General features: G+C 59.2%; 1 protein-coding gene across 2 annotated transcripts; it reads left to right on the top strand.

The window, feature by feature from the left end:
• The first annotated feature begins 22,026 nt into the window (after nucleotides 1–22,026).
• Pax7 (paired box 7) lies at nucleotides 22,027–110,317 on the top strand. 2 transcript variants are annotated; one of them, XM_047516487.1, is made up of 9 exons: nucleotides 22,027–22,111; nucleotides 24,618–24,853; nucleotides 25,417–25,546; nucleotides 26,377–26,505; nucleotides 70,094–70,293; nucleotides 75,892–76,057; nucleotides 76,826–77,025; nucleotides 103,531–103,777; nucleotides 110,202–110,317. In XM_047516487.1, exons 1-9 carry the CDS (start codon nucleotides 22,027–22,029, stop codon nucleotides 110,315–110,317), a joined length of 1,509 nt encoding a protein of 502 aa, XP_047372443.1. The 2 variants fall into 2 exon arrangements, with proteins under 2 accessions (XP_047372443.1, XP_047372439.1); XM_047516483.1 differs by having other exon boundaries at nucleotides 26,371–26,505.
• Nucleotides 110,318–134,951: the final 24,634 nt, after the last annotated feature.

Below are 134,951 nucleotides of genomic sequence, written 5' to 3'. Positions count from 1 at the left end.
CCTCCTGGGCCTCCAGATAATAAATAAATAAATAAAATAAACTTCAGGCTCTGAGACTCTGGAGGGCCGAACCTCTCAGAGTAGGATTCAGCAAACCTGGCTGAACCCGGCTCGACTGCAGGCTCGCTGTGTGACCTGGGGTATCCACGTGGCGTCTCTGGACCGCACCTTCCTGGAGAAGGAGGCCAGAGGGATAGTCCCCAAAAGACTCTTGGGTGGCCCGTGGCCCTGCCCCCCAGGCCCCGCACGCAGCTCTGGGAAACCCCGACAGGCTGGGCCGGACGGTCGTGCCCACTCCGCCGAGCAGAACCTGAACTTCGGCAGGTGACTCACGGAGGGTGACGGGCCGCGGAACTCAGAGCCGGTGCCGGATGTGCGGGTCTGTCTGACCCCCGCCCCCCACAGAGCCTGCCGTGTGACCCAGCCAGGCTGGACGGAGGTGGGGAGAGGTCAGCTGGAGGACGGAGGGTGGGCACCTGCCCCAGGAGCCTCCTGGGCTTCCCCGCACAGGGCGGGCTCCCTCCCCGGCCGCTCTGGAGCAGAGTTCTTGTCCGTCAGGGAAACAGGCCAGGGGAGGCTCCTTCCTGCCTCGCGTGGGAGTGACGTCGCCAGGTAAGCGGGGGACGACGCTTGGGACGCACACTAAAGTCACTTGCTGCTCATCTGAAGTGCGCGTCGTTTGCTCGCTCTGGCTGCCCTGGGCGCACCCACTCCCCAGCCGGGCGAGGACGGGCGGGTGGTCTGTCCCTTCCCACCTGAGCGGCGCTGGCCTGGAGTCCTGGGCCCGGCAAGGAGCACGCACCCGAGCGAGAAGCTGGGGTCACGGCCTGGAGGCTCCGCTCAGGGCCCAGAGGGGCCGCGCAGGGCAGGACAGGGAGGGCGAGGAGGGAAAAGCAGGGAGAGCCCGGGCCGCCACCTCCCACAAGCGCCGGGCAGGCGGCCGCTCTTGAACCCCTTAGGCCTGACTGCGTGACCCTGAGCAAGTGCCACCACCTCTCTGGGCCTCGGTTGCCCCCTCTGTGACGTGGGAACAGGCTTCCCTTCCCTGTGGCCCCGTCCGTAAGGCCCTGGCCCTGGTGGCCCTGCCCACCCTGGCCCGTGCTCACGGGCACCCGGGCTCTGGGGGTGTGAAGCTCGTTGTCCCTGTTCCTCCAAGGTCAGGGTGGAGGACAGGGGCCGGGAGGGCAGCCGGGCCCCGCCTGGGACACGCTGCTTCTGCCTCGCTGGCGGCTGGGTGGGCCACGTCCCAGCTGCAGGTGTCCCATCCTCCACCCAGGGCGGCGCCCAGCAACGCTGCCCAACCTCTGCCTCGTGCCACGCCCGGGCGCCCCCCGGGCATGGCGGGTCTAACCCCCTGGACCACCTTGTCCCCTGAGGCGGCACTTCACCCCATGACAGCTGGTGGCCTCAGTGCCGGTCACCTGCCTCCCCCGCCATCCGCCGGGTTCTGGGTGGACAGCAGAGCCCCCGTAGCAAGGCCTCGTGATTGGGCCAGTGCTATGCAGTGGGAAACTGGGCAGAGAGGTCGAGTAGGTCGCCCAAGGTCACAGGTGTGCACATTTGAACCCAGGCAGCCGACTGGACTGGACGGCACAGGAAAGGCAGTCCAGGAACGTGTGAATGGACAAGTGAGTGGGCACATGGCGGGGGCAGGCAGCAAGCCCCTGGAAGGACCAGGATGGTGCAGGCAGGTACCCTTGGCTCAGGACTCGATTCCTCCAGCATGCTGTGTGACTTTCAGAAGTCCACACGCCCTCTCTGAGCGTCTTGCCTTATTAGCTGTTCAATGGTTCACTAACCCTAACCCTTCCGCCTCCCTGTGGCCCTGCAGCTCTGCACCAGCCAGGGTGTGACCTGGTGTGTGTCACAGACCAAGCTCCCTCCAAGCCAGCATCTTGGCCAAGTGCCCACTGAGGCCTGGGGCACGAGCCCAATGAGTCTTGGGTCAGAGCAGCTGGCACACTAACGTCAGAGAACCTTCCAGAGGACCAAGCTTTGGAAAGCAGCCACCAGCATCTCCAGCCCATGGATGGGCCGACTGAGGCTGGGCAACCGGCCTTACCCGGGTCCCACCACTCGGAAGCAGGTGAGCCTGAGTTCCAATCTGGGGGCCCCAGCTCCAGCCCCACCGGAAGGCTGCTGGGTAGACACGGTTGTCCCGGCCCTGCTGTGTGCTCTGCTCAGCTTCCCGTGGGGACATCTCCAGCTTTCTAGTTCCCCTGGCTGATGCCGAAGCCTGGACAAGCTCCTCTGAGCACTTACTGCATACCAGGCTCGGTGCTGAGCCCACTAAGTCCCCATTTCACAGGCGAGGACTTGCGGGCGGGGCCCAGGGGTCTGCTCGGGGTCTCAGCTGAACCTGGACTGGTCACCGCCTGGGGGCCTCCTGGCTTCGTTTTCTCCAGACGCCTCTTGCTCTCTCTGAGGACCTTTCCTTGCATTCACCCAGGAAGGTGTTTCTTTTGGCTTGCCCTGACGGTCTGCAGGGTCCTGGGGCCCGTCCTCTTCGATGCTGGGTCCCCAGAGCCTGGGTCAGTGCTGGGCACATAGTAGGTGCTCAACAAACGTTCATTAGTTAGGTTGGAAGGAAGTGCTTTGTAGGCTGAGAAGCTCTCTGCATGGGATGGGAACCTCACACATAAGCAGCCCAGGGGAGGCAGTGAGGCCGGGACAGGGTGGAGGCTGCTCCAAGGGGAAGGATCAGCAAAGGCATCAAAGCCAGGTCTTGGTGAATGACTTGGACCACTCGCTCAGCCCAGCGTGTCTGGCACAATCGGCCCCCAAAGGGAGGACACTGCCCCAGCTTCCCCAGGGAACTCCAGGGCCCTCCTGAGTCCCAAAGCCCTTGTGTAGCCCCTCCTTGGTCCCCTCACCTGGCTGCCCACATGCCGTGTCCAGTGGGAGCAGTACAGCCCTTCTAGAACACTCCCTGGCCTCCACCACCTTCCTGGGAGGCGGCCGGACCCTCCTGGCCTCTGCCCGGCCTTGGGCCTCGCCTCCTCTCCCGCTCCCCCGCCCACCGGGCCCTGGCGCCCACGCACGGCCTCTCCACCCGTCCGAAGTTAATTCCTTGCAAACTTTCCTTGGGAGCAATTTCTACTTCTTATTATGCCTGCTGGGAGGCCCTGCTCCGTGCTATCTGGCTCCTTCCAGCAGGGAAGACAGTGTGACACTTTCCTGGAATAGCAGAGGTGAGGCGGGCCGGCTCCTGGGATTACGATAAGGGCCTGCGGGCTTGGTGGGCGCCGGGCGGCCGTGCGGCGGGAGATAGGCCGATTCTCATGCCGCCCTATCTGCTATCGCCGCATTCAAATGCAGCCCAGCACCGGCCTCTCCGCGGCCTGCGCGACGCCACCTCCTCCAGAGGAAATGGAACCTGTGATTTGAAAGGGGAAAGAAAATTAATTGCGGTGGCCAGACGTTCGCGCTCCGCTCCGGGATTTAATGAGCAGCCCGGGCGCCGCGATGCCAGGTGGGCGGCGGGCAGGGGCTCCCACGGGTCCTCCGGAGACCCCAGGCAGGGGCACCAAGCCCCACCCCTGGGCAGGTGCTTCGGCCTCGAGGGTGCGCGATCCAGGAGCTGGAGGGCGACCTTGACCCCCAGGAGGCCCCGGGCTGCGAGGGAGGGGCTGGCTGCCACCCCCTTCATGAAATTCCACCCCAGAAGAAAGAGGCTTCTGGAAGGTGTGGGTTCTCGAACCATCATCTTCTTATTATTTTAGGGTTTGGGAATTGCCTCCCGGGTTCCGAGCCGTCAGCAGAATATTTATTGTCCTGTACGGTGCGTTAGCGGGGAGAAGGCTCCCTCCACGGCGCCTCCGACCCGCCGTCTGAAGTGGTGTGTGACGCGGGGAGGATTTCTTTTTTGCCAAAGTCAGCAACCTTGGGCGGCGGCTCCCCAACTCCCGGCCTCGGCAGGAAGGGGAGGTGGCCGGGCTTCAGGCTGCAGGCCTGGCTGGGCCTGGCTCCCCTGAACTCTTAGACGGCCACTGCAGCCCGCGGAGCCGGGAGCCCCAGGGCCTGGCCCTGCCCCGCCCACCCTGTCCCCCACCAAGAGACCACACCCCGGGCGGCTTCAGCTCCCGCCACAAATTACAGCCTAGGCAGCTGCGGCTTACGGGCAGGGAAGGGCTGGGACCTGGACAGAGCGTCACCATCCCCCTCTGAGGGGGACAAAGGGACAGAGAGGTGGCCTCCCTGGGGCAGCTGCGCCCCCACAGCCTCTCCTGCAGGTTCTGCAGGTCGCGGAGGCGGAGGTGGGGGGGGGGGGGGGAGTAGGCCGCAGCCATGATTCACCTGGGTTCAGGGAGGAGGGCTTCCGGCGGCAGCCCTGGGGGCCTCCCTGCTCTGGGCCCGGCCAGGAGGGCGTCCAGGTGCTTCTCCTTCCGTGGGGGTGTCCAGCGCTCCCCCCTCTGGGCCCCATTTCCCCGTCTGTCAGTCAGAGGATGGATCAGATCATCCCTAGGGAACGTTCCTAAGGCTGCTGCTGATGCTGGTCACAACAGTGATGGGCACATGATCTCGTCCAGTCTGCCCCACGCTGTGGACCAAGAAGGCAGGAGAAGGGGCAGCGAATGCAGTGGCCCTGGGTGGGGTGGAGTGCACACTGTCCCTGGTAGGTGGCCACGGTGCCTGGACCAGCCTCCTGCCTGACTCCAAATCCCTCCTCGTGACTCTCAGTACAACCGCCGAGACGGTTCTGTGAGTCTAGGATTATACACTTATCTTCCAACTTTTCCTCATCAACCTAAAATAAATAAAGACATGTGCCTAGAATCCTAAACCTTCTGGATAAGTTCCCAGCAGCTGCAGTTTCCTCCCGGGCCCATGCAGATGTCAGCTGGTCTTTATTCTGAGAACTGGAAAGGGAATGGAGGAGGCTCCCAGGCCCCGAGTCTTGAAAACACCATGTATTCGTCCATTTTCTGTTGCTGTAACAAAATACCAGATGCCAGACGTTTTATGAAGAAAGGAGGTTTATGAACTCACATTGGGGAGATTTAAGAGGGTGGTTCCAGCACCTGCTTGGCTCGGGCGGGGGCCTGGGCTACCTCACACCATGGCTGCTGGCCTCACGGGGGTGTGCATGAGCGAGGGAGAGATCACGTGGTGAGACAGGAAGCCAGAGCCTGGACCCACCACATTCTATTGTAACAAGCCCCTCTTACCGGGGTCCAGGGAAAGCTGCATTCATCTGCCCCAGCGGCCAGACCTCCCTCGAGGTACCACCTTCTGCAGGTTCCCCACCTCTCAGCCTTGCAAACCAAGCTTCCTTCACACGTGCCTTGGGGGACACCCTGAAGCCACGTCCAAACCTCAGCCTCCGCCTGCCCACCGTCTTCCTTCTGCGCCCGTCCCCGTCACACAGGCCCACCGCCCCCCGTCTAGACCGCCGTCTAGAGCAAGCTTCTCTGCCCCAGCACCTCTGCTGTGTGTGGGGGGTGCTCCAGGCCCTGGGGACATGCGGAGCTCCGCCCCTCGTGGTGGCAACCCGCCCTTCCGGTATTGTCCAGTGTCCTCTGGGGAGAACCATCGTCCCTGGGGGAGAGCGGCTCCTCCGACAGGCAGAAGTAAAGGATCAGAGTGTCCCGGGGCCACATGTCCCATCTGCCACTGAGCTCGGTCATCCTGGTCCAGAGGACCCGCCCAAGAGCCGCACATAGTACACCTGGCCCGGCTCCTGGCCATGGCACTAATCAAAGGAAGTGGCCAGGGAACAGAAGAGGCGCAAACAGAAGACAGATTTCAAGGAGGGACGTCGCCAGAGTTGGGTCTGATGCTTCTTCACGGGTTGGTCCAGCACAGTTGGAAATGACCTGTGCAGACCTCACAGGACCGTCCCCATCCCGCCATGTCACCCCGAGATCCCGCACCACAATGATTCACACCCCTTTCTTTCCCTTTTTGCTTTGGCCACTAGCAAGCTCGGACAGAGCAAAGCTCCATGCTCGGCTGCTGTAGCCTCTCTCGGTCCAGGTTTCGATCCTCTCTCTGCCTCCCCGACTCCCATGGAGGATTATTCTACGTATTCTCCTTTTATCCTTCTCTCAGTAGGCTTACGGAATTTTTGTTTCATTTTAATCATGCTGTATTGCTTTAGGGAGGAGATAATATACAAACCAAACCCAAACTAATCCCTGTTGCTTTTTTTCAGGTGATTAAAAGTTTTCTATGGTTTGGTTTCTTTTGTAAGTTATTTTCATCTCAGGTGAGGAAACTGAGGCTTTGCCAAGTAATTCTGTGCACACAGGACCACCTGGGATGCACATGTGAATTAAATGAAATGTCGGAGACAAAATGAATCACGTTAATCTGCTTAGATGGACAATAATGACATTACTAATCATTCTTAATGTATTAATCTCAATTAACCAATTAATCTTCATAACAACCTTTTTAAACATAACACTATTTCCTTTTGAAACATGAAGAAACCCCAGTACTGGGGGGTGTACATTGATGGTAGCTACTGGGTTCCCTCCCTACCACCTCAAAAATATGAGAAGACCCAGCATTTCCAGCCACTTAGAAGGCCTCACCCAAAAGCCAGCTTGATCCATCCTGTGGCCCACACAAGCCAAGTCTCCAGATGGCTGACACGTGGACACTGTCTGGTCATCTTCCTGCCCGGCTCATTGTTACAGCGTCCTCCTCCCCTCCATGGGGGCTGCCTGGTGGACCACCAGACTCAGAATGGTGGAAATGTGTGTATCCATGCACTGGAATGGTATTCAGCCATGAAAAGGGAGAAAGTGCTATTTCAATGTCCAGCAGGGGCGAATCTTGAAAATGCGCTGAATAAGAGAAACCAGACACTAAGGATACGGAAAGCATGATTCCATTTATACAAAATATCCACAACGGGCCAATTCACAGAGACAGAAAGCAAGTTAGCGGTTGCATGGGGTAGGAGGAGGAATGAGGAATGACAGGGAACAGGTATAGGGCTTTATTTGGGGGTGTGATAAAAATATTCTAGAACAATATACCAGTGATAGTCACACGGCACTGTGAACGTCCTAAATGCCATAGAAGTATATGCAGACGGAAATGGTTAGAGGGTGTATCTTGCCTTGTGTGTGTTTTACAATAAAATATAAAGGAAGAGGAGGGGGAGGGGGGGAGGGGGAGGGGGGAGGGGGGGGGAGGGGCGAGCAGAGCCACCTCCCCACTCTGGGCCAGAAGAGAATGCGCATTTCCTTCCTTTTCCTCCCATCTCTGTAATATGGGAGCAGAGTCTGCACCAAAGAAAGAAAGGAAAAGGAAATCGGGACAAGGCACAAGTGGCGGGGTCGCTGAGTCCTTCCGCCGCGGGCAGCAGGAAGGGTCCCGAGGCGCTGCGTCCGTCCGCCCCCGTCGAGGGCCCGTCGAGCGCCCCGGCGTTGACGCAGCGCAGCGCGGGAGCAGCTGGAGAAAGGCGGGAACACCGCATCTGCCCTCCAGCTCGGTTCCAGCGGCCGGGCGTGGGAGAGGCCTGGGGCGTGGGAGCCGCAGCTGGGCCCAGGGAGGGGAAGGGGCAGCAGGGACCCTGGCTCCCGCCCGGCGAGGGCGGGGGCTCTTTTCTGGTTGGGCAGGTGCCGGGGTCCCCAGGGCACAGGAAAGCCCCCCGCGTCCCGGCTGGGCCGGCGGAGCTGCAGCATCCCCGGCGAGGCAGCTCCACGGCCCACCACGAAGAAACCTGGGGAACCGAAGAGAAATCGTCACCCAGCAAGGAGGGGGCCCACGGGAACCCAGGGGGCCGCGCAGGTGCGGGGCGGCGGAGGAGCCGCGGCGCGAAGCCCGCTGCACCCAGCTCCGCACCGAGCGCCGTCGCTTTTATGATCCAAAACCGTTTCTTTTTTCAAACATTCCAAGGAATATCAAGGCCCAGGCTTCTCTTTGAATGCTTCCCAGCTCGCAGACGCACGCGCTCTCCTCCGTGGGGGACTCAGATCACAGGCGGAGGAGGGGTCCCTGCGGCCGCTCCTGGCCACCTCCCAGCCAAGATGCTTCTGCAGAGACGGGCGGGCCATGCAGACCAGAGAAGGAGGCCGTGGGGAGCGGGGCGGACACAGCCTCTCAGAGACGCTCTGGGGTGGTTCAGTGTGAGCCTCTCCCCCGAGCTGGGAATGGAACCCAGGGCCCCCGCGTGCCAGGCAATCACCCTACCACTGAGCCAAACCTGGCCCACCCATCCTCCTTCCTGACAGCCTCTACTTCTGTTCTGCCTCTTAGCCGGCTGTGGATCCTCAGGCGGGTCATTTGAGTCACTCACCGGGTGTGTGGTCGCTCCAGCGGGGTCCAGGTGAGGAGTCCTGGGCGCCATCCTGGGAGCCCTCTCCTCACGCTGCCGGTCTGAGCGAACACCTCGGAGGCAGCACCATGGATGAGGAAACGGAGGTTCCAAGGTCACCTAGTGCACAGCTAGACAACGGCAGAGCCAGGATTCAAACCAGAGCCCAGGATTCAAAGGCCCAAGCTTTGGAATGTCTCTCATTTGTGGGTTCCCCACGGTCCCTCTGGCTGCACAGCACCTGGGAGATCTGCACACGTCAGGTGGTCAGCATCCATGAAGGAGCCACAGTAACCATGGCGATGAGCATTATTGTGCAACTACTAACCGACTGCTTTTCATACCTGGCCTCTTGAATCCTCTCCTCGGCCCCTTGGAAGGAGGTATAATATTATCCTCCGTCTACAGGTGAGCAGATGAAGACACAGAGAGGTACACTGACCTCACCGAGTATCACACAGCTGGGAGGGCCGGGGATCTGACCCCAGGGCTGCCTGATGAGTTCCAGGCGGGGCCTGTGGTGTGGGCTTGTGTAGATCACCAGGGGTGACGGGTTCTAACCTGACCACTTGCCCTGGGTAGTTTCAGCCAAGAGGACCACCGAGACTTGATCGCAGGCTGGCACTTAGAGCGGGCCTTCAGCCGGGGCCCAGTGCACTGGGCACACGGAGTGTCACGTATGAAGCAGGTGCCGTGGCAGCTGGAGATGACACGGCTCTGCGCTGGGATTCCTGGTGGCCCTGCTCCCTCCTGGCAGATCGGGGTGGAGGCCCCCGAGACCTCACGGGCGTTTGCCTCCCGACCTCCAGCACACAAGACACCCACAGCTCGGCTGACACCACAAGACCACGCGCAGCGGCAGGAACTGGCCGAGCCCCCGGCAGGCCCAGCCCCGGCTCCGTGCGAGCTCGGTGCGGGATTGGGGGGCTGCTCCCAACCGGCCTCTAGGACTCCCCTGTTCCCTCGAAGGGAAAATAAAGAGGTGACCTTGAAAAGGGTTTCAGTGTCTCCCTGTCACCCCGGGCAGCTCTGCTTTAACGTGGCTCCGCATCGTCCCCGTAGCGCCACGGTCGCCCGTGAGCAGATGAGGGAGTGTTTGGCCTTCTGGTGACGGCCACGCTGACGAGTGACCACAGCCCCAGTCCAGTGGGCAGTATGTCATCCCCCCTCGCAGGGAAACGGGAATACGGTCTTTCCATCCGCACCAGCTCTTCCCGCCTTAGGGCCCGGTCCGCAGCGCCTTCCGGACAGACACGCGTACACACACCGCCGTGGACAGCTCCGCGGGCGCCCGCCCTGACAGTCCACACAGGAAGCACGCCTTCGAGAACGGTCTCGGCAGCGCCCGGCTCTGGAAGTGGGAACGGAATAGAACTGGCAAGGTTTCAGGGTCCCTCTGACTGCCATGAACCAGAGGGAACACACAGACCACAGGGAAGGTGACGGGGCCCAAGGTCATTAGGAAGCCATGCTGGGGCTCCCGCTGGCTCCCAGAGAGGCACAAGAGGCAGAGGCGTCGTCTGAACGTCAGGACAGGACGGCGCGTTCCCGGAGGAGAGCGGAGGCCAGTGGAAGAGACCTTCGCAGGCGCAAATGGCCACGAAAGTTTTCAAGACTTCCCAGCCTAATGCATGGGGGGAAATCTTTGGAGAGTCATTCCCATTAATCAGCTGTCAGCCGCGTGCTGGGGGAGGGGACGGGCGGAGAGCGGAGGACGCTAACTCATTTCCCAGAGCCGGTCTTCCAGGTTTCAAAAATGAGTTTAGCAGAGGGAGCCACTTTGGGGGGCGTCTGAGAAAACAAGAGAGGCCCGTGATGCCCTCAAATATTCCAACCTGCACACCGACCCCTCTGGTTGGGTGACTCTCACACTCTCCGTGTGCACTGGAACCTTCTGGAAAGCTCACGCAGGCTGCTGCCCCCACCCACGCACCCCCTCCAGAGATCTGGTTCAGGAGGTCTGGCCATTTCTAACCCGTTCCCAGGGGTTGCCCAGGCTGCTGGTCCGCGGCCCGCACTTTGAGATCATTGCTGTGAGGGTTGAGGCTCTGCGGACGGTTCTGGGAAAAGGGTGGAGAGCAGCTTTATTCACCCGAGGGCGGAATGGCGTGGTGGTCAGGCCTGGGACTCTGTCAGCCTGCTGTGGCCAGCAGAGGAGCTCTGGGGAGACGGGGGCCCACACTTCACGGGCATCTGGTAAGTGAGCCTCCCTCATCCTAGGGGAAAGGAACGGGAGATGGCACAAGCATCCTCGGGAACAGCCAGGGGCCCGAGTCTCTGACGGCCTGGCCTTGATAGGGGTTAGGGCAGCTAGGTGCTGAAGCCAGAATCGGGCCCAAAGTCCACTTCTTTCCACAGTAGTGATTTTTACACAGATGTTGTGTTTTTTAAAGAGACAACCCCTCATTACAGAAAGTGCGGGAAAAACCTGGAGATAAAAAGAAGAGACCAAACAAAACCCGCAACCCTCACCCCGAGCAGTTGCTCTTTGGTCTTTGGGGGAACACATCCTTCCAGGGTATTTTTCTACACATTAAGGAAGTCACTTTCCTTCGCTCAACATTTCAGGGAGATTTTTGCCAAGTCATTAAAAACTCTGAGAGATAAAATAGTTCAGCTAAGAACACAGAGCCTAGGCTGGGCACAGTGGCACACACCTGTAATCCCAGTGGCTCGGGAGGCTGAGGCAGGAGGATCACAAGTTAGAGGCCAGCCTTATCAAGTTAGTGAGGATCTCAGTAACTGGGCAAGACTTGTCTCAAATTATATATTTAAATAAAGAGCTGGGGATGTGGCCCAGTGGTAAAGTGCCCTGGATTCAATCCCTGATACCAAAAAAAAAGAAAAGAAAAGAAAAAGAAAAAAACCCAGCCCCTAGGGTTGGGCTAGGTGCAGCTCGGCAGTAGAGCACTTGCTGAGCATGTGCAGGACCTTGGATTCCATCCCCAGCACTGGAAATAAAAAAGAAAGGAAGGAAGGAAGGAAAAAGAGAGAAAGGTAAAGAAACAAGAACACAGACCCTGGAGCCAACCGTCCTGACCTTGGTTTCTGCCAGTTTCTCATTCAGGGCTGAGATGCGTTCCTTAACCTCTCAGTGCCTGGCTCTTCCTCCAGATTAGAATGACAGCATTGTACTCCTCTCCACCGGCGGTGGGGATGGTGAGCTAACTGATAGAGCGTTCAGGATGTTTTCAGTGTCTCGAGAGGCTGAGGCAGGAGGATCTGGAGTTCAAAACCAGCCTCAGCAACTTAGCAAGGCCCTATCTCTAAATAAAATATTAAAAAATATCTGGGGATGTTGCTTGGTGGTTAGGCACCCCTGGGTTCAATCCCTGGTACCAAAAAAATAAGAAAGAAAGAAATGTTTATCTTATCCAGTTTTCCCTACTACCAAAAAAAAAACCCATGATGCACTTATATCCTGGCACTTTTGCATGACAGATTCCTAGACATACAAAACAAGATGCCAACGATGGTTCCAAACATTTCTACAGTTCTTGAAACATACTTTCCAAATTGCCCTTCAGAAGCTGGTCCCAATTTACTCTGCCACAAATGGTACACACGAGTCAAAGTTTCCAGAACCCTCAGCAATTCTGCTGGTATCGTTTTTCCCCCTGTGACTTCCACTCTGACGACTGATCGTGGGATCTTATTGTTTTCATTAGATTTTCTTAGATGTCTAATAAGACTGACAGTTTTTCATATGCCTCCGGGTCCCAGTACATCTCTCCTAATCACCGGTCTATGCACTTGGCCCCGCAGGCATTGGTCGTCCTTATTGATTTGTGAGAGCTCTTTACATAGCGAGGATGGTAATTCTTTGCAGCAGAGATATTGAAAGTGTTTTCTCCAGTTTGCAGTTTGCTCTCTGTTTTGTTTTTGGCAGGCTTCTTTCCCCTTGCATGCCACTCTCAGGTCCCTTTGGTAACCCAGCAAGGGAGCCTCCTCCCCTCCCAGCCTCCATCCTGCCCGCTCACACCAGCCTGGGGGGCCCTTTTCAGTTCCCAGCCTGGGCACTCCCTTTGATTTACTGTCCGCTGCTTATGAAAAGCTCCAGACTGGAAAGTGGTCTATCAGGTCTTTCCAGAAGTCTGAAATAACCCCAGGTCCACTGGACTCTTACCCCTGCTGGCTGCCTCACAGGTCACAGGTCACAGGTCATTACGCCCCAGTGACCCCCCCCAAAGGAATAACTCAAGCCCCCTGGTGATAGCAGTCGATGCCAGCCAACTGGTTTGGCTGCTTGCTTCTCTACATTTCCCTGGATAATTTTTGGAGGAATGTAGGTTATAGCCCAGGACTGCAGGGAGAAATAATACTCAATTGAGGAGACGTGATAGAGCCGCCCTCTCTGCGCCCTGTGAAGTGCCGGCCGCTGTCCATGCATTATCTCTCCGGCAATTCCCACGAGCTAAGTGTTACTGTGCTCGTTGCTTTTAAAAGAGGAAATGGAAGTTCAGAGAGGTTAAGTGACTTGCCCCAGGAAACCCAGCTCCTGAGGATGGAAACCAAGATTAATATTTAGCTTGTCAGGTTTCCCAGCCCGAGCCCTCAGGCTGAGCCCCGCTCACTGGGTTTAACCCTCCCCCGGCTTTGCTACTTGCTTTGCTCTAAGGCACCAGAAAACCACTTTGTGACTCCAGTCTCCAGTTTTCCTTCACAGGGAAATAATCATAGCCAACACCATGTCAAGGCTAGAATCAAGTTTTTAGAAGATAGACGTGCAAAGCCAACAACTGCAGCGCTGGATGGAAGGGCAGATTCGCAGAAGGTGGCCATTCACTTGTGCTCACTTCCGCTCGTGTCAATCACGCTGGCAGGACGGATGGGCACCCCTGCCCGCCTCGCCACCATCGCTCATCCACCCAACAAGTACTCAGCTTTCTGGCCCCAGGGGGGTGGGTGGTGTCTGTGACCTCAGGGAGCTCATGCTAATGCACACACGAGCACACGCGTGCACATGCGTGCCCACACGTGCATTCCGTTCCCTTTGAGTGTCTTTACTTCTTGACTTGGAAACCTCTTGACTCTCCAGTCTCAGAGATACAAGGCCCCCAAGCTCACGTGAAGCCAGGTCCCCAGCAAATCTGCATCACCTGGTCCTGGTGGGCAAGCGCGTGGCCCTGCCCTTTCAGAATGTGACAGCCGGAGCTGCCTCCCTGACTCCCCCCAGAGCACTCTGCAGAGGCAAGACATGCCCACCACCATCCACCCGGATCTGCCCTGCAATCAGACCTCAGCCAGCCCTCGCTGGGTCAGTGAGGACGAATCTTGCAACTGTTATGTTGGGCAAGCAAGCGTGTAAATATGTAGTCAAAATACATAAGCAGGTCCACTAGCCTCCCAAGTCGGCTGGAACGAATTACGACAAACCTGGTGGCTTCAAACAACAGAACCCAGCTGGGCATGGTGGCCCACACCTGTCATCCCAGTCACTCGGGAGGCTGAGGCAGGAGGATTGAAAGTTGGAGGCCAGCCTCAGCAACTTAGCGAGACTCGTCTTGAAATAAAAGGAGTTGGGGATTCAGGTCAGTGGAAGACTGTGCAAGGCCCTGGGCTCAATCCCCAATGCTGGAAAAAAAAAACCTAATATAATAGCACTAGTAATAATAATAATAAATGAAATGGAGGTCGGAAGCCCTGGGTTATTACCGCTGGGTCAAAATCGAGGTGTGGGCGGGTGACTTCTCCCTGCGTCCTCTCCTCTTCGGCCTCTGGTGGTGCTGGCGTTGCTGCATGGAGGGCCAGCTCCCTCCAGGCTCATCCACGGACACAGCACCGCTCGCCCGCTATGTGCGTCACGTCCCTTTCTCTCTGATGAAGGCACCCGTGGTGGCACGCAGGGCCCCACGGACATGCATGACCACCCGTGCGATCCGTGACCTAGTCCCACGTGTGACCACGCTTCTACATCTCAAGGGAAGAGTTACGCGTTCCAGAGATGAAGACCTGATATTTTAGGACACGTTTTTGGCCCTACTGAATATGCAGAAGGGCCGGCTGCCAAGTCAGGGGTCACAGTTGCTCCTGGGAGAAGAGAGACCACCTGGGGCGGGGACATCACTGTGTCCGTAAATCATTAATAATCTTGGAACATTATTGAAATAAATCAGTAACTTTGGGGCGCTGGGGTCGGACCAGGGCCTGAGCGCATGCTACGCCACTGAGCCACATCCTCCGGTCCCTAATTTCTGTCTCCCCCTCCCTTTTTTTTTTTAATTTTAAGACCTGCCCCCTCCTAGTTGTATGAACGTGGGCAATTGCTTCACATCTCTGGACCTTTATCTTTGTTTGTTTGTTTTTGGTACCAAGTATCGAACCCAAGGGCACTCACTCCACCACGGAGCCACATCCCCGGCCCCTTATTTTTTTTATTTTGAGGACAGGATCTGGCTAAGTTGCCTACAGCCTCACTAAGTTGCTGAGGCTGACCTTGAACCTGTGATCCTCCTGCCTTGGCCTCAAGAGCTGCTGGGATTACAGGCGTGCGCCCTGTGCCGTAGGGACCTTTATCATCTGATCCCTAATAGGAATACTGGTTCCTACTTCACATGAGGATCAAATAATAAGAGGCAGGTACAGAAGCTTGTAGAGGCTCTGCTCGTTGTAAATGCTGACTCGCCACTATTACCATCAAAACTGTCACTGCTGCCTCTTTGGAAGTGAGGAGCCTCTTGTGCAACACACGGCATGTGCCCATGTACACACCACACGCCCTTACACCCTTCCTGGGCGTCGGACTCAGTGTCCCAGCTCAGAGTCCTGGTTTCTGAAACTCAGCCTGGAGAGGGGGTGAAGACGACAATGGGGGGGGTCTCTGCAAGGGCACTTTTGATCTGCTCTAACTACCACTATAGAGAATTAGATGGAATTCATTTTATGATGAAGGAATTATGGTTATGGAGAGAATCGGGTCCAGGTGGAAGACCTGAATCAAAGAAGGGAATAAAGCCTTGAAATTCAAATGAAAAATTACTATATAAGCATAAGGAAACCTATTTTACACCTGTAAGACTGAATGTATAAATATGAACCAGCGGTTCCCTCTGGGAAATGGGGATTGTGCTTTTAATTCACCTAGACAAATATGCGCTGGCTTCTCCCTGCCGCCCATACATTTCAATGAAGACCTGCACCTGCCGAGAGCTCCCGAGCTCCCTCCCACAGCCCCTTCCCCCGGGCTATGCCCCTGGCCAGGCAAAAGTCCCCGGGTATGGCCAGAACCCCCAGAAAGCAGGGGCCCCCCTGAAGCTGCAAACTCTTAAACGGGGTCATTTCAAAGGCTCCCTCCCTCCCCCCTCCCCGCACTGACACTCTCTGGTCCTAGATCCCCCCCCAGGACTCCTGTGGCACAGCAGAGACTCCCGCTGTCCTGGCCCCCCTCAGTTTCATCCCTTCATTCAGCAGCCCCTCCTCAGCACCCACCAGGTGCCAGTCTCCGTGCCAATGCCAAGGGGAACCAAGGCTCTTTGCAAGAGAGAAAGAGGGCAGGCTTCGGAGTCAGGGAGGCCTGTGCCCAAGCCCTTCCCGTCACCTGACTGCACTCTGAGCTCAGTGGGGTCAGCCCCTGGGCCTCCCCGGCCGGCCGTGTCCCTCCTCTGCAGCACAGCGGGCGACAGGCATCTGGGAGGCATTCCCAAAGGCACAGGTCAAAGAGGAGGGTGGTCAGCCAACAGGGCTCTTTCCTGAGCACCTCTTCGTTCTACAGCTGAGGACAGCGCTGGCTCTGCAGAGGTGAGTGCCCGGGCCCAGTGCCCCCACAGAGAAGCACAGAGCAGCGCGCGTGCGTGCGAGCAGCGCCAACTGCGGCCAGGCGCTAGGCTGGGTGTTTTCACACCCTCTGTGAAGACAGTACTGACTCCATGTTCGGGGTTCTGTTTGACCTGCCAGTAACCTTGGTCCCCAGAGGACACACACACAAAGGTTCACACAGCAACCTGTTGCCGAGCCCAGGTCTTCCCGCCTTTTCCCAAATCCAGATATGCGTTTATGCTGGGACCACTCACTAGTTTCTCGCCGGCGAACATTTATTGAGCATCTACTAGGGCACTTAGGGCAGAGTGATGAAGAACACCGAATGAGCCATCCTTGTCCTTTGCTCCAGTGCCCTCCTACCGAGTGGTCATGACCAAGAAGGGGCAGGGAGCAGGAGCCCTGGGGACCAACTGGAACACAATTCCATCAGGCTTCCCCTTGACAGCGAGCCAATCTGAGGCGGAGAGAACAGGCAGCGTTTGATCTTTTCATCCTCATTCCAGTCCCAGCCCCACGCCCCAGAGAAGCCTGGGGGCTGGAGGGAAGTTCGTCCGGGCTTGTGGGACTTTCCTGGAACTTGTGCACAGCCTGAGCGGCAGGCCTGCGGTGTGCTGGGCACCTGTGGCCCGCTTTGATTCCTTTAATGAAACACGCTGCTGGTTCCGTAGATGCTGTGCTGCGATATAAAGCGCCATCCAAAGGCAACGCGAAGAACCCGGGAGTGCTGGACTCAGTGCAGATAGGAACTTGGACTGTGATCTAACGGGCGGAGCAGCAGCCCCGTGGGATGTGACACTTGGTCTATTGAGCCGCTGCTGGAGTCTGGGAGGAGGCCTCCCTCGGGGCTCTGAAGGGCAAGGGGCGCAAGAAACTGAAACCCCACTGCACGCGCCCACCTAGGTCGGAGCTCACCAGCGCGCTGCTGTGTGCACGCCCATGCGTGTAGACACGCTCGCGTTGCACGCATGTGGCCTCGAGGTGCCCCTGCACACGGTTGCCTGCATCCTGCCCCGTTCTCTTTAGGCCGCTGGGACAGATGGGGCCACTCTCCTGTTCCTGAGACGGCCTTTTCCCCGCTCCAGACAGGAAGGGAGGGAAGGAAAACCAGGCTCGGGCAGAGAAGAAAGATGTGCACAGATATTGGGGACCCCCTGCAAAGACAGCCTGGACCCCGTCTCTGAAAAACCAGGAGGCAGTGAGCCAGAGAGGGAAGAACTCAGGAGGAGTTGGTCGGCAGTCCCCAAGGCCCAGGTGGGCAGGAGAGGCTTCCCGGCACCTCCTGGTTCCCCTCGAAGATTCAGCACCCCTCTTCCTTATTTCTAGAAACCCAGGAGGCAAAAGGCTCCCAGGGCCAGACTGAGAACAAGAAGGAGTAAGAAAAGGAGGAGAAGACTGAGGGAGGAAGGGGAAGAGGGGGGAAGGAGGAGAGGGGGAGGACGTTCAGGAGGAGAAAGAAGAGGGAAGAAAAGAAAGAGGGGCGAGGAGGAGGGAGCGGGAGGAGGGAGGAGAGCGGAGAGAGAGCAGGAGGGGAGGCAGGAGGCCGTGGAGAAAGAGGAAATGGAAGAGGAGGAAGAGAAAGGCCCAGGAGAGGCGAAGGAGGAGAGCAGTCAGGGCGGAGGAGGCCGGAGTGGGGGGCCTGCGCCCTGGCCTTCTCCACCTGGAGACCTGGGGCCCCAAGAGCACCACAAACTGTCAAGAGAGAAAACCACTCTCTCCCTTTCCTTCCGCTCAGGTCTGGGCAGGTATTTGGAGGCCCCTCTTGGAGAGTCCCACCTCCTCCTAGGGGAAGGGAGCGGGCCAGGGGTCCTTTGGAGGAGACCTCTCCCACCGCAGCCTGGGACTCCCGCCGGAGGACTCACAGGAGCCTGCAGAGGGCTCTTTGTTCGTGGATAGTCCTCTCTCGGCCACTCTACCCCCTGCTCTGGCCTTATCAACATTTGAGGACTGAATTGTCCATTTGTCCAACGCCCAGCCCCTCCCCGCAGAGGGGAGCTGGCCAGAACCTCAGAAAATGCAAAAAAAAAAAAAAAAAAAAAAAAAAAAAAAAAAAAAAAAAAAAAAAAAAACCCTGGTGCTCAAAGTGGATTTATCATCTTTAAAGAAAGATTTATTGGAGAATTGCTTTCAAAAGTGCTCACTGCCCAGGGTCTGGAGTGGACTGTTCTCTCCCTTGGGCAGGGGTGGAGGCCCTCGGCACTTGGGGGCAGGGAGGAGGGAGCCCCTTTGGCCTCCTACCCACGCACAGCCTGGAGGGAGCCGCGGAGGCCAGGTTTCCCCAATGGACTCGCCTGGCGTCTCGCTCGCCAATCCCGGGGCCTGTTCCCGCCGCCTCTTCCCTTTAATTGGGGTTGGAGGACTCCACTGGGAAACTTGGGGAGAAGACTTTCTGTTAGTGCTGTTTCTTTTTAAAAAGAGAAAAGGGTGTGTGTGCGGAAGATCTCGCGCCAGCCAGGGAAGGTGGAGGACACCCGAAGGGTGAGCCAGGCAGCACTGGTGGGGCAGGGATGCTGGGGGCGGGCAGCCCGGCGGCCCGAGACGCGCCTTCAGAGCAGGGCGAGCGGAGGAGGACCTGTCCTGAGGTCTCTGCCCCACCCCAGCTGAACCCAGGGACTGTCCGGGGGATTCAGCTCTGAGTTCCAGCCCACAGAGCAATGGCGGCCTGAAATACCTCAGGAAACCATGGAGATGGGGAGGCGGCAGAGGAGGCTGCCAGAGAACCAGGCTGGGGAGGAAAGAGGAGACCACAGACAGACTTTGGGGGGCAAAGGGAGGCAGAGAAGGAAAAAGAGTGTGTGAGACCCAGAAAGGGAGGGAGAGGGGGCGGGCGGGACACAGATGGACAGAGGGAGGGAGTGCAGGGGGCTGGAGGGGCGGCTGCCCCAGCAGATCCGCTCACAGCCCAGGCAGAAGCCCCTCGGAGCCTCAGGGGCGGCTGGAGGCTCGGGAGTTGATTGATGGCCGTGTGGGGAGAGGGTTTGGGCAGGCAGGCCAGGGAGGGCCAGGGAGGGGGAGCGGCCCGTCCCCAGGTGAACCCCCCTTTCCCCTGCGGGATGTGAAATCGCCATTTCACCCGCCACACTTCTTAATTGTTGCAAAAATCATTTGTGAAATTGGTCTCCAACAGGCGAGAACCGCCACGCTCATTCCGACAGACAAGCCCGCTTCCTCCCCCTGCCCAGGGCCCGGAGCCCCAGCCGCCCAACGCAGGGCCGCGAGGCCAGCGCAGGCCCCGGAGTCTGCCCCTGGCCTGGGTCGCCACGGGACCAGCGCCGCTCCCTCTGTGGGGGGTCTCCTCGAGGGCAAGGTGACCCGGGCGCAAGAGAGTTCCGAGGACCCTGCACCAGGGACCCGAGGTGCACACGCCACTGGGAGCCGCGCTGGCCGCCGCCAGCACAGGGGACAGACGGAGCCTCCAGGCGCACTCGCCAGGCCCTTCTGCCGACAAATTGGTGAAAACACACACTCACACCTTGCTTTTCAACCCAGGCAGAGGCAACCCGGATGTGACCCCATCACATGCAAACACAAACAGAGTCTCACTGAGAAACCCACATTGCTCAGACCGACCCCAAACAGACCTAGTAAACCCACCTGCCCCCGACACGCCCCTGCAGAAGCCGCACTGCCCACAAGCCCAGGGCCACTCCACAATGGAGCAGGTGCCTTAAACGTGCCAGGAAGGCAGGGAGCCGGGGATGGGCGGCTGGGCGGATGGCTATGGGATGTGGCATGGGAGGGTATTCTGGGTATGGATACATTGTACATGTGCAGGTGCCCACGTGTGTCTGCATAAGCATATCCACCTCTAAAGGCAGGCCAGCCCCCCAGTAAGTTCCCATCCTCCCTGACGCATTAGGGCTTCAAGCTTTCTCTGTGTCTCTCCTGGGGAAGGTCCCCATAACTCAGGCAGCCCCCTAAGCAAAACACCCTGGCGACCCCTTTCCAGTGTTTCCTGTTCAGTTCTGAGAGCTTGAGTTCAACAAGTATTTTTGAGCAGGGTCCTATTCCCAGGAAGCCCCCTAAAGTCTGAGAAGCCCCTAGTGCGAGGAAAAGGGGCTGTCGCTTGCTGAGAGGGTCAAAGGCACAGGTGAGGAGAGGGAAGGGGAGAGAGGGCTCTGGGCCAACCTGCAAGAGCCCCCAGGCCAAGACGAAGCTGACCCCAGGCGGGAGAGGGCAGGCGGCGAGCTCCAGGGCGGGGTTCTTTTTTGCTCATCGCCTCCAGCGCTGGGCCAGAGACGCTTTTCCCCTGGGAGACAAAGGACTGCATTTGTGGCGTCCTGTCCCGCTGGGAGGGCGTTTCGCCCCCCATTCATGTCCTGAGGCTGGGGCCACTGGTCACTCAGCCTCAGAGAGTGCAGAACTGTGGGGCCTCTGGTCACTTCTCCAACCCCGGACCATCTAATGGGGCTCCCTCCCCAACCCCCCAGCAGAGGAGCTCAGAGTTGGTATCAAGTTCTGACGTTCCCTCCCCTGCATCCCACCCCTTTTGGAGTCCCAGATCCACAGCACAGCCATACTGCACAGCCTGGGGACACCGGATGAACTGCCCACTCTAAAGAGATCCTGGGTTGCGGTCTGGGGCTTTAAGGAGGAGGGTAGGTCCTCCCAGCCCCCCACGGGCCTGGGCCAGGTTGAAGAGGAAGAGATGCGTCCCTAACTCTGGGCAGACCCAGTTTTCAAGCATTAAACCCAGATACAGTCACTCTGGCTGCAGCCAGGCAAGGACTGGACACCAGGGCTCTGACATTATTTCACAGAGTCGTAATCCCTCCCTTGATGACACCCGAGCTATTTCCCAGTGAGTCCAACTCGAGGAAATTTCAGAGCGTGTAAGATGAGGAAGGAGACATGAAATACGGCGGACTCTACCCTGTGAGGCCGGAGTAAAGGCGACAATCCAGGGAAGCGGCCCAACCGGAGGCGCGTTCCCATAGAGCGAGGACCGCAGAAAGCAGCGGTGGGCGACCAGAGGCTGGGGACCCGGCCGATCCGGCCCATTCATCAAAGGGAGACACTGGACAAAGTTGCCCCCCTCCCCTTTCCCCCAACCCCCAGCTCCCCGGCTCTGCTCTGTTTTCACGGGCAGGTTTCAAATTCTCCCCCCAAAACGAGGTCGAGTCGAGGATTAGAAGAGAGAAAAAAATATTCGTTGGCGATTTCTTTTCGTTATTGGTTCTCCACTGCCTTCCGTCCGGGCCCCCTTCGCTCCTCATGATAAAAGAAAAGTCCGAACCTATCAGATCTGTCGGCGGCCTCTCCTCCTCCTCCTCCTCCTCCTCCTCCTCCAGTTGAGCACTTTGGCACAACTTACCCAGCTGATCACTCGCGCCCCCTCGCTTTTCCTCTTCTAGTCCCCGACCCCGTCACTCCCGGTCGCCTCCCCTCAAGCCCCGAGACCCGGGGGGCGCTAGCTCTCTCCTCAAGTCTTCCCGGGGACCGGAGCGCGAGGGAGCCCGTGCGCAGGGGGTGGAGAAAGGCGCGGGGAGGAGGGAGGGAGCCGGGGAGAGCAGAACTATATAAATAAATAGGAAGAGAAATCCACTCTGCAGCCTCTGGGCTCAGGAACTTTGGCCCCCGAGCGCAAGAGCCGGTCGCTGGCCAGCCAGAGGCCGGGGCCCGGGATCCGGCCGCGTCCCCCAGTCCCCTCCGCCGCCGGGCCTGGTCGCCCAGTTCTGCCTGGCGCATCGGCGGCGCGCACAACTTCTGGCCGAGCCTCGCCGGCGGAGGCGGACTTGGGGTTGGAGTGTTTGTTTGTTTGAACTTCCTCGTCGCCACCTTCCTCCCCAGCCTCCGCCCCCACCGCGCCCCCCTCCCCAGCTTCGGGACGCGGCGGGCTGCAGCGGGGTGGGGGGCGGGGTGGGGAGCGTGCGGAGGGAGGAGGAAGAGGTTAAAAAAAGGAGGAGGAGGAGGAGGGAAGAAAGATCGCAGCAGGGGTAAAGGGAGCGGACGGGAAGCGATTTTTGCCGACTCTGGATTCGTCCCCGGCGTGCGCAAGAATGGCGGCCCTTCCCGGCGCGGTACCCAGGATGATGCGACCCGCTCCGGGGCAGAACTATCCCCGCACCGGCTTCCCTCTGGAAGGTAAGAGCGCCCGGGCTTGCCTGGCCTGCCTCCTCTGCCCGCAACTCAAGCTCCTTGGAGGTGGCAGTCTCCTGGGGGTGGCGGCGGCGCGGGCAGGAGCAGGGGCTCCGCTCCCCGTCTGGGTTCAAGTCGGGGCGCGGGACCCAGGAAGTTTCGGGGGCTGACACTTGTCGGTTTCTGCGTGGGTCTCACTGACCCGCGGCCTGGCTTCACAGGGTCGCGGACGGCTGGCCTTTACCCGCAGGGTGGGACTCCCGGTGGATCTCAGCCCCTTGTAACTCCCGGGGCTCCGGGGACTGCAGAGCTTGCTGCCCGCTTGCCACTCTTCGGACACTGCTTGCCCGGGAGTTTTCCAGCTCTCGGCGCCGCCGGCCCCGGTTTTCTACTCTCGTTTCAATTGTCCCTTCCGCTACCGGGACGGTCTTCCAATCCCTTTTATTCCGAAATACCAACAACGTGCGGTACTTGGTGTCCCCGCGGAGGCTCTCCGCTTCTTCCAAAGCAACTCTTCGGCCCTCCTGCTTTGGGGCCTGCCAACCAATTAATTTGAGCTCATAAATAGTAACGCTGTTTTCTCCCCAAAACTTTTCACTCGGGCTTCCGAACTCTGCAAATCTCCCGGGAGAGAACCTCAAGACAGCGAGCCGGCGCGGCCATGCGCGGCCCGGGGCAAAGTGCTTATTTCCAACGTGCCCTTCCCGACTCCATCCAGCAGCCGGGGAGAGCCGAGAGGATGGGCGGCGACCGGGCTCCCGGCTGAGAAAGGGCTGGGGGCGCCCGGCGGAGGCCCTTCCCCGCATTTTTTGTTCTGTCCTTTTTAAACTAAGGAAGAGCTTCAACCTGTCACTGGGGGATCATTTGGCTCCTGGGGGTGGGCAGCCCAGGGTGTCTTAGGGAAGTCGTTAGAAGCACGGGCGACTTTTATTTTTTAATCACTCTTCCTGTGATTGTATGAGCCCCTTGTGCGTGAGGAAGGGAGAGCAGGCAGGGAGCGGGTGGGCGAGCGGGCAGCCTGCGATCTGGGGAGGGGGGCCCCTCGGGCAGAGAGAAGGCGCCGGGGCCCTGAATTAGACCGAGGCGAAGAGAGCGGCTCCGTGATCAAGTGCGCGCGAGCAGCCACGCAGGCGGGAGGGCGCGCCAGCCCGGGGATTTGCCGCGGCACTCTGCTGTAGCGAATGCAAGTAAAACAGGCTGCCGCGGACGCGCGGCGGATTAGAACAATATTTGCCCAACATGACGCAGAATACTGAGAAGAGCCGAGTGCCGGTCGCTAAAGAGGCTCTTGAATATAAAGTTGGGCGCTCGAGAGCTCTCCAGCGCTAATGGCATATCCCGCCACGGAGACCGAGTGACTCTGACTTGGCGACGCACGATTTCTGATTAAATCCGAGGGTGGCTTCAGACACCTACTTTTACAAAGAGAGGTGGGGGGCCCGGGAGAGTGAGGGAGGGGGCGGTAGGAACAGCCCTGCAGCCGGGCCTCTCCTCGCCCCCTCCCTTCCAATTATACCGTCAGCTCCCTCCACTCCGGCGGCTGTGAAATCGTTCTAATCTTCCAGATCTCCGCAGCCGCCGAGTCCCCAAATTGGGGGGATCGAGGCCGGATTAGTGCACCGGGTGTCCCCCAACCTTCTGTGAGAAAATCGTGTAGACTTTGCATTAAGGCGACCCGTGCCTGCCGTTCTCCTTCTCCAGAACACACGGGGGGTGTCTGCCTCTCTGGTTCCCAAAGTCACCCGCACCCTTGGGACTGTGGCCCATCTGTGTTCAGGCAGAGTCTGCAGGAACAGTTCATGGGTTTCTGAGACCAAGCGGGATATTCTGGCTTTTGCTGGCAGTGGCGGGTGTCCCCAAACAAGGGAATCCCCCAAGGGACAGCCAGGTGCCTCTGGAGCCAGAACCTACCGCACTGTGTCATAGCCCCTGGGCTGCTCAGCCAGGGGTAGGGCAGGTTGCTGCCCAGCAGTAAATGCTGGTCATCAACCAACCCTTCTAACCGCCAATAAACTGGCTCAGTCATGACTCCTGGGAGCACAGAACTGATCTGATGGCCACAGCTCATCAGTTACTGGCCTCTCTGAGAGGAAGGCAGACCAGTGACCCAAGCCATGGCCTGGGGGACAGAGAGCCATTGCCCCAGAGATCCCTAGAGAGCCACCATGCTTATTCCTCTGCAGTCCCTCTGCCTCTCTCAGCTCCTCAGGGGCAGTCAAACTGGCCAGGTGTGTCTCATTCCCTTCGGCGAGGCTGGAGTGTGTGGGGGACACAGCGTTATGGAGGCACTTGCAGTCATGACCCCTGCCTCCATCCCTGCAGGTCCTCCCTCAGCTTCATGACAGCTCTTTCCCCACCTCCAGATCACCCGAGCAGCTCTGAATGTGAGGGGATCCCGGGTCAGGGGTCTTGGGGCGCAAGCAACCCTGCGTCCTTCCGGGAGTGCGGTCGGGCTCGGCTCCTCCCTGTCCTCACCCGGGTCTCTGTGTGCTCATCTCCCCTCCTTCTCCAGTGTCCACCCCGCTTGGCCAAGGCCGAGTCAATCAGCTTGGTGGGGTCTTCATCAACGGGCGCCCCCTGCCTAACCACATCCGCCACAAGATTGTGGAGATGGCCCATCACGGCATCCGGCCCTGTGTCATCTCCCGCCAGCTGCGCGTCTCCCATGGCTGTGTCTCCAAGATTCTCTGCCGCTACCAGGAGACCGGGTCCATCAGGCCTGGGGCCATCGGCGGCAGCAAGCCCAGAGTGAGTGTCTGTGCCACAGAGGCTGGCAGCCGGCCTTCCCATGGCCCGGGACCCTGGCTGCCACCCCTCGCAGTACTCAAGTGTGACATCCAGCAGCCTCTGTGCTTCCCCTGGGAAGTATGGTGGGAGAGTGTCCCCAGCCCCCAGCCAAGTCCCCATTATTTCCCCATTATTTGCATTTCTCGGGAGTGGGAATAACTGTGGTCTAGATTGTCCCAGACTTTGAGGCTAATAAGCTATCTCTGGACTGTCCCTGCAACTGACCCAAGTCTCTGCTGGCACCCCAAACCAGGGGACATCTCTCAGTCTTTCTGAGATGGTGAGGGGAGGTCCTGGGGGTCCTAATTAGGTTCTGTTCTATTACCTCTCCCTGCCCCCCGCCCCAGCTGCCATTCTGGGAGCCAGGAACTAATTTCTTGAAAGAATAGAGCCAGTCTTTGAAGGGGAACATGGTGACCAAAGCCACCAGCCTGGCCTGGGGCTCTTGGGAGGTTGGTATTAAAAGTCTCTCCCTTCCCCCACCCCATCTGTCCACTCCTGCTCTCCCACCTCCACCTCTGAAGCAGGTGGCGACTCCGGATGTGGAGAAAAAGATCGAGGAGTACAAGAGGGAAAACCCGGGCATGTTCAGCTGGGAGATCCGGGACCGGCTGCTGAAGGACGGGCACTGTGATCGCAGCACCGTGCCCTCAGGTGAGAAGGCAGCTGAGCCGGTAGACCTTGCCCTCAGTCGTGCATGGGGACGAGGAGAGAAAGAGCAGGGAGTGATGGTTCCCAGGGACCTTGGAGCAGAGTTGGGAGCAAGAGGGAGCAAGAAGGCAGAGGAGAGCAATCAGGAGCCCGACAGAAAGGAGATGAGCAGAGGAGAAAGTTAGGAGAGAAGAGAGGGAAGGAAGAAAGCGAGGAAGGAGAAGGAAAGGCAGGCAGGCAGGTGGGGAGGGAGGGAGGAAGGGAGAGAGGGCCAGAAGTTAACCCAGAGGAGCTCCCTTTCTGGAAGTGGCCCAGAGGAGAGACCTACCCCAGGAGGGTTGATGTCCAAGGTCTTTCCTGGACTCCTTTCCCCAAATCATTTCCATTCTGTTGCTACCACCAACCACCAGTGAGTCCCACATTCAGAGGCCCCAAACCATCATAACAGGGAAAGTAGGTGTGTGTGTGTGTGTGTGTGTGTGTGTGTGTCCATGTGCATTCAGGCATGCAGGGCCAGGACACACCTGAACCTGGGCAAGGCAGCAGCAGGGGTTGGGGACACTTCCCGGAGGCCCTCTGGCAGTGGGTGTGGACTAGAGTGCATCCAGGGTGTGCAGTAGGGTGGGATGTGTATGGGAAGGCACCCAGTGGTTGCCTCAGGTGTGGCAAGGGTCCCTAAGTGGGTGGTTCTTTGAGTGGGTGCAAATGCTAACTGCCTTCCGGAGGGGTGTGTGAGTGAGGGGGTCCCCGACTTCTTCCAGGTCAGGCCCCGCAGCCTCTTTTGCCCCAACAACTTATACTCCCTCTTTGGCCTTTGAATTTCTGAGGTTTAGTGAGTTCGATTAGCCGCGTGCTCAGAATCAAGTTCGGGAAGAAAGAGGAGGAGGACGAAGGGGACAAGAAGGAGGACGATGGCGAGAAGAAGGCCAAACACAGTATCGATGGCATTCTGGGCGACAAAGGTAGGAAACCGCCAGGGCTCCGCGACAACGGAGCCACATTTTCCCACGCTCCTCGTGTGGCCTCGTGGCTCGCTCCCGCTGCCCCGGTACCGCGGTCACAACTCGTGGGGGAAAACTCGAGGGCAGTTGGCAGCCCGGGCCTTTCAGGCTGTGCGGAGAGCGCCCCCTCCGTGCGTCCCCGGGCCGGGCGGGGGGCAGATCCCGCATCTCCTCTGCGTCTCCAGGCACCGGGCTGCGGCCAGGAGCGCCGTGCGCCGCGGAGCGCCGTGCGCCGCGACTGTGCAGCCCCTGCGCGCGGGGTCTGCCCTGGTCGGTCCGTGCGTCCTCCGGGGCCGGTGTTTGGGCTGCTAGTCCCGGTGTTGATCAATTATTTATAGGAAACTTGGGGAAGGCGGGGAGGGGCGAGGAAGGAGGAGCTGGCCCGCGGATCTCTAAATGAATTTGTTAACCAGACCCGCACACGTCTCTAAACGGTCCCTTGAAACCCCGCCTGACAGTTGACTGACCGCTGCAATCAATAAAAATTAGCGAGGGCGGCCGCCTGACTCAGCCTGCGTCGCCAAGGCACAGTGGCGGGCGCAAGGGTGCTTTCCTCTCCGGCGTTCGCGGGTGGGGCGGGGAGTTGAGGCCAAGTTCCCAGATGTCCTCCCGGGCGGGGGCATTCAGGCGACGCACACCCTCTCCCCACCTTGGCAAGACTTGGGCGCGGGCTGGAGTCTGCACAGCGCCCAGCGTTACCCTGCGATCCGAGGAAGGCGTTTTCTCTTTCAAGCGCCTGCACGCCCGGGGAAGGGGATTGTGCTTTTGTTACTGAAGGGAGAAGTTTCCGAGGAGGAAGGGACAGACTGCCCGGCGCCCCCTCCCTCGCAGTCCTCCGGGAGACTCGGTCTGTGTGCATGAGGGGCGGAGGGAGAAGTGGAAATGGAAGACCCAGAGCCACAAAGACTGATCTGGGGGAAGAAGGGGCCCCCAAACACACGCAGGGAGTCGCAGGCAGAGAATCGGAAAGACAGTGGTCGGAGGAACCTGCGAAACCAGCCTTTGGGAAAAGTGGGCGAGCAGTTTTGTGGCGTCTCCTTCCACAGGTTTCTCCCGGGCGCCCCTCTCGGAGCCTTCCGGGCGTTCCAGGCCCAGGTCTCCCTCCAGTTCTTCGTTGTCCCTCCCAACCTTGAAGATGAACTTCACAGACAAAGCCCGCTTCCAAAGACAACTCCCAGCGAGGGAGGCCCAGCCCCCACCGGCCCAGGCCGAGGGGGAAGGATTGGGGGGCGGGCAGCCCCGTGTGAGAGTTCTCTGTGCCGGGCAGGGGCGGGCTATTGACATTCAGGGCCCCGAGTGGAGCGGCAGTCCCGCCCGGGACAAAGGGCGAGGGAAGAAAGGGAGCGAGCTGAGCGCGGCACCCCGCTGCGCCGGGGCTGCCGAGGGGCCTGGATCTGCCGGAGAAGGCAGCCCTGCACTCTAAGTAGCCCCTGGCTTGACAGGACCCCCGCCCCAGACCCCTGGGCCCCCTGCGGGGGGTGGGACCCCGTGCTTACTTTAGTTCCTTTCGGAAAGACTATTTGGTCCTTTTTACAGGAGTGGGGGTCTGGGGAATGGTCTTTCCCAAATATTCCACCCCTGACACTTCTCTGAGAGTCATCCCAGGGAGAAGTGGAGGGGGGGGTCTGGATTTATCTGGAAAGACTTCAGGGGCGGGGTCTGTCTGTGTGTCTGGGGTATTTCCAATTCAGTCTGTGAGGAAGTACAAATAGGTAAATTTTCTCTGAGAGAGAAGGAAAAAGAAAGGAAAGGGGAAAGAGAGAGGAGGGGAACCATGGGGTTCCTTGGACCCCAGGGAATCTGGGGACTTCCAGAGCTGGTCTGGGCTTATGAAACCAGTGAGCAGGCCACTTCGCTGGAGAGAGGTTTTCCCGCTAGAAAAGCCAGGAAACTCTGAGTCTCCAGGGGTCAAAAGAGCAGCCTGGTGGCTCCAGATGGGGAGGCTGAAGACACAGGTGCGGCCTCTCTGAGGAGCTGCCCAAGCGGATGACCTCATGGGGCGGGCCTGCGTCCAGAAAGCCCTCAGTGTTTGAGTGATGATGGGCGCGGGAGACGCTGTGATGTGCTGGATGGTCCCCGAGCCTCTGCATCTCTCTCCATGTCACTGTTCATCCACCCCCCTTGGGGTCCAAATGCCCTGGCGCTTGTATCTGTGCCAGTGGGTTCTACCGGTGTGCAGGGTGACCTACACGGTGTCCATGGGTTTTTGATGGAGCAGAGGAGAGGCCGCTATCTATCCATCTCTGGACAAATTGTATCGGTTTCCTGTTCGAGTGTGGGGTGGTCAGCAGGCATCCTGATGAACCCCTCACCTCCTTCCCAGACCCTGGACATCAGTGTCATGGCCAAGTTAAAGGTGGGGGAAAAAAAAAAAAAACAAAAAAAACACAAAAAAAAAAACCAGCCTCTACCCCAGCTGTCCAGAGCAGGAGAGGCAGAGAGGCCCCACGGGCAGAGCAGGGGGAGGGGTGCACACCCACAACTTTGTTTTTTGGCTTCTTGGTCTTGACAAATGCTTTCTCCGGGGGTTGCCCCTCTCGTGGCAGGGAGCCGCCAAAGAAGGGGTTTAAGAGCTCTCTTCTTTAAGCGCTAAAGAGAGATCCCTCCCTGAGTCCGTTTTTCCCTATCGTCCGCTTGGCATTTAATAATGTTAAGACTTATTAGAGCTGGTAATGAAAACTGGGGCTGTTGAATAGGAAACTGTGTTGGAGAGGGGTGTAATAGCTTCCAGGCATGGTAAGAAACTATTTATCCGCAATCAGTCCTCACTCTCAGAGTTTGAAGCACAAACGTTAAGTTGAAGGGTTTTAAAGCAGATTAAATTGAGCTTTTATTTCTGTGCACTTTCATCTCTGAACGGCTCACTCCTGCTCCCCTTGGGCTGATATTCATGAGACTGCTCGTGTTTTTTTTTTTTTTTTTTTTTTTCCTTTTTGCTCTCATCCTTGTTAAGACTGAGTTATTAGGATTGTTGCTTGTGTGAATTCTCAGACCACTGCCGGTAGGTGCTCCGGCCCAGATCTGCTCACCTGTACCCTACCTCCTCCCTGCCCCCATCCACGTAGGCTCGATCCTCTACACCCCTTTCTCCAAGGATCAGGGGGTAGGCAGGCCAGGGAGCCAACAGGAAGAAGGTCTGAGGAGCAAAGAGGCAGAAAAAAAGATCCTAGAATCTGGGCTGGAGAGATTCTAGTGAGGAACTTGCATAGGGGCTTGCCTGTCTTAGGAGCTGGGTCCGGGCGAAGGAATCGGCAGTAATGTACACAACAATAGCAACAGAAACCCACGGCAACCCTAAAGCCTGGGCATCTGTCCGGGCACAAGTTGAAGCTGCAGTTGACCAGATTGGACACCAGGCTCCACTTTAGTCTCCTGGACCCCAAGCCCAATGAGGTTACAATGATCATGAAACACTGAAGAAAGTTCCAGGAGTTGTTCTCCTGTGGCCAGAAAAACACTCTGGAAGTCAAGAGTCCCCTAGGAGAATTTGCAGATTTTCTGGGTCTGAAAGATCATCGTGGGAGGGTTGGGGGGGTCTCGGGGAGGGATGGAGGCCAGATTTGGTTTTCTTGGCCTTTCTCCTTAATTTCTTTTTAAGGCAGTAAACGTACAGGTGCGGAGTGCGAAGGGTCGGTAGAAGATGGGGAAGGAGGGGAGAGCCGGAGTGTGGGTTTTAGACACTTGTAAAGGGAGGTGGGAAACAATTTAATTTGGCAGCAGCGATCGCGCTAATGCGGTTTTCGGTGGTTTGCTACAGTGGAGGAAGCTGTTTTGATTGTGTGTACAAGGACCTGCCAAATTTAATTAGGCTCCGGGGGAGCGAATGAATAGGGGAAGGGGGGCACGGCTCCCCATAGCCCACACTCCCCCCCTCCTGGGCTTCACACCTGGAAGGGACATTGTTGAGGGTGTAGGTGAAGACGCTGAGAGGGAGGGGTCCGGGAGGGAGCCGGGCCTCGGAAGAGGGGGCGAGGGAGGGGCCGCAGAGCGTCCATTTATCAAGAAACAATCTGCATTGATTTAAACCAACAAGTTCTCTCCTCTGTAAATGTGTGTTTAGAGAAAGGTAATTGACACTCCACCAAATCAAAGGATTACCCCGGGTTGGCAATCTAATCAAACAGAGTCCAGGCGGGATTTGAAGCTGTTCAGAGTGGGATCAGCTTCGCATAATGGGGGCTCCGAGGAAGATGGGAGGGTGTCAGGCAATTCCCCGGCTTTAGGCTGCGCTCGGCGGTGGATATTCCGAGGCCAGAGGGAAAGAGGGAGGGGGCCCGGGAGGCCCGGCGGCCGGGGCGGGGGTGGAGCGGGAGGGCTGCGCAGCGCGGCGCGTCCCGGGGGAGGGGGCCCCCGGCGAGGGGCGAGCCCACACTGGGCCGACAAGGCTCCCCCTTTTCTTCCCTCCATCCCCCCAACCGGAGGAGAGGGGGCGGGAGGGAGCTGCGACTAGCGAAGAACAACGGCGCGGAGATAACTATTACAAAGGCGAACACTGGCGCTCGCGCGCGCAGCCCCAGAACCCGCGGTAAATAAACAAAGTCGGCAAACTGTGCGCCAGATAAACTCGCGCCTAAATCGAGTGTGACGGGCAAGGGGAGAAGAGACAGAGGAGATAAGCTTGGAGGGGGAACGAACGAGCATAATCTAATAGAAGACGTTTAGAAAACAAACTTTAAACAAGGGCGAACAGGCGAGCGGCGCGTAATTATCCGCCCCCGAGTGCGGGGAAGCCGTCGGGGGACCGCGAGGGGGCGGCGGGTCTGCGGGCCGCCGAGGCGCTGTGCTGGGGGGTGCCCTTCGCACTCCACGGGGAACCCGGAGAGGGTCCCCCGGGCGCGCCAGGAGAGGGGCTCGGCTCCCCGGGGGAGGCTCGGGCGCAGCCCCCGTCTCCGATGGCAGGCGCGTCGGAAGGAGCGGGTCCCCCGCCGCGAGGGCGCGCGGGCTTTGTGTTCACCTCGGGGCACGCACCGCCACACACCGGCTGTTTCAAGGCGTTTGTACCTAAAAGACTCGTGTGCACGGCGCAGCAGTTAAAGGAATTAGATATTTACCAGTTTGAAATAAGCCTGGCTAAGAAGAGAGGAGAGAGACATTGAAAAGATGAGGCTGGGGGAAGACTTCAAACGAATTCATCATTTGGAATGGTGGAAGGGAGATTTACCAGACAGTATTGGGAAGTTATTTAGATATTAATAACACATTTTCCTGAGGCGCGACCACGGCAGCCATCTGCGCTGCTCTCCGAGCTATTTGGCTGGGTAAAATATGGGCGTCTCAAATGTTGGGACGAGATAACGCAATCAGGCTAACCCCGGTCCTAAGACTGCATCGCGGCGTTAAACCCGGATTAACCTCCCCCACCCTGGCCGCCCCCTCCCCTTCGCAGCTTTCCAAATTTTCAGTGGAATTTACATGGAGGGATTTAAAAGCATATATAACAGTAGACTTAAAGCAGTAAGGTGATTATTTGGGCCTTTTTTTCTTTCCTTAAGGAATGTTTTTCTGAAAATGATAGTTGTCACACACTCTAAAAAAATAATATTATGTAAAACGTATTTTTAATAGAGAGATGGGGGCTGAGCAAATGAAATTTCCTTGCAGGTGACCTCTTTGGAGTTCCTGTTTAGCTTTATTTTATCACTATCAACAAAGTCGACAGAGGCTTCGTTTTATAGTCCCCGGAAGGGTATCTGAGGATAGAAACATGAAATGGACCAAGTCCTGGCTTTGGCCCTGGAAGCGCCTGGTCTAAGCCGGACACGATTCATCCCGCAGAAGGGACAATGCCTGGCTAGGGAAGCGTTCCTGCACAGGGGGGAGACCCCAAAAGGAAGGTCCTTCAGGGGCTCTAGGGCCTTGAAGGCCGTGACTAAGGGGGAGCACATTCCAGGAATTCCAGAAAAGTAGCTCTTCTTCCCTCCCACTCTAGACTAATGGGGTAATTAGGAAGCGGAGTCGAGGACGGGGTGAGAGATTCTAGAAGGTGGGGTGCCCCTCAGGTTCTGCAGTCCTGGCCCTTCGCTCTGCTTCTCCCCCTCCCCCTCCCCCCCACTCCGGCTGAAAGAGGAAAAGGTGGAAATGGGGTCAGCACTTTCTGACCTGCTCTGGAGGGATTGGCCCCACTGGGGTCGGGCAGGGGAGGGAGGGAACTCGCCTTTCCAAATCGAATCAAGGCAGAACGGTGACCTAAGGGGGAAACTTCGCCATTAATAGATAGATCTCTCCAAAACTTCAAACAAAGTGGGGTGGGGGAGAGGTGAGGCCGGGAAGGGGTCCGGAGAAAGCGCAGGGGGACTCCTAGCCTGCGGAGGGGAGGGGCTTGAGGAGGAAGAGAGGGGTCGAGGGCAAAGGGGAGGTGGGGGCCAAAGGAAGGGGTGTGGGGACGGGTGCAAAGCGGGGTGGGCCGCAGATGCAACTGCAGCCCCTGGGGAGCGGAAAATCCTCCACCCGCCACTGCAGCCTGCGAGGGGTGAGGGGAAGTCGCGTGTGCCCCAACCCAGCTCCGAAGCCCGCGGTGGCATTCCTGGCGCTTTCGGCAGCTAAGCTGAGTCAGGGTGCGTCGTAAGGCGCCGGGAGGCCGCGGCCGGGCTCTGCATGCCTGCTGCAATGCGGCGACCCGGGTCCCCGCGTCTGCGGGTCAGTGGAGGGACCCCTCAGTGACTTGGCCGCCGGGACCCTAGCGCAGCGCTGGGCTTGAGCCCGGGCGCAGACCGAGGGAGGGGTGGGAAGAGGCGGTGGAGACAGGGGGCCACCGGGGTGGGATGGAATGTCCGAGAGGACGCGCGTCAGCAGAGACCCCAGCGAGCGCCGGGCGCGCGAGAGGAGAACGTGCCCCGAGCTCTGCTCGAGGACTCGGCGAGGCCAGGGGCCCGGAGGCGCTGCGCGACGGCAAGGAAGACAAAGGGACGCGGAGTCACCGAAAGGCTGGCCCGGGGCCTGGCGGATCGGGAGAGACAGGGCCGTGGAGCGGAGCCGCAGGAGCGCGCGGGCGGAGAGGGCGAGCGGCGGGGAAGGCGGGAGGCGGGAGCCGGGCCGCCCTTTTGATCCTCCGCCGCTTCTCCTTATCAGAAGCGCTTTCGGTGACACCGGCACAAAGGCAGTTCATCATATTACAGCGCGGCCCGGCGGCTCGCTGCCATCCCGCCGCTTAATTAGAGGCGGGCGCGCTGGGCCGGCGGGGCGGGCGGGAGGCCGACGGGGAGCCGGGCGCCCGGCAGGGCCGCCCGCGCGCCTGGCGGTGTCGGACGCTGAGCCAGGGGGCGGGGACCCTCATTCAGAGCGTCGCTAAATAAACACGCCAGCCCGGGTTTCGCTGCCGGGAGAGGGAGGCTCGCCGCCTTCCGGTGTAGCAACCGCCCCTTCTAAGTTCTCGGCTTTGAGAAGGGGCGGTGCTCAGGCCACTGTCCCCGCTCCCAGGCTGCGCGCGGGTAAGGGCGAGGCGACACCCCAGCCCACTCGTGCTGCTCCGGGTCCGGCTACCGGCGGTTGAGTGTTCGATTCCCTTGTTGGACCGTCTATACTCCCGGTCTTCGTCTAAACCCGGGTGTCGGGGCTGGAGGGCCCCCAAGGGACCCCGCAGGAACCAAGTGCACAGTTCGTGAGGGGGTACTGTCCATCTGCCCCCACTCACTCACGTGGTAATTTTTCACTCAGCCTCTCTGGGTCTGTTTCCTCCCCTGAACAGAAAACTAGGCTAAGAGAAGGTTTTTGTCCTGGGGGGTGTGTGGGGGGGGTGGGATTCTGCAGTCCCTTGGGAATCGGGTAACCGCCTAAAAAAGGAAAACAAACTCCGCCCTTCACACACATCCATGGGGCCAGAATTTTGCATACACTATAAAGAGGTCCCTGGGCTTCTTGAGGCCACACCTCAGTTCTGAACCCACAGCTGCCTGGTTCTCCAGGCCTCCAGTGTTCTCTGGGAATTTCTGATTCCCGGAGTCCAGTCCCCATGGAGATGGGTGCGGGCTGGGAGTCCACACTATGGCGGTGCTGCTTCCTCCCCTTTCCAAAATAGGCATCCAGTTCCACCCCCGCCCCTCTCCATTTGGTGGTTGAAAGGATCCTTTCTGAGACATTTGATGAGCATACATGCTCTCTCCCCTTTTGTCCAAAAGAGAGAAGAGAAAGAAAATTTCCTTCTGGAGGTGAATATATGTGAATCACTTCATTCATTCTAAAGATTTTGTTGAGCACCTACTAGGTGCCAGACATTGTATTAAGCGCCCAGATTTCTGTCCTCAGGAAGTTCTGAGTCAGTTGGTGGAGACAGTAAGCCCACAAATAAACATGTATTTCCGTGCGTGTGTTCCTTTTGAGTTTACCTGGATCTCCCTGGGTGCCTGCTTCCTTTCCAGGCTGCCTGAGTGTGTCTGTGTGTGTGTGTGTGTTGGTTCAGGTTTGGGAGCAAGCACAACAGTAGGGTGTGTTTGGCGCTGGAGCTGAATTAGGTGGGCAGCCCCAAGCCAGAGGCACCGCCAGACTCTGTCTAGCAGAGCTGCAGGTCCCAGGGAGAGACCAGAAGCCCTGGCTCAGCTGGCCTCCCAAGCCTCATGCCTTTACTGCGCTCTTTGTCTGACTTTGCAAAAAGACCAGAGATCAAAAAGGCTCTGGGGCAGACCGAAGAGGGGCGGGGCGGTAGGGCAAGAATTAGCTTGGAAAACTCCACCCTGAACTTTCTGGGGTGCAATCCCTGGGATCCAGCCCCTGCAGAGCTGCTGCTGAGTGGGCAGGCTGCCGTTCTGCCGGGTCTTCTCCGTGGTCCTAAGAGGGTGACAGGTGGAGAGCCATCGCTGTGGCTTCGGGTTCGAATCGGACCTTGGTTGGAGAGAGCAACATTTGGGAGACACCGCGGGGTGTATGTGGGTGGTGTGGCGTGTGTGCCTTTGTGGACACTCAGGCTGGGATCAGGCCTTCTGTGTCCCTGGAAACTTTTTTAAAGTCCACACGGATTTATCTGGGCTGCGTAGACAGGGGAGTGGATTTAAGCTGGAGTTCGCCTAGTTTTGTTTCCGTGGCCTCCTGGTTCCCCGCCCAGACCTTCGGAAGCACCTCTGTGGACAGGCTCTCCTGGAACCGGGGACCCCGCTCTGGCAGGTCTGCCTGGCCACTCACTTTAGCCCTGTCCGCTTGGCATTAAGGCCCCCCTCCTGCGCCCTCATCCTTCGCTTTTCCTCCTCTGCTGGGCTTCTTGAGCTCGGATTTGCCCTTCCGAGGGGCCAGAAATCCAGCAGAAAAAAGAAATTCCAATGGAGGTGGGCGGGGAAGGGGCGCAGCGGGAAGAAACCCTTTTCTTCTGCTTTTTGACCTCCCCCACCCCCGCGGGCCAGTCCCCCTTCCTCTCTGGCTCCTGCTGCCGCAGATGCCAAAATTCAAGGTGTCCGCTGCTCCCACTTGGGCGACAGGGGAAGACTGAATTAGTGCAGAATCTGCAGAATCCGGGCATTTGGGGGGTTTGTTGGAGGTGCTTGAGTGCACTCCAGGAAAAAGAGTCTGGAACTCTCTTTCATAAATGGGCTCCCTATTGCCTTCTGTTCCGAGGACACCAAGAGGTTCAGTTGGAACTCTCAGAGAAGCACAGGACCAGGGACACTGCTGCAAAAGGCCCTTTGCGTCCCCCCCTCCCCAAAGACCCCGGTTATTCCTTTGGAGCTGGGCGGTGGGTTTGAACCCGGGGCCCAGCCTCTTGCGTGGAATCTTGCCTCCATTACCCCCAGTGCCCGAGCCTCAGTTTCCCTATCCGAGTAGTGGGAATGAGAGCCCTGGGGCCTCCCGGGCCAGCTGTCGCGGACAGGCCTGCGGGTGGAGGCTGCAGAGGGAGGCCCGAGGGCGGGGCCTCCTCCCCGCCGCCCCCTCGCGCGTCCCCGCTCGCGCCTCAATGGCCACTTTAGAAATACAAACAACTTTAGAAATAAAGTAACCAAACCCGAAAGGGGCTTTGAAGGGGCGAATGCCTGGTGGCGCTTTCCTACGGTGTGGGCCAGGCCCCGGCCTAATCCCGCTTTCATTTCCACCGACGGCCGCGGGGGAAGCGCTCCCGGCCGCCCGGCCCCTCAGGAGGCTGATTAGGCCACAAAGAGCCCCCATTATTCCGAGAAGAAGACCGGGGGGCGGCGGCGCGGGGGGAGCGGCCCGCCCGCGCCCGCTGTTGACTTAGGGGATGAAGTCAAGAGCCCGCACGCGGGGGCCGGGGGCCGGCGGCGCGGGGGCGGGGCGGCGGCGACACCGCGGGACGCACAGAAACCACAACAAACCCCAGCTCCACCGGGTTGGCCTGGCCCGGCTGGGGGCCTGGGCCGCGGAGGGAGGGGCCAAGGGAGCTGGGCGTGCGCCCCTGTCGCCTAGAGTCGGTGGTTTTGGAGGCAGGGGGGTGGGTAAAGCCACCGAAGCAGAGTCACTGCTAAGTACTGCGTGACTAGGGCACCAGACTGCCCCTCAGGCCTTCTCTTCCTCCTTCGTGAGCCCAGGAAGTGGGTTACAGAGGTCTGGCAAAGCCACCCCAGCTGTGGCCACCTGCCCATCAGTGATCAGAGGTGTTTGACCCTGGCGCAGCCTCTCCTCTGAGATGCTGTAAAGCAAATTTCTGAAGGTGGGGGGGGGGCGGTGAAGGAGAAAGAGAAGGGTGCTGGAGCCTGAGAGATCTGGGTAACTTTAAGTGGGGTACTCTGAGACCCTCAGTGTCCTCTTCTGCAAAATGGGCCTATGGATGGCCATCTCAAAGGTAGGAAGGCAGACAGAGCCAGTTCTTGGGGCCCAACAGACACTGTCAGATGTGGTCAGAATTCTTCCAGGTGTGAAGGAGGTAGGTGAGGCCATGACACAGCCCCCAGCCCACCGGACTGGCTCCCATTGCGTAGGCCCAGACGAGGACGGGGAGGCTTTGCAGACCTGAGACCCTCCCTCTGGTCACTCACAGCTATTTGTGAAGCCCCTCGCTTGGGCAGGCTGTGCTGGGAAGGAGCCCCCAGAGTTCAAGTTGTAGACTCATCGAGGGGCCAGTTAAGGAGTTAGGACTTACAGGGCAGTGGGGAACAATGGAAGGCTTTCAGCAGAGAATGTTCTGGAAGGTGTGAAGCTTGGTGCTGAGACCCAGGAGCAGCGGGGCGAGGGTGCGGAGGATGAGCTCAGGCGCGCGGGCGATGGAGAGGGGGAAGGAGCCTCGCCCCAGTCGCCTCTCCCTCTTGTGGGCGCTCAGGGTTGCAGAGCCCGTGACCAGCCTGGGATCCCAGGGGGTGGAGTCAGACTGGAACAGGGTCTAGAGGAAAAAGTGGATCCTGAGGGTGTGACAGGAATGAGCCCAGGCAGGGCAGGGTCACCAGGGCCGTCCATGGTGGCCCTGGGAGAGGTGCAGGGTAAGCTGGTGGTGTCCCCTGGCATGGGTGCGGTGAGGCCTGACCCCCCCTGCAGTCCCTCTGCCTTGTGGTCCCATTTCACAGAAGGGAAAACCAAGGCACAGAGTCAGCCCCGGGAAGCAGAGGGAGGAGGCTCTCTTAAAAGGGTCTGCTGGATCCCGGTACCTTTACCTAAGGGGGCTGAAGGGGACCAGCTCCTCCTGCCAGACCTTGGACAGCTGCTGTCCCCAGCACCCGCTCCCATTCTTCATGAACCCTGGATCCTGAGTCCCAGGCCGGCACCCCCACACCCCCGTGAGCACCTGCTGGGATCTTGGACTTGATAGGCCACACCCCAGACTTGACCCTGAAAGGTCTGTTCACACCCTGAGAACAGTAAGGAAACCGGAGCTTCAGGGCAAACGGCCCAGATCGCGCTGAGCAGGTCCCTGTGCCGTGGCCCAGGCAGGGGAGGCCCTGGGCGAACACTGACTGCTGTGGGATTCTGGATGCGCCCCCTTTTTTCCTCAGGTTCTTGGTCCCTTTGTCTGAACAATAGCAAGGCAGGATCAGCCTGGGCTTCCAAACTCTTGCGTGGAGACTGGGGTTCTGGGCAGAAGCTTCGGGGTGCTCCTTGCTCTGCTAGCCTGGCAGAGGAAGAAGTCAAAACCATTTAGAGGAAACTTGGGGAGGCGGGCGCTGTGCTGGAGGAGCAAGGACCCTCCCATCCAGGCCACTGGGGAGGAGGACGGGAAGCTGTTTACACCCACCTGGAATCAGAGCCCCAGGCTGTGGTTATTGGTCTTCAGAGATAAGGTGATATTGCTTATCTGGTGACAAATGATTCTCCTCCTCTTCTATTCCCCTGATTAGGGAACTTTCTCTCCCGGCGGGCAGGTCCAGGTCGCTTTGCTACAACAGGCAGGACTGGTCTCCAGACCCTGCCATTGACCTTTGAGTCTCTGCCTAGCTTGCTGTGTGACCAGGGGAGGCAGTTACCCTCTCTGTGCTTCACTGGGGTGGGGAGACGCGATGGGTTGCATGGCCGGGTTGCAGTGCTGTCCTGGGATGGTGCTGGAAGGAGGATTTAAATGCAGAATTTGGGAGCTGGAAAGACCCTTGAGCCATGGGGTGTCCTGGAGCCATCTGGTTGCTTTTGTAAAATGTAAGCACCTGGACACTTTCTGGATTTGGGACATCTGAGTGCAGTGGCATTTGTGTAAGTGGCCCAGGTCATTTGATGACCACCTTGTTTTCCAGATGGAGAAACTGCGGCCGGGAGAGGGGAAGGAATTTATTACCTGTTGCACAGCAGTTTAAAAGCAGGGTTAGCGCAGGGACCCACCTCCAGGTGGTTAGCCCAGGTACCCTGAGTGAACGCTCCTCCAGAGTCACTGGGTCCTTCACCTCTTATTACTGTCACTTGCCCCTGTTGAGAGTCTGAGCTGCCAGGGTACCAGGCCAGACCTCCTCCGCCCTGTCCCGCTGTCCTCGGCACTCAGCTGTGCTGAAAGGCACCCCGGATTCTGAACCGGTGACTCCCTGCACTACCCCTGCCGTGGCTCCTGGGAGCGGGTCAAGTTCTTGCTCTCGGCCTTAGTTTTTCCATCCAGCCAATGGGACTTGATCAAAAGTGACAAATGAGTTCATCCACAGAAAGGATGCCAGGACGCAGGCAGTTCGTGACGATAACGAGGCAGAGGCCAGAGAGTAACGAGTGTGGGGAGGACCGTCCATAAGGGTCTGGAAGGGGAGAATTTCCCAACTCGGGTGCACACTCTTTCATCAGGGGACTCAAAAATATAGATGCATAGATTTTCCCCGCCTGTGCTCTGGAAAGGTTTGTGGCAAAGTAATATGTGCTGGCGAAATTCCAAATAATATGAAAGAATATCAAATTAAAATGTAAGGCTTCATCTCTCTTCTCGGCAATGACCTTGCCGAGTTTGGGGGCACAGCTGCCAAATGTGTATGTTCGTCTCTGTGCCCCTGATGCAGATCTAGATGCACGCGTAAAGCAAAGCATCACATCGGCTTCCCCGGGGCCATAGGTGCTTTAAGGGGTGACCACAAACCCAGGACTGAAGTCCCGGTCGGGATATGTTTCTGCATATGTGCACCTGTCCCTGAGGGGGATCCTTAGTTCTTCCTGAATCTCCCAGAGCTCAGGGCCTCCCAAAAGGTCAAGCATCCTGCGTCAGAAGATTCACAGGTGTCTGTCCTCCCAGGCCCCCGCCTCCCGCCGCCCCCCTCCCTCCAGGCTGCCCAGCGCCTCCCCTCCTCCCTGTGCACCTGCTTGGGCTTCCGGCCTCCTGGGCTTCAAAGCAGCAGGCTGGGCTTTACCTGCCTGCCTCCCAGGAAAGCGGCCTGGTTTGAAAGGGGAAATGGCATTCAGGCACTTAATTAGACCCAGGACAAGAATGGAGGCCGGCTCTCGGGTCAGGCCGGGGATTGTGGGGATTAACACCCAGGTAAACACATCAAGGCTCACGGCCTCGGGCAGGAGGCGGCGAGAGGACCTGGGGCAGCAGCAAGGCTGGGCCCTCTGGCCAGTAGCCTGGGACTCACATTCCGGAGGGGGAAGGGGGTGTGCTGCGGGGCTGGCCGCCCCCACCTGTAACCTCAGCTGTCACCCTCCCCGCCCCACCCCCTCGGCCCAGGAAGATGGAGTTAGAACTAGCATTTTCTTCCCACAGCAACATGTATTGAGCACCTACTGTGTGCAGGTTACCAGCCCAAGGGCTGGGAGCACAGCGTGGTTGGCTGCACAGGGCTCCCACACTGGGGAAGGCAGACGACCTGAGGAGAACACTTCCGGAAGGTGGACAGGGGTTCGGAGAACACACATGGCAGAACCGTGACAGGAAGCAGGAAGCAGGAAGCGACTGGCGGCGGTGGTGCTAGCTATCAGGGAGGCCTGCCTGGAGGAAGAGCTATCTGACTTGAGGCTTGGAGGGTAGGAAAGTGGCAGCAGCCATTTATGGAAAACGTCCACCACTTAGGACAAAAGCCAGCTGAGAGCCGCCTGTGGCCAAGCCTGGGTTACCCACTCGACAGGGATGAAGCTGTCAATCTCCAGAAGCCCTGAAGGAGGGATTGCTGAGAAGCCCACTTATAGAGACGGAAACTGAGTCACGGAGAGTGGCCACGGCCCTTTGGTCACCTCCGGGCAGGACAGTGTTGCTGGAAACTGGTGCTGTCCGCCTGCCTGCCTCTTGCCATGCATCAGGAAGGGGCTCTGTGTGTGCTCCGTGCCCTGGCCCCTGGGTGTCCCGAGCCCCATTTTGCAGATGGAAGCAGAGTTCAGAGAGGCTCACTCGGTTGCCTAGTGAGGCTCACTCCTGGTTGCCACAGCCAGGAAGGGGTGGACCTGGGAGTCGAATCCAGGTGACTCTGGCTCTTGGGAGGCATCTGACTTTGGAATACTCTCTGCCAACTCACAGGGTCCTGTGTCCCTGGAGGTGGCTTCCCTGTCCCCTCCAGGGAAAAAGCTTATGTTTCAGGGAAGATCATTGGGAGCCTTTGCTGATTCCTTTCCCTAATGGGGTCCCGGTCATTGGTTTGGGGCTTGCTTCTGGAATCACTGAGGAGCCTGCTGGCCTGGGAGCAGGCTGGCAGGTGATGTCCCAGAGCCTGCTGGCTCTCTGCGCGAATCTCCTTGTGACTGTCCTAAGTGGCCGTGGCTACTGCTGGACGGGGTTGAGGTGTGCAGAGGTGCGAGGTGTGGACTGTCCTGCGGGGGTATCTGGACGTGTTGCTGCAGAACAAGGGACCTGCACTCGTGTGACTTGGTCGATTCTGATACATCAGGACGCAGGTCGGTGGTTGGTCATGGCTCTGAAAGAATCTGCCCCCATTTCACAGATAGGCAACTGAGGCTTCGGGGACTGGTGGCAGCCGGGAAGCCATCTAGCTCCTAAATGACTGAGCCCGAAGGAAAACCAAGGCTGCCTTCAGAGTCCGGCCCCTTTCCTTGCTCCCCAGGGAAGGTTTCAGGGACAACAAAAGGTTTAAATGTCAGCGTGCGGTGCCGCCGCTGTCGTCACGGGGCCTGGCGGACGTGTGCGCGGTCACATGCGCGCCCCCTCCTCACTCTGGCGTGTCAGCCCCCGGCCCAGCCCCGTCGCACGAGGGCCTTTCTTTCTCCGCTTTGCAAATACGCCAAAGATTAACGCCCGCAGCTGGCTGCCGCCGAACAATGGCGAGACCTAGGAAGTGGGAGCTGCCGCCGAGCCCCGCGCGGGAGGGGCGGCCCGAGGGGCGGTGCCGGCGGCCTGACTCGGGACCCGCCCCTCCCCCACGCCGTCGCGCTGGCCCCCAGCAGGACCGAGTCCCGGGGAATCGGCACCAGCAGCGCCGCAGTGGGAGTGGGCAGGGCGCCCCCTCCCAGGGGGAAGAGGCCAATCCGTAGTCACGGCTGGGGGACGGAGCTGGGGCCCCGAATCCCAGCTGGGTACGGACCCGCCCGTGCTGTGTCTGCTCCAGCTCAGTTCTCCACATCGGAGGACAAAACCCCAAGTGATCAAGCAAAAGGAAGCTTCGGAGGCAGGACCAGCCTCCTTCCCAAACCTCCACTCTAGCCTCCTCCTGTGAGTGGCAGGTGCCACTGGGGAATGGTCACCTGCTACCTGGGCTAGTGGAGGAGAAGCAGCCAAAATAGGAGTGACCTGGAAGAGACTGTGATAATGAGAGGTGGGACTGGGGGTGTAGCTCAGGGTGGAGCAAGAGCCTGGGTACTATCTCCAGCACCAAGGGGGGGCGGGGAGAGAGAGAAAGAGAGAGAGAGAGAACTTCCATCTGGAGTGGTCAGCTCCATACAGCAAACGGGATTCACCATGAGCCTGGCCCTGGTCCCTTGATCCCTGCAACCTTGGGAACACACAGGTTTTAGTAACCCTGTTGTGCAGATGAGGAAACCGAGGCTGGGTAAGGGAAGTCCCTTGCCCGGGATCGCCGGGCTAGAGTGAGGCAGGAGAGGCGTTGGAATCTGAGCCTCCCTGGCTTTGGGTCCAGGACATGTCAATCCCAGGTGGCTTGGGAGGGGCTGATCAAGGGGAGAATAAGTCTTGCTTGGCACATGCCTATAATGCCAGGTGACATGCGCTCCTGGGCCAGAGCCACACGTCTTCCTTTAATCTGGGCTTGAGGATTCTTCATTTTAACCCTGCTGTTTGTCTGGAGCTGGTCGGGGTTTCTGCAAACTCCTTCTCAATTTTTCTCCTCATTCACTGCAAGAAAATAGAGTGTGGTGTCCGTGGGAGCCCATGGAACCACCTTCTAGCAGCCAGAAGCGGGTCTCCCTGGACTCCAGTTGCCACGGTCAGTAACAAGGGCTGTGGCCGGTCCCAGCCTGTGACTGCAGAGCTGAGAAATGCAGGTGGCGAGTCCCCTCCGCAGATGAAGCCACTTAATTACCACGCAATCAATATGCAAACAAGTGCCAAACTGGGTTTGAATCAAATTTCTCATTGGGGACTCAGTGGGGGAGGAGAGTCCGGCAGAGGGGGGCCCTGGGGGGTGGGCTGGCAGGGAGCTGGCGGCAGGACCAAGAGAGGGGCTCCGGTGGGGAACCAGGCAGCGGAGGGATGCTTGGAGGTCCCTGGAGTCCCCGGTGTCTGGCGTGGGGCCCAGCTCTCATGGAGGGGAGCCGGGTCGGTGGCTCCAGGCTCCCGTCCTCGCGAAGGGCTTCCAGGCCTGTCAGAGAAGTCTGGCGGCCTCCACTAATTCATTTGACTCGGAAATCTCAACTTGACCAGACTCCCCCTCCCCTCTTTAAAACAAACTCATTAAACTTGTCAACACTCATTAGGCCTGTAAAACATTGAACTCGGGCCACTGGGGAGACCGGAGAGGGTGTGTGTGCGCGTGCGTGCGTGTCAGGGCGTGCGCTGAACCAGGCCCAGGGAGACCCGTCTCCGAGGCTTGGCAGGGCAGGACGCTCTGGATCCTTCTCCCGCTTCCCTCCCGCCTGCCTCTCACCAGGGCAGCTAGGCTGGGGCGAGGCACGGGCCCTGGAGGTGACTGCAGTGTGAATTTGGCTTTGGCCGCCTGGCTCTCTGAGACCACTCATGTCTTCTCTTTTTTGTGGCTCGGTTTGGGTGTTATACTGAGAGGCCCATCTTGCCGGGTCCCAAGCGCATGGAAAGCTGTTTACCTGCGATGCCTGGTGCATTTAGGAGTGCGACCTTGGGGACCTGCTGTTTAAGAGTCAGCTTAGTTTAGATTTTCGAAATTTGGATCTGGTAAGACTTGAGTTTGATGTCTCTGAGTCTCAGTTTCCCCAAGTAAAATAAAACGTTGAGTTAAAAAAATAGATTTGTGGTGAGAAGTGAGTTCACGGAATCATGGAAACGAGTGTGTTCTCTGACCTGTTGGAGTATTAGGAATAGCCTTTCTTTATGGTCCCTCCCACGACCCACTCCCACCCGGTCACCTTGGCATTCAGGGAATTTGGGGCATATGTTCAGATTCCACGGCTTTGGCAAGGAGTATTTAGAGGGGAAACCTTCTTACAACCCCACGCCAAGTTAAGGGGGGTGAGGAGGGAGAGGGGCTGGGCATTGACACCCCAGTGCAGCCCAAGGCGGAAGGCCCTAGGGGGGTCTTAGAAAAAGTCTCCTTTTAAAAAGGAAACACTGGGGGCTGGGTGCAGTGGTGCACATCTGTAATCCCAGCTACTTGGGAGGCTGAGGCAGGAGGATTCCAAGTTGGAGACCAACCTCAGCAGTTTAGCAAGACCCTGTCTCAAAATAAAAAAACTAAACAGAACCGAGGGTGTAGCTTAACGGTGGGGCACCCTGAGGTTCAACCCCCAGTACTGAAAAAGGAAGCGGGCAACTGGAGCCGGGCTGGGGATGTGGCTCAGGGGTGGAGCACTTGCCTAGCATGAAGGCCCTGAGTTTGATCCCTGGCCCCCAGAAAACTAAAAGTAGGTGGGGAAAAGCTACCTGGAGAAGAATCACTCGCTACCCCGTAACCTGCATAAAGAGCCACCTCCCGTTTTAAAGAAGAGCCTGAGTGGAAGAAATCTGTGATCTAACAGGAGAAGCTGGGGGAAGGTTCCCACCGCGGGCTCTGGGTGCCTGGCTTTCCCCCTCGGAGCATCCCCTCTGCCGGAGCCTCCAGAGCGGTGAGCTGGTTGCACCGAGGCCCAGGCTCCAGAAGGCCCAGGGGCGCGTAAATGGAGGCAGAATTCAGGGACCCGATGAATAGCGGTTTTGTCTGGGTTCCCTTTTAGGATTTGTGGTGCGTCCTTTTCCCTTTAAAGTGGGGTGTCTACAGCCCCTGGCTCTTTCTCTCTCTCTCCCCTTCCCCCTCTTATTGAGAATGCCCCCTTAAAAAAAAAAAAGCCTTCTGCTTTCTCTCCTCTCTCTGAAAATGAGAACATCAGCTATTGAAGTGGATTGATGAACTCTCCCCAAAAGTTTATTAAGGGGAGGTCAGACAAAGGGCCCAAGGCCTGCAGGCAACTGAGCAGTCAGTATATATACTGGGCCCTTTTGTCCCCCCAGGGCCGACGCATGAATACCTCTCAATGGCCCTCTTCAGAGTGACAAGATCAAGCCAGACAACGGCTTGTTAAAAGGAACTGCAGCGGGTTCTTTCTGCAGCCAGAGCGCGGCCCGCTCCGCCTGCATTAATGTACAGCTGCAGCCACAGGAAGAATCGGCTGGAATTCTGTTGGTTTTGTGTGGGTTTTTCTTTTTTCTGAAATACACCCTTCCTCTCCTCGGCCCGCCCCCGCCCGCGCCCCGCCTCCCCGCCCCTCCCCGGCAGGGCCCTGCCGCCATATGTTGCTGAGACAGCCCGCTGTGGCTTCGAGGGACCTCAGGGTGAGCCTTGCTGGAGGAGGGGATGGGGTTCCAGGCCGCTGTCCCTCCCGGTCCATCCTCATGATAACAGCCCCTGTCCTTGGACGCTTGCCGGCATGCGCCAGGGGCTGAGTAGGGACTAAGCATGTCATCGCCCCTGCGTGTTTCACATGAACACAGGGACCTCTGGCCCTGCGTTATGGGTGAGAACAGGAGCACCTTCCTCAGGCCCCGCTGGGCCGTGCCTCCAGGCAGGCTGGCTCCTGAGCTGTGGTCCCGTTTTCCGGCTGTGTGTCGGTGGCTGAGGCCGGAACTCCATCCTAGCCCAGGCTGCAAGGTGGCTTCGCCTGGGCTGGCCAGAGCTGGTCAGCTCAGAGTGGAGGGGAGGTGGCCTGGTGGAAGCCTGGCCCCAGGCGCGTGGTGGGAGACCTGACCGTGCTGATGGGCAGGGCGCGGTCTGGGGCGCGTCCTTCCTAAATTATCAGTGTGAAGGCAGCGGGTGCTGTGGTCAGGCTGGCCCAGCGAGGGAAGAGTCCAGAATTCCCTGCACTCCGCTGGGGAGTGTGTGTGTCTGTGTGTGCACACACGTGTATGTGTGTGCATGTATGTACGTGTGTGTACGTGTATGTGTGCACACAGACGCCCAGTTCTGGTGACTCTTTCTGTTTCTTCTGTTCCCAATTGGTAATTTCTTTGAGGACAAGGACCAATGAAGTGCACTTTTTTTTGGTACCGGGGATTGAACCCAGGGGTGTTTAACCGCTGAGCCACACCCCAACCCTTTTTCATTTTTATTTGGAGAAAACCCCTTAGTTGCTTAGGGCCTCGATAGGTTGCTGAGGCTGGCTTTGAACCTGCGATCCTCCTGCCTCAGCCTCCAGAGTCACTGGGATGACAGGCGAGTGGCACCTGCTGGTTAACTGCACTTTATTCTGTTTTTGTCCACCTGCCTTGGGTGCCAGGACAATACCGTGTGCAGACTAGGCCCTCGATAAGAGATCCTCACTTCTAGGACTTTCCTGGGACCCAGGAGCAGCGAGGGGAGGGAGCACCCCAGCCTCCACCGGGGGTTGAAGTCTTCCCCCATTTCCGGTTTTTATCCCCTCCACACACCCACAGCTGTCTTAATTCGGGTACCAAGGGGGCCTGAGAGGGGAGCGTCCCAGGGACTGTGGGTCGGAGGACCTGCCGTGGTGCGCCCTCACCTGCCTGCCACCCTCCTCCTGGCAGTGCCAGGCCGAGCAGCTGTGCCCATCTTCCTGGTGTTTGCCACTGGGGAAGGAAGAGGAGTGGAGGGGAAGGGGCCGGCCGCAGACTGAGGTGGGAGCCCTGCCTCTGGGTCCTGGCCACCTCCCTCTCGGGGTGCCCCCTCCCCCCATGGTGCCTGGTTTTTCCGGGTTGAGCACAAGAGTCTCGGGTCCCCGAAAAGCCCTTGGCCCCAGGGAGGGCCGGCTGTGCTAAGCCCTGGGACTCGGGCATCACCTGTCAGTGGGACGGTCTCGACCTCCCCCGCTGTGGGAAGGGAAGGGCACCTGCAAAGGGACTTTGACAAGCAGCACCAGGAGGCCTTGCTCTGCGGAGGACGTGGCTCTGGGCTTAGCGCTGAGGGAGGGGGACACGGACGTGGGACTTGTCCGTGTCCAGGGCTGGGGCTGGTGCAGCTGGGCGGCTAGAGCGTTGGTCTGCGGAAGGGCCTCTGGCCTGGGGCCAGCGTCCGGCTTGGCGGAGGGAGCTGGGCTGTGGCTTAGACCAGCCTGTGCTGGAATCCTGGCTCGCCCTTGCTGGTGGGGTGATTGCGGGCTAGTGTCCCACTGTCCAGAACAAAGCGGGCCTCCAGCGAACGTCCAGCTGCTCTCCCGCCAGGCCCTGGAGTGTTTTCTGGCTTCAGGGCAAAACGAGGAGAGAAGAAAACGGGAAAGCCAGATGCCGCATCTCTCTGGAGAGACCAAGGCGGGTCTCAGGCAGGGCGGGAGGCGGGGAGAAAGACCCCTCCAGACGAGAGCTGATGTTCCCGCGATTCAACTCGAACTTCCCCCAGGGAAGGGCTGTGACCCCTGACCCTAGTAACCTGCACTGAGCACGTTCAAAAAGCCCCTCCTCGCCCCAGAGAGCTGACCTGAGCCAGGACCAAGGCCACCGGGCCAGCAGGGCTATAAACCAGCCCGGGTCCTCGGGCTCAGGAATCCTGAGCGAAAAACCAGAGGGATCTGGGAGGTGGGGCCCTCCTGGCCGTGGGGGTGGTGGGCGTGGGGACAGTGGACAGGAGACCCACGGGCCCCCATTTGGGCGGGGTGGACAACAGGCAAGCACACACCTCCATTTGGGGTGCCAGTTGCCAGGGGGCCACAGGCTTATGGAGTGTCGGGCTTTGGGGTCCCCCAGATGGAATGAGTTGGTCTTCATCTTTCCTCGTTTTCAGCGCCTCTGTGCAGGGACTTTCTGAACTGCACTGTCCCCCGGCCACCGCTGCCACCCTAACCCTGCCCTTGATGGGCCACAGCCCTCCGACTGGATGTCGGTTCCCCCCATGGTCCCCGTGGGAAAGCAGAGGCTGAGACAAGGACGTGGCCGGCCCCTCCCTGCAGCCCCTCTGGAGGCCTGACCCTGGCCGGGCTCCTGTCCCAACTCGGCCTTTTTCCTTATTCTGCAACCAGAGGCGAGAAACGGCCTCCGTGAGCCTGGGCCTTCTCCTCCGAGGATAGGACTGTGCCGCCCGCCCCGGGGCGCGTTCCGTGGGCAGCTGCCCCTGTGCACACAGGTCCCAGAACCGGGGTGCGGGGCCACCTTGCCTGTGGCTGCACACAGCGCGGGGCTCCCGCGCTGGGCCTGGCCTTTGAAGCTGAGCAGGGCCCCTTATTACCGCAATTAATTACCCGGGGACAATGGCGGGAGGCCCTGCCCTCTGCCCTTGCCTTCAAGTGGCAGGGGGTGGGCGGGGGCACGGGAGGGGAGGCTGCCTGTTTGTTTACGGGCACAGGGGGCTTTATTGGCCTCACACTCCAGCCTGTTTGGAAATCAAAGAGCATCTCCAGGGAGGAGGCGAAGCCATGGGCTTGGATCTGGGAGGCGGCTTTATTTATTTTTTGGCCCTAAACCCGGCACGACCAGGTCTCCGCCTGCACCCGTGTCCTCAGGGCTGCTCTGAGCTTCACCAGGGACAGGTGCGCATTCGGAGGCCAAGGCGGTCACTCCCCTGGCAGGCTTGGGGGGCGGGGACAGGGAGCTTGGGCATCCTGAAGCCTGGGACAGCGCTTTGGTGTCTTCAGTGTGGGCCTAGAGATGACCTCTGGCCCGGGAAGCTCTCAGGGCTGCTCGTTGGTGGCCTCCCGTTAGGGACCTTTGTGACGCATCGGAGTCGCAGGTCACTCATTCGTTCGATCCGTCCACCTACCACCCCTGCCGGGTGACAGAGTCTGCAGGTGGGGTCAGGGTTCTTCTTGGAATTAACAAGAAGGATGGCGGGTTTCCACACCCCGAAACATCGTATCGGTGCTTTCTGTGGACGGATGACGCGCCTGATGTGAAAAAGGAATTGGAATGCTGAAGGCCGCAGAAGGTAAAAGTCTGTCTCCGCGTTCCCTACGCCCCAGAGTTTAAAGACAGCGGACAGTTCCAGAGCCTGGTTTCCTAGATGTTTTTCCAGAGAGAAGCATCTACACCCGTGTTCATATGGCCGAGAGGGTTGCTGTCCTAGCCTCCTCTGGAGGCTGGGAGAGAGGCTCCCTCCTTGACATCTCCCCTGGCTGCGTGTGATCCATTGCTGGCGTCACAGTGCTCCCAGAGGTGGGGACAGACGCGCCCAGCCCTGCCTCCTCACCTGGCCTGTTAACTCAGGGAGCTATCGCTACCCCTATCTTACAGATAGTAAGACTGAGGGGCCGGAGAAAGAGCATGATTTCTTCACGTCTCCTGGTGGAAAGTAGGCCAGCCGCAATTTGAATTCAGAATTTCTGATACTAAATCTTCTAGAACATTCTGGGGACACTCAGGGAAATCAGCCCCATGCCACATTCAGAGGAAGGATTCTAAATAGGAACTCTAGCCCCACTTGCCACCGTACCGACATGTCCCCAGCAGGCAGGAGCAGTCTGGGACTTGAACGTGGCCTTGCAGGTAAGGCCAGCAGTTACCAGCCCGGTCAAGATGACTCCTCGGGGACACAGCACTCCTTGGTCTCCCCGCCGAGCACAGAGAAGGGAGGGAGACGTGGAAACATTAACCAGGAGGGATCCTGAGCTGCAGGCCTCCTTCCCAGTCCAGGATCTGAACCTGAGGTGGGGTCTGGAGGCTGAAGCGACGTCAGCCCTGGGAGTGTCCACGCTGACCGCTCCCTCTCTCAGACGAGCGCGGAAGCCCCAGGAAGGTGAGGGGACTCTCTCAAGGCCTCACAGCGAATGAGCAGCCGGACTCGGACAGACTGTCCTGCCGGGGACGCCCTCCCTCCCCCGAGGCCGTGGGGACTCACTCCTGGCCCCCAGCTCATGGCCACTTCTGGGTTCTTCCCTCCCCACTGTTGAACGTCCTCCAAGCCCGGAGGACACAGGAGGGATGGTCAAGAGACAGCCAGCGACCCAGGAAAGAGCTGCTTCCGTGAGCCAGCCGTGCCGGGCGGCCAGCACTTGACAGGTCACGCGGCTGCTGGACGCTGCGGTCCTCACCCCCAGGAGCACCCCATGGCCCCTCCTCTGCAGTGGGGGCGCCCAGGCTCAGTCATGCCGACCCCTCAGTAAGTGATGCAGTGCCGGACCTGCCGGGAGGGGCTTTGGCCATCTAGTCCTACCCCCATTTTAAAACGAAGAAGACGAGGCCCTGGGGAGCCAAGGTCGGACCTCCGTCCTGGGCCTTCTCCTAGAGGGAGCCCCGGCTCCCAGGGGAAGCACGGCAGTGTGGGGCTCTCCGGGAGCCTGCTGGCTTTGAAGGGGCTCCATGGGGGTGCTGAGCCTCCGTTCCAGGGACTCTCTGTGGTAGTGGAGGGTGATGGCAAGGCCTGCCAGACTCTGGAGTCGGCCGGACCGGAGTTAGAATCCTGAGTGCTGTGTGTCCTTAGGAAAATGATAGCAGCTCTCTGAGCTTCAGCTTCATGGGCCACCTGAGCTCCATTACAGGTGTGAGGCTCACCCACAGAAGGTGAGGGACAGACGAGGCAGGCCTGGCCTGGGGCTCGAGAGATGCAGGCTTGTGCAGAAAGAGTGGCATTTTGCTGTCAGAGAAGGAGAGCAAGGAGGGGGTCCCTGGTGGCTCCTTCCCAGGCTGTGCCAGGGCGGGCGTCCCGTCTCAGATCATCGTGAAGTCACCTGGAATCACCTTGGGGTCCAGGACCTAAGACCAAGGCTGGCCTGGGTCTGTCGTGACACCGCCCCACACGGTGGTCAGGCTGTGGGCTCGGGGAGGCTCAGCGGACTACTCCCCAGCCCCTGAGTCCAGGCGGTGCCGGCTGGTGACCGTGGGAAGGACTGGGAGGGGAAAGGGCGGTGGCCCAGGGTGACCGTGCAGGCGTCTGGCCCGTCACAGAGCCCAGGTGCCCCCCATTTCCAGGCAAAGTCCTGGGGGCTCAGCCCTTCACCCCGGTGGTGTGCGGCAGTGGCTCACCCAGGTCAGGCTTTCAAAGTCAGCTGGAAACCCAGGAGGCCACGGCCTGGCGGGCCTCTCAGAGTTCCCAGAGCAAACAAGCTTTTGGCAAGTTCGGAGCAAAGGAAGCAGGATTGAATTTCCCCTCCTCACCTGGGGAAAATTCCAGACTGCTGGATGGCGGGGGCTCCAGGGGAACGCGGCTCCACCGTGGGCCGGGGGCGGGGTCCTTGGGGGTAACTGAGAAAGCCCCTCAGACATTCCATAGCTCCCCATGGCAGCTGAGGACTATGGCTTAGGGCTACCAAGACCTTTGGTCTGACTTCACTCCCTCCTGCTGCAGATCAGTAGGTGGCTCGCCCTGGCTCAGCAGCTGAGCCGAGGAGTCAGGTTCGAGTCTTGACCCTACCACAGCTAGCTGTGCATGCTGCTTTACCTCTCTGTGCTTTTCCCCATCTGTCAAGTCGGGGGAATGAAGATTCCCACCTCAAAGGCCCTTGGTCAGTGTGAATCCTGGGGGAAGGTGGGGGGCAGGCTGGGAACTGAGCTTCACCTGCATCGTCAGACCCGTCAGACCCGCCGAGGAAGAAAGGATGCGTGGCGCGCACACACCCTCATAAAGGGACCCTGTCCCAGGAAGCCAGACCCACAGCCGACCGTGGAGCAGAAGGGGCCAGTTCCCCAGGATGGATACCGAGGACGCGTCCGACGGGTGGAGGTTAGACGTAAGAAATGTCTCCTCTCTGAAGTCAGAGACGGGATGGGGAGGGGTGGAGATTTGAGGACCATGCAGAGAACTCTAAGAAGGCAGCCGAGGCAGGGGGATGCTGGGAATGACCTCCAGGTGACCTGCTCTTCACTCCATGCGCTCTGGCCCCTGTCCTCTGGGGCTGGGGTCCCGTCCCTGAACCAGTCCAGGCAGCACAGGGCTCTGGAGGCCAGCCTTGGCCTTTCCTCCTTCGGCCAAGGCCAGCGGACAGTGCCCCCCTCCGCTGCAGCCTCCCCTCCCCCCGAGAGCCCGGCTCCCCCAGTAGCCTCCCGAGCCACCGCTCTGGAGCTGCACGGGAGCGGAACTCAGCCAATCTCCGGAGCCCAGACAGAGCGACTGTCACCCTTGCAGCACAGAGATCCATGTCAGGGGGCTTTTAGGAACCCCAGGGCCGAGCTGCCCCCAGACTCAGAAACCACACGGGGCAGCAGGGCACATTATTTCTCAGAGCTCCCCAGGTAACGCCAGCAAGCAGCTGGGGCCGGGAGTAAAGCTGCAGATCCCCAGCCACGCGGGTGCCTGAGCCACACCTTCTGAGCTTCAGCCTCTTTGCTTGCAAAAAGCAGGGACTGTGGGAGTCACCTCACAGCCGCCAGGCAGATCAGAAGGGAGACCAGGGTGAGAGAGCACCTGGCACCTAGTAGGTGCTCAGTAAACGCTTGCTCAGCGTAATAGTGGCTCCCACCCTTGGAGGCCTACCAGGTACCAAGGACTCTGCGTACATTTACATAAACTTTTCTCTGGATCCCCGTGATTCCCCGGCTTGGCCTGTCTTCCCCCAGGAGGGCTCTGCCTTCGGGTGAGTCTGGTTGGTTTGGGCAAGCGGGTGTGTCTGGAGCCCTGGTGTAAGACCGGGTTGGTTCCTGTTTGGGCACAGCTTAGGTAACCCTCAGCAAACAGTGACTCAGCGCAGGCCTGGCCGCCTCAGGTTTCTCCCTGACCGACATGTCGGGGCCTCTGGGATGTGGCAAGGGCCTGTGTCAGCTTTCCTGGGGGACCTCGGGTGGGGTCTCCTTACCTGTCCCCATGTATGCCCTTTGGCCTCCTGGGTGCTGGGCTCAGAGAGATGAAGCCAGGGCACCTTGTGGAACCCAACTTGGCTTCTCTTCCCCCATGTCCAGAGAGCCCTGAGGCTGGGGTGTCACCACTTCTGCTCAGGGCGGGGCCAGGAGGAACTGAGACATCTTTAGAGTCCTGGAGTTGACATTCTGAGGCTGTGGTCTTGGTGCTTGGCCAAGGTGCCCTGGCCAGTGCAGTCAGCCACCCTCCACCCCACAGTGACACACCGAGTGTCTGGGGCTCCCCAGGAATAGACGGAGGCTTGGGCCCCAGCACCCCCTCTGATCTGCTGTGTGACCTCTAGGAAGTTGCATCCCCTCTCTGTGCTCAGTCTCCTCATCTGCAAGATGAGGAGTTGGGACTAAGTTTGCTCCCAGCTGGAACAGACTGGGATACAGAGAGGAGGTCTCAGACCCTGAGCCCAAGTCCCCAAGGGAAGCCATCTCCCCAGAAAGGCAGGTCCCCGCTCTGCTGTGTAGCGGCTCTGAGCGGTGGCAGGGGCTCAGGCTGTCTGCGCTTCTTACGGGGAAATGCAGACAGCTGCCGGCGTGGCCGTGGGCCCGCTCCCCACAGCGTCCTGAGCGTCCTGAGTGGGTTCCTGCGCCTTCCCGCGCCCCCGCCCCAGTCGGGGGCTGAAGGAGACAGTCAGCCGTGGCTGGGTGCCCTGCAGGCCGCGGTGGTTGTCAGAGCGGTTACTTGCACGGTGAGCTGAGGTCCCTTCCGTTTCCACCCCCTCGGGAGAGTGGGGGCCAGAGATCGGGGGACAGCGGGTGGCCTTCGTTGGCCCTGCTCAGGGCGCCAGGAACAGGGTGTGCACTCCTGAGCACCCGGGCCCGGGACCGTCCCTCCTCAGCCACGTAGCCCAGGCCTCGCACACCTGTCCCCACCCACCTCCCCTCCATCTCTGTCCCCTTGGGTCAGAGTGCTCAGCCCCTAACTCAGGGACCCTGGGACTTCGGGTCCAGCTCTGCAGCCCAGGGGGTCCTGCTGTCTGTCTGTCCATCCGTCACAGGGGAACGCGGGGCAGGTGCCAGGCAGCAGGCAGGGGCTGCAGCTGTGCAGAGGACAGACGGACAGACAGCGGGCCCCTGTGACAGCACCAGGCCACCTGGTCCTGGTCCCATCAGGCTCCACTTAGGAGGATGTGCCTGAAGTGAGGCGGCGGGCAGCGGGGGGGCGCCTTCAGAAATGGAAATGGGACCCATTTGTTTGTGATTTACTCTCTGACACTAACGGGAACCCGATGGGGCCAATAAAGCCCTGGGCTCGCCCGGTGCCGGCCTCAAAGGTGCTGGAGCCCGTCCAGTTCTCTGCAGGCAAAGGACTCAAAGGGGAGCGGCCGCAGGACCCGGCGGGGGCACCGAGGCAGGGGCTCCGCTCGCGGGGTAGAGGAAGACCAGGAGACTAGAACATTCCGCTCACGGGGTAGCAGCCAGGGGCCGGGGGAGGACAGACCCCACGTTCCATTTCCCTGGAGAGAAGGCCGGGTGCTCGGGAGGCAGGCTGATTTTGCGGGGCGCAGGCCATGGGGGGAGCCCCCTCCAGACGTCGCGAGCTGTTCAAGAGGAGAGGAGAAGAGAAATCGCCAAGTCAGCTCGCCTTTAGCAAAACTCCACAATGGACGCTTATTTCCAGGGCAATCTAATTAGAGGACAGGGCCGAGCCCAGGAGGGGACGGAGCCAGAGGTTGGGGCTGGGAGGCCCCATGGGCTGGGCGGGAGGAGGCCTGCGAGGTCGAGGGTGGACCTGGGGACTGTTTCCTTCGCGGGCCAGCGAGGGCTTGTGGGCCTGTTATTTATTTTTGTAGTAGGAACCAGGGGTGCTCTGCCACCGAGCCACATCCCCAGCCCCTTTTTATGTTTTACTTTGAGACGGGGTCTCACTAAGTTCCTGAGGCTGGCCTCCAACTTGCAATCCTCCTGCCTCAGCCTCCCAAGTCACTGAGATTACAGGCAAATGCCACCACGCCTGTCTCCTTTTCCTCATTTAAAAACAGACAGGCCGAAGCTCCTTGCTGGCGGAGTCCACAGGAAGAAGAGAGGGAGGGTGTGGCCGAGCAGGACAGTACCAGGCACTCTGGGTAGTTTCTGTTCTGCCACACTCGGGAGGTGACCACCTGACCACCAGCATCCTCACCCTGGGCACCTGCCCATCCCCCTCCCCTCCAGACTCTCCCTCCTCCTCTCACTTCTGCCCCCCGGACCTGGCCACAGGTCCCCAGCCTCCTGGGACGACAGGTCTGCCTCCTTATCCCCTGTCCTCTTACAGAAAATAGCAACTTTTTAAAATTCAGAGACATGGTGCAGAAAATAATTGTCCCCGGAATCATAAGCACACACGCGAGGTGGCACAGAGTAGGCAGTGTGGACGGTATGGCGCTGGGGTAAGAAGAGGAGGAGGCCAGGAGCGTCAAGGCACCAGCATGAGCGTGTTCTACAGTTTCAGGCCCTGAGTTCATGCAGGGAAATGAAGTGGCAGAGGGGTCTAGGTTCAAGTCCTGATGCTGCAACCTAGAACTGTGTGGCCTGGGGTAAGTCACTGACCCTCTCTGGTCTCCTCCTTAGAACTAGGTTGATATCAGTGCCTGAGGAGACACATGGAAGGCTTGGCACCTGGCATGGTCAAGGCCACCATCTACCCTGATCTCACTCTTCCCGCTCCTCCCCTTGCCCCCACCTGCAGTTCCTTAAATAAACGAAAAGCTCTTGCCCCCAGATACCTCGAAGCATGGTTTTTGCTCTCCGAGAACCGTGTGTCTTTGGATCCCACCAGCCTGCAGTTATTTTAATGTAACTGTTACCTATGGCTGGCCACATTTTGGGAAAATAACATCATTTATTCTATCAAGATCAGCAAACCCGGCTCAGGGCAATAATTGCTGCAGGGTGCGAGTAGCAGATTTTATTTTTATTGATCAAAAAAAAATTTTTTTTATCAAAAATACATCAAACTAGAAAAGGCGTAAGCAGCAGGAGCAAATTGGATTTTAACTCCTTTAAAAAGAGTGGCTCCCCTGCAGCAGCCCATTTCCAGAGACGCCGGGCTCTGCGGGGAGAGGCTCAAAGTCCGGGGGGCGGCGAGGATCCCCATCAGGAAGACGCGCGCTTGCATCTGGGGGCCTCTGACTGGATGCAGCTGGGGCCTCGGTGGAGCGTCCGTGCGTGGGTTTCCAGAGGCCGAGCTCCAGACCTCTTGGAAGTGTTCAGCTGGCTTGCTGGGGCTTTCAGCGTGTGGCCAGGTGTCTGGTGCCGCATAAATACATCTCTAATGAGATTATCGCGCACGACAATGCTGACATACTCACCAACAATCACGCTGGCTTGAAGAGCAGGCTGGGGTAGGCATCTGTTGGAACAGTGCAAGTTTTTGCACAGATCTGGGCATGGGGAAAGAGGCCATCCACTCCTTCATCCGTGCCATAAATGTGTGTTGAGTGTCAGCCGGGTCTTCCGCTGGGAAGTGGGAATGAAGCAGCGAAGGAAACAAAACAAACAAAAAATGTTTTCTATAATCTCAGCATCTTGGGAGGCTAAGACAGGAGGATTGCAAGTTTGAGGCCAGCCTCCACAATTTAGTGAGACCCTGTCTCAAAGAAGAAAAAAAAAAAGGATTGGGGAAGCAGTAGCACAGCACCCCCGGGACCAACCCCCAGTACCGAACTGATGGATCAATCAAAATGCTTGTCCTCATGGAGCAGAAACATGGTCCCTCCACGTTTAGCTGGGGGGCTGGAAGACCGTTGGTGGAGGAGACTGTGTCAGGTGTGGCCCCAGCTTCAGCCTTTGAAGGGCACTCTCTTCATGTAGGGGCAGCTCTTGCCCCTTGCCAATGCCAGCGACGCCTCTGGCTACTGAGCATGGAGGACGGGCGTGGGGACGGGGAGGGGACTTAGGTAAGAGGGCTGGAGAGAAGGGGTGAGGAGAGGGGCAGGTGGGTGCCAGGCCGGGTCTCTGCTCAGGCCTCCTGGGCCTCCTGGGTTTCGCCAATCTGGTGACACAGTCACGGGCACCCCAGAGGAAGTCCAGCCAAGTTGTCGCTGCTGAGCGTCGTCGAGCGCGGAGCATCCGGGCTTGGCGTGCGGGGCTGGGGGCTCGGCTCTCCCTGCTTGTCTCCGTCTCTGTTCTGACAGCGGGGGAGAAGCACGGCAGGCTTCCCCCGGACTCTTGCTCCCTCTTTGCTGAGTAGCACGGTTTTGCCTGCTTTTCTTGCTAGTTTCCTCTGCATTTCCGTAAAACAGTGGTCCCCAAAGGGTGGCCTAGCGATGCGCACCCGAAAGTCCTAGCGGCTGGGGAGGCCAAGGCAGGAGGACAGCAAGTTTGAGGCTGGCCTTAGCAATTTAGCAAGACCCTGTCTCAAAAAATCAAAAGAGCTGGGGTGTGACTCAGTGGCCGAGCACCCCTGGGTTCAATCCTGGCAAAAAGGAAAAGAATTGAAGTGTGTCCCCAGCAGCACCAAGAGCAGCCTCAGCCCTTGGAGCTTGTTGGACACCAACTTCCCAGGCCCCTCCGACTGAGCCAGAAACTCCCTCCGGGGCCCCCAGCCTGCTGTCAACGGGCCACGGTGACGGAGATGCCCGGAAAGCTCGGGAGCCGCGGGCTGGCACTGGCGCGTCGCTCACCTGGGTTTGAAGGAGACTCTGCTGCTTAGCACCCGGCAGGTCTCCACACCTTTCCGAGCGCTCTGGGAGGAGCACCCGCCTGTGACGCGGTGACCGAGGACTCTGTGGAAGGAGGGAACGCGGGTGGAGTTCCTGGCACATAGTAGACCCTCAATAAACGTCGGCTTCCCTTCTTCCCCCTGTTACTGCTTTACGGGACAGAAGCCAGCGCAATGTGACTGCACCACAGAGCCGTCCTCTCTCCTCGTACCCCCTGTGACCGCCCTGCCCTGCCCCGTGGGTTCCGTCGGGATTCACGGCTGGAAGCCCCACAGGAGCCCTTAGCTGCTTCCTGCAAGCAGCTTTTGAAGCCAGAGCTGGTGAATCGTCCCTCCGCTGTCCCTCCGCGGCGGGCTGGGGACCTGTCCCCAGCACGTGTTCAACGCCAGCTCTGGAGTTTCCGAGTTAACGCGTCGAAGGCGTGACCCCGAGTTCAAGCCTTCCTTTCACTTCCTCCCACAGGGGATTTTTGGGGGGCAGGCACCTGGGAGGGGCAGGGACCATGGGGCCCAGGGACGGTGGTCACCCGCCTCCCCGGCTGTCCCCCGCCTCCCAGCCGCAGGCCTGGCCCAGCCGGAGTCTGCTGGGGACCAAGTTTTCCAGGGCGGGGCGCCGCCCGACGCAGCGCGTGACAGTGATTAAGAAATAAGCCATCGTCTGGCTAAGTGGCCGCCATGGTCCAGCGCCTCGGGATCACCGTTAGCTCGCGCCCTCCCCCGGCCTCGCCGTCCTTTATTCACACATTCGTCCTCAGACAATGGCAGTGGTTCCTTCCAGAGTGTTGCAAATCAGAAATTTGTCCACACTTTTCCACCACCTTCCACTGCGGGCCGCCTCTGCCTGAGAACGCCCGGCCAGGCCAGCTGCAGAGGGCCAGGCGGCCCAGATGGACGGGGACACGGCAGGACCGGCTGCTGGGGAGGGAGGTCAGAGGGGGCGGCGGAGGACGCGCCTTGAAAGGCCTCGCTGCCCGCTGCCCGCTGCCCGGCCGGCAGTCCGGGAGGGAGGGGCTCCTCTGGGAGGGAGAGGGGCTCGGGGACGAGGGGAAGCAGGCGGGGCCCCGGTGGAATGTGAGGCCGAGGGGCGAGGCCCCCACGGAACCCACCATCTCGGGGGCCCTGCCGCCCCAGCCCATCAGCGGTGCCGTCATTCACTGAAGCCAGCCCTACTGTGCGCAGGGTACTGGGCTCTGGAGGTGAAGTTACGAACACCGCGGGTCCCCCCGGGGCCCCCTCCCAGGTCAGCCTTCGAGACCCAGGGATCCCTTCTTTTCGGGGTGGGGGAAATGGAACTCGGAGAAGGGCTTGGGCGAGGCACATAGCAAATCGGGGTGAAGCCAGAAACAGATTTCAGGGGACCCTGGAACCAGCTCACAGCTTCCTGGGGACCCTCTCCAGTTCTCCAGTGAGTCTTTTAAGTTTTTAAGATGCAGGTGAACGTTCGGTGGACACAGAGCAGCTGTTCCCGTTTGGGGCACGCGCGGCATTTCGGCACAGGTGTGAGTGTGCCGAGGTCAGATCTGACCGAGTGCGGGGACTGGACCCAGGGGCGTAACGTTGCTGCGGCTGGCCTCAAACTTGCCATCCTCCTGCCTCAGCCTCCCCAGTAGCTGGGAGTTCATGGGCACACTGGTTCCCGTGGGCTTTCGTCGTTTCTTTGCACCGGCACATTCAGAAGGCTCTGCACAGGCTCTTTGGACATAGTCAGTCACCTGTGGTCACCCAGGGGCACCCTCCTGGTGCTGCAGAGCCCTGGGAGCTGGCCCTCCCACCCACTGTCCCTTCTCTGTCCTCCCTTGCCTGGGAGGCAGCAGGAGGTGACTCTAACTCCAGCCAGGGCCTTTGCTGGGGTGGGTATGGAGGTGACCACACTGCAGCGAGCGGGCCTCCCTGGCAAAGCTCTCCTTCCCGTGGCGAGGGACATGGCGGGCCTTTCCCACCCGCTGCTGGACTTGCCCACGCCCTGAGCATGGTTCCCTGCGGTGGGGCAGGAAGCTGGGCTGCAGCTTTGTTTCTGGGTGTGGGCGCTTGTGGGATGTCCACACCTCCGTGGCAACAGAGCTGAGGGGTCAGAGTTTCCTGGGGGCCTGTTGGCAAAAGGGAGCGCGGACGGGAAGGAGGCAGAAATGAGTCCTGCGGGGAACGCAAGCAGCTGGAACCTGGGAGAGAGTCCGTGGGCCCGGGGACGCTCTCTCTGTCGTGACCACGGTTTCTTCATTTAACTGATGACTGCAGATCCTATTAGGGACTTGTTCTGGAACATTCTAGAATGTTCTGAATTTCAGGAACCACAGAAGTGCTCCCAGTTGCTCTACCCTGGAGTAACACCCAGGATAATAGGAGGAATACAGTTCCCGGCCTCCAGGAAGCCCCCGCCGTCCTGGAAAGGCACGGTCTCCACGCCAGGTGTCACCCGACTGAGGGGGAGACGCAGTTCCCAGCTGAAGAAGTTTGAGTGAGCCTCTTGCAACCGGGTGCTGAGGAGTGTTGGGCAGACACCTCTCCTCTAAGGCGGGGGGTGGATGTCCAGGCTGAGCAGCGGCAGGAAGGTCAAGGCCGGGGCGGGACCGGCGTTCTCTGGGCAGCAGTCACAGAGAGCTTCGTGGACAAGACCAACTTCAAGGCCAGGTCGGGAGGACAGGGGAACTGGAAGTGGCGTGGGGCATGGCCCAGGCTGCGGGCCGGTACCAGGGCCTGTCTGGCCGGTGCTGGGGGACCTGGGATGTCCACCAGCTGGGCCAACTGCCTGGCTCCATTGTCTCTGCCACTCACCCCTATAGAGTCTCAGTGTCCTCACCTGCAAAATGGGCCAAGAGCAACCCTGGGCTTAGCTCTAGGGAGACCCAGGAAGGGACCCGTGAGGCCGACACATCTGCCCTGTGGATGCAGGTCCTCCCAGGCCCTTGGTAGGAGCCTGGTGACCGCAGGGCCCTGTCTTCCAAGCACAGCCGACCCCAGCTTTCTGCCCTGGGGTTGGAGGGAGAGGGGGACAGGGACAGCCCTTTCCCTCGCCTCCTCTTGGCTGCAGCCTCGGGAGGAAGGAGGGGAGCTGGGAGAAGCCGCAGGCTTGACTTCCCAGCTCGGTCCTGGGACGTGGCTTCCCCTTGCCCCCGGGCCACCCCACACCCACTTCCCGAGGGCCCATCCCCCGTGGTCCTTTAGCGCCCTCCCACCTGCAGCTTCTGTGCCGGGTTGTGTCACTTACCTGAGACCCTCCCCCTCTCCTCTCTGTGGGTGCCGTTGGACCTGGGCCCTGGGGACGGGATGGTGTGGCCGGGCTGGGGCCGTGCCTGTGCCAGGGCAGGATAGGGAAGGCGACCAGGAGACGCGCCCGCCGCTCATTCGTCCTTCACCTCGGTGTCTCCTGCCAGGCAAGTGTCCCCATCGGGCAGCTCGAGCTCTTATCGTCTAGAGGTGCCGACTGGAACCGTGTCGGTCACAGTGGCAGATGCCGTTTACTGGGCACCTACTGTGTGACTCTGATCTCCAGGCGGGACGACTGTGAGGTGGAGACGAAGGTCTCTGCATTTCGTGGAGCGGCTTCCTCGGAGCATGGCCCGGGCACCTCCGAACCTCCCCAGGCTCCCGTCCTGTCAGCAGGCCCAGGAGGCCCCGAGGGTGAGGGAGGACATGGAGACCCCGGGAGGACAAGGGACCTGTGCCAGCTGCCCCCGCCAGGCTTCGTTCTGAGAGGTCAGGCTGGCCTGGTCAGCCTGGCCCCTGTCACCAACCGTCGGGGGCTCGGCCTCTGCCCAGGTTTCTCTCTTCCCCTCCTCCTCGCCCCGAGCACCACCCTCACTTTGGAAATGACCAGAATGGGGCTCAGAAGTTCAAGAACACGTCCAGCTTCCGTGGCCAGTGGGAGGCAGGCCCAGATTGGAACCTGTCCCTCTAACCTTAGCTACTGTCCTTCCCGTCTCTCCCCAGGGTTGCCTGCTGCCCTGACCACAGCCTATGCCACAGGCCCAGGTGGGCAAGGTCTTCAGGTGCCAGGGTGGTGCGCTCTGCTGGGCCTGGCCCCAGCCACGGCTCCCTGCTTGCCAGGTGACTCGGGGAGCGAATGATTAAAATAACCCAGGGAAGCAGGGAGTGAAATGGGCGATTGTTTGCAAGATGCTCTTAATGCCGTAGGAAGCGTGCAGGCGATTTTGAACTGAGCTCCACGTAGTAGGCTTGTTCCTGCTCCAAATATCCTCCCTTTCCAGACTCCACAGTCGTTGCAATGGGGTAAAGAGACCAAGTTGGAAGGGCCCTCAGGACATCTTCTGCCTCAACCAATGACTTAGGCAGGTGAACCTTAGATATGAATTCGTCTCCAGGAAGCCTTCCCTGACCAAGTGTCCTGTCCTTGACACCCATCTCTTCTCTCCCGTCTGTGCTTAGTTCACAACTCAGTGCAGAAAAGCAAGCTCTAGATCTGTCCCGAGAAAACGTGACTCTGAGTTCTGGCCACATAACTACACAGTACCACTTTAAGCAGTACTACTTCCTTCTTCCTAGGTCTCTTCCTTCCTGGCAGGAACATATAAATAGTGCCCTCTAGCGCCTGAGATCAGCACCAAGGGCCATGATCCTACAACACCCCACATGGGCCCCACATTTTGTGGTACAAATTGTCTACCTAGGATTCGGAACTTAAATCTGCAGCCCAAAGGCCACATGGGACTTCCCAGAGGAGGGAGGGTTTTGACAAGTGCTGGAGGCGGAGTGGAAGTTCCAACCCCTGTCTTGGGTTGGGAGAGTGAAAGCAGGAGTCCAGACCGCCTGAGTCCACCAGGATCCTCACCTCGATGGCGCCCGCCCCCGGGAGGCCTCAGGAAGCAAGGCGCTCAGGCCCGGGGTCTGCTTAGAGGTCCCTGGGGTCCTTCAGAGGTCAGCAGGGCGGGTTTCACCCTTTGCCAGCTAAGAAGCCCCTTGAGAAAGGAGCAGGAAGTGGCCCCTGCTGGGTCCCCAGTGGATAGGTCGGGGGCAGGGCTGCCCGCAGGGCTCAGAAGTGGGTGGAGGTCCCGCTCAGAACCTAGAGAAGGATCCAGCCGTGACGGGGGTCCCGGCTTGTCCCAGACGCTGAGCTTTGGCTCTCTCTCCTCTGGGGCCAGCGGGTTGGCCGTGTTGCCTTGACCCGGGGTTGGAGATAATGGAGTCCCCAGATGCCTGGTGGACACAGAACATTCCGGCTCTTCCATACGTGCCTGGGGAGCGGGCAGGGGAGGGGCCGTGGGGCCACCGAGGGCAGCAGCACCGGGGGAGTTGATGGAGATTCCTTCTGCCAAGGACGGCTCTCCAGGGGCCCCTGCAGCCCTCCTGCCGCTCGTGAGCCCCTGCTCCCTTCTCCCCCTGGCTGGGGACCCCCGCCTGGTGCCAGAGCTGTGCAGCCTGCGTGGGGCAGGGTGCCTGGCTGGGGTCCTGGGGTCCCTGCGACCAGGACAAGAGGGTGTGTGTCTGGGGGTGTCAAGTAGGGCCAGGGATGGGAGCTGAGTGGGGTCCACCTGGTCTCCCCTCCACGCCTCTCCCCTGCGCGTCCAGCACAGGCCTGGACCACTGTCACCTCTGAAGCCCAGCACTGGGGACAGAGTAGGAGCCACATGTGAATGAACCAGGCGTGGACAACTTTGCTCTGCTCGGCAACGGGAGCACAGAGGCCGGCGCCTCAGAGCGGATGGAGGGCGTCCCCAGGAAGCTCGGGTCCCCAGCACGACTCCGTGTCCTTAAGACACTAACTCAGTCCGTCCCTCATTCGCTCATTCATGCGGGGATTGCATAGGGGCCCCTCTGTGAAAAGCACAGGAGGTTCAGCCAGGATCACGAAGCCCGATGAGAACACCACCCTCGAGGGTTGGCAGCGGGTGGCAGTTGGTGGCAGAGTGTTGGGGACAGACAGTTAAATACCCAGCATGTGCAGCCATGCCGCGTGCTGGGGAGAGGAGTGCGGATCCCTGCGTGGACCAGGTCCACAGTGTGGAGGCCACAGAACCCGCGGAGTCAGGAGCCGCACCCCAGCCTCTGTGCTCCTGGCTGGGCCGGCTGCAGACCGCAGGAGCTGGCCGGGGCCAGAGCGGCCGAGGAAGGTGCAGAGGCAGAGGCCACAGCCCGGGCGGGCAGAGGCCTGCAGTTGCGGGACAGGGCCGGGCTGCGGGTGTGGACTGAGCGCCCAGTCTCCTGGCCTTGCTGCTGGCTGGACACCTGTGAGGCACCAGGGGGAGGAAAGGGCGTCAGAGTGCGTGGCCATGCCCAGTGCTGAGGTGGGCACCCAAGAGAAGGGAAGACGCGGGCCCTGGGAGGGTAACGGAGCTGGCCCCCGCCTCCGGGCCCCGGCCCGGCCCCGGTTCCGCAGACAGGACCCAGCCGGGCCGCGCTGGTTACAGCTGAGCAGTTCTGGCGGAGGGGCCGGGAGGGCGCCTGCCCGGCCTCCAGCTGAGCTGTAAATGACTTTTCCATTTTCCGAGGCCCGCGCCCAGGCCTGCTTGGTATTCAGGGAGGCCGGCCCGTACTCGCCGGCTCTCGGCTCTGCCTGAATTACTTGATTAAAACGCATATCAACCATTATGTGATTCGTTTCTGTGCCGCACGCAGCTCGGCGCCGGGCCTATGTTAAAGTGCAATGAGGGCCGGGCTGGAGGGCGTCTGCCATGGGAGGCGGAGAGCAGGACCCCAGCCTCGCGGCCAGTGCTGGCCTCCATGACCTGGGGCGACAGGGACAGGGAGATGGGCACCTCGCTCCTGCCTGTTTCCTCCAGCAAAAGAGAGGAGGGAAGGGGTGGGCGGCAGCCGCCTGGGTCCTCAGGATCAGAAATGGAGTTCTCCGTCGCCCAGGGACCTGGCGGCAGCCGAGTCTGTCTCAGGGCCGGGAGTGCTGGGTCCTGGGTCTTCTTGCCAGCCTGGGACCCCACTGAGCACCTGTAAATGTTGCTGACCGGCCCCCTGGACCCTTCGGGTGGTCTAGAGGGACAGCACTGGGACAGTGAAGCAGCGTGCAGACTGTGGCGTGCTGGGCCACACGGGTGGTAACGCGCAGTGTGACGTGAGTCCTCCAGGAACCCCCGCCGCGCTCGTGAGCAAGCCGGCCGAGCTCAGGGACCTCCAGCCATGACTGGCACGCCCACAGCCGGCCAGTGCCTTGATTGACGGGTGAGCCGGGGGAGCCAGCGCCGTCCGGATGGGCCCAGGAAGCCTCGCCGGGTTGGCTGCCCTGCGCTGGCTGCCCAGGTGAGCCGGACGCCACGCCGCGGCCTGGGCAGCCCACCAGGCAGAGGGAGCTGCCCGGCTTTTTCATCTCATGAGGCCAGAGCGGGACAGGGAAGCCCGTGGCTCACAGTGTCCAGACGCCGGGCAGTGGGCTCGTGGGGCCTCCTGGCAGAGCCCAGGCTTCCTGGCCCACCCGGCCGTCGGTGACGGGTTCCCAGAGGTGGACGGGGGCTCGCAAGGAGGCAGTGGCCAGGGAGAGCCCAGCGTCGCCCCAGCAACTGTCCACCCGCCGGCGTCGACCTGGCCTGGGCTGCACTCCGCCCTGACCCCCACCGGCTCCTGCCCACACTCAGTCTTGCCAAGCCGAACAGCCCCGCCCGGCCCTCATTCTGTCCTCAGGCTGCTCTGTGGCTTTCGCGAGTCACCGGGCTGTCCTGCGGTCGATGCCTGTCCGCTGCCCCGGTCAGTCTGGGCCACGGAACTGGGAGATCTCCAGGACGAGGTGCTGCCTCCTGCGTCAGACTGGCGGCTCCCTGGCAGACGCTGCCCTTGCCCGTGGCTGGGGAGGCCCGAGGGGGAGGCCCGAGGTGGCCGTTTCCTCCTTGTCCCACAGGGGCAGAGACGGGATCCAGGCACCTGACCTGGGCCCCGGCCGTGCCCGCCTCTGGGGCCGCCTTCAGACCAGCGCCTGGCCCTGGGGACAGGGCACCGCACAGCTGCTGGAGAGGCTGGACTGACCAGGAGGCCGCTCCCTGCCGCCGCCCAACCTGGTGTCGGTCTAATGAATGCGCCCGCATGTCCGCTCCCCGCACACCCCGCCCACGCTGGCCTCCGCGACTCGCTTTTGGTGCTGGAAGACTCGGCCCAGTGCAGGTTCTCTCTGTGGCCAATTCCACTTAATCCTGTTGATTAATTTAACTCGGAGGCTAAAGGGGTCCTGGGGAGGGGGCGGGAAGCTGAGTCAGGCAGGCTCTTGGCGGGCCTGGGGGCTCTTTGTCCCGTCTCACCCTGCTTTGGCCCCGGCGCCCCTCCCCGCTTCCGCCATCACCCTCGTTGTCACAGTCACTAATAACAATCTGCCTGTGCCCTTTCTGTTCTGTGCAAAGAGAGCAGGGAAGCTGGAGCCAGCTTGCTCCCTGGCACTGGGAGGGACTGAGGCCAGGAATCCATTTCTGCCCCAGTTCTAGTCTGGGGAGGTTGCAGGAAGGGCTTGATCAAGCTTCTCAACTGTTGGGGCTGCGACCAAACAGTGCTCCCCACCCCCACTGATCCCCTGCCTCTTGCCCATTTCTGACACTGTCAAGGGGCACTAGGAGGGAGGTCCCTGGGCAGGGCTCGGATTCTCTACCCACCCAGTCCTCTGCACCTCCAGAGCCATCCGGTGTGGCGTGCAGGGATGTGCTTTTGCCCTCATTTTTACAGCTGAGAAAACTGACGTCCAGAGACAGGAAGAGACTTGTCCAAGGTCACACAGCAAGGGAAAGAAAGACCAGGATCCAGTTTTCAGGTCCCCAAGACCCGGCCTCCTGTCTAGACCAAGACTGTCGCACTCCTTCCTGATGAGTCCCTTCCTCCCCATCCTTCTCCAGGGATAGAATGTGGTCCTGTGGGAGCTGTGTGGCCTCCTTAGAGTACTGAACCTCTCTGAGCCTTGGTTTCCCTATTTTTACAAGAGCCAATTGTCCCAGCATCACAGACCTGTCATGAGACCAGCACAGAGAAGCCCCCCCTTGAGTGGGGGTCTCTTACCGAGTCCAGGGAGCTGGTGGGGCTCTCTTGCAGGGGGTGAAGTCACAGATAGATTGTGGGCTCATTCTCAAGATGTCTTTGCATCTCTGTGGGCGGAGGACAGTCTCACTCTGCCTTCTCAGCATCCCAAGGGTCGTTACGGCAACGCCCCCATCCAAGCGGATCATTCCAGATCCTTTCCAAGGCAGAAACGTGTGGGCCTTGCTTTGCCTCCCTCAGTCCGGCTCCTGTCCACTGCCTCCCTGGCTCCACGGATCCCCAGATCCCTGCTGAACAAGGGATGGGGGGCGGGGGACGGGGACCAGAGCCAGAGGCCCGTGGTGCGCCTAGAGCCCCTGGAGAACGGGGCCTGGGGAGGCGGAGGACGGGGACCAGAGCCAGAGGCCCGCGGTGCGCCTAGAACCCCTGGAGAACGAGGCCTGGGGAGGCGGAGGACGGGGACCAGAGCCAGAGGCCCGCGGTGCGCCTAGAACCCCTGGAGAACGGGGCCTGAGATGGGGCCGCGGCACTGAGCCCAGGGCGGTGGAAGGAGGCCCCTTGAACTCGGTGCCTCCGCCTGAGGCAGGTGTGGGTCGTCTGCTGACGGGGCCACAGTTTGGGTCCTGGCCCGGCGGCTGTTGTCCTTTCCTTAATATTTAACCTTATACAGAAACGTCTTCCAAGCCCTGTTCAAGGAAGCCGATGCCCCCGGCAAGGGAGCAGGGGTGTCTTTTCCTGTAAATGGATGGGAGCCCCAACTGGCTCCGCATCCTTCAGTTCCACCGAGAGTGTCCCGGCGGGCAGCTCTGAGCCCGAGGCTGCCCTGCCCGTTACGAAGGGAAGCAGGTGTGGTGTCTAGGCCGGGCAGCCACCAGCCACCCGTGGCTCTGCAGATTTAAGTTAAAATCAAATACAGTGGAAAACTGAGCTCTCCAGCGGCACGAGGCGGTTCCCAGGGCCCCACGCCACGGGTGGCAGGGCCACCCCACTGGACAGCGTGGGTGGAGAACGTTCCCAGCACTGCCCAAGGCTCTGTGCACGGCGCGGCTCTGGAGGTGGGCAGACGCATTAGCCTGGTGTCCTCCTGGACGGGACTGTGCCTCCTCCCTCAGCTGAGCCGCCTGGCCGGCCTCCTGGCTCTCAGGACAACCTCTGTGCCTGGCTTTGCTTCTGGCAGCCCTGATCCCTGTCCTGCCTGAGCTCGAGGGTCCCTCTGGGTGCCCATTCCTGCCTCCCTGCCGCCTGCCAACACCAGTCCTCCGTCAGAGGCCCCAGGGGCCTGCTCTCCTTGTGTCCATCAGAGGCTCAAGGTCACGCCGTGAGTTTCAGGAAGGGAATCCTCGGGATTAGCTGTCTCTGCTCCGAGCCCCTGACCAGCTGTGCCCACCGCGGTCTGCTCTCAGTGACAGGCGGGACTGGCCGCTGGCAGCGGGCTGTAAAGGGCAGGGGAGGGGCTCGGCTCTGCCCAGGTCTGCCCCTGGGGGTGAAGGTAGGACTGGCTTGCCTTGGGGGCCCTGGTGCACGGCACGATGTCACAGCTGGGGACAGCCTGGCAGTGGCCAATAAAGCGAGGGCGACTTCCCAACGGATGAGCTAACAGGACGGAGACAAGGGACCCCAGGGCCGAGGGCACTGCGGAGACCAGCCGGGCCCCCAGGCGCGCCCCACCCGCGTGCCTGCGGGGACAGCGCGGTGAGGAGCTGCCCTTCAGCAGGCAAGGCCTTTGCCGCCGTCCCCTCCCTCCTCTGGACCTCTGAGGGGCCGCGTTCGCCTCTCTTCCGTTGAGTGTATGCGGAGGTTGGCTCCGCGGGGTCGCCTGGACGTCGCTTGGCGGAAGGGCGAGACTTGGTGTTGGTGAGCAGGTCGGGACAGCAGTCTGAGGGTCGGGGGACCCTGGCAGCCTGGACACTTCGCTCTGCTGTCCCGTGACTCAGCCTCTCCCACCTGTCACATGGGCCCCTGACGCCGGGCTGCCCCACCTTGTCTCAGGCTCTGGGCTCGGGGATGGCGTCCCACCTGTCCATCTGGGCACAGAGCAGATGCTCAGTAAACCCTGGGGAAGGAATGACTAAAACCCAGGTGCCCCCTGGAATTCCAAAGGTGGAGGAAGAAGGGACAGGGCAGCGTGGCACCGGAAGGCAAAGAGGAAAGGAGAGAGCAGGAGTGGGCGCGGGAAGAGGGTCAGGGGCTCTCCTTGGCCTCCGCCTTCCTTCCTGCTCGCTGCTTCCTTCTCTCACTGGCCCCTGTCCCATGCTCCCCACAGGCCTCCTAGTGGGGTGGGTAGAGAATCCGAGTCCTGCCCAGGGACCTCCCTCCTAGTGCCCACTTGACAGCGTCAGAAATGGGCAAGAGGCAGGGGATCAGTGGGGGTGGGGAGCCAGTTTGGTCACAGCCCCAACAGTTGAGAAGCTTGATCAAGCCCTTCCTGCAACCTCCCCAGACTAGAACTGGGGCAGAAATGGATTCCTGGCCTCAGTCCCTCCCAGTGCCAGGGAGCAAGCTGGCTCCAGCTCCCCTGCTCTCTTTGCACAGGAAACAAAAGCCTTCGCCTACCCCCAGGCTCCAGGGGGGAAATTAGTGCGGGCCATGGTCTGACCAAGACCACCCAGGTGAGGTCCCCTCCTCCAGGCTGGGACTCACTCAGAGATCTTGGAAGTCGCAGGAAGGGCCTGTCTGTGGAAGTCACACGGTGCAGACATTTCGTGCTACATATGGGGAAACTGAGGCCCAGGGGACACGAGCCTTCCCAGGTCCCCGGCATTTCAGAGCAGAGCCAGGCAGGAGTCTGAGTCCCCCACGCCCCTGGGGTGCACGGGGGCTCCTCCTTCCTCTCCCTCCTTCTCTTCGTGTTTGCAATATTTCCACCAAATCCAACAACATTCTGGTTGAAATGACCATCGCTTAAATACAGGTATAACCAAAACTGCGCCGTCCCACCCCTGGGGTTGGCGGCTGCAGGCCTTGGTTACCGGGTTGTGCGTGCTTTTCCAAAAGCAGATCCATCTCCGCACACTGGTTTGTACCTTGCTTTTACTCAGAGTTGGGTTTTTGAGATACGGATAATATGCAGTGAAACCCTCCTTTTCTTGAAGAATATAGTTCTATGAATTTTGACAAATGCATTTCACCATGAAAGGGCCCCCTGAGTCTTATGTCATGGGAATCCCTCCTGGGAGTGGAAATAATCTAAATGCCCAACTATGGGGGATTAGCTTTAAAAAATAGAAGGAGGAGGGATGGTTTTGCCAGAGAGTGCTGGCCGTCTCCTGGGGCGGGGGCGTCTCCTGGGGCGGGGGACTTGTTTCCATAGACACTGTGGGGTCAGCTCCCCTGTGCCTGGGAGGGACCTGGTCCTCAGTGAGAGTTCAGAGCTGGGCCCGTGGCTTGGCGCCCTCCTCCCAGACCCGCACCTCCATCTCAGCCCCACTCTCTCCTCTCGTGGGCTCCAGGGAACCGGCTGGATGAGGGCTCGGACGTGGAGTCGGAACCCGACCTCCCGCTGAAGCGCAAGCAGCGGCGCAGCCGGACCACGTTCACGGCCGAGCAGCTGGAGGAGCTGGAGAAGGCCTTCGAGAGGACCCACTACCCCGACATCTACACCCGCGAGGAGCTGGCGCAGAGGACCAAGCTGACGGAGGCGCGCGTGCAGGTGAGGGCGGGCCATAGCCGGCCCGGAGGGTCGGGCCAGGGTGGGCCGCGGGGTGCAGCAGGGGCTCAAGGCCACCAGCACCTGAGGCAGAGGTGGTGGAGGCCCCAGGGAAGGGGGCTGGAGGGACAGAGAGAGAGAAGGAAAGGAAGAGGGAGCACGGGAAGGAGGAAGGAGGACCAACGGGGACCCAGGAGGGGGTTTCTGAGCAGGCCTGGCTCCCGTGGGTGGGTAATGAGTTTCCCATATGGGAAGCACCCAAGAGGCTGGGCAGGGCAGGGCAGGGAGACCCCAGACCTGGAACGTCCCCTCCAGGCCTGCTGGGAAGGGTGGGGAAGGGGCTCATCTCCCAGGCTGGGCCCTGAGCAGCTGCCAGGAGGCCCGCAGTGGGGCACAGGGGCCCAGGGGCCAGGCTGGACTGGGCTAAGGCTGGTGGAGGAGGCAGAGGATAGCCCGGCGGGACCATTCCCGGGCCACGCTCTGCATGGACGGGGCGGTGGGCCTCAGGGAGCTGCCCCAAACTACTTGCTGGGACTGCAACCAGCCGGGGGACAGCCTTCCTTGGTCACCCACAGGGTGCCAGCTGCAGCACGCAGCCTGGGGGAACCTAGACAGCTCGCGGGGCGGGCAGAGTCTCACACAGCCCCCAGGCGGAGGGACAGAAGCAGGCCCAGGGAGCTGGACCCCGCTGAGCTGGCCTGGCTGGCGCCAAGGCCCTGGACCTTCCCATGCGCAGAAGGAAGACGGTGACTCAGACCTGGATTTGAAAGGGACAGGGAGGCTCGGAGACGCTCTGGCGTTGAGCCCTCCAGGAACCGCGCTGCCCCCGCCCCCAGCCGACCCCCAGAGCGGGGCCTCTGGCTGCCCGCAGCAGCTCCCCGCATGCCCTCCCCTCCCGCCGGGCGACACCCGAGCCGCCGGCCCCAGCTCGGCCCTCCTCTGATCCCTGCAGCTGTTCTGGGCGCATTCCTGGGTGCCTGCTCATTCCCACGTCTGGGCTGGGGCTGCTCCCGCCACCTTGAAGCGCGCCTGCTCCTTGTGAAACTTCCTGGCTGTCAGGACAGTGCTTTTATTGGCCCAGGGGACCTAGAAGCAGGTGTCACTCAAGGCCCAGGAGGGAGGGGGTCTGGGAACCGAGGCACGGAGCCCGGCGGGAGCCCAGGGAAACCCTGTGCGGGTCAACTCCCTGCTCCCCAGCCCCCAGCCCCCGCCACACGCAGGGTCTCCCTCTCTCCCTCCACAGGCTGTGGCTCCCAGGCCAGGGCACGGTGTCCCTCCTCAGCCCCAGGGGTTTCTTAGCAGGGGAAGGAAACAAAAATGTTGAGTTTTTCAAGAATGAACAAAGAAGGCTGACCCAACACCACAAAAAAAAAAAAAAAAAGAAATCAAGACCGTTTATCCTGGAGAGAGACTTGAAGCAGGGGCTGCTCTGAGCCCAGAGGGTGGTGGGACCACGGACAGGAGGGCACCCCCTCAGTCCCGCAGGAAGGTCCACAGGAGGAGAGCTCAGGAGCCCCCGGGTCCTGCCGCTGATCCGCTGTGACACCTCCAGCAGGCCATTTCCTTTCCAGAAACTCAGTTTCCATCTGTAAATAGGGGATGGAGCTCAGACCTCGTCGAGCTGCGGGTTCTCACTCACTGACCATAGGGACGCCGGTGAGGCGGTGAGATCCCAGAAATGCTGGAGCGAAAGCACAAGGCCCAGCGGGTCAGGGAACCTTAGGAAGGGGATTCCTGCTGCCGGGAACGGGGCAGCAACCTCTCCAGAGGCCCCGCAGCAAACACTGCTTAGATTCTGAGCAGCTTTTTTTGGTTCCAGGGACTGAACCCAGAGGTGCTTTACCTCTGAGCCACCTTTATTTTGAGACAGTCTTGCTAAATTGCTGAGGGTTTCCATAAGTGACTGAGACTGGCCTCAACTTGGAGATCCTCCTGCCTCAGCCTCCTAGTCCCTGGGATTACAGGTGTGCCCCTTGCCGAGGCTTGGCTCTGTGCTTGTGAGGTGTTGGTCTCTGATCCTAAATCCGTGGTTCTGGGATTTTGCAATCCAATCACGTCTCCTCTCAGTGACTCTGGAAGATGGGTAGGTGAGTGGACTGATTCAGGGTGGGTCGGGGTCAGAAGCCTCAGGGCGGATTCCAGCTCCATCACTTCCTCTCTTCGCCTTGGTCTCTTCATCTGCAAAATGGAGGCAATAGTATTAGGGTCAGCCTTGTCCTGGGATTAAATGATTAAATGCAAAAAACAAAAAAATCTATTAAGAAACGCCTGGCATACAGAGGGGCTGTATCGTGAAGACCCCACCTGCTCTTGGCATCCAGCACTGGCTGCCCCTGTGTCTCCGTCTGTCCCTCGGCCATCAGCGAGTGAGAACTCTGCCAGGTGCTGATCTAGGCTTTGGGATTCCACAGGGGAGCTGTTGGGAAAGCCCTCTGGCTCCCTCCAGCTTTGCCCCGCCAGGAGTCAGGAGCCCCCCACCCCTTGAAACCTGCTGGGCACTGCGACCAGCAGGAAGTCCGAGCCACCGGAAGGGTGGGGTGGCCAGGGGAACGCGGGCCCAGGGACCAGGACGCCTTCTCTGAGGAAATTTCCATTTTTAAGCCCCTGGCGGTCAGACCCCACATCTTCCGTGGGGGCGAACAGATCAGCTGTCACAATGCTGAGCTTGCCCATTTCTTCTGGAAACAGAGGCTGAGGGGCTGCGGGGTCCCAGGGTCACCCCACAGTCTGTCCCACGCCCGCCCGTGGAGACATCCTGACTCTCAGGGAAGAACAGGGGCAGTCGGGCAGCAGCGCCGTGCGCGGTGGCCTGATTCAGAACCCTGCCGCCGGCTTCTGTTTTTCTGAACAGAAATCCCACTTCGGGGTCCCCGGCGGGTCAGCAGCCTGCACGGGCTCTTTCCACGGCCCCAGAGTGAGTTCACGGTGTGCCTCCGCCGTGCCAGGCAGACCATGCCCACTCTGGAGCTCCGTGCCACCCCGGGGAACCCTGGGAGGCAGGGGCCATCCTCTGCCCACACTGCAGACAGGAACACCGAGCTTCAGCCCAGGGACGCCACTTCCCAGAGACCCAGAAGGGGCCGTGCTGGCTCGGGTCTCTGTCTGCTTTTTTTCCTCTGGGCGACATTAAGAGACGGAGCAGGTGAAAGTCAACTCTGCAAACAGAAGGTGCCTACTGTGCCCCACTCCCAGGACTAAGTGTTGGGAGAAGAATCTAAAGTGAAAAATTGGGGCTGGGGTGCAGCTCAGCGGCAGAGCGGGTGCTTAGCGTGCACAAGGCCCCCGGGGGCCACCTCCAGTGCCACAGGGAAAGGAACAAGAATAATCAAACCGCCAGCCCTGCCTCCTAAAGGCTCGGCCCGTCAGGGACTCCGGCCTGTAAGTGGGCACCTTGTACTTGACGCTGGCCAGGGGTCCTTCTGGCTCAGCCATCCCCGTGTGTCCCCAGCAGACGGAGCACAGTGGTTGTAAGTCACCAGTTCCCTGAGCTCTTCGCCTGCCTCACTCACCCGAGGTCCAGAGGGGCCTAGGAGGCAGCCGATTATGAAAACGGAGGCGCAGAGAGATAGCGGGCCTCCCTCTTAGCTGGGGTTAGAGGCGAGCTCCAAACCAGGTGGTGGGCTCCGGGGTGCCCGCTCTCACCCCTCAGCCACCCTGGTTGGGAAACAGGGAGCCCAGCAGGATGGAGGTGTCCTGCTGGGGACACGGGGCAGGTGCTCTCCTCCAACAGTCCTCCTGGATCCTGAGGGCCAGGTGGGAAGGCCCGCCTCTGCCCTCACAGCGCCTGTGGGGCACCTGCCTGAGCTCGCCACCCAGAAAAGCCTGTGGGTCCCCTGCCAGGCGGAGGGCAGCTGGAGGACCAGGCCCGGCCTGCTCATCACTCTCCTCCGTGTCTGGCTGGGCACAGGGCCGAGTCCCCATGAAGGTTTGGGATGTAAAGAAGGGAAAGGGAGGAAAGGAAAAGGGAGGCGGAGAAGGTCGGGCGGGGAGGAGGAAGGTGCTTCCACTTCACTCTTTATTTGTGGAGAAGATGGGCCATGGGGGGAAGAGCCCCCGTGACAGGCCAGGACCCTGCTGCCTGAAGGTCAGCCATCCTCCCGCCATGTCCCAGGCTCTTGCCACGGTCACCTCATCCACAGTGTCACTTACTTGAGCAAAATCAACGCATTTTAAAATAGAAGCATCTTTTCCGTTAAGAGAAACATCGTCCAACAGAGGCACAGGGAAGGCCAAGCACCACGGAAGTCTCCCCCGTGCTGGACCAGCCAGGAGGGACAAGGAGCAGGAGGAGGACGCTTAACCCCAGACCCAGACCTTCCCGGCCCCAAGGCGGAAGGCCCAGGGAAGCGGGTGGGCAACGGAGGCAGGGTCGCTTCCTGACCTGGACGCCTCTCCCACTTGGCCAGGTGGTCCAGGTGCACCCTCCCGGATCCACCAGGGTCCCCACCCTTCCCCGGAGGCTGGAGCCAGGAGACAGTGCCATTGCTTGCAGGGTCCAGAGCAGCCCTGCTGGCAGGTGCAGCCCAGCCCAGGAGGCCCCTGGGGATGCCCGGGTGCCCGAGAGGCTGGGGAGCCACGGGACTTGGTTTCGCTTGGGAGGAGGCTGCTTTCTCTCCAACCCGGCCGTGCCGGCTCCTCTCCGGGAAGCCTAAGTGGGTCAGAGCCCACGCTTCTCCCCGTGGAGGACCCAGAAAAGATGGGCCACGTGGGGCACACAGGCACCCTCCCCGGCTGAGGCTCCCTCCCGGCAGACGTTTGGGGCTTGAGATGACCCCTTACCAGGGGAAGTGAGATCTCCTCCCCACCTGGAGGGTCTCCAGCAGAGTCCTGCGGCCCAGCCCCAGCGAAGACCCTCCAGAGCCGCTGCCCTCCTGTCCAGCCGCTCGTCCTTCATTCCGTGAATGTCTGTTCAGCACCACCTGGGGGAGGCCGGAGCCCTCCTGCACCCACCTCAGATGCGAAGATGAGGGAGTCCTCGGGAGAGGGGCGGAGCTGAAGGCGGAGGAGCCAGCGGCAGGAAGGGCACTCAGGGGCGGGGCAGCAGGTGCAGAGCCCAGAGGTGGGAAAAGAGCCCCGAGCCTCCTGTCACTCGCTCATTCTTTCTGTGTCCTAGAGGGTTGCAAACCCAGGTAAGCAGGCTCTAGAGCCAGACCCATTGAGTGGGAACCTAGATCGATTGCGGGCATGTGGCCCTGGGCAAGCTACGTGACCTCTCTGAGCCTCCGTGTCCCCTGCTGACACAGCAAGGGCGGCAGGCAGGCTGCGGGCCACCCTCGGGGCCGGAGCCGCCGCAGGGCGTGAGCACCGGCCTGAGAGTCACACTGGTCTGAGCCCGACTCACCTGTCATGGCCAGCTCACTCATTTGCCCTGGTCTCAGTTTCCTCATCTTTAAAATGGTGATGATGACTCTTCACTGGCTGTGGGGACAGAAGGACGTCCTGCTATGAAGTCATTCTGCAGACCATCCAGTGCTGCTTGACGGGGTCTTTCCTTCCCTGGAGGAAGACACCGCTGGGCCTGGGCCGGAGGACGCTGGCTGGGGCGGGAACAGGGTCCTGCTGTGTCGACCGGTGGTCTCCACCCTCCGCTCTCCACCCCAGGTCTGGTTCAGCAACCGCCGTGCCCGTTGGCGTAAACAGGCAGGAGCCAACCAGCTGGCAGCCTTCAACCACCTCCTGCCGGGGGGCTTCCCGCCCACGGGCATGCCCACGCTGCCCCCGTACCAGCTGCCGGACTCCACCTACCCCACCACCACCATCTCCCAAGGTGAGTGTCCAGCCCGCCCTGCCCTCCCCGGCCACCTGCCCCTCAGTCCTCATGGGGTTGCCCTTTTTGTGACCACTTGGTGCTTCCTTGCGGACAAACTGTTAAACCAGAAAAGAGGCCACCCTGCCCTCGAAATTCCCTGCTCCCGAGCCACGGAGCATCCAGGAGGGCTCCTCAGGCAGCCTCTGGGCCCTGTTGGAAGAGAGCTTCGCAAACTCTCCTCCACCACGGATCTGGGAGCGCTGGCCCGCGGGCCTGAGACAGAGGGACCCCGACAGAGTCATGTGGCTGCCCAACAGCTGGAACAGAAATGGCTCCAGCGTCAAGCCATTTAAACCCTGGTCCCTCCACCCGCTGGCCTTGTCATCTTGCATGAGTCCCCAACCCACCGAGCCTGGTGCCTTCGTCTGTAAAACAGGAATCACATTCTTGCCTTGAACTGGCGTGTGGCCAAAGCTCACACTATGCCCACAGGCCGAGTCCAAGCAGAGCAGAGTCCCACGGAGGGGTGACTTTCGGCCCCACTGACATTTATGGAACACCTACTGGGTACCTAGCAGCAAGACCAGCACGCAGTTGCAGAGAGGATGTCTGGAAGTGAAAGGTGTCAGTTGAGGCTTGGTCCCTCCCTAGTGTCCCTTCCCAAATCACCTGAGGAGGTGGCCGCCTCCCCTCAGGGAAGGAAACTCAGCTGGAGAGGCTCGAGGCCAGCCTCCCTCATAGGAAGCTCTTTCCTGCCCTGCTCAGGACTCTGGGGTCTCTCCACAGATGGGGGCAGCACTGTGCACCGGCCCCAGCCCCTCCCACCGTCCACCATGCACCAGGGTGGCCTGGCTGCGGCCGCAGCTGCTGACACCAGCTCTGCGTACGGAGCCCGCCACAGCTTCTCCAGCTACTCCGACAGCTTCATGAACCCGGGGGCCCCCTCCAACCACATGAACCCCGTCAGCAACGGCCTGTCTCCTCAGGTAGGTGGCCTCCCTGCTCCGTCCAGCCGCAGCGCCAGACAGCAGCCTGCGGGTGCTCTGGTTGACCCAGGTTGGTCACTGGTCTCCGTGAAGCCCGTGGCTCTTGGGAGCCTGGCGCTTAAGCGGCAGGTGGCCTGTCCCCTCCACCCCCACGTTGGACGAGCTGTGTCCTTGGCGCTGGGTGGTCTTCCGCAAGCTGCACGCCTGGACGTGGAGAAAGGGCTCCCAGCGTCTTGCCGTCCAGAACCAGGAAGCGTGCTCATGGACTTGCCCTCGGCCTGCCCCCAGGCCCCGTGCCTGCAGGAGGCCGGCTGGGGCCGGGTTTTGTCCTAGCCCCAGGAGTCCTCCTGGACTTCACCTGGGGCCACATCTACTGCCCTTCACCCCGAGTGACCTCCTGGGAGGCAGGACATCTGTGGGTGGAGAGAATTGCCCTTGAGACTGGGCATCCGGAGCTGCACTCTGATTGGGTCTCAGAACTCTGTTCACTCGTGTGTGATTGGTTGCTGAGAGGTCATAGGACCTGCGTGGGATGAAGTCAGAAAGATAGCTCTGGGCTCTGGTGGCTTTTGGTGGCTTTGAGGAACAGGACTCCTGGAGGCCAGAGGTCCCAGTGAGTCTGAGGCACCGATGGAGTAGCTCCCAGATCCCTGGGAGGAGGGATGAGGCCCGCCTGGTTTTCTATCTCACCTGCTGGGTCCCCCAACCCCTGTCTGTGGGGAGCGTCTGCAAACTGATCTCAACAGCTGTTGTGGGGAAAGGTTCAGGCATTGGGGTGAGTTGAAATCCCTGCTCTGCCACGCAGGGTGACCTCGGGCTGGTGTGCATCTGCAAGCCCTGGTTTGTCCTCCGTTACACAAAGAGTCTGTCACTAACCTGCTAACCAGTTCAAGCACCTAGCACAGCCAAAAGAAGGGCCAAGTAAATATTAGTGGACTTGCTGTCCTGTTGCCTGGACAGTGTAATCGATATGGGAAACCTGTCCTCCATCTCAAAGGAAAAATTTTAAAAGTCAAAAGGGGTCCATTGCCTCCTGCAGGTCACAGCATCCAGCTTTGTGTCAATAAATCCATCCTGTTGTGTCGATAAAGTTTTATTGGAACACAGCCATGTTTATCGCTTTATGGCTGCTTTAATGCCGTGATGGTGGAGTTGCTGAGTTTCCAAAGAAAGCAGAGCCTGCAGAAACTAAAGTGCTTTCTGGCTACACAGAAGAATACTGCAATTCCCTGGTCTAAAATATTCCCGAGAATGTTAATTTTCTGCTCCTCTGGGTTCATTCCCAGTTCTCTCTATTAACGTGTGTAGCTGAGGGTTGATTGTGTTTCAGTTCCATCCCTTACTTGTGGGGAAGACCTAGAGCAGGTCCTTCACCCTCTCTATGCCTTGATTTGCTCATCCATGAAATGGGAACGATGCTGGTACCCACCTCCTAGGGTCACTGAGGATGGAATGAGGTGACCAGCCTGGCACACAGTGAGTGCTCAGTAAATGTAAGCAGGCACACGCAGAGCCCCTAGCTGTGACTCACCAAGCTTCTCGGGGCCCACGATGAGGGGCGGTGCCACTGACTCACTGAATTGGTCAGCCCTGTGGCCGGTCCTGCCAGGCCTCCGGGTGATCAGGACCCTGCACATGCCCACAGCCTGCAGGCCAGAACCCTCCCCCCACCAATGAACTAACTTGACCTCTTCAAGGCTCAAGGTCATGACCTTGGCCTCATTAGTGCAGGGGAATAACTGGCCAGGCTAACCTGCCAGAGCTGGGACAGGAGGTGGACAAGACAGGATCCCAGAGTTTGCCGAGCAAAGATGCGGCAGAGAGCAGAGGTGTCTGTGGCCCAGAACGGGGTCCAGGCCTGGCCCCGGGGCCAGAACCAGTTTGGAGGAGCATCCTTGGAAAGCTGAAGAGGGACCTGGAGATAATGGGGAGCAGCGGCCTCCACTTGCAGATGGCAGGGACACGTTGGCTGGGCCAGGGCTGAGCCAGGGCATCCGAGTCCCTGGCCACCTGACCAGGTGGGCTGAGCTCCTCCTCGGAGCAGGGCTGCTGTCAGAGCAGAGGGCCTGCTAGCTTACAAGGGTCCCTGCGGTTGGGGATGGGCTTGAGGGTGACGAGGGAGAGGAGAAGCCAGCTCCTGGTGCAAGCACCGGACCACGGGGAAGCTTCTCGACTCGGGGCTGAAGGCTTTGGGATGAGGGCTCGTTTCCATCCCCGCCTGGAAGCTCCCCCTCTGCCTCCTGAGAGGAAGATTAGCAGGAAGAGGCTCGGGAGACCCGCCCATCCTGGGGCTGAGAGGCTGGGGTCATGGTGAGGAGACCCACCCAGAGTTCCCACCAAAGGTGTGAAGACAGATGGAGGGTCTGACGGGGCAGAGGGGACGGGGTGAACAGCTGCGGGGGGCGGGCGGACTCGGCAGCAGCGAGGGCAGCGGGGTGTGTGTGTGTGTGTGTGTGCGCGCGTGCGCGTGTGTGTGTGTGTGCGTGCGCGCGCCTGCACGTGCGCCGGCTGGTTCAGCCCTGAATCCTTCCTGAAAGACCTGAAAGACGGGTCGCAGGTAGCGCGGGGCAGGGGGACCGTGTCCAAGACCAAAGTTCCCGGCAGTTCAAAGCCCGACTCCGGGGCTGCGTCCTCCCCTGTCTGAGCAGGCAGAGTTGACACCACCGCTCATCTCTGGGGTCTTGGGACCAGTGGGATTGGGGGTTCTCCACCCAGCAGGGGTCTATATGGGGAGATCATTTATAGGGACAAATTGACCCAATGTCCCCCACCCCCGCCACAGGGGGTGGTTTGTGCATCTCGCCTGGGCAGGGAGAGAGTGGGCTTTCCACCTGGGCTGGGGGTCAGCACAGCCCCCATGACCCAGGGTTGTGGGTCCTGCCACTGTGACCTGGGTTGTGGGTCCCGCCACTGTGACCTGGGGTCTTTGCCCTTGAAACCGGAAGGCGTTTCCGTTCTTATAGAAGCCATTGGGGCGCATCGGGCTTTCAAGCACCTGGTCAGACCTGCGACAGGCCAGCTCTTCACCCTGGTGACTTGTGGCTACCTGTGGGGAAGACCCCTCTTCCCATCAGTTCATCTGGGTCCCTTGTCACCAGGCAGCCAGGGATGCAGGTGCCATAGAGCCCCCGGGACTCCCTGGGAGACAGCCCAGCAGAATTCCACAGAAAAGCCGTTTTCTCATCTGAGTTCTGCGCCTGCGTCCTGGGCAAATAAGAGGACAGAGTTTACCGATTGCTGACCTATGCCTAGCATGGTCCCTGCACCCTGCTAACCGCTCAGCCTGTGTGCTGCTGGCTCAGCTTAGGGGAGGGACATGTGGCCAGAATGCTGAGGCTCAGGTTAAGGGCCAGTGGCAGAGCTGAGTGGGTGGGCAGAGCCTTCCTTGAGAATTGGGTCCCTTGGTGTCCCCAGCTGCAACCCCAGCCTTGTAGGATCAGGGACTGAGCTTGGCCCAGGAGGTCCCCAGCCTTGTGCACTGTGTCCTTCTGAAGAGGAGTGGGGGAATGCCCAGGGGCCTCATTTCCGATGGCTCGTCCAGGCAAGGACCCAGCCCCAGCCCCGGCCCCAGTCCGAGGGAACTTGGGAAATGACTCCTGGAAAGCAGCTCAGGAGTTGGGAACGAAAGTCACCTTTGTAAGGTGAATACACAGGACTCCGAGAGCTGCCCCTGGTGGCTTCGTGCCAGCCCTGTCTAGGATGGCAAGCAGAGGGTGCAGAAAGAGGACCCCAGCCTGTCCCTCGGGATCCCAGCGTGGCGGGGAGACAGCCCGTCCTCAGGAGCTTGTGGTCAGGTGGTCGGCAGAGATGAACCTCTGTCCTTAGGTGCCCCAGCCTGAGCGCAGAGCACAGTGCCCTTGGAGAGGTCCCTGAGACGGTGGAGGCAGGTGTCCTAAAGTCACCGGGAGCTGAGGTCTTACTGGCCCCAGCTCCCAAGCTCAGAATCAGGAGCAAACTTCTGCCATTTCCAGGGTCCTTTGGGGCTGGAGGTTACAGGTGGGCTGCCCTGTGCTGGGGCCTCTCCGGGTGCTGAGTCATGTGTCCCTGGAGTGCAAGGCTCTGTGGAAGGTTCTAGAAAGTGGCGGCTGGGATAGGAACAGGATGACTCCAGAGCCCGCTATGCTACACGGTGTCTGTTCCGAAAGGCTGGTCCCATAGTCCTATAGGGAAGTCGAAGTCCAAGGCCATAGGGGCCTTGGGGCAGTCGATGGCGGAACCCTGTCCTCAACCCCCTTCTTCCCCAGCCGTTTTGAGTGGTTGACTCTATGTCAGAGTTGGAAGTGGAAACCAAGCCCAGAGAGGGCTCAGCTTCCAGAAGTTCGCTCCAGGTCACACCCTTGTGTTGGCGGCCCCCGGCTCTGGAGCCCCGGTCAGGGGGTCCTGCCTCTGTCAGGGAGGGAGGCTCGTCTGTGGCGCCTGGTGCTCCCTCCTGAGGCCCTGAGTCGTCACCATCTCCCTCAGCCCCCTCTGGAGCTCAAGGAACCTACGGAAGGGAGTTAGGTAGTTACCATTCCCAATGCACTGAGCTTCGAAAAATGCCCTCTGAGTGCGCAGCCAAGGCCGGGCCCAGCGCCCGCCGGCCACAGACCCAGCCCCCTGTCCCTCCCTCCTTGACGCTCACTCTCCCCCCACCCCCGGCACGTAATAATGGGGGAGATGGGGCTGGGGCAGCTCAGTGGTGGAGATCCGCTTGGCATGGGTAAGGCCCTGGGTTTGGTCCCCAGTGCCACAAACAATTTAAAAACTACAGTGACAGTCACCTTGGGGTGGACGCTTATGGCAGACCAGGCACGGGCGGGTGAAAGGCCGAGCCCGTGTCCACGGCCACGGGTATCACGTGACCCTCATTTTACAGGTGGGGAAACTGCTTTATCCAGGGTCTTCCGTCCATCTATAAACAACCTATCTGTGGAGTCACGTGCCAGGCTCTGTGGAAGGTTCTAGAACGTGGCAGAGCTGGGCTGCAAGCAGGCTGGCTCCAGAGCCTGCCAGGCTTTCCTGTGTCTGCCCTGAGGCTGGTCCCATAGTCCACATGGGGAGGCTGAGGGCCCAGGCCGTGGGAGCAGTTGATGGCAGAAGCGGGTTCAGAGCCCGTGTCCCCAAACCGGTTCCTGCGGAGGGCACTAGGGAGGCGGCTCCAGGCGCTGCTTCTGTGGCTCCTGACTGGGGGCTCCTGCCGGCTGCTCAGTAGCTGCCTTCCTGGCAACCTCGGGGCCACCAGGCGAGCCATCCAGCAGGGACAGACACTTCCTCCACAGAACAGAGCCTATGAAAGGACCTCACCTGCGTGAAGTGGTTCGCTCCCCATAGCAGCTCTCCACGTGCTCAGAGAGGTCAAGTAACTTGTGAAAGGCCACAGAGCTGCTGAGTGGAACAGAGAGGGTTCTAACAGATCTGCCTGACCCGCGCACTTCCCCCCGACCCTCAGCAGGACCAGGCCTGCTCTCGGGAACAGGCCTGGCCCTGGGTGAGCACGGAGACTCCCTCTGCCTCTCTCTCCTCTCACTTCCTCTTTGTTCCCCCGCCCCTTTATTGGCGACATTGCGTTTATAATAAGCATTTAAAATGAGTCTTGCTGGACCAGGGACGGGGAAGGAGGAGGGAGCAGGAGATTTGTCGGCAGGAAGATGGGGAGGGGGATCGTGGAGTGTTAAATAGCCCAGAATTTTTAAAAAACTGATGCAAATCACTGGTAGGAGAGAAAATTATGTGCAATTACGTCCTGATATTGGAAGGTTTTGCCTGGCCCAGGCAACAAGATCTCATTAGCAAGCAGAAAATAAGATTGAAATGGTGTGTGAAAGAGCCGAGAAATGAATTTGAATGCTGCGTTTGTCCACAATTACCCCCTCCTTCACACACGTTTTATTGCAATTTTTTTATTATTCTTAATCTCTCCATTCCTCAAAGCAGATTGGGGACATCCTGGCATTACCGGGGCATCGGGAGGAGGTGTGGAGGATTTCCTGCCCCCGTGAAAGGAGACCCTTCTCGCGCACATTTTCCAAGGTTGGGTTTTGGAGGGATCAGAATTCATTTCTCCGGCTTAGCAGGTTGTAGGAACACGGGGCTTTAACCCCAGCGCGCTCCTCTGCGCCCGCCCAGCCTGCCCTCTCCTCCCTTCCCAGGCGGGCGACTCCTCTGCCGCCCGCTTTCTTCGCTTGGCCTTCTCGGGCTCTCTTTCTGACTTTCTCTTTCTTGGGAGGCCTCTCCCTTGGGGACCATGTGGAGAAGAAAGCCTGGGGTGGCAGAAATTGCGAGGCCTTTGCCAACGAGAAGCCCTGAGTTGGAGTCCTGGTTTTCCCACTTACTAAGTTGCTGTGTGACCCTGGGTAGCTTGCTTAACCTCTCTGGGCTTCATTTACCTCCTCTGAAAGCAGGGACCAGGCTCCCTACCTCTCAGGGGTGCTGTGAGGACTGACAAACTTGAGGAAAGTGCCTGGCACATAATAGGTGCTCAATAAATCTGCATTCTCCACCCCCCCATTCCATCTGTGCCTTGGTTGCTGACACCCCTCTCTCCTCTCCCCTCCTCTCTCTGCTTTACCCCTTTGGTTGGCAGGGAAATGCCTGTGTTGGGTCTTCATCTAGGACGACGCAGGGTGTTGGGTTGACCCAGTCTGGGTACAAGTGACCTCCCCTCTGCAGAAAGCACAGGAGACATGACCTCCGGCTGCCTCAGGTCCCCAGGGAAGGATGGGGCGACTCAGAGGGAGATGTGAGCTCTGAGTGGTTTTTTCCCAGGATGAGGGGAACGCTGAATCACCCCACCCCGCCCCTGCTTCTCAGGGTGACCGGCAGTGTTGGTGTGGGTCAGGGGTCAGCCTGTGGAAAGGGCCAGGACTCTGTGGCAGGATCTTCTTGGACCTGAGGCGTGGATGAGCTCACCCCTCCACCTCCACCGAGGCGGGCCCCCCGAGCCCTGCAGCTCATCCATGCCTCAGGGGACACCCCATGAGAGAGTGGGCAGCAGCCACATCCGGTGTCCCTCCTTCAGGCTGTGGCAGATGTGGCAGTGGTGGGGGAGCCGGGCTGTGACAGGGTAAGGTGAAAGCCAGCAGGGAGGGTAGACACTGAAAAGAACGTCACTTGGCCTCAGGTCCAGGGGTCCTGGCACCCCGGGGCCTCCCCAGCCCTGGAGGGACAGCCCCCGCCGGGCTCCTGCTCCCACGCCACCGCCCTTCGCCCATGGCTACCCCCCTGCGGCCCCAGCCAGCTACTTCCCGCTGGCAGCGGCTCCCCCGCCCACTCACCTGCCCCTGTCCATCAGGCCCCGTGGAAACAGCCTGTCCGGTCTCTGCACTTCTCACCCTTTCCCTGGGTGGAGAGGCACCCCGGGAGGGGCAGGGAGCTCTCGCCCAAACCAGGGTCTGGAACCTTCCAGGCTGCCAGGGAGGGGAACCCAGGCTGTGCAGGCTGTGCTGGGACGGGGGCCTGCAGGGTCTGGAACCTTCCAGGCTGCCAGGGAGGGGAACCCAGGCTGTGCAGGCTGTGCTGGGACGGGGGCCTGCTATTCCCAGGGGGACACTGGAGTCTCTTATCGTCACAGGGGGAGAAGAGCTGGTCAGCAGTCTTCTCCCCCTCCGGAGCAGATTCGGAGTCTGAATCAGAGTCCAGAGCTGAAGGTGCCCCTGGGAGGACACTCCAGTGCCCACCCGGGAACACGCGTGCCAAGCCCTGCCCTCGAGCAGGTGTGGTGGAGCTTGGCTCTGCTCCGCCCTCTGCAGAGTAAGTCCTTCCGTCTGTCTGGGCATAAACAAGCCACGGGAGCAGCCTGCTCTGGGTGACCAGATGTTTCCAGGCCTCTCTGTCATCAAGGCTTAGGCAGGACCCCAGGGCGGCCCTGTGCTACTCAGCACAGGATTTATTTTGGTGACACATGTAATTCCCAGGGTCTGGCACATAGTAGGCCACCAACAGCTGTTGGTCAACCCCCAGCACCGTTCAGGCCTGATGGGACCCAGCTGGGGGAGGGTTTCCCAGAGGACCCCAGGGCTCTGGACGGTGGCTGAGCAGCCTTGGGACTCGCAGACCTCACTGCCTTGGGAACACAGCACCTGGGAAGCTCAGGAGAGAGAGGCTCGGCCAGGCCACCTCCGCTCCACCAGGCGTTCCCAGGGAGACCACACCCTCCCCACAAAGAGCAATCAGAGAAATGCTGGGGACGCTTCATTGTGATTACTGGTCAAACAGGAAGAGCAGAGGAAGTCCGGAGGAGGGAGGACGTGGGCAGAGAAGGTGATCTGGATGAGAGCCGAAGGGGAGAAGTGACTTGCTCAGGAGAAAATCAAGGAACGAGCAGGAGACGGGCACAACCTGGGCAGTGGCCAAGGGCCAGCCAAGGCTGAGGCCTTCGTAGCTTGGGGGCACTGGACATAGCGCAGTAGCCACACACACAGGCCTGCGAGCCTAGCCCCTCTCCTTTTTGGCTGAATGATCACAGGCAGGCCAGTGAACTCTCCCAGCCTCAGTTTCCTCATCTGCAAAACAGAGTTAGGGAAACTGGAGAGTCTGGGTGGGGGTCACCCCAGGCGCGCTTCGCAGACGGAAGAGCTTCCCTGTCTGCTTCTCCCCACCTGAACAGAAGCTGAGCTGCTGAGGTCTTGTTTTCTCTTTTACTTTTTGGGGCCAGGAGGGTCCAGCGCAGGCCCAGCATGCTCTCCGGTAGGGACTTTAGTTCTGCCCTGGTTCGGCCTCTGATCTGCTGTGGGATCTTGGTAGATGGCTCCTGACTCGGGCCTGTTTCCCTATCTGTGCGAAGAAAGAGCCGGACTCCGCTGGTGATTCTGCGGCTCTCCCACAGGAGCCCCGGGCCCAGCTCTGCGGTCCCACCTCCTGCACCTCCTCCCTGGGCTGCCAGGCGTCCCAGCAGGCCAGGGGTTTAGCCATGGGGACCTGCCTGGCTTGTGGGAAAGAATGCAAATAGCGGATTTGTCCTTCTTTCTGATTAGCACTGGGGCTCAGGACGAGGCAGTCCCGGCAGATAGAGGGAAAGAAAATGAGGGAGATTAGCAATTAATACTGCGGGCAGACTTGGGGCTTCGCAGGCCCGTCTCAGGGGTCCCTGGTGGGAGGGAGGCTGCCAGGATGGCTGGGCAGCTGGACCTCGGAGGCCGGGCAGGACCCCAGCTAGGAGAGGCAGAGGTGACTTTGTGGGCTCCATAGGGCCGTGTCCCTGCCCCCAAGCCTCTGCGCCTGAGCTCCCTGGGACTCCTCTGCCACCCCATTCTCATCTTGAACCCAGCACCCCCCTGTTCTTTAAGACTTGGCTCTTCCTGAAAGCCTTTCCTCACCCCTTTAGTGGGCTAGCTGTGCTTCCCCAGGGGGATTTATCACACTTTATCAGTATATGAAAATTACCTGTGTTGCGAGACAAGTACTGTTAAATAAATAACAACGCTGGGTAAATTTTTCCAATGCTTCCCTAGCCATTACATGGATTATCTCATTTCATCATGATAACGCCCCTTAGGGAGGGCCTGGGATTATTTCTGCTCTACAAATGGGTAGATGGAGGCGCGGAACAGTTTAAATAATTCATCCAGGGAAAGTTGCTAACAGAGCCAGGGCCAGGACTTGAACCCAGCCTGCCTGGCCTGGGAGACCAGCACCTGTCATTGAAATGGTCTGTTTCCTGCTGCTGGTGGTCTTCCAGGGCCCCAAACGTGACTCTGATCTCAGCTGATCCTATCGCCCTCCAGAGGCAGGAGAGCAGAGGCAGGACCAAGGGCCTGGGGTCTGTTTGGGGGTGGCGGGGGATCTCCAGCACTGCCGCTTTCTACCTGTGTGACTCTAATCGGGTTCTTCTCTGATCCCGCTTCTCCCTCCAGGAAGTGGGCTAAGAATAGTTCCACCCACAGGCCCCCGGGAGCGGTAACGCGGTCATGGTGAGGGTCTGGGCACGCTGCGTCTGGTCTACTGGCAGATGCGGGGCTCTGAGGCTCTGGCAGGGGCCATGACCGGCCCAAGGTCACAGCGAGCAGCGCAGGGCGGGCCGCAGCCCTACTGTGGCAGGACGGCCCCCCACACCTGAGCTGTTTCTTCTGGGCTCCTTCCGATCCCTTCCCAGGCTCCCACCCTGCCCCAGCCCCAGCCCCAGGGCTCCCCTTTCTCCAGAGCCCCACCCCAACTGTGAGCATCTCTCCAACATCCTCACCAGTGGGGGCAGGTGTCCAGCCACCCTGGGAATTCTGTTGAGGGTGTGGGGGAGGCGAGGGGCACAGGAGGCTCCTGGCAGACCTCGGGAAGGACAGGCCTGCTCCTGGCCCCAGTCGCTCCCCCATGGAGCCGGCAGGTTCTTGGGAGGGGGCTGCCCTGCCCCACCCAGCCTCCAGCTCCTCCAGTCCTTCCTGCCTCCCTTTCTCCTGGGCCCAGCTGATGGGAGGCTGACGGTTCTCCCTGCCCTCCTTCCCTCCCTCCTCTTCCCCAGTTCCCCGTCCGCCTTGGCACCTGGCCCTTGGCACCCAGGCGCACACCTCCTGGCAGACAGGACCGTCCGGTCCCCCTCCCTCTCCCCCAGGGTCCTGTGGTCCCCTCCCCGCCTTTCCAGCGCTGTCGCCCCTTCCCTCCCACACCCGCACGGCCCTCCTCTCCTACTCGGCTCACTGTCGCTCACCTCTGTCCTCCCTCCGCAGCCTCCCCTCCCCCCCGCCCTGCCCCCTCTCCGCGTCCCCGCAGTCCCTGGGACCCGCGCTCGCGGTCCGGGCGGGCAGGGACGCAGGGACAGGGGCGCGGGGACAGGGGCGCGGGGCGGATCCGCGGCCGCCCCTCCCCTCGCGCTCCGCCACCGCCGCCGCCGCCACCGCGCCTTTGATCCATGGCCCGAGGCCGCCTGACAGTGGAAAATGCGGGGAGACAAAACCACTCAGTCAAAGTGATTCCCAACAACTGTCTCCCCGAGATAAGGACGCGCTCGGGCTCGGCGGCCTGCTTAATTCCCGGGGCCCGGGCCGGATCGCGCCGCCGGCCGCGCACGTGGCACGTGGGCCAGGGGACCTGCCTGCGCCGGCGGGTCGCACGGGGCTGGGGACCCAGGCGAGGGCACAGTGCGGAGCGAGGTTGAGGGGCGTCCTTGTCATCTCGGGCTTGTCCCCACTCTCCATCCAGCCATTCCAATCCCCTGGCCTAGGAACTTGCCTCCTTACTCTAGAACATTCTAGCCCTCCCCTCTCCTACTCACTCCACTTTCCCTGAACCCCTAGTCTGGGCGGCCACACCCGCTGTCCCCCAGGAGAGCAGCGTGGCCTCTGAGCCTATCTTTCTGGATACTTCTCTCTCCCGCTGAAGCAAGGTCCAGGCAGCTGGGTCCCCACCGCACAGCCCAGCATGTAGTAGAGTCCCGTCGACTGCAGTGCATCTGTTCCCAGACCAGCCCTGGACACTGAGCACGCCAGGGGCCTACACCTGACCCCTGCTTCCAGAAACGGTTCCTTTGGGCAAGAGACGACCAGGAGCCAGAGCCCCCGGAGAGGAGGGCCTGCCCAGCTAAGCTGGAGTCTGCCCCAGCCCCCTCCCCAGGGCCGGCCAGCCTGACGAAACTGGACAGGTGGCTTGAGGCCAGTCTTTGCTGTGGGACCACTGCCCCAGGCGAGTGGGGATTAGATGTGGCAGATGGGATAATGCCAGGTGAAGTCAAGGGGAGGCCCCAGCGAAATCGCCCCGCGTGAGGCTCTTGATACCGTAGGAGCCGTGTGGGTGCAGAGGGCACAGGAGGCGGGACGCGGCTGAGGGGCAGAATCCACGCCCCCGTCAAAGCCTGGACCCGTGGGTCCTTGGCAGGGTGGGGAGGCTGGATCAGTACCAGCAGTTCCCACCCCAGCCTCCGCAGACACGGGGTGACCAGGGATGCCTGCCCTGGGACAGGGGAATCTGCCACCCCCAGAAGCACCGGCCTAGCAGACCTCCCCCTCGTCTGCCTCCTGCGGGTGGAGCTGGAGCCGGGTCAGGTCCCCTAGGCCAGTGTGTCGGGGATCCCTGTAAACCTTGACCCCCTTTCCCTTGGAAAGCCACTCCAGGAGGGGTCTGGACTAAACTGAGCCGAGATCCCCCTCCTGAGTGCCCTCCGAGCTGGGAGACACCCTGGAAAGAGTTACCTCCTGCCTCGTTTTACAAACAGAGACAGCCCACCTTCTCAGCCGAGTCCTCTTGGGGTGTTGGGACTTTTCTGGGGGCCGGGGGAGGCGTCGGCCTGGGTTTCGGGTGACTCGTAGCCTGTGTGTTGGAGAGCAGGCAGCCAGCGCGGACAGGCTGGGAGGTGAGGCAGCACCTCCAGAGACGGGAGGCGCCTTCGGTGGTCGAGGGAGGCCCGCCTGCCCTGCTCCTGCCCCTCCATCCTTCTGGGCTGTCAGGGGCCAGAGGGGAGCGGGAGGGCTCAGGGCTCAACCGCCCAGGCCTGTGGGCTGCCCCGTGCAGCTGGCCTGAGGCCCAGTGAATGCGACCCTCTCACCAGACCAGGGCTCTGATGGGCGGCATCAGAGGATTAAGGTCCCATGAGGACCCTGGCAAGTGTCTTATCACAAAGGGGACATGTCCAGGCTGAAATTGAGACATGATGCCCAGGGGCAGAAGTTCCTGAGCCTCCTCCCCAAGGGCCCTTCCTTCCCTGGCCACGGTAATGCTCCCCCAGAACGCTGGCAGCCCCCGGTGTCCACCTCCTGTCAGCCTCTCCAGATCTCTGGGCTAACGCAGCTGTCCCAGCGGGGCTTGGACTCCACTTCACCCTCAGGATGGCCTCTGCTCGTAACAGTGGGGACACACGGCGTTCGTACAGAACCTGGTGGCGACAGGCGCTTGTGCTGCCCTGAACTCTTTGATCTTCGCTGAGACCTCAGGGCCGGAGTCCTCATGCCTCCTGTGCAGATTCAGAGGAGAAGCCCAAGGTCACCAGTGAGGGGCAGTGTCAGAGCCCCAGATCCTGGTCTGCCCAGGGACTAGGTGCCCTCCTTCCTGGGCTGCCAGGTCAGGAGGGACTGGACTAGACCCCTGCTGTTCTAGGTCTGGTCTACACGTGGCAAGACCCCGGGGTGGGGTCTCATGGGGACAGCCCGTCCTTACTACCCGGCCCCAGCTCCCAGATGCCCTGTAACCTCCCCGCAGTGACTCCAAGTGCATCACCCTGGACAGCAGAGGACAGTGACAGGAAGGCACCTGGGCAAGAGCCCATAGCCCCTCAAAGACCAGGGCAAAGTGTCTGGGGAGCAAGAGAACGGCCGGGGGTTCCTCCAGTCCTGCAGTCCCCAAGCGCGCTGGCCCCTGGCAGGGCAGGCTCGGCCGGACACACTCATTCCTGGGTTCCTTCCGGAGGACCTCCTGCAGGAGGTGGCGGGGGCGAAGGGGCACGAGGAGTGGATGTCCAGACAGTCGAGACCTGGCTCATGAGGTGCTGGGAGAGAAGGGTCAGGGAAAAGGAGGGACGGAAAGAGCTGTGGAGAGGGAGGCGGAGGCGCACCGACAGAGGGGGGCAGAGGCGGAGAGAGGCAGAGCCGAGGACAGGAGACCCAGGGACCAAGGTGTGGGGGGCAGAGGCCGCAGTGAGGCCGAGGGCGGAGCCGCGGGAGAAGAGGGCCCAGAGAGAAAGGGCAGGGCAATGGGGACTCCTGGTTCGGGACGCAGGCCTGGCTCTGCAGTCAGCAGACCCAAATTGCAATTCCAGCCCCACCGGCTCCCAGCTGTGTGGCATCAGGTTGCCCATCAACAGGAGCAGTGATAGCAGAAGGTCCCTTTGTCCCCAGTGACTGTGGCAACCCGCCCCAGCCAGCTTCTCTCCGCTCCCTGCAGCCCCCTCTCCCACCCTCAAGCCAGAGGTTCGTCCACGGTGGGGACCTTTTCCCAAGCCGCCCTGGCCTCCCGGTGTGGTGGTGACTGATCCTGGAGCCTGGGGGCCTGGGCTGGGACTCGGGGTGGGAAGTTCCCGCCCTTTTGCCAAGTGTTTCCCTTTAGTTCCAGATGCCACCCTGACAGGTGCTTCCCGTGATTAATGTCCCCAACCCTTGGCCTGGGACCAGCTCCTCCTCTTCAGGCCAGAGCTGGCTGGTGGGTGGGCAGTACAAGGACGGAGGCTTCCAGAATCCCCTCCTGGTCCCTCCCTCTTCCTGGACCTCCCCTGGTCACCTCAGTTGACCATGGATGAGTGTCCCTCAAGCCTCTGTCTTCCTGGCTGGGTGGTGTGGTAGCAGTCCTGGGGTCACGGTCAGGAGGCTGCATCCGCCAAGCGCCCAGAGCCCCTTGGGGCAAAGCAGAGAGGCTGCTGGGGCATCTGGGAGCCCACACAGCCCTCATGGGTGCGTCGCTAATGCACATGGGGCCTGGGACAACTTCAGCTCTGTCTGTGATGTAGCAGGGAACCTGACAGCTGTCAGATCACACTGGGATGCCAACAGCCTGCAGCAACTTGAAAGAACTTTGCAGTGGCAGAGGAGGGAACCCTGGATTGCTGGAAGTAGAGCCAAGTTTCAGGGTCTTGGTTGTTTTAGAGGATTGCTATCCAAGTTGGGGACCATGATTGAAGTTATAATTGGTCTAGTTGAACTGGAAAGTATTGTTTAACTTATTTACCAGCTGTGTGGTCTTGGGCAAGTGCCTTGACCTCTCTGTGTCTCAGTTTCCTCATCTATACTATGTGGATGACGGCAGTACCTACTTTCCAGGCTTGCTGTGAGGAGGACGTGGGTTGAGCCTGCAGTGCTCAGGACACACCGTGGCGTGGATCAACGCCGAAAAAATGTCAGCTAGGCTTATGAACGGCTGAATACGGAAGAGTGCCAGTCAGGGCCGTAGAGTGGGGGTGCAGGGGGAGCTGAGGAGCCAGGTAGTAGTTGGGGGCATGCAGCATAGGACAGGGTGGGGGTGCTCCGTTCCAGTTCCTTCTCCACCAGCCCAGCCCCTTCCTGGATAATCGGCCCCGAGAGAGGGAGCCCTATCTCCTGGCATCTCCCTGCCCAGGGACTGAAGGAGACACTGTGGCTGCGCCCAGCGCTACCCCAGCCTCTTGTTTGTTTGCGACGACGTCAGTGCCGTGGGCGGCTTTTGCTAATTTTGTAGCTGCCTTTATCAAATGGGGATTCACAGGCGCTTTATCCTTGATAAGTGGATTAGCTGGTGAGCTAAACAAGAAGGTGCGGCGCGCGGGGCGCTCCGGAGAAGGTATTTGTTTCCTGAAGAATGGAGCCTGCGTTCCCTGCTCTGTGCGGAGGTGGAGGCGGGCAGGGCGTTGAGGTAGCTGAAAGGCCGTCCGCGCTCCCTCTCTGGGGTCTGGGGAGCCCTAACTGGCGGCAGGAGCAGGAGGGGCAGGCGGGAGCCTGGGAGGAAGAGCTGTGGACCGCGGGGCCAGCTCTGGGCCTGGAGCCTCCTCCGCCCTGGCTGCCCCATCCTCCTCCTCTCCCCGCCTTTCCTTCCCTTCCGCCTTGACTTCCTGCTGGTCCCTCCCGGACCCCTCGGGGCCTCTTGCTAAGCTCTGGGAGGACAGACAAGGTGAAGTCGCGCAAGAGCCCTGCTCTGGTGGACCGCATGGTCCAGCCGAACAAAACCACACCGACCAGTCCTCGGGCCCCAACGTGGCAGCAAGAGGCGCCTCTGATCGGAGGCCCCAGAAGGTCCCCAAGTGTCTCCTTCCTCTCAGTGACTTCTGAGGAACGCTCCCCTGGGCTTCTCAGACTTCGCTCCAGTCACCCCTGATGAGAGTCGAGGTGTGCCCTTGACGCCCTGGGCCGGGGCGCCTCACAGGGCCGCGTGCGTTATCTTTAAACGGCACCTGGACTTGGCGTTCCTCGCCTTTGTGGAGCCGGACGTGCTGAGGAACAGTGTGACAGATGGGCACTGTGTCCGGTCGATGCGCTCTCTCCAGGAAGTCCCGCCATGTTTACCTTGTGACTGGGCACGGTCTGTGGTGACCGACGGGATGTCGGGACTTGGGGGTGGGCAGGGAAGGTGACTGAGACGTCCATCTGGAGTCTGGGACATGGTCATGCACAGAACCAGGGAGTGCAGGGGACGCACCTGGATCGAGAGTGGTGCTTTGAAGGTCAAGGCCAGGAGGCAGTCACCAGGATGCCGGGGTGGAAGTCAGGGCAGGGCTGTGGCCTCCAGGGTGTTTCTCTGCAGAGACCCAGAGATGGAAACGAATGTGCAGGGCAGAGGCGAGAGAGGGTGGGACAAGGCTGGTCCCATCGTCCCCCGTGGTGGGCTCAGAACGTGCCGCAGAAGGACATGAACGTTTCATTCCTCCCTTTTATTTTCAGTGTGAGTGGCCAGGTCCCGAGGTCCCTGCCCGGGGCTGCAGCAGGAATCTGGCTGGGGACCCAGGATCCAAGAGAAAGAAAGCGAGGCGCAGAGCTTGGAGGTCCTCAGCTGGTCCTTAGCGGTGCCTGTCCTCGGCGCGGGCCTCCAGCTGAGTGTGATTTTGCTATTTATTTACATGTAATTATTGCTATGAGGTGCAGATATTAACGCTGTCAAGAGCAATTTGCTCTGACATTTTTCACTCGCTCAGTGCCCCCCGCCACTCTCGACGGGGCCCAGGGCTCTCCCAGCTCAGCCACCGCGCACTCGGTGGCCCGGCCGGGAACCACCCAGCCGGCAAGGAGTGGCGTCGGCGAGCTCACCCGGCTCCTCTGCAAACTCATTAAGCTTGGAAATTGAACTTGGTCGGGGAGAGGGCTGGCTGGCCCCGCTGCACGGCCCAGGCTGGCCCAGCTTCTTGCTCTCCTTCCACAGAGAAAACTGGACAGGGGCCCAGTGTGCTGGGGCCCAGGCCAGCGGCCGAGGCTGGCAGAGCGCAGCAGGGACAGCTGTGAGGACAGTGGAGGGTCCTTGTCAGAGAGGGGCACGCACACGTACCCACGATGGCCACTGTGCGAGGGGTGGGTGTGGCGGCTCACACTCTGCGCCTCATTACCTGGTCACTCCACGGGAACACTCGGTGACCCTACCATTGAGGGACATTATGGAGATGGACCCACTTAAGAAGGAGAGTTCCTATGGAGCCGGTCAGGTGACTTAGTCACCCTGTAGGGGACAGTACCACAGAGGCAAGAAAAGGTGCTGAGCTCATCCTGCAGAGAGTTCTTCGAAAGGGAATGGACTTTATTATTATTTTTTAAATATTTTTTAGATGTTGATAGACCTCTTATTTTACTTGTTTATTTATCTGTGGTGCTGAGGATGGAACCCAGTGCCTCACTCATGCTAGGCGAGCGCTCTGTCCCTGAGTCACAACCCCAGCCCCAAGGGAAGGGACTTCAGATTCGTACCTTCTGAATTCAAAACCCAGCCTCGCCACTCACTCACTGGGTCAGTTGAGCAAAATGTTCAGCTTCCTGGAGCCTCAGGTTCCCGATCTCTAGAACGGATCAGGCTTCCCATGACACCAGGTTTCCGTGGGTCTAAGATGATCTGCTGCCGACTCACTCTTGATCTTCTCAGAAGGTGTCAACAGGGTACAAAGGTACCCAGCCAGGTGGCCATCACAGGGCACCGCGGTGCAAAGGGCATCCAGAGTTCAACATTAAAATGTCCTTCTTGGAACTGACGCTCGTCTGGCTTCGTGGGGAGGAGCGGCGGGCCGGGTGGCCTGCACGCCATAGCTGCTTAAGACCTGGGGCTGTGGCCATGTCCGGGCCGCCTCTCAGCACCAGGGCCGAGGCCGAGGTGCGTCTGTCCCTGGAGTGGGCAGAGGCTGAGCTGTCACAGCCACGAGTCCTTAACACACTGTGATACGTGCCAGCTTGTCTGCACAGGTACTAACGAGGCCTCCCTGCCACCACTCAGTCCCTGCCACGGTCAATCTGCATCCCCGTCTCTGGCACTGATGGAGGGGGACCCCCAGGCCAGGGGGGCCTGAGAGCCCAGACCTCCCATCCTCCTCCAGACTCAAGGAGGCCCGTCCCTCCCCCTCCTCCCCTCAGCTTGGCCAATTAGGCCCCTGACACCTGGAGCCGATGACAAACTGTTTCTGTCACTTGCTCTCTGTCTTTCATTAGGGCTGCTGAGGAGGGGGAGCGGGAAAGGGAGGGGAGGGAGATGGCATCTTTCATGCTTAGTAAGGCCAGATACATTAATTACAAAACGGCCATTTGCCGCGTGAAAGTGTGCTAATTAAATTTATGCAATCATTATCTTTAAATAGTCATATCTTTCCCAGGATCGGCCCCTTCTTCCCGGCCCCGGCAGCTCCAGGCAGCGAGCGAGCGGCTCTCTAATCCCCGACCAGCGCCGCTTATCACACCATCGGAGATGGTCTCCGAGTCCCCCTGCTCCCCGCCACCCCCAGCACCTCCAGGGCCTGGAGCCCGGGGACTGTCCTGGCACTGATGCCAAAGGATCCGCCCAGGGTGGGTGCAGCCGAAATCCCCACCTAGGTTTTCTGGATGCGTCTAGATGTTTCCAGATATCTAGAGTGCCATCCTGTCCAGCACCGGGAATTGTGTGTGTGTGTCGGTGTGTGTGTCTTTGACTTCGCGGACAACGGGTGCACCCCACCCTGCCCGCCTCCAGACTGTCTTTGGGTAGAAGTGTCCAAGGACTGTGGGGCGCAGGCTCTGTGCCCAGCCTCCGAGAGGGGAGAGCGCCACCTGCCCCGCCTGGTGTTCTTTCCTTGCGACCAACTGCGCAAGCGCCGTGCTGGAGATAAAGCAGATAGTTTGCTCACTCAGCAAGTGTTCCTTGGACACCTGCTGTGTGCCAGGCACCAGGAATGAGACGCCAGGTCTGTCCCCAAGCAGCTTCTGGCCCGAGCCAGGATATCATGGCCCCAGGACAATGTGGAGCAAGCGCCATGTGGGGGCATCGTGCCCCAGAGTGCATGCGTGTAGGGCTTCGTGGGTGCAGCAGTGCCCAGGGCCAGAGGCACCGCACCCAGGCAGAGGGTTGGGTTGGGCAGCAGTGGGGTTGGAAGTTGCCTCTGGGTCAGGCCGCACCCCAGGGAGGCTACTGCTTGGCCTTCCGGCATCTCCCTCCACCTCAGGAGGTTCTGGGCGACGTCTTAGCCGGATCCCTCCTGCAGCTGCACAAGGGGCCTTCCCACCCAGCCGGCTCTCCTCTCACGGCCCGCCTCAGGAGTCCTTCCTGTAGGGCAGTCCTTCCTGCAGGGGCACCCAAGAGAGACCCTGGCGGGTGGAGGGCAGGACCCACCAGGTCCCAGACGCAGCCGTTGATCTGGTGCTCACCAAGGGCCCTGCCCAGCCTGCTCCTTTGGTGAGAGTCCTTCTAAGGGACAAGCAGGACATGGGCCCTACCCCGGTGCACACACACAACAGACACACCGTGTGCTACACGTAAGCACACACGAAAGTCCTGCGTGCGCACACTCGGCACTCGCCTGCTCGCACCTGCGTACACACCTGGTGCGCACATGCATACGCACTGTTGGTAGTAAAGAAGACCCAGGCGAGGTGTATGGGATGGGCGGTCAGGGGTCAAGGGCCCCTGCTGCCATCCGGCCACTCCCCCCGGGGAATCCTAGGCAGGCCTCAGTTTCCTCATCTGCAGAGTGGCACGAAGCCTCTCCGTGCTCCCAGGGAATGCTTTGCAAACTGTAGGCCGCTGTGCTGCCCCAGAGGAGGCAGAGCAGCTGAAACACCTCCATGGAAGCTGGGGGGTCTCCGGGAGGAGCGGGGGAGACAGCTTGCCGCCCGCCCTGGTCCTGGTCCCTGGCTGTTGGGGCCGCTGTGAGGGCCGTGGGCGGGTGGGGGGGGGCAGAGGCGGCCAGGGAAGGGGGCGGGCGGCAGCCCTGGGGAAATCTTGTTTGGAAGCTCCAAGTCAGCACCCGGAGCCTATTACTGCTGTCCACAGGGGGCAGGGAGGGAGCAGATCCTCTTAGCAGAGAAGCGCCGGGGAGAGGGCGAGGCGCTGACCGCTGCCTGGGTGGGTGATTTCTCTCTTGCACTAATCCCAGCGTGGAGCTGGGACGGGCAGGGGCCAGTGGGAGCACGCATGCGCGTGTGTGTGTGTGTACATGCGCGTGCACATGCACAAGATGTGTGTCTGCATCCGTGGGCGCTGGAGGAGGGTGTGTCGGCCTGCGTGCGAGTGAGCCGTGAACGTGGCTTTGGGAGGCTGCAGCCGGTGGGCTCACGTGCAGGTCTGATCGCCTCGCTGTGCGTTCCCACCTGGTGTCCGTGTGTCTCTGTGTGTGTGTGTGCCTCTCCTGTCTCTGCCGGCACAGGTTTGTGTGGGAATGACAGTGACAGCCCCTTCAATCACCTGGGGACCTTTAAAAAAGTATCCTGATGCCCCAAACCCTGGTGCTTCCCGTGGGCAGCCAGGGTGCAGAACCAGTGGTCGAGGGGACAGGGTGGAGTGGCCTGTCGAGGGGACAGGGTGGAGCAGCCTGTCCTGCTTCCCACCCTTGACCTGTCCGAGTTGGACTCGGGGCTCAGACCCTCAGGAAGCAGTGCCAGTTGTGGGTGGGGACACCTAGGTCCCCCCGGCCTGGGGACGGCTCTTGGCCCCTCAGGACATTTCTGTGCAATTCAGACACGCTTGCATTCCTTTGCTGGTGAGCCGCATCCTGACGTGGGAGCAGGCTGTCCCCAGATGGCCCCTCGCCACTCAGGGAAGCCGAGGGGACCAGCCAGCAGGATAGTGACCAGGGCTGGAGCTGGATCTGAGGCCCAGAGGAAAGCCTCGCGTGCCAAGTCGGCGGGCGCTTTGCAGCCAACACAAGGCAGGGACAGGAGGGAGTGACAGGCAGGAAGGCCCAGGGGGCTGCGGCAGGGTCTGCTTGCTGCGAGACTCAGCCAGACACCCCTCCCCGTCCAGCCGGGACCTCCAGGCTGCCTCCAGGGTTTCAGGTGAGTGCGTGGGGGGTGTGCGCGTGTGCACTGAGGATAGGTGTGCAGGGGAGGACTGTCGCATCCGCTCCCCGGGGCTTTGAGGGGACGTGGCTTGGTCACCAGGACCAGAGGCGTGTTGAGCTGTCCCTCGCTCGGGACCCGGCGCGGCCTGGGCTCTGTGTGGTGTGCCCGTGGATCTCAGGCATGGCTAGGTGGCAGCTGGGGTGTCTCAGCCTCGCCATCAGGACCCGGGCCTGCTGGTGCCACTTGCCTGCCACAGACACACACGTGCAGCCGGGGCGTCTTGTTGGAGGGACCCCGGGCCGCCCTGTTCTGGGTGGTGGCAGGACTCTCCTGAGGGTGGACCCGCATCACCTCCAGAAGGTGCCCCTGGGGAGTGGAGGTGGCAAAGAGGGGTCCCGATGGGAGGCGTGGAGGGGAGCCAGCAGGCAGGGGAGAGCTGGATTTCTGGGGACCAGCGGAGCGCCAGGCGCCCTCTGAGCAGCCCGTGGTTGTCACCGCCCCACTGTAGAGATGAGAAGACCGAGGCGGGCCAGTGGGTAGAGACATGCCGGGGCAGCACCAGCTGTGCCACCCTGGCCTGCAGACTGCAGGGAGCCCCCCACCCAGCACCAACTGACCGAGGGCCTCATGGGAACCGCCGCGGCGTCCCTCTCAGGCCCCGGGGCCCCCTCTAGCACTGGGGGCTCCCTGACTGGCAGCCCATCTGGTCCTTTGCCCTGGTGGAGGCCGCCCCAGTCGCCGGGGCCTCGCCTCCCCAGGCTCGGGCCCCTCGCCTCCTCGGCCCTGCACCCTAGCGCGGCCCCCATCCACCCACCCAGCTCCTGCCACGGAGCGGGACGGTGGCGGTGGCCCTTCTAATTGCAGCCGCGCTCCAGAGCGGCGTTGGGTTATCACAGAGGGTGCAGACCTCCAGCTCAGTCTCCTCGTCCCAGGCCCTCGGGGCCGGCTCAGGAACGGAGGGAATTAATTACATTTTTCCCATCCCCTTCTTTTAAAGTAGGGGAGCGCGCCAGCTCGTCCCGGGGGAGGGGTGGTGAGCTGAGACTGTGGAAGGGGGGTGCCCACCCCCGAAACCAGCAGGCCTCTCCCCAGCGGGCGGAAGGGAGGGTGAGGCTGGCCCCTTATTGATTTAGTCTGGTCCAGGCTGGGACTGATTTGGAGCAGAGGGAGAGGAAGGGGCTGGGGGCTGGGGGGCCTCTGGCGGGCGGGGGAGGGGGAGGGGGAAGGAGAGGAAGGGATGGCTGTCAGTCAGCCTGACGGACAGCCCTGAGATTTGCCTTCAGATAAAACCTTACAGATGTGGAGGTCGGTATTGATTTTGAGTTAGTAACGGTAACGTACCAAGAAGTAATACATTAGCGAAAGCAAGGTCACCGAGCAAGAGTCAAACCCACCCGGGGAGAGGCCTCGGCATTCTTGAGGGGGGTGGATGACCGCATCAGGCCGGGACTTCCTCAAGTTCAAAAGTTTGCTGGCCCCAGACCCCGGCCGGGCCCCTCACCATGGGCAAAACGCTTCCTGCCTCTGCGGGCACAGAAGGACTTCCAGAGGTCCCGGGCGAGCCGGAGGCCGGGAGAGGGCCTCCCGGGCTGGTGGGGCTCTGAGCAGCTCGGCTCAGCCCCCACTGGGAAAGAGCAGAACCGAGCATCCAGGAGACCTGCGTGCAGATCCGCTCGGCTGCTCCTGCGGTTGATCTCAGGTGGGTCTTCTTACTTCCCCGTGCCTCAGTTTCCCCATCTGCAGAATGGGGACAATAATGGCCCATTTGCTTGAGGAGCCTCTGAAGTGACCACAGCAGGGTCATGGCCTCCTCAGCAGCACCCCTCCCTCCTCTTCACTTGGGTCCCGTCCCATTTGCTTGGAAGCTGCTCTGCCTGGAAACAGGGGGGTGGATGAAATGGAAGCCCTTTGATCCGCAGGCCTCCGGGGACTCTGGGAGAGACTGAGCCGATAGCTCACATCCCCCATTCACACCTACCCCAGATGTGGATTTGATTTGATGTTCCAGGGCAAATCCCATTGAGCAAATCCCATTACAGGCAAAGCTCCCTGGGCCCAAGCTGTTTCTGAGCTGCCTGTTAACGGCCAGGGTCCAAGGCCTTCTGAGCCACTGGGCACCACACAAACCCCTCCTGACAAAGGACTGCAGGACGCCTCACAGCTCCCAGGATTTTTCTTCTCAACTTGACCTTCTTGCTATTTCTCAAACCTGCTGGGTGTGTTCCCGCCCCAGGGCCTTTGCACTTGCAGATGCCCCTGCCTGGAAAGCTCATCTGCAGTTCTTTCCGTGGCTCGTTCTTTTGGGTCTCGTCGGATATCCCCTCATGGGCGTGGGGGGGTCTTCCCGACTCCCCACGACCACCACATGCCATTCTTTGTCCTCCACAGCATTTACTAGAATCAGAAATTAGGTTCTTTATCCACCCACTCAATTGTTTTCAGTCTCCCTCAGCAGGGCATAGAATTGGCATCGCTCATTGCTCTGTCCCCAGTGGCTGGGTCGGTGCGTGGCACATCATAGGTGCTCACTGAACGCACGTGAATTCCACAGAGCTCTCCCCAGAGCGTGGGGTGCAGCTGGCACAGTGCAGGCTGGGAGGGGCAGCGGTGGACTGAATGCATCCATCCTGCCCTCCGGGACCCGCCACCTTCCCTAGAGCCCGCGGGCAGCACCCTGAGACGTGTTTGTTGAATGACTAGAGGAAGGAAACCTCACACGGCCTAGCCCTGCTGGGATGTAAGGCACAGGTTAGGAGGCAGGGAGGATGTGCTATGGGCAGCCCCGGGTCAGATCCCAAGAAGCCTCGGTGGGAGGTTCTGGGGAGCCACCGGTCACACCTGAGTGGCGTCACAGCTTGGTGGCAGTCTGTGCAGGTCTCTGTCCTACAGGGGGAGTTGCAGCTCCCAGCCTGTTCCCAGGCAGCCCGTGCTCTCCGATCCCCATTCCTCCTCTCCCTGGTGTCCCTTCAGGATGAGGGAGCCAGGCCCTGTGTGGGGTGGGGACGGGGACGGGGGATGAATTCATTCCTTCTTCCTTTTCTCCTTCGTTCCTTCCTGTGGGGGGCGCAGGAATTGATCCAGAGCCTCGCACGTACCAAGCAAGCACGCGGCCCCACAGCTGCATCCCCAACCCAAGACCATTCCGTATATTTGCTTTTATTTTCAAAAAAAGAAAAGGGGCGGAAGCCAGGGCTCAGGCAGGCCAGGCCCTGCTCCTCCGCCGAGCTCAGCCCGCAGCCGGGATGCTGTGCTATCGGGTGGAAGCTGAGGTCTCCACGTGAACCTGGAAGACAGCCTCCAGAGAACGGGTCTCCCAGCCCCGGGCGGTTTCAGGGCCTGCCCGGAACCCCCTTCTCCCCTCCTGCCTCCCTTGGCAAACTCTGGGGCCGGAGGATTCCCTCCCCACTGTCCGAAAGCCACCCATGGCCCAGCGCAGACACCCCACTGGCCACCCTGCCGTGGCGAGGACCTGGGGAGTCGCGTCCCTGCAGTGCGAGTTCGGGAGGCCTCGTCTCCCCAAAACACATCTCCCAAGCGGACCCGAGGGCGAGCCTCCCCGCCTGCCTCCCGCTCGGGGACCCAGAGACACGTGCGTCCTTGACATCTCGGTGGGGCCCCACCAGTCCATCTGCCTAGGTCCCCGCAGCCGTGGTGGAGGCTGGGTGGCCAGGCCGCAGCCCCAGCAGCGCCCTGGCTCTGGCTCTGGGAGGGGGGACGCAGGACCCGGTGGAGGCTGCTGGGCACACAGAGGAAGAACCCTGGGGTCTGTGCTCATGGAACCTGGGCCTCGAGAGTCAGTCCTGACGCCTTGTCCCCAGCTGGGGCGGGTGGACCTGGGCCCTGGGCTGCCCGCCCACAGACCTGCTGTGACTGCTGGGCAGCCACAGCCCTCTGCGGGTCCCGGTCTTTCCATCTGCGAGGTGGGCATCCTGGCTCTGCCCCACACTCTCTGTGGGGCTCTGGGTTGGGCAGCAGGTGGTCAGCGATGAGAGGAGGGAGGAGGAGGCCTGCAGGGGGCGGCCAACGTCACCCCAAGGTCGGTGCAAGTTCCAGGCTGAGACCACTTCATCCTCGAGCTACCCTCGCGTCAGGGACCGCCGTCACCCCTCTGCCCGCAGACTGGAGATGGTCACAGCAGTTGAGGGACACCCCTGAGGTTCCATAGGCAGTAAGTGGAGACGTTCCAATCCTGACTGGATCCCAGGAATCCCGCCTCTGCCGCGCCCTGGCCACACCTCTGCACCTGTCGCAACAGAGGTGCCCGCTGCCTACTCCTCTGCTGCCCGCAGCCTGCATTTCCCCGAAGCAAGGTCGCGGGACGACAGAGGACAGGGTCGTGCATGTGCTTCTTCTGCTGGTGACTAGCAGAACTGTCCCCACCTGGCACCCTCCCTCTCCAAAGGGGTGGCCTTGGCAGGAGGTCACTGGGGTCCTGGGCCCTGGGTGGGGTCCCCAGGACCTGTCTCCTCCTGTGGTCTGCCCTTGCACCTCCTCTGCTGTCCCTCCAGGGCACTTTGCAGCAGGTGCGCCTACCCAGAAGCCCTCCTGGACCTCCGAGCTGGTGGGACACCCTCCATGGGCTCCTCGGCCCCCGAGCGAGCTCAGCCAAGTCCCTCAATGCTCCAGTGCCTTGGTGGTCTTTGTGTGTTGTGTCCTCAACCAGGCCTGGCCCTTCCCCGTCCACTCCCAGGGGCCAGGACCATCTCCTCCGAAGTCCAGAACTCCGAGGACTGGGTCAGGTGCCATGGGTGCCTGTTTGTTGAATGAACAAGTGAGCGTCCCAGTGTCCCCACACCAGGGTCTTCAAGCTGAGCTTCTGCAGACGGGCCTCGCAGGTCAGTCCACGGGCCAGCGCTGACGGGAGGTCCCAGTTGCTAAACCGGGCCGAGTAGGGAGGAGTGACAGTCCCAGAAACCGGGCCGAGTAGGGAGGGGTGACAGTCCCAGAAACCGGGCCGAGTAGGGAGGGGTGACAGTCCCAGACATCAGGAAGCTGCTGGAATCACCACAGGGCACCTGGGAAGCTAGTTTAGCACTGGCTGCTGGGCCACACCCGCCTGCAATCCCAGACACCTGGGAGACCGAGGATCGCAGGTTCAAGGGCAGCCTGGGTGACTCAGTGAGCCCGTCTCTGAAGGAAATAAAAAGAGCCGAGATGCAGCTCAGAGGCAGAGCTGGGGCTCAGTCCCCGGTAACCCTGCCCCCGCGGGAAATGAAATCAAAGCTGGCCGCGTGCTCAGGCCTCGTCGGGGCGGGGAACTCAGAGCCAGAGCCCAGCGAGCCGAGCGCGGAGAAGGGTGGAGCCGGGCAGAGGGCCCTGCTCTGGGGGTCGGGATGGGGAGGCGCAGGGCTGGACCAGGAGAGGCTCCCACTGATGGGAGAGACCGCCCTCCGTTAGTCCCTCCATTCACTCACACATCCCTCATTCCTTCAGCAGCTGGGCCTGGGGTGGCCCCTGGAGCCAGGCCGTGGGGACACAGAGGTGAACCAGGGCCTGCTCTGCCCTCGACGCTCCTAGGGGAAGGAGGACCCCTGAGCAGGACGTGGGCAGGAGAAGCTCCAGAGTCGAGCCCCTCGCCTGGAAGGCAGCAGGCCAGGCGAAGGAGGAGCCGGGAGCTGCGGGGCCTCAGAGGGCTGCTCCAGACCAGCCGCCCGGGCCGCCGGGCCAGGCCCGCGTCCTGGTGGCCCGGCCCCACACTGCCTCTCTCCCGCAGGTGATGAGCATCCTGAGCAACCCCAGCGCCGTGCCTCCGCAGCCGCAGGCTGACTTCTCCATCTCCCCGCTGCACGGAGGCCTGGACTCTGCCTCCTCCATCTCGGCCAGCTGCAGCCAGCGGGCCGACTCCATCAAGCCCGGAGACAGCCTGCCCACCTCCCAGTCCTACTGCCCACCCACCTACAGCACCACCGGCTACAGCGTGGACCCCGTGGCTGGCTACCAGTACGGCCAGTACGGCCAGAGTGAGTGCCCCCGCTTACTTCTAGAGGGCCGTGAGGTGGGGGGATGGCGCCCATTTCACAGATGAGGAAACCGAGGTCCAGAAAGGATGCAGAGTTGGTCTAAATGATTGAGCCCAGTTGTCTCCTGGCCAGGCCTCTCTCCAACTCCTGCGGAAACCTGATACGAGCCACATGACTTTTCTAGCAGTTGCATCTTCAAACATAAGAAGTGAAATTATCTTTACCAGCTTATTTTATTTAGCCCAGGATATCCAAAAGATGATCATTTCAAATCGTAATCCATATAAAATTACTAACGAGGTATTTCATGTTCTCTCTTCAGCGCTGTTTTTAATATTTAGGGTGCATTATACCCATATGGCCCATTTTATTTTATTTTATATTTCATGGCCCATTTGGATTTGGACACTAAACTTCCATCACAAACACTCTGTCCAGGGCTGGGGATGTGGCTCAGGGTTAGAGCCCTTGTCTTGCCTGCGTGAGGTCCTGGGTTTGCTCCCCCTCACTGCAAAACAGAAAAAAAGAAAGAAAGAAAGACTCTATCCATATTTAAGTCCATGAGGCTCACAATGGAGGAAGTCGATTCATACACTCAAGTTGCTTCAAATAGACTTGTAAATTTTCCAACCATGAAATAACTAAATTGAAGATCAGTTTTTAAACTTAAATTAGATAAAACTGAATAAATATCTGAAATTTGGCTTCCTGGCTGTGCTAGGCAGAGTCCGAGTGCCCGGTGGCCAGCATGTGACTGGTGGTGGCAGCCTGGTGGCACAGTGTGAGGCCCTGCCCCTCGCCGTCCCAGACCGGGGCCGCTGCCTTGGATCCCTCGCATCCAACCCGACCCTCGGCCTCGATGTCCCCAAACCACGTGGTCCCCCTGCCCGCCAGCTGCCATCCTCTCAGCACCTTATCTTGAGAAAGGGGCAGGAGACTCTCAGACCAAGCTGGGAGGGCGGACCTGGCCACAGTCTCTGGCTGCCCGACGGGGCCCAGATGGGATGGGGTCAGAGGTCACCTGGCCCCCTCCTGCCCGGCCTCCGGGCAAAGGCCTCACCTGCTGGTGTCAAACTAATCAGAAGGGCGCAGGGAGGGCGGGTGAGGCCCGGGCCCCAGGGCGCCCTGTCCACCCCGCCTGGCCCGCTTACCAGCCCCCGCCCCGCCCTCCCCTCTCCCAGGCCTTGGCCTCTGCGGCCAAACGAAGGCCAGCTGCCTCGGCCTTGCCCTGCCAGCGGTGCCCGTGGGCCCTTCCCGTGTGCGACATGCTCCCTCCCCTGTGCACACGCATTGGGGTGAATGTGGACGCGGCTCACAGATGTCCCAATCGGGGTTTGCGCGCACGTGTCGCGTCCGGCACTTCCACACTCACGCCGAGCAGCCTTTGCAGAGTGAGCTGTGTCTGTGTAACGGGGTGAGCACCCGTGGGACGTGTGCCTGCGACTGCACGCGGTGCTTCGGGGTGACCACATGGCGTGTACGTGGCGTGCCTGTGGGCCGTGCACACCGACACGTGTGCACCAAGGTGCGTGCATCTAGTGGCAGAAATGCAGGCGTGCATTCCAGGGTGCGTCCAGGTGTGTGCCTGGGGTGTCCGTGTGCTTGGTGTGTGCACCGCGTAATGAGCAGACGGTGCAGCTTACACACGTGTGTTGCTGCTCCTTCAGGTGTGGACACGTTTGAGTCAGTGTGTGTTTGGCGTGTGCACGAGCGTGGGGCGTGTCTATGTGCGTAACATGTGTGTGCGCGCCTGCTCGTGAGTAGAGGGCACTCGTGTGCGCCGAGTGCTTCCAGAGGGGCCCTGGCGACCCCCTGACCCAGCGCGTGTTCCTGCTCAGAGCGGGACACATGCTCCTGATAAAGCGCCAGCCTGCGGCAGGCGTTAGTCACACCCGGAGCCCGTGCCCTGCTCCGGGGGCGCCTGCCTGACTCGGAAATAGAATTAACCCCAAAGTCAGCGCGGGGTAGCGGGGGAGGGGATCAAAGGGGAAGGGGCCCGGGAGGCGAGAAAGAGGCCGCTCCCCTTCCCTCTCCTTTCTCTCCTCCTTTCCCACCCCGTTCTGCTGCAGTTCCCTGTTGGGTCCTCCAGGGAGGCTTGGAGCTCCCGTGGGCCACCTTCTCCAGCCCCGCGACGGGAACCCAGCACAGCCCCACCCTCTGGCTGCCAGTTGGCGTGGGCTCTTGGCTCTTGGAGCCTCAGTCTTCCCACCTGTGAAATGGGGGCTGGGATGTGGCCCGCTGTCTTCAAGTGCACCTGTGCTTCCGTCCCCTCGCCCTCGGCTTCCTGGGCAGCCTCCCTGGGCTCCACACTGGGCTGCCCCAAGTCCACAGGCCTCCGAACACCCCTGTGGCCGGGCTCCCATGGTGTGCATTAAGAGTCACACCGCGGGGCTTCTGTGTGCGGGCTCACCTGTCACCCCTTACACCTACCTGGGCATCAGGCCAGCCGCGGGGCACTGGGTGAGAGGCCTGTTCCTCATTCATGTGCTTCTCAAAGCAATTTGTCCCCGACTTACAAATTTAAAAGCTAGGTTCAGAGAGGCTTGGTAGCTTTCCCAAGGTCCCACAGCAGGGGAATGGTGGATTCAGTGTCTCCTGACTTCAGCCTCCCACAGAGCCACCAGCTTGTCTGAGACGCTCAGTGAATGACACATACTAGACCTTCCTGTGCACCGTTCACACTCACAACTTCACGCGCACCCAGAGATCCGAATGCATCCCCAGTGTGTCTACACACTGACTCAAGACACAGATATACAGGTGGTGTGGGAGGAAGGAACGGGGACCGTTTATTGAGCATCTACTGTGGCCTGCATTCCGTCCCCTCAGCCACCCTGTGCCGTACGTGGCTATTCCCTTTGCACGGGTGAGGAAATGGCATCCCAGAGAGGTGATCTGCCCGAGGTCACCAGGGGTGACTATCCCAGGTGCCTTGCCCTGCCTGCCTGTCTCTGGAGGGTCACTCCAGGTGTGGGTGGAACACACACGTGGCCTCACTCCCAGGCAGCTGAGTCCCTTCTGAGGCCTCCCACCTTCCCAGGGCCACCGTCGCATCTTCCTTTCCTGCTCTGGCCATTGTCCGTCCGTCTGTCTGTCTCTCCCCGTCCCTGGAGGGAGCGGGGCCGGGGCCAGAGATGGGGCACGCGGCAGATTAATCTGGCCCTGGCGTTCCCAGAGGCCAAGCCTGGACTAATGATGGGGCTGATGGAACGCAGAAGTGTGGAGAGAATTTTAATAGAGCTGACAAGTCTAATAAGAACTCGTGTCTGGAAGGGTCCTCCTCTGGGGCTGCGGCTGACCAGCGCTGACGGCTGATATTTGTTTACTGGTTGGCATCGCCGCCCCTCTCCTGCCATCGCCTGATTAATCTAATTTGAGACGTTCAGAGCCCAGGCGCGGGCGCGGGGCAGGGGACGGGAGCCACGGAGAGACAGAGGGACAGGGAGGGCCATGACAGAGGCCCTAATGAGCAATGTCACAGTCCTGCCCTCGCCGGCCCCCTGCCTCCACCCCAGGGAGAGGCAGGCTCTGCAGGACGTTGGGTGCCCTTGAAGTCGGCTGGGGCCAGGGAGTGTGGCTTCCTGGTCTTCCCTTGGCCACCTCCACAGGGCCTGGCAAGCCCCTACTGTGTGTGGGCCAAGCGCCGGCAGCCCGGGGAAGTGAGAGGAGAGTGGCAGGGCACAGGTGGTACCCCTCCAGCTCCTCCGCGTCACACGCTGTGTGGGACTCTGGACCAGCGACGTCTGTGCCTGTCTCACACCAGACGCAAAGAGCGGTCGAGAAAATCAAGCCAACCCGGGATGCGGCTCGGCGGCAGCGCACCCGCCGGGCTGGGAAGCCCTGGGTTCAGCTCCCAGCACGAAAAAAATAAGCGAACGGGATCGTGTTCACCCACCACATGTGGAGCACAGGGTGGTAGGAGCAGCGGTCCGTGACGAGGGGACAGGCCACCCGACTTGGCCGTGTGCCCAATGTCACTGACATTGCTGGGGTAGGCGTGGGACCCGCGTGAGTCCTACACGCAGGGTGCTGGTGACGCTGCGGCGTGTTGGGGGAGCTGGCGTTGACTGCCTGGGTTTGCAGCCTGGCTTCGTGACTTAGGAGCTGTGTGACCTTGCAGGTTGGTCACACAGGACCTTGGCTCCCATGTCTGGAAGGGGCTCTTCATCCAGCAACCTCATAGAGCTGGTGTGGGGATTCAGTGACCAAAGAGCCTGCAGTGCCCTAGCAGCTCCAGCAAGGCCTGAGCTCACCTGTCACCTGCTGAGACTGCGTCCCTCTGACGGGGCACCCAGCTAGGAGAGACGGCAGGTCTCTGCAGGACCAGACTTGGGAGTACCACTCCCCATCCAGAGTAGGGCAGGGGCAGGTCCAGGGCAGGCGAGGCTGGCCACAGCCACCTCTGCTCTGCCACCCGGGAGCCTGGAGGCTGGCTGCACCTGGAAGCTCCCTCAGCCCCTGGACGGGCACACCTTCCTTACCACGCACCTTGGAGCCTGGCAAGCTGAGGGGCACAGGGCCAGGCACTCCAGTGGGACTCAAGGGCCCTTGTGTATCTTTTAGGAATCGGGGCCTTGGCCTGGGTCCTCTGTGACCGGCGTCTGAGGGCATCATCTCATGTGACCCTCCCTGCAGCACCTTGAGCTGGCTGGAACTTAAAGACAGGGACACAGGCCCAGAAAGGATTTGCCCAAAGCCACAGGAGCAGGAGGTGGCCACCTCTTTTGTCCCCACTTTCCTTCTTGCCCTGACCAAGGCCACACGTACTCACCAAGTCCCAGCCAAGGATCCCACGCACTGGGCAGCAGCCACCAAGCTCACATCACGGCAGACGCGGCCCCAGCCGACCGTTCCTAGGTGTCTCCTTTAGCCTCCGTGTTGTAGCAAATAGCCCCATTTTATAGACAAGGACACTGAGGCTCAGGTGGGTGAGGTATTATGCCCCAAAATCAGCAGGTGCAGGACTTGAACCTGGGTCACTGGACCACAGGGCGGTACAGCCTCCAGCAGCTATTGCTCCTGTCCCCCTGGCCCCCTGACCTTCCCCTCAGCCATTTCCATCACCTCCCCTCCCCCACCTGTCCTAGGCAGCAGCCCCCATCCTTGGGAAACGTCGTGTTCCCGTGTCCCCTGGTGGGCAGGTACTGGAGCGGTGTTGGGCAGGGCCTTGGACTCCTAGTGAGGTATTCTCTCTCACCTTTTCCTCGCCTCTGGATCCTAGAGGTCCTGGGGCATTGGACTGGCCACAGATGTAACATCTGGCTTGCGGGGCAGCATCTCTGGGCTCCTGGTGGCCACCTGCCCATCAGATCCCTTGGTCAGGCCTGATTTCTGCTCTAGCCTTAATGAGTGCAGGCCAGACGGAGCACACTGCCGTGTAGGCTGCTCACAGACACAGGTGGACACGTGGACCTGGCTCAGGTGACTCTGCTGCACAAGCCCAGCCGTTGCCTGTCATCTACTTGCAAAAGTGTGCCTGACTCGTGGTGGGTACGAGCACCAGCATCGCTCTCGCGTGAGCCTTCACACAGCCTCATTACTGCTTCCTGGAGACTGTTCACACGTGGTTCACACACACACACACACACACACACACACACACAGCCTCAGACTCGTCCAGCTCCTCTGCATGACCAGCGGCTGCAGGACTTGGCTCCCTGCACTTGGGGCCCTGGCTCCTCCTTCCGCATGGGCCCCTCAGCTCACCCACAACAGTCACCTGGGTGTTTGTGTGGGGTCTTGCTTCATCTGGGAGCAGGGCTCAGGGTTCAGAGCAGGAGGAAGGACCTTGCCCTCGTGACCAATGGGACCCAGTGAGACTCGCTGGCCATCCGCCACAGCTGGGTATGTTGAGGGCTTGTTATTCTTCCCTTGACACTGTGGAGACCCTCTGTACTTCTTTCCCTACGGGACCTACAAGAAAGCTATGAACGTAATAAGTGTTAGGTAAATGTGTGTTGAGTGTTGGAGAGGAGGCGAGGCAAAGCCTCATGAAGAGATGGAAGGAGGGAGGAGGAAGGCAGGCTAGGAGGGATGGATGGATGGACGGGGTGGATGGGCGGATGGATAGAGGGATGGACAGATGAGCAGATGGATATGTAGATGAATGGGTGGGTGGATGGATGGATGGATGGGTGAGTGAATGGATAGATGGATGGGTAGATTGATGAATGGATGGATGGATGGATGGATGGATGGATGGATGGATGTATGGATGGATGGATGGGTGAGTGAATGGATAGATGGATGGGTAGATTGATGAATGGATGGATGGATAAGTGGATGGGTGACTGGATGGGTAGATGAGTGGATGGATGGATGCAGAGAGGGAAGGAGGGAGGGAGGGAGGGATGGATGGATGGACTAAATGGAAGGAGAGAAGGAAAGAACCTCAATTTCTAGGAGTTTCTCTCTTTATTTCCAGCTGCTGTTGATTACCTGGCCAAAAACGTGAGCCTGTCCACACAGCGTCGCATGAAGCTTGGGGAGCACTCTGCTGTGTTGGGACTCCTGCCTGTGGAAACTGGTCAAGCCTACTAGGGCTCCCAGGGCGACTTGCCCCAGCCCGAGGCCCAGCCCCTCCCTTCCTGACCCTTGAGCCTCTTGCCTCCGTCCCTCCACATCCCCCAGGGGCCACAGGAGGCCAGGAAAGGAGCCCGTTCCCTTCTCATAGGCAGCCTCTGGAGATGCGCAGCCCATCCGTCAGTCACCTGTGGTTAGGGACCCTGAGTGACCCGTTGGAGTCAACCTGCAGTGCTCAGATCTACTGTGACCTCCACAGCCCAGCATGGAGACTGAGGCTCGTTCTGAACAGGCACCCCAGCCCCAGTGGGGGACAGTGCCTGAGATGAGACCCTGGGGCCTTTGGACCTTCCGCAGTGGGGATGCCCTAGCCAGAGGTACAGGTGAAGCTCATGGTCACTCTGTCAGCTCCCGGTGCTGGGAACCCACCTGCTAAGATGGCTCTTTGGCTCAGCATCAGAATCCACAGGTCTTTTCTCCTCAGGACACTGGAACTCCAGCAGAGGGGACCCTGGGGTCTTCCCAAGGGAGTCAGCAGAGTGACAGTCTTGGCCGCACCCAGGAATTCAGAGGGCTTTGGACGCTCCCCAGGCGGCCCTGATGCGTCTTGGGAACTAGCCGCGGAGGAGACTGGGAGGGGAGAGGCTTGACCAGGGGCTGGTCCACCTCTGCAGGCCGCGTCTGCCGGCCCAGCTACCGGGACCCACCGCAGGCATCAGGAGGCAGGGGGCTCTTCAGCCGAAACCCAGTTTCAACCATGCCCACCATGTGGGAGTTCGGGAAGCAGTTCAGCTTCCTCCTCAGCTGGATGGGAGGGACAGAGAGGGGAAGTCACCGGGAAAGAGGTGCAAGGTGGCCCAGAAGGGACTTTCCTGACCAGCATCCTTCCGTCCGCGGGCCAGCCATGGAGGCCCAGTGCTCCAGCTCCTGGCCTCATGTCCACAGCCCTGGAGTCCAGATCCCCGTGAAACCTCCGCAGAGTCGGAGCCCACCCGCACCTGCCCTGCCACGGGAGAGGCCTCCATCTCCCCGCCGTGGGCCCCTGGGTGCTGCTGAAGTGCAGGACTTCGGCCAGAGCTGTGGAGGACGTTCTTGGACTGGGCAGGGGTGGCCTGCCCTCCAGAGAAGTCTCCCAAGTCCCCTTGGCTTTCTGGTGGAGGCATGTCCCCGTCCCACCCGGAATGGCATCTTTCAATGCTGGTTCGCTCCTGGCCAAGAAGCCTCTGTCTCCTGACTGGGCACAGCTGACTTGGGCACATGTAGCCAGTTTTTCGAGCCACGGGCCTGGGCAGAGGAAGATGCCGAAGGTTCCAGAGAAGAGGAAAAGGCACCTTCCCTCCTTTCGGCCCTTCAGTGGCTTCCTCAGGCCCCGTTCTCCTAAGAGCCGGTTCACATCGCCGACTCTCCTCCCAGGGAGCGCCTCACCCCTTCACCTGCTCATCTTCACCACCACGGGTACACTCTGCTCAGATGGCCTCTATCAAGTGCTGCCGGCTACAGGACACTTGTGATGGGAGGCACAGCAAGGAATCCACAAGCACTGGACCCATTTGCTTGTCCCCACCTGGGCACGTGAGGCCACCCGTTGGCTCAATCCCAGCCTCTTGCCCTCAGCCAACAAGACATTCCCAGATGGCAGGGATGCTGCTTTGGGAGCTCACCTGAGGTCCTTCTTTCTGGGGAGCCAAATTGACAAGAAGCTAGGACAGTTGTCTGCATGAACATGACCTGCAGGACACATGCTCACCTGTTTCTCTTCTTCAGCACTGATCACACCAAGCCAGTCCTGGGCCGTGACCAGGATGGCTCAGACCTGTGGTTTAGAGCAACCTATTAATCACTGGGGACAAGTAGGCTCTGGTAGCAGTGGGCACCCAGATGGCAGTGGCCCATCAAGTTCAACCAAGGTTTCAACTGGAGCATCCCCTGGAAGAGACTTTGGGTTCTTCAAGCTCTGGACTAAAGGGAAGATCTTGTCCCTTAGAAGTGCTATCCTTGCTGTTGTAGCTGTCACAGCTGGAAGGCAACTCGAATGACCAACCCCATCTTCATTCACATTCCCTAGGTGGTCAATCCTTTCCCGGAGGCCCGGCTCAGAACACGTCTGAGTCTCTTTATATCCTATGTGACTCAGGAGTAGGGATCTCAGGCAGGTGACATCAAAACTGTCCATCCCAACACCAGGAGTGGCATTCCAGTGCTAGGACCAATTCCAATGATCTGCCCCCATGGTAAAACGAAACCAAGACCTGCTTGGGAAGAAACCAAATGATTTGTCCTTACATCCAACACCTCCGAAGTTCTCCCAAGCTACCATCTTGGTAGAAAATGTTACTGGTTTTCTGAGGGACCCTTAACCCCCAACAGATGTTCCCTAAAACCCCACGTATTCATGTGTCTAGCCAACCCAGTCTGTAAAATTCGGTCTTGTGTTGGCAGCTCCCAACTTCACCAAGAATATGATATTGGTTGGACAAGAGGCACGAAGCTTCAATCCCTTGGGGTTGACCACAGCCTAGAAAAAGCCTTGAAATCCAGTGGCCAGGCCAGCCCAATAAAACTCCCACCCATCCCTGTAAATAGAGTCCATAGCAAAAGAAGAGATGTCTCCTCCAACTATCCCAAGTAGCTACTGGTCCTACCTATGGGGGCCCCTCTCCTGAGCTCATTGTATATTAGTTGGAAACGTGGTGATGTGCTGTTTGTTTATAGGAAGTTGACTTTTTATATATAAATATATATACTAAAAAAAAGGAAAGAAACCCCCCACAGTGTGTGTCGTGCTAGTGCCAGGGACCATCTGTAGGGATATATCTGCATATCGTGTGCTTCAAATTATGCATTCCAGGCTCTCTCGGGCTCTTTCATTTCTGTTGCTTTGTTTTTTCACTTGGTATTTCTCTCTTGCTATGAAGAAAAAAAAAAAAGTGATGTGTAAGAACCAAGCTATGCTTTTATACTCTTATTTTTTGCTTGATTCACTTTTGCTGCTCTTTTGCTAGAGGAACCTGAAAGAGCAGAGGAAACAGAGAAATAGGGGAAGAAGAGAAAAAGAGAGAAGGATGCAGAAAGAGGAGGGGTGTCCAGAAGACAGACGAAAAGGCTGGAGGTCACAGGTCCTAGACTTTGAGCATTCCGCCAAATATCCGATGTTTTGGATGGAGCTGGTGAAACATTCTGAGATTTGGATCCTGGACCTTGGTCAGGAACTCCACGTTTGCCAATTCAAAACTTTCTCTGGATCCTCTCTCCGGCTGATGTTCTTATCAAGCTCCTGAATGTATCTTTCCGTATTGGATGCTTTGGGGGTACACAGGTCTTCTCTCCTCCCCTCCTACAGAAGCACCAAACCAAGACCAAATGGGCGCATTCCAGCCGCCATCTTGAATTGCTCCAAGACACCGTGTATGTAATGCTTCTTCTGTCGATTTTGACATGGCCAACCCCCTGACCTGGGAAATTGCCACATCATACTCTAGATCATTCCTCCTTCCTGTAACTGCAACACTGTTGCTCCCATGTCTGACTCACACCTGTTTTCCTCCACATGGAAGAGTGTGTGTGTGTGCGCGTGAGGGTGTGAGTGGGGTGTGTGCGTGTGTGTGAGGGTGTGTGTTTAAATATAATCGCACCATAATTTATTCAGCTATATGGAATAGTAGACTAGAAAGAAAAACTGGTATTTGCTTTAACTACCTGCTGCTTGTAAGCGCTGCCTCTGTAACTCAGGCGTAACTGTTATACATTAAAAGAAATTAAAAGCATTTTGAAGGTTCTGAGTACTCCATGGATTGCCATTGGGCGGCTGGGGACTGAGGGGTTTCAGGGAAGCCTTTTGATCTAATCCAGAAGGTCAAGGTGGGAACTGGGCCTCTCTTGCAGCCCACAGAGTCCCCCAGTGAAAAGTGGCTACAAGTATGCAGTTGGTGCCTAATCAATACCTGATCAGCAGAGGTAGCTGCTGGAGTGGATCTCTGAGCTCACGCAAGCGTGCAGTGTTGGAGAAGGAGGGGAACTTCAGTTCCCTGCCCCAGAACGAACTTCCCGTTGCTAAGCATAGAACCTTCTGGAGTTCTCTCCCAGGATGTAGGATGGAGAGGTGGAGGAGCGCTAGGAAACTGACGTGTCACCTGACACGGGGATTTTTCAGGCAGGTGGCCTGCTGATGGAGGAGCTGGAAGGGAGCGGAGGGCGGTGGGGGGGCAGGGAAGAAGCCAAGAGGGGCTCTAACTGGAGCCACCGTCAACCTGGCGCGGCAGGTGCTCTGGGTGGGTGCTGTGGCCATCAGCCCTGCTGTGAGCCGTGGGTGGCCCTCCGTGCCCTCTCAGTCATTGGCTGCTGGCTGCCCTGGGGACGTGGGTGGCTGAGTAGAGGGCTCACGTGTCCCGCCTCGCTGACGGAAGTGGCCCCGTGGGTCGAGGGAGTTCTGCAGAGAAGGGAGCAGCCACGAGCCTGTAGCAACATTTCAGGGACATGTGCACTGTCCCAAAAGAGGGGACCTGGGCAGGGACCAGCAGTGTCCACACCATCCTGTTCTCCTGGCCCCGAATTGGGGTATGCAGGCTTTCCAGGGTCCTGGTTTCCCTGGATGGTCTTCTAAACAGGAAGAGGGCCGGTGGGCAGTTTTGGAGAGAGCTCATATATAAAGAATTGACACCAGGCCAAAGGTCCTGTTGACCTTGGTTGATGGGCCCAGGCCTGGTTCTCCAGGGCAGGGTCTAGACAGAGGCTGGGTTTTCCCAGACTCTGAGACCAGCCAAGGGCTACGACCCCCAGGACCCTCCTCCACACCGAGTGCCTGCCAGCCCCCTAAGATTCCCAGCAGCCATGCTTCCAACTTGGACCCATCCCATGTCTGCCCCTCCGTCCCTCCCCGGCCAGGCCACCGTCACTGAGCCAGGAAGAGACAGGAGAGTCGAGAGCCACCAAGCTCTGCCCCAGCTCTGCATTGCTCTCTGTGGCCTGGAGACACTTTTCTCCTCTTGGACCCATTTCTGGACGTCTTTAGGAAGCAGGCCAGATAACCTGCAGGGCTCCCGTCACGACATGATCGCCTGAGCCGGAGGGGCTGGGTGCGGCGGCTGAGCGCCAGGAGCTGTCCACCACCATGCCCCGGAGTGCCCACCGAGCCCTCTTCGGGAACGGGGGAAAGATGAGGGATAGACATGCAGACCAGTGGCTTTGCCACAGGAGGCTGCGGACGGTGTCCTCCCAGCTTCGATGTCACACCGTCCTTATGGTGGATGAGCCTCCCAAGTTTTCCTGGGGGGACATGTGCTGGTGAGGGAAGAGTCTCCTGGGAGAGCAGAGGATGGAGCCACTGAGCCGGGAGGGACACACCAGGCAGAGCTGGGTACAGTCCCACCTGTCGGTGGTGGAGTCAGGAGCATCTGGTCCTCCAGGAACAGAGGATCCTTTTCCTTCCTCTGGTCAGAAGCTTGCTGGGGGAGTGGGACTCGCCCCAGAGGCAGCAGGAAGTGCGGCCGAGAGCTCCCATCCCGCCCCCAGAAAGGATCAAAGTGCACTTCCTCGGGTCAAGCCCCACCTTTGGTCCCTTTGGTCAGCAGGTCATGTCCCTTCAGCTGTCCTGTCCTTCACGTGGGAATAAAGACTATTCCCTGTGTCACGACAGAATTCAGCGGCCACCGAGCCTACGCCTAGGTGGTTCCGGGCTCGCTTCCTCTGGCCCCAGCCGTTCCCCGCTGTTGTTCCAGTCCCGTGTCTGTGGCTGGAGCAGGATCCTCAGCCTGGGTTTGCAGAGTGGAGCTTCCTTCGACTGCAGCTCTGGGGGCTGGGAGTCCAAGAGCAGGGCTGCCTGTCGTCCTGCGAGGACTCCTGTGTGGTAGCAAGGCAGAGTGCCAGGGGTGGGACAGAGCCACGTGCCAGGTGGGCTCTTCTCACGAAGCCACTCAAGCCATGGTGGCGGCGTAAAGGCCCCCAGCTCACACTCCCCGTGACTTGTGAACCTGGAGGTGGAGTTTGCCACCCGTGAACTTCAGGAGATGCCCTCGCCCTATGGCCCGTGGGAGAATGGGATCGGGCCAAGCGTTGTGGCCCCGGTACCCAGAGGAAAGCGGTGCGTGTGCCCAAACTGGACCCCGCTGCTCACCCTCCCCTGGCCAGAGCCAGTCCCGTGGCCACGCTGCACGTCCGAGGGAGCAGGGAGGTGAAGTCCCCTGTGCCTGAGAGGTGGGGTTGGGGCTCAGCCCTCAGGACTGCCCCCTCCCACCCGCCACAGAGCGTTGTCACGAGCCCACAGGAGCCCGGGTGCAGGGGGAGGCACTGCTGCCCTCCCGGATGGCCCTGGGCAGGGTGGGTGGGTGGGAGACCACTGAGAACCACCCACACAGTGGGTACGCCTGCCTCGTGGCCCTGTGGGGGTCCAGCCAGCTTGGTCAAATCCTCAGGAGGTGGGACTGCAACCCTTAAGGTATCGGGAAGGAAATCAAGGGTCCAGAGGTAACAGTGGCCTGCCGCAGCTCACATAACCGGGCAGTGGTCGAGACCAAGGGGCCAGGTCACACTGCAATGCCAAGGCACCGGGAGGTGGAGCAGGGTCCTGACTGAGGGTGGTGCCCACAGGAGCCTGGCAGGCTGCCTTTGGCCATCTGGCGGCACCCGGGAGTCTGCCCAGGGTCAGAGAGTCGGTGGCTCACGACAGGCGGCCATCGCACACTCACAGGTTTGCAGGTTGCTGCGCTTGGGCCAGTCAGGGTTGGCTGCAGGTACACATCTGGCCAGGGTGACCGGAAAGGCCCTGGCCCTGGTGACTGTCACCTTACACAAGACCCTATCACGGCAGCCTGGAGGGAGGCTCCCCTGCTGGCTGAGCGGAGCGAGCTGCTACGTTGGGAGCAGACCCTGCACTTGGAGATGAGGACACCCTCTAGGAGCCGGGAGTGACCCGTGTCCAGCAGCCAGCAAGAAAGTAGGGTAGTCACCCCTCCAACCACAAGGAGCTGAACGCCACCCAGGCCAGCAAACCCGGAAACAGATTGTCCCCCAGTCCAGCCTCCCGATGAGCTCCCAGCCCCTGCCCACCCCTGGACTTCAGCCTGGGGACCCCTCCACAGGGGCCAAGCCACGCTGGGCAGGACTTCTGACCTGCAGAGACTGAGGGACATGTGGGTGGTGTTCAAATCCATTGAGTTTGTCCTGCAGCAGGAGAAAACTCACACAGGTAGCTGAGCTCCAAGCTGCGGGTAAGACCACGTCTGTCCTAGGGCCCGGGAGGAAGGGAGCTCCAGGGCCACAGTTACAAAGGACCAGGGTTCAAAGGGCACTGTGGGTCCCATTTGTTTCAATATCGACTTCAGGCTTCTCTTGTCAGACCTACTGACTTCCCAAGGCCAAGGCAAGTCTCATGGCCAAGTTCAAAGTCGAGAATTGGGGAAGTGCCTTCCACCCACCTTGAGGCCCAGAAAGGGGATGGATGCCTGATTATATTACAGAGAAGCGAAGAACTGAGGCTGAGTATTTGGGAAATTGAGAAAAAATAATCCTCTGTCCCGTGAGAAATTGCTTACCAATAAGCAATTATCTCCAGGGTGGGCTTGAAGCCCATGAAGCCCCCTTCCCCAGCCCTGTCAAACTGGCTCACAGGCCTCCAAGAGAGGGAACTGGGATTGGGGAGGAGCAAGGGTGTATGAACTTCGAGATGAGGTTTGTGGGTCACCAGGAGCAGTGCCGGACGTTTGCACAGCAGCAGGAATATTCCCAGGCGGAGGGCTTAGTAAGAGCTGGGGTAGAAGCATCTGGCTTTCCAAGAACCTGGTGCTGGGCCATATGCACCTGGACCCTCGATCTCTCCCTCCTTTATGAAGCCAGCACTTCAGCTGCCCGGTCCATAGGGATGGGCATCCTCTGTCTCGAGGGCTTTAGGTACACAATTTGCCTACAACTTTAAGATAGCAGGCTCTAAAGTCAGAGGGCTACCAGGCCACCCGGTGGCAGGTGGGTTCCATCCTGAAACCACCACGGGGTGATCTTGCACAAGAGTTGTAAACCTCTCTGGGGACTCAACTTCCCCATCATCTATAAACTGGCATGGTGGCACCAACCTCCAAGGTGGATGTGGGATTAAATGTGACCGTGGAATTAAGAAACTAGATCAGCTTTCTTTAGTCTTGTTTCACAAATGTGCTTGATCATTGTACCTTTCCCTGTAGGAATACTTGATAACAGTTTAGGGAAGTTCATGGAGCTTCCTAGAAGCCCATGGAAAATAGGAAACTTGATGAGTTACACAAATATTGATGTCCATGAGAAAATAAGAAACTTGCTAAGAGAAGTGTCTTGCCAAAGAGAAAACTATTTGATGTGATAAATGACAACTTAAGAATAAACTCCTATAATAAGTGTAATCACAAAAATGAGAGATTACACTCCATTTATGTGTGCTCTATCAAAATGTGTAAATGCATTCTATTGTCATGTACAACTAATTAGGACAAATTAAATAATTAAAAAGAAAAGAATAAATTTGTGAAGTATATAAAGATGCATAGTGAAGACTGTTTCTTACAAAGGCTTTCTGGTGGCAGGTGAGGAGGGGAGACAACAGGATATGCCCTAGACACAGTTCCTTGATAACTTCACTTGATATAAGGATCATTAGGGACTATCTAGAGAAGGAAGCCAATACCATCAAGAAAATCTCTGCCTTATAAGGTCTATATCTAGACCTTTTACGTTTAATGTAATAAGTGATACAATTAGATTTAGGCTTGTCATTTTACTTTTTTCTGTTTGTAAACTCTTTTTGTTTCTCTCTTCCCTTTATGATGACTTCTTTTGAGTTACTTTAATACATTTTAATGTTTTCTTAGCCATCGATTGGCATTTGTGCTATACCTCTTTATATTATTTTTTAATGATAAGTCTAGGGATATAATAAACATACCTAACTTTTCACCATCTACTTAGAATTAATATTTTACCTAAAAGTACAAAATAAAATATAAACGCTCTATGACACTCAATGTTATAGTCACCGTTGTATTAATGCACATATACCAATTCCTCTCAGACAATTGTATACTTTTCAGTCATGTTTTAAAGAACTTAGAAAATAATCTGTTATATTTACCAAGATATCTAACATTTCTGTTACTCTGTCTTTATTCCTAAAGTTCCAAGTTTCCCTCTGGGATCAGTTTCCTTCAGCCAGAATAACTTGTTAACCTTTCTTTAGTGCATTCCTATGGTCAGGAATTCTTCTTTTTTTTTTTTTTTTCACCCAAGAATGTATCTTTTCCTTCATCTCTGAAGGATATTTTTCTACAGAGAAGATTGTAGGCAGATAGCTCTTTTCTTTAGAAGGTGTTCCGATATCTTTGAGCTTCATGGTTTCTGATAACATATCTGTGGTCATTTGTACAATTCCTTCTAGTTATGGAACATATATTTTCCCCCCTCTGCCAGCTTTAAAGATTTTTCTTTCATTGTCAAAAGTTTGCTTTGATTATATTTGTGCATTTGGGGGATCATCTTGAATATTTTTATCTTTTCAATAAGTCTGGGAAATTTTCAGCTATTAGTTTCATAAAATATTTTTTTCTGTCTCTTTCTTACTCTTCCTAGTCTGGGATTTCAATGGCATCGTGTCAGATCTTTTCTTAGGTTCACACAGTTCTCTGAGCCTCTGTTCATTTTTTAAAAATCAATTTTCTCTGTTCTTCAGATTAGACAATTTCTCTTAATCTGTCCTCCAGTTCAATGACTCTTCTCCATTATCTCTCTCCTGCTATTAAGTTCATCAGTGAATTTTTGAAACATTTCTGATATTGTATGTTTCAGTTATAAAATTTCCATCTGGTTCTTTTCCATAACTTCTGTTTCCACACCAAGAATCTCTACCTTTTCATCCTTTCAAAGACTATGCACCCATACCTCACAGAATATGGTTCTAATAGCCACATTAGGGTCTTGGATCATTCCAGCACCTGATTCATTACAGGGTTAGCATCTGTCAATTGTCTTTCCCTTCAGAATTGGTTAAGAATTTCCAGTTTTTAGGCTGTCAAGTAATTTTGGACTTTCTGAAAAGTATGTCATGAAACTCTGGATCCTGTTAAAATTCTCTGGAGAATGGGAGTTTTGTTTATTTGTTTGTTTTGTTTTGTTATGATTTTCACTTAGCAGACCCAGGAGGGATCCAAAGGCAAAGTTTTCAGTTGTCCTTGGCCTATGGGTTCATGGAGAGTGGTGTCTCTTCCAGGGATGACATGGGACAGTGCACAGTGTTGTCACCAGGGGTGGTCACCTTGGTCTTAGGGGAGCCATGACAGACTGCCCATGGGACTGACCTTTACTCCCTGGATCCTCTGCAGGTTTTGCAGTATTGTCTTATTAGCCAGGATAGGCTTGGTTCTGCTGCAGAGGTGGATGATCCCTGTTTTAGTCAGATTTTTTGTTTGTTTTGTTTTGTTTGCTACTGCAGCCAAAAGACCTGACAAGAACAATTAGAGGGGGAAAAGGTTATTGGGGGCTCTTGGTTTCAGAGGTCTCGGTCCATAGGTGGCTGAGTCCTTTGCTCTGGACCTCAGGCGAGGCAGAACCTCACGGTGGAAGAAGTGGGGGTGGAAAGTGGCTCAGGCTATCACATCAGGAAGCAGAGAGTCGCCACTCACCAGGGACAAACCACATGCCCCAAAGGCACGCCTCCAATGCCCCGCCTCCTCCACCACACCCACCTGCCTCCAGTTAGCACTCAGTGAACGCCCGTCAGGGGTTAACTCACTGACTGGGTGAAGGCTCCCATGGCCCAGCCGCTTCTCCTCCACGCCTTCTGGCATTGTCTCACCCATGAGCTTTGGGGGGCACCTCACATCCAAGCCACACAACCCTCAAATCTCAGGCCCCCCAACACAATTAAGGGCTTTTGTTTTTTTCTCCACGATGTTCCCACACCAGTGGGAGCTTGTGGCCTCTGAGGTCACTGTCTAGGGAAGAGAGGGAAGTGAGGCACACTTGACAAGTACGAGTGCCATTTTCTTCACAGGTCACTAGCCAGACCTGGTCCTGTGACTCCAGCTTACTATTTATTTATTTATTCATTTATTTATGGTTCCAGGGATTGAACCCAGGGCACTCAACTACTGAGCCACATCCCCAGCACTTTCTATTTCTTATTTAGAGACAAGGTCTCACTGAGTTGTTTAGGGCCTCACTACATTGCTGAGGCTGACTTAGAACTCGAGTTCCTCCTGCCTCAGCCTCCCAAGTGGCTGGGATTACAGGCATGTGCCCCTGAACCTGGTTCTGCAGTTTACTACGGCAAGAGAGTCTGGGAGGTACAGGACAGGGCATGGGACACTTGTCGGGAGGAAGCCCAGTCCCCAGGTAACCACCCTCTGAGCACGAGACGATCTTCATTCCTTCCCAGGCACCGAGCAGGCATGGCCTTGTCCATCCATACCCCACACCCAGCCAGAATTCCTGGAGAGTTTCCAAAACGCCATACCCATTCCTGGGTCTGGAGACACTGAAACAGTCCAAGCTGCCCAGACTTTGGATGAGGAAGAGGGACCCACTTAGTACAGGGAGAAGAGAGGAGGAAGCTGAGGGCTTCAGTAGGACTTCACTGGCAGCGCAGCCACCAGGCACTCCAGATGAGACCTCGTCCCAGCTGTCACTGAGGGCCGTGCAGAGTGGCATAGCCCCAGAGTCCTTCATGGGTAATGGGAACTCTGCCTTCGTCCTGCTCTGTGGATAATTCAGGGCTAGCATCTCTCCAGGGCCACCGCAGGCTTAGGGCTGTGGGCTGTCCATCTGGACTAAGGGTGGACCAAGGATAGCACTAAGGTGAGGTCTGGGGACAGGTGGAGTCCTTCAGGGAAATAGTGAGGTCCTCGTGGTGCTGGAAAGACGCCCCCTAGGGACTTGGTCCTTACTCAGTGCACGGGCTGACGCTGCTCCCTGGATCTCTCCCCTGATCCTCAAGACACCCTGGGAATTGAAAGCGGTCAGCTTGGGTTTTCTGATAAGGAGGCCGAGGTCTAGAGAGGCGGAGTCTACCCTAGATGACAGCATGGGTGTGCAGCCGGCCTTGGTGTCTACACTTTGAAAAACCTCATCAGATGAAAAGTCTCACTAGAGCAAGGACACGGCCCTCACCGGCTCCGTCCGTTAGAAACTCACCGCCAATCTCGTTCATCCGCACCTGGGCCCACCTCCCCTCCACATCCACAGGATGAAGAGCCTGGCATGGGGTGGCGTCCGTGCTGTCTGCTGGTGTGAATAAGGGAGCCGCCCCAAGCACCCCCTGAGTCAAAGGTATGTTTAGAGTCTCCAGAGGGCAGCCAGCCATGGCGGGAAGGAGGCTCCACCTGTTGCTATGGCCACAGGACACTCAGTGAACTCAGGACATCCCACGAGCCTCGGTCTCCTCCAGAACATCGTGACACCATGGCTCAAGAAATTGCTGGAACTGAATGCAGGCGCATGCTAGGCAGAGTCTGGCTGTGGCCGGGTGTTCTGCCAGGTGCCTGTCTTTGGGTAACTCGCTCATGGATTTGAGCCTCAGTCTCCTCATCTGTAAAATGGGTAAAAATAGTACCTGCCCCAAGGGGCAGATAAAGGGGGGAGTCTATGCTAAATTTGGGCGCCAGGCACTTAGTAGGTGCTGACTGATAGTCGATTCCTAATGAGTTGCTGATCATCGGAAGCCTGCTATGTGGAAAAGTGCCAGATAGGACAAGCACTGTCAATGTAAGAGGGGACAGTTCTGGATCAGGCTAGCTTCAGAGGAGAGTAACAGTTCTTGTCCCCGCCCCCTGGGGACGTTTAACCCTGGCTAGAGGCAGTTTAGTGTCATATGTGCGGGTGGGCTGCTCCTGGCGCCTGGTGAGCTGCAGCCATGTGTGCTGTGAACTATCCTACAAAGCCCGGGTCAGTCTCTACAATATAGTTATCTGACCCCAAATCTTAGCACCGAGATTGAGAAACCCTCAGTTAGAGGGGACCACGCAGAGCTGGTCCCATTACAGAGGCTGCTAGACTGAGCACTCAGGCATACAAGGCTGTCCAGAGGCACCGAATAAACAGAATGTCCCCATCTTGACCACAGAAGCAATTGATCTGGTTCTCTCTGGAAGACAGCTCCATGTGGCAGGGTGCCTGCTTTCAGTTGGACACATTTTGTCGTATACAGAGTGTCCTCTCCAAGCCTGGCGGCTGGTCTGAGGGTCGGGGGGAGGGGTCTGCTAACGAGGGTCCCTGATGCGTCCCAGGTAGCATGTCAGCAGCGGCGGGTGTGTGTCTGGCCCCAACCTGCAGGCACCCACGGAGCAGGGGCGCAGGGAAGGCTCACGGGCTCCGGAACCAGAGGTGCTGCTGTGTAAATCCTGGCTCTCGGGCTGGGGATGTCACTCAGCGAGAGGGAGCTTTTGGGTTCCATCCCCAGACAGCCAAAAACAAAACAAAACAAATCCTGGTCTCGGTGGCTGCTGGGCGGCTTCCACAAAGGACCTAACCCCGCCAAGACTCAGTTTGCTCATCTGTGAGTGAGCACAGCAGGGACTGTTTCAGAGGCCCCGGGAGAGAGCCCACCAGCTGCGTCCCTGGGGCACAGGGCGGTCCAAAGTCGGGAGTCCCTCTGTTAATTCTCAGCGCAGGCCGTTTCTTCTACACTGATCCATTCATGCACTTTTCCACTCACTCACTCACTCATTGTTTCACTCACTCACTTATTGATTCACTCACTCACTCATTGATTCACTCACTCATTGATTCACTCACTCATTGATTCACTCACTCTTTCACTCACTCAGTCATCCATCCACTTACTCATTCACTCATTCATTCATTTACTCACTCATTCATTCACTCACTCACTCAGTCTTCCATCCACTCACTCATTCACTCATTCACTCACTCATTGATTCACTCATTCATTCACTCACTCAGTCATCCATCCACTCACTCATTTATTCACTCACTCATTCACTCAGTCATCCATTCACTCACTCGCTCACTCACTCACTCATTTGTGATAGGAGATTGGAAGGTTGGACTGAGCAGCGTCCAGATGACGGAGGCCCCGGAACCTGGCACAGAGCTTAGACTTTGATTCGTTCTTTCTAAGAACAAAGGAGCGCCACCAAGGTTTTCAGTGCTGAGTTACATTAGAGAAAGAGTGTCTGAGACTAGCCTGTGGGCAGGCTGGAGGTGCCGCAGGGAGCCAGGGTCCAGTGACAGTGGTGGCCCAGATGAGTGGTGGCAGTGGCAGGTCCAGCAACGGGTGGGACGAGGAGCCGGCAGGTCTTGCTGTAGCGCTAGGAGCGGGAAGGGAGTGCGTGGAGGGGCCTGGGCTCTGGGTCTGGACCGTGGGCAGACCTGGGGCCGTCCCTGAGCTCCTAGGACCAGGGAAGGAGCCAGTTGGAAGCAGGGAGCTGGGAATGGAGACCCAACTGGTCTGTCCCCGGTGTCAGAGCTGAGAAGGCGGAGGAGCTGCCCCAGTGGGGGACACTGGTGGCTGGTGAGCCGCTGCCTGCAGCCCTGAAGGGGCTGGCGGTTCCTGTGATCGTGCAGAGAGCGAGTGAGGTAGAGAGAGGAGAGGCAAAGAGCCGGGGCGGCCCTTCAGAGTTCAGACGCAGACGGGGCTCAGCAAGCAGTCTGCAGCCACAGCTAGGACCGGTGGAGAGCAGGAGAAAGGCTCAGGAGCAGGCGGGGACGAGGCGGTGGCCTGGCACGTGGTCCGTCCCTCAGCAAAGCCGGGAGGTCTGCCCGGGATGCCCGGGCCACCGGCAAGTGCAGCTGTCAGCGCACACTCGCTGGAAGGTTGCCGAGGGAGCCTCGCTCTGCCCTGCCTGCGCTGCGCCCGGCTCCCCTGCCCCGTTAGCCGCATGCCCTAGAGTCCTGCCAGGTGCTCCGGGTGGCACTGCTGGGAGGGGTCTTCCTGGGCTCCCGCTGGCTCTCAGGGCCTGGGACCCTCCCTGGGCCCTGCCTGCGCCAGGTGGGAAATCCGGAGCAGTTCCGCAAGCTCTGGGCACCTGCAGCTCCTCCCTGTGTCGCACCGGGGTGCGGAGGGGTGGGGACAGACTCAGGATCAGACTTAGGATTCCTCTCTGCTCACCCTGAGCCCTCGGTCTTCCTGAGACGGGATGGCATTTCCGGGAGCAGGAGTGAGCTGAAGGGACATCAAGACCAGGCCACCGGATGCCCTGGGCACTGTCTCCTGCCTTCAAGCCCGTGGAGAGCACAGGTTCCCAGACCTGGCTGCTGAGTGCTAGCGGCAGAGCGAACAGCAGCGTCCAGGCCCTGCCCCGCCCGGCCGCCTTAAGTCAGGACCACTGGGAACAGAGCCCAGTATCGACATCGTTATTGCTGTTATTATTATGGGTCCCCATTTGCTTCCGACACCCACCAGTATTGACAGCCAATGGGGACACTGAGGCCCTGGGACTCTGACCCTAACCCTCTTCTAACCCTGAGCTCCTCCAGACGCAGACAGAAGCCTGGCATCCCCTCCCCATCTGTCGTAGATCTCCGGAGAGGGAGCGTGGTGGGCATGGAGAGCCTGGGATTGGCATTAAACTCATCTGGGTTCCTTTTTAGCCATGTGACCTGGGGCAAGTTGTCCCAGCCTGAATCCTGGGAAAGATAAGTCCTTAAGTAGCAGTTGTACGACTCTCCCGTCGCCAGGAACTGTTGGGGCACAGCAGCCCTTGAATCACGCCCCCTCCCCACAGTCAAGGGAGGGGGAAAGCACTGGTACCATGCTGCGGTTGGGGACACTTCAGAGGGGAAGTCACACCGCAAAGGACGCTCGGCTAGGGTCGGGCTGCAGCCCCTTCCTTCTCTACTGACAAAGGGGCCCGGGGTTAGGGTCTGGGACAGCTGCTTCTGGGTGGCAGGCCCCGTCTCAGGAGAGGTTTGGAAATTGCTGGTCAAGTGAGCAAGATAAAGGTGGGGAGGAGAAGCCGCTATGCGGGCCCTACAGTGACCACGGACTCCACTCGGGACGGAGAGGGAGAGGTTCACTACTCGGGCAGGAACTTGCTAGTCATCCGTCTCTGGCGTAGGGTACTCATGGCCATGCCTCTGATTTTCTTTTCTTTTTATTTGGGTACTGGGAATTGAACTCAGGGGCACTCGACCACTGAGCCACCCCCAGCCCTATTTTGTATTTTATTTAGAGACAGGGTCTCCTTGAGTTGCTTAGGGCCTCACTTTTGCTGAGGCTGACTTTGAACTCACCATCCTCCTGCCTCAGCCTCCTGAGCAGCTGGGATTACAGGCGTGTGCCACCACACCTAACGGTCATGCCTCTGGTTGGAGGGGACCCATTTACCAATGGAAATGGTAAAATGCTGCGGTCCAGAGTCAGCGAGGTGACAAGAGTCTCTACCTCCTCCTGGTCCAGAGCCCCTTCTGACATACCAGAGTTTAAAAAAAAAAAAAAAAATCATCGAGTTTTTTAGAAAACTCCAGGTAACATTTCTTTGGAGAAAACAAAATCCAATTCTGGTTTTTGCCCCAAAGTAAAAGTCCGCACCCTTGACGGATAGGCACCAGGCGTAGGCGGGGCGTATGGCATCTACCACATCAGCACTGGGTGGCTGACTTTCTTCCTGACAGCCAGACTTCCCTGAGCCCCCGTGCTGGATGGCGAGTTAAGGGCTCTGCTTGTGTTACCTCAGAGGGGGGCCAACTTTCCCATAAAGGCCCAGGTGGCAAAATTTGCAGCCCGGTGGGCTACCTATACCATTACAGCTACTCAACTCCACCACTGCTGCAGGGGAGTGGCCACGTGGGGACCCAGGAGCGGGTCCTTGGCCAGTAGAAATTTCTCCATGAGTCCATAAATTTCAGTCCATGACTTTCATATAACTTTACCTCACAAGATATCCTTCTTTACTTTTTCAACTGTTAAAAAAATGCAAAAACCACTCTCAGCTCCCGGGCCAAATGGAGCATTTGGCCTGAGCCTGGCGTTTGCAGAAACAACCCTATGACGCAAATTTTGTTGTCACCCCAACTGAAAGATGAGGAAACCGTCCCAGAAAAGCTCAGGCATTCCTGTGGGGTCTCAGAGCCAGTGTGGTCACAAAGTAGGGGCGGGTGTGGGCCACCGAGTACTTGAGGCGGGTTCTTCACTCCAGGGATGCAGAAGCTTCGCTTGGAGAAGTTGAGCCTCTGACTTTAGATCTGGGGGAAGCTGAGGCCCAGAGAAGGATCCAGGCCACAACCTACGGGGGCGGGACACACAGGGAGACAGGCGCGGAGCCCTGCCCGGCCCCCGGCAGCCCGGGGCTCATCCTCGGACCTGCTCCTCTATCCCTGCTAACGGTCATCTCTCAGCAGATCTGGACATGCTGTCAGGAGTGTGGCCTTGTCCGAGGTGGGTGCAGGGGCCTGGGAGCGGGAGGGGGCAGAGGGGCCGCGGTGTCCCCACACACGCACACACGACGGCTTCCATTCCCTGAGATGTCCACCTGCTTTTAGGAATATAAGTGGATTTGTAACAAGCATTGCAACTGCATATAAGGCATTCAGACATGGAGACAATTTTACTAGATAATAGACTATCATGCAGGATACAATTTAAATTAAAAAATGCAATTTTCACCTTGAAATGAACAAATGATTACAATTTCTATACAAATTAAGGCATTCAGCTTCTCTTTCAGTAGTGGCACCAGCCCATGAAATATGACATAATTACCATGAAATACATTTTCAAATATTTTGATTTTTGTCCGCCGCTTTTTAAAAAACATAGGCCGCCTTCTAGGTCTCGGAGTGTGTGTTGGCATTTCCCACCTTCTGGGAAAAACACATTAAAAAGAAAAGCCAAAGTCCCCGAAGATGAAGCTGGCCCCCCTCGCTGCCCTCCCCGGCTCCTCACCCCTACGAGTTCCCCGGCCTCCCCCTCCCCCTCCCTTGGCTCAGAGATAAAATTGAAAAAAGGCAGACGGAGGAGAGGGGACGCAGGCGACCCGCTCCAAAGCCTGAGATTTATCTAAGTTGCTACGCTTATCTGCAGAATCACATCTGCTGGTATCTCCAACCAACCCGCCTCCCACTCCCCCTGGAAATGGCTCCCCCGGCCCCCGGCGCTCCCCCTACCCGGCATTCCCCCCTCCATCTTCACTCTGATTTTTTAATTATTTCCCATTCTGTTGTCTCTTGGTGGCTGGAGATGAGAGGATGAGCAGCCACCGCCTGGGCCTTGATCCGGCCTCGTGGAACTTTGGGGTTCAGAAGGAGTGGATGAGCGTGGCAGTCGGGGGTCATAGCTCCCTTGGTGGACTTCTCAAGCTGGGTGACATTGGCAAAGGTCATTCCTACTGCCCTCCTCCTCCTCCTTGTGTCTATCAGCCCGCCATCTTGAATTCCATCCCTCTGGTCTGAGCTTGGAGAGGCCTCTGGGTCAATAGACCTGCATCCAAACAACCTAAAAGTAGACCCTGGACTTCTCCCTTGGTTCTGGTCTTGGTTCTGAGCCACCTGTTCCAACCTATTATCTGCTAGGAACTCCCAGTTCCCCGGAGATTGTCCTCAGGACTGGACTTCAATCTATAGTTTGTTCCCTGTCCCTCTCTGGGCTATCCATGTCCTCCTGACCCTCCTCAAGGGTCATTCTGGCCCTTCCTGTGGGTCTAGAGTGACCTGGTCGGAATTTCACCCCGCTCAGCTTAGCCTTCCCCCCTCTTGGGGACGTCAAAGGAGCAGGAAGAAGACGCAGGTGGTGCCGCCCCCTCTAAAAGTTCCAACTGCTTCCATCTGGTCCCATCTTGCAACTGCCTTGCAGGGAGAACCCCACTCAAGGGACACACTCAACATCCTACAAGGGAACAGCCAGGAGTTCCAGACCAAGGCAGGGAACCCCAGAGCAGCTCCACACCGCGGCCACGCCTTCCCGTGGCTTGCTTAGAAGGTGCGTCAAGGGGATTTGTAAACTCGGACCCCACCCTCTTCCTCTGACCCCGTCCTCCCCTGCAGCCCACCCTAGGAAACCAGGGTCAGGTGGAAACTGGGTCATTCTCCCGCTCAGAAAGTAAAGCAGATCAGATTACATTTTTATGTCTCTATGTTTTATTCTATGTTTTATTCCACAGTGAAGCCCACCACTGTGTCATCAGCAAGCTCCAATAAAAAACTAAAAAACAAAATTTGTGAGAATAATCCATGTATCAGTACACTTTTGAAATGTTATTAAAATATCATCTGCTATTAAAAAAAAAGAAAAGAAAGTAAGAGAGCACACCCTGGTAGAAAGGGAGCAGGTTTTAGGATCAGACGCTCAGTGTTCCAGAAGCGGATCTCCCAGGCTGACCAAGTCACCCTGTCCCTGGGCCTCAGCCTTCCGTCCATGAGAGGGAGGGTTTGTCCTGCGGGGAGGCCTGAGGACTGGCTTTGCCTGAGCGTGGTGGGCCTTCAGCACTGAGTGTCCCTCTCTTGCTCTGGCTCCCAGCTTGCTAAGGGATTCTGAGGTCTTAAAAAAAAAAAAAATCCTTCTAGGTCGTTCATCAGACAAAACCCAAACTCACAAAAGTCCATCACTTACAAACTCATGGACACTTGGGTGAGTCAGGTGTCTCCACCTGCAATGGACGCAGCGCATTGGAGGGTGCATCTGAGCATCAGGGAGGGTGTGGTGGGAGCTGAAGGGAAGCAGGCAGGAGAGAGAAGATGGTCATAAAAATGTCCACCAGACATCCACTCTCTCAGCCACCGTGCCAAGGGCCTCTATCCCATTAATCCTCACAACAATATTATGACATTAATATTAACCTAATTTAACCAGTGGGAAAACTGAGTCACAGAAAGGTTATGTTATTTGCCCAAGTTCACACAGCTAGGAGGTGACAGAGCTGGGATTTGAACCCATGCTTCCTGGCTCCAAAAGAGACACTGTACTCAAGTGTTCTAGGTAGACCAGATGGCCAGGTTTTCCCAATTATTTATTTTCTTAGTAAAACGACATAATTGAATAGGATACAGCCTAGGAACAGAGTCCTGTCCATAGCCAGAGGGTTGAGTGTGACATGTACACAATTATCTCCAACCCAAGGCAGAGTTCACGGATGCCTGCACAGGAAGCCACGTACCAAGCCCTGTGGTCAGAACACACCCCAGGAGCAGGTGAAGCGGTGGCGGTGGGGAGAGGGCCGCAGACACCCAGGCGCTCTGTGGACAAAGCCCGCACATGGCCTGGCCATTGGATCTCCACATCCTCCTCACCTGCTAGACAAAGGGACCAATCTGAAGTCACTGGTCTGCATCTCCAAGAAAGAAGAAAGGAAGCACGAGAGTCCGCCCCAGGGCCACAGCCCACCCCAAACCCACACCTATTTAACTGGCTACACTTTCACATTTTTGCAGTGCTGGGGATTGAACCCAGGGCCTCGTGCGTGCTAGGCAAGCGTCTACCACTGAGCTGCACCCCCAGTCAAAATGGTGGAAAATTTTAAAGCTTATAATCATACGTAAACTTTGCATTCTGATCCCAGATGCATGCGGTATTGTGAAACTGTGCCAATTGGGTTCTGAATTTCCCGCCTAAAAATCCTGTCCAAAATCAGGGCTGCCAACCCTCAGAAAAGTCATATGTAGTTTTCCTGTGACTCTTTGTGTCTACAGACTCAGGGAAAGTCCAGGTCCTCTTCCATAGCCGGTTCCAAGCCAAAGATCTTCGAGGTTAATGTCCCATATTTTCCCAGAGTCGTGTTAACAACCTGGCTTTGGGTCGCCGTCGCCTGTAATGAGGACATTATTCTAACGCTCCTGCCCTGCCTCCTTCCAGTGCCCAGGCTGCCCAGTCCCAGGCTGACCGTGGAAGCCCCCCAGTCCTCAGTCCACCTGTCCCCAGTGTCTGGTTCTAAGTCACTGACCTGCTGTCCCTTTTCTCTTGAAGAGCACATATGCTGGGCAATTCCCTCCCTCCTGCCTGCACCCCCGTGAGACTTGACTGGAGGTAGGGCAATTGGTGGTCCTGGGAACAGAGGGAAACGGCAGCCAGGGACGTCATCTGAGATCCCGTTACGCAGTGTAATTGCAGTTTAGCAGCCGTCGCAGGAGCTGGGTGCTCCCCGAGTCCTCCGCGTGCCTTGCACAGGTGAACCCTCCAGCCATCCTACGGGCTACTGCTTCATTCCCATTGTACGGAGGAGAAGACCGAGGCTCGGGGAGGGCCAATGAGTGTCCCCAATCCCCCAGCCATCCCCCATGGCTGTTTGACCCCAGTTCCATCCTCCCTTGAACCCATGAGTGCAGACGGGACGGCGGAGAAGGGAGACTGGCCTCCCGAGCCAGACGCAGCAAAGATCAGAGGTTGACTGAGTGAAGCGTTGAGCGAGGGAGCAGAGACCACCAGCCAGCGCTCAGAGGGTGAAGGTCACCCCATCTCAAGCTAATGGGTGCTTGGAAGGACTGAGATCTTCCCGAGATCACACGCTGAAAGTGCCGGGGACGCCGGTGGTGGGAGGGAGCGGCTGGGCCCGGGTCTGCAGCTGGGGGCTGGCTTCCTCCCCCACCACCCGCCTGCACCCTGGCCTGGCATCCCGAGGCCTCGGAGGGACATTGGCACCAGCTTCTGATGGCCTTGGATTCGGGGACCTCGGAGATGCTTTAGGGAAAACAAATGTGAACGTTGGGCCTTGCAGGTGAAAACCCATCTGTTTCAAAGGCAGGATTCGCTAAATCACGTCTCAAAAGAAAGCTGAGTCCAGGCGACCAGGCGGGTGGGCTGGAGGTCACAGCCCTCCCGCCTCAGTCACTGGCCAAGGGTCCCACTCCTGGAAATCCAAGTCTCCGGGAAAATCCTACAGTGGGCAAAGCTCTCTCCGTGGGGACACCCCGAGTAGTGAAATAGCATGGAGCAGCCCCGAGTCTGGCAACAGGAGGACTCCAGGAGACACGGTGCTCCTGGAGGAGGCCACTCCGCAGCCATTAAACAGGTCGGCGAGGAGCCTAACGTCCTGGGGACGGGACGAATGGCCCAGGACAAAACCCTGACTCCGTGGTCTGATCTCAAAGATGCTGGAGCACCCAGAGGGCGGTGAGAACGGGGAGAAGGTCCCTGGAAGTCACCCGGAGCAGGAATTAGGACTTTCCTTTCTCGTCCCCAGACGGTGGCTCTATCACCTTGACAACTCGAAGCTCACTAAACGGGAAAGGCAGACAAGAAAGGTTGTCAGGGAAGCCTGGAGGGAAGGCGGGCGCTGGACCATCGCCCTGGCCGGGGACATCGCCCCACGGAAGCTGCTTCTGCAGGAGGAAGAGATTTAACAAAATCCCCCAAACTTCAAGCCCAAAAGGAAAGTTCCCGAGGACAAGCGCTGCCCACTCCGTCCCTGGGATGCTCCAGGAAGACACCCAGGCTGTCTGGTGGCCCTGCGCCTCTCTGTCTCACAGGACAGTGGGGCACATATTCCAAGGCCCCCACTCACAAGCCCTGGTACTGCCATTGCTAAGTAGAAGATTCTGGTCTCAACAGGGACCAGAGTGGCCTGCGGCGATCCTCACGCGCTGGCCCAGGACAGGACAAGAAGTCTTCTCTTCCTGATTCCTGTCACAGCAGCCACCGAGTACTGACAGCCTCCTGTGTGTCAGGCACAGAGCGAGCCCTTGACCTTCGTGACCTATTCCATCCGGGTCACCCCTCAGAAGACGGTGTTCAGAGATGTGCCACGGAGTCCTTCCGTGGAGTGGTGGGGCCGCCGTGAAGCGGGTCTCTGTGACCTTCCCGCCTCCTGGCACAGCTCGCCGGGCGGGAGGCGGGAGCCAAGCAGACCCTGCTCGCCCGAGCGCCTTGCTCCCGCGCTGCGGCTTAGGCGGGAGCGCACACGCCATCCGCTGTTCACCCAGAATGAGCTCCAAGATCAACAGGTGGCTGAAGAAAATAAAAGGATAAAGCCTGAAACCGTACACCGCGTTCGTGTATGAAAGGAAAAAAGAGAATAAATCCGTGTTTGCACAGGCGTTTACAGCCGTCTCTGAAGGCGCGGGAGAAGCTGGTTTCGTGGGCTACCTCTAGGGAGGGGACGGGGACATGCCTTTGCCTTTGTCCTTTTGAATTCTGAATCGTGTGAATGCATCCTCTTATTTGATGTATTTGCATCAAGTTTATGAATTTTAAAACTTTAAGAGAAGCAGAACACGTGGCCCTGGAGGATGCAGCCAAGAGGAAGCCGCCGGCCACCGACATGCCGGGACAGGCTCCCGCCGCGCTCCGGAGCGGTGCTCGGGTTCGCAGTGGCGGACCTGGATTCCGGCTCTGCCGCGCCAGGGCGACTTCTGTGCGCCACCAGACGGCACTTTACGGGGCCCCTGCGGGTGAAGTCACGAGGTTCTGGAGCAGGGCTGTCTGGAGGAAAGAGGTCAAGAGCATTTGACTGACAAAGACTGTGAGGGAGGATTTTATTCTTTTGACAGGCAGAACGTGCCCCTTCGACATAGCAGAGCCAAGTGGGGTCCGGGGAGCAAGAGTGGACCACACATTCACCCCCCTGACCTTGGAGCTCACGTTGTGTTCCGTGGAGACAGGTGGTAAGCAACAGAAAAGTAAATATTAAGAATAGCGATTGCAGCTTGTGCTGCACCCAGGGAAAGGAGCAGAGGAGGGGAACAGGCTGCACTAAACGCCCTGAGGAGGCTGTATCTGCCATCCACCTCAATAATGCAGAGGAGGCAGCCACCCCGAGGTCAGGAAAGGCATCCCAGACAAGCAACAGCAAGTGCAAAGGCCCTGAGGTGGAGTCCCTCAGAGACAGAGATTATGAGCCCCGAGGCAAGGACTCACTGCAGTGGGTGACTTGGCAAGTCACTCAACCTCTGCCACCTTAAATTCCTCCCTAGAAGCAGAATGATAGTAGCTACCAAATCCCAAGTTTGACTGGAGGTCAAGTGCTGTACTGAGCCCTAAGGAGCCTGTTCTCCTCCTCCATTAACCTCATCAGAGATTCTCAAAGCACCCGCCATGAGCCCTGCATCACTTGAGAAATTGTGAGAAATGCAAATCACCAGTCAGGTGGGGGATCCCACACCAGTGACTCAGGAGGCTGAGGCAGGAGGATCTCAAGTTGAATGAGGCCAGCCTCAGTAACTTAGCAAGAAAATATCTCAAACTGAAAATATAAGAGGGGCTGGGGATGCAGCTCAGTCAGGGGCAGAGCAACCCTGCGTTCAGTCCCCAGTGCCAAAGAAAGAAAAAGAAAGGCGAAACATCCAGGTCCACCCTGGACCGAAGGTGCCCCTCCGGGGAGGGTCCCGCAGGCTGCTTGAACCAGCCACCCACCCGCCCGGGCTGCACGAGACCCACAGACCTGCATCCTCGCCACCTCCTCCTCTCCCCAGGCCCTTCTCCCGCACTGCTTCCTGAAATCACCTTTGACAAGCCTCCGAGGCCACAGGGAGCTCCCCCGCGCCTCCCAATGTCACCAGCGTTAAGGGGCTGGAGTCCCCAGCCTTTGCCACACGCCTTCCGGGCCCTGCAGGCAGAGGCCCTGCCCCTGGAGCCTCAGGTAAGAGCCTTCAGCTCGTTAAAGGTGTCAACGTGCGTGAAGTTTGGAACACCTGCCAAGGAGCAGGCACGAAACCCAGAAATGACAGTCCCTGGGGCCCTTCCCACCCGCCTGCGCCTGCTTCCCTCCCTGCGTCCGGGCACCAGGCAGGCACCTGCCGACTCCCACCTCCACCATTCCGC

The sequence above is a fragment of the Sciurus carolinensis genome, chromosome 1, assembly GCF_902686445.1.
Source record: "Sciurus carolinensis chromosome 1, mSciCar1.2, whole genome shotgun sequence".
NCBI lineage: Eukaryota > Metazoa > Chordata > Mammalia > Rodentia > Sciuridae > Sciurus > Sciurus carolinensis.
This window is presented reverse-complemented; position numbering and strand designations above follow the sequence as displayed.

Bases quoted from the DNA above. Each gene is read 5' to 3' on its own strand.
- Pax7 (XM_047516483.1), top strand. From the start codon at position 22,027: ATGGCGGCCCTTCCCGGCGCGGTACCCAGGATGATGCGACCCGCTCCG. The intron at 25,547-26,370 runs GTGAGAAGGCAG...TGAATTTCTGAG, and splicing joins TCGCAGCACCGTGCCCTCAG to GTTTAGTGAGTTCGATTAGC. The intron at 70,294-75,891 runs GTGAGGGCGGGC...TCTCCACCCCAG, and splicing joins TGACGGAGGCGCGCGTGCAG to GTCTGGTTCAGCAACCGCCG.